General features: G+C 40.5%; 2 protein-coding genes across 2 annotated transcripts in view; one reads left to right on the top strand and one right to left on the bottom strand.

Moving 5' to 3' along the window:
• The first annotated feature begins 44,427 nt into the window (after positions 1–44,427).
• On the top strand, positions 44,428–100,738 carry Mroh2b (maestro heat like repeat family member 2B). The gene is made up of 42 exons (XM_048428540.3): positions 44,428–44,942; positions 46,251–46,312; positions 48,831–48,941; positions 50,311–50,470; positions 51,370–51,468; positions 52,099–52,253; positions 54,437–54,577; positions 54,899–54,991; positions 55,090–55,159; positions 56,603–56,716; positions 57,553–57,626; positions 58,836–58,958; positions 59,328–59,441; positions 60,695–60,851; positions 61,002–61,042; positions 61,725–61,866; positions 62,798–62,841; positions 65,235–65,342; positions 67,342–67,458; positions 69,961–70,068; positions 70,517–70,669; positions 76,848–76,874; positions 77,587–77,706; positions 77,866–77,945; positions 81,419–81,554; positions 81,643–81,738; positions 82,003–82,092; positions 82,387–82,507; positions 85,409–85,506; positions 87,217–87,369; positions 89,875–90,032; positions 90,496–90,622; positions 91,750–91,937; positions 93,200–93,340; positions 93,698–93,812; positions 94,333–94,479; positions 94,725–94,907; positions 97,600–97,755; positions 98,064–98,195; positions 98,641–98,743; positions 99,709–99,774; positions 100,592–100,738. Exons 1-42 carry the CDS (start codon positions 44,927–44,929, stop codon positions 100,696–100,698), a joined length of 4,746 nt encoding a protein of 1,581 aa, XP_048284497.3. The 5' UTR covers positions 44,428–44,926; the 3' UTR covers positions 100,699–100,738.
• Positions 100,739–118,484: 17,746 nt separating this feature from the next.
• C7 (complement C7) overlaps positions 118,485–138,553 on the bottom strand; it is a 56,703-nt gene continuing 36,634 nt past the window's right edge. The window contains exons 13-18 of the mRNA XM_048428553.3: positions 135,559–135,646; positions 133,208–133,340; positions 130,628–130,819; positions 123,735–123,828; positions 120,494–120,678; positions 118,485–118,941 (exon numbers count right to left, since the gene is read on the bottom strand). Coding sequence (XP_048284510.3) covers positions 118,760–118,941; positions 120,494–120,678; positions 123,735–123,828; positions 130,628–130,819; positions 133,208–133,340; positions 135,559–135,646 — 874 coding nt within the window. The 3' untranslated portion in view covers positions 118,485–118,759. The remainder of the gene's footprint in view (positions 118,942–120,493; positions 120,679–123,734; positions 123,829–130,627; positions 130,820–133,207; positions 133,341–135,558; positions 135,647–138,553) is intronic.

Below are 138,553 nucleotides of genomic sequence, written 5' to 3' on the forward strand. Positions count from 1 at the left end.
AGTAGAGAGCAGCAGGCAGTTGCAAACACTTACTGGGTTATAAAGAGGTATATGCTATGTGCAAGGGAGTTCAGCTCAGACAGAGGAGGTGCTGCGGTTGTGGTTTAAAGTCTTCAAGTGATGACTGGCAGCTGTGGTCAGGAGCATTCAACTCAGGCTTCCAAAAAAGTCTTCAGTTTCCGTTTCCCTGAAGAACCAAATTCAGGGAGGGTGGAGTCATGGCCAACAGCTCTGTCACTTTGGGAAGCCATTTCCCTGTGACCAAAGAGTAAGGACCTACTGCATGCCGTGGAAAGTTAGCACTGCTGATGGTAATGAGGTTTCTAGGAGGGTCATGGAGGTGTTTGTCCACGCTTTAAGCACTTCCCTCTTCCATGAGCTGGGAGCACTTCCTGTCTAGTGCTGAAAGCAAGAGATGCTTACCAGAATGGCTGAGCACTCAGAGAAAGCAGGAGAGGATAGTGAAGTAGGGTATGTAGGGGTGAGATAGGAACAACCCTTTGGGAATCTTGGTCCCAAGACACAGGGGAGGACTGGAAAATTGGCAAGCATCACAGTTCAGGTTAAATGAGCACACAGAGAAAGACAGGCAGGTGATGGCCACAGGTGAAATTAGTTTATAAAATGAACATCAGCTGTGGATGGAATACCAAACCTGAGCCAACTTTTAAAAACAGAGAATGACTGGAAATCTATGTGATCTGTTCCAGACTTAGTTAATGGAAGCAGAAATAAATTTGACAAAACGTGGTGAAAGCATGGGCTGTCATAAGCAAGGGTTACAAACTGGTTGCCTGAAACCACAACCATCTAATCTCTGACAGTTCTGCATGCTGGCAATCTGAAGGAGGATGTCTTAAGGACCAGTTTGTCTGAAAGCCTGAAACCCTTCCTTGCCTCTTCTAGCTTCCAATAATTGCCGGCAGACCTTGATATTCTTTGGTTTAAGGATGCATGACTGCCTTCATCATTCCATAGCCCTGTTCATCTCTTCTTTCTGTAAATGCCTAGACGCGACCCACTCTCTTCTGGGAGTCCCTTGGGCACCTGCATCCACATGGACAAACCCACACAGAGGCACACATGTATACAGATCACTACAAATATGGTAAATCTTTTAAAAGTTCCCTGTTTGTTATCAATCAAAAATCACACCAGAAATAGCATTCTTTGGGCTGAAAACAAGTCACACTTACTTTGAAGTATTTTTCTTCTCTTAGCAACAATCTTCCCTTTTAGTGATGACTACTTGATCTTTTACCTCTTCAGTTACTTTTGTCTCAAAGAACTTTCTTAGTCTGCATTAAGCTAATTTACATACCATTTACCAGTTGAATTCTTCACACTCTGATATTAATATTAATACAGCAATTTAGTACAATAGGTGTTAAGAGCTGGTAATAAAGTTATCGCGAAGCTGAGAGCCGCTCCAGAGCATATTAAATACCTGGAATTTAGACTGGAAATCTCCAACTCTGTCCTAGAAGATTAAATAAATTCTATATCAAAGTAAGAGGTTTATCCGCTAACGCTAATGGAGATGAATGCTGAGCATCTCCATATATTGCTGGATGGCTGAAGATTAAATCAGGTCTTTTATTTAAATATAGATTTTGATGTTGTTGATTCTGCAGTATGCAGACAAAATAACTGAACTCCCCATTTAAAGGACTGCATGAGTTTGTCAAGGTCTTGGGATGCTGTATAAGTAAGATCTTAAAATTCCCAATACTCTAATGGCATGACGTTTCAGCGTAACTGAAAGGTTGCTCTTTCAATCTTTAGTAAAGATCTCAGCCTTTTAGGTGTTTTTCCCCTATTCTACAAAAGACGTCCACAATTTTCAATCTGCTTAGCTTTGAAGGTTGATCTTCTCTGTTGTTTCCAAGAGATCAGTCACAAGCTACACCTCATCCACATCCTTGTCTAAATCCAAATCCTCAATGAGAAGCTGATGGAGTGAAATGATTCTAATTGGCCTTGGGTACCAAAGTGTCTTAAAGCTTGATTAATTGGATTCCAAATGGCCGGTTCCCCCTAAGGTCACTTTTGTTCTTTGGGAATACACTGCAAGCAGAATCAATGAGGCATCCTCCTTCTAACCAAACAAATGGCCTGAGAAATCATCGTCTTACCCAGTCTGTTTATGGATGTGAGACAGGTCGCTGCTTCCCTATTTGTCTTCTTGACAAGTTCTGGCTGCAGAGTTTTATCGCCACATGTCTACTGTCAGTTGGTGAAGGTAGATGTCACCAATCAGGTGGCTCCAGGGGACAGATGGTACACTGAAAGTCATACTTCAGAGATTTATATGAAAGGATGTTTATCACAACATTATTTATAATAGCAATGACAGATCTTAAATATCCAATAATAAATTATAGTCACAGCAGATGATAACAACTATGAGGTCACTAGTATCTTTTTTTAATGACTTTAATGAGCATGATAAAAACTTAAAAACCAGACTGTGAAATTCCTGGGTGTATATAAGTGGCTCTCAAGCAGGCACTGTGGTATATACCTGTAATCCCATCACTTGGGAGATGGGCACGTGAGGATTGGAGGTTCAAGGTCAGTCTCAGTTCTATAGTAAGTTTGAAACCAACCTGGACCCCAAAAGACCTTTTCTCAAACGAAACAAAAATAAAATGAAATTAAATAAATAAATAAATATAAAATAAAACAATGCCTGAGAAAACAGGTATTGCTAAAATGTGAAGTAAGTTTTATTTTCCTCTATTCTTGTGAAGTCTAGGGTTTTTTTTTCCTCTTCTTCTAGATTTTATCCAAACTGCGTGAATTTTTAAACTGGACAATAAAATTCATTTTTTTCCTTCTTCTTGTGAAAACAGATAGTTAATTCTGCTGTGTACACAGACTGATAGTCTGGATATTAGGACCTTCCTGTTCTGGATTTACTCATATGAGGGATGTTTGGTGGTTTTTAGCCAAACTTATGGGCCTCGTATATATCAGTCATTCATTTCCAAGAAATTCCTGTTAGTTCATAAGAATTGGGTTTATAATCATGCAGATATTTGGAGTAAACTTAGAGGCTAATGGACAGGTTTTGAGGGTACGTTTAAACTAGTACTATACATAGTAGGAAGCAGTGAGTGACTATTAAATACTATAGATACAAATAATGTCATAAAAATAAAAAAATTATACTAAACAGTTAAGTTTAAAAGATCAAGTCTAGGAGCTGGAGAGATTGCGCAGTCACTAAAGTGCTTGGCAAACAAACATGAGTTCTTGAATTTGGATCCTTAATAAAAAAGCAAAGCAAATGATCTAACAGACATCTACAGAATATTTGCCCAAACTCTAAAGAATATATCGCTTCTCTGGACCTTACAGAACATACTCCAAAATCAACCACATACTTGCTTACAAGGCAAGTTTCAACAGATACAATAAAATTGAAGAATTCCTGTATCTTATCAGACCATCATGGATTAAAGCTGAATTTCAACAACAACATAAACAACAGAAAGCTTACAAACTCATGGAAACTGAACAACTCCACTTGAATGACCACTGGGCCAAAATAAAGAAAGAAGGTAAAGACTTCCTAGAATTCAGTGAAAATGAGTGCACAACATACCCAAACTTATGGGACACAAGGACCACACAAAGGTTCAATAAAGAAAGATAATTACAAACTCATTTCCCCCATAAATATTGATGTAAAAATACTCAATAAAATATTAGCAAACCGAATCCAAGCACATCAAAAAGATCAACCACCATAATCAAGTATGACTTTATTCCAGAGATACATGGATGGTTCAACAAATGAAAATCTGTCAATGTAATCCAACATATAGAAAAACTGAAAGAAAATAAACACATGATCATCTCATGAGATGCCAAAAAAAAAACTTTGACAAAATTACACAATGAAAAAAAGAGAACCTCTTTAACAAATGGTGTTGCCATAATTGATGTCAATACGTAGAAGAATGCAAATAGATTCCTATTTATCATCCTGCACAAAACTCAAGTCCAAGTAGATAAAAGATCTCAACATAAACCTAGTTACATTAAACCTGATAGAGGAGAAAGTGGGATAATGCCCTTGACTGCACTGGCACAAGAGACCACTTCCTAAATAAAACCCCAGCAGCACAGACACTAAAATCAACAATTAATAAATGGGATCTCCTGAAGCTGAAAAGCTTCTGTATGGCAAAGGACACTGTCAATAAGACAAAACAGCAGCCTACAGAGTAGGAAAAGATCTTCAGCAACACCATATCTGACAGAGGGCTGATCTCTAAAATATATATATATATATATATAAAACCTCAAGAAATTAAACATCAAAATACCAAATAATCCAATTAAAAATAGAGAATTTTCAACAGAAGGATCTCAAATGTTTGAGAAACACTTAAATGTTCAACATCCTTAGCCATTAGGGAAATGCAAATCAAAACAACTCTGAGATTCCATCCTATAGCTGTTTCAGATTACTTTTCTGTAGGTTTTCCTGAGAATGGAAACTGGGGCTTTTTAACGTGGCCTATAATCACTAACATGCTTAGGGGAAAATAGAGAAATAAAATCAAAACAGAATAAAGGAATGATGATAACTCATTTTTAAGCATATGATGAATTTCATCCATCAATCAGCAGAGAAACTGATTAGGAGAATTAAGATACAGTGATTAAATAAATCCTTGTATAGAGAATTTACCTAATAGGTCTGAAAAAAAACAAAAATGCAAAATTGTTGAACACTTTCCTTGGAAACTATTAGATTTGAATATCATTATGGAATCTTGGAAATGCTTATTGTTTTTACAAGCATTGCAGAGTTAGTTAGACCTGCTTTATATTTTTTGATTACCAAATCACTCCCTACGCATATTTTTTACTGATTGCTTATCAAACTGAATTCCAAAGAACTCTGGAATTCTTTTAGTATAATGTAGAACTGGACTCTTTATTCCAACTGCTAACAGCATGGTGGAGCTTAAAATCTAATCTATATGCAGCAGCAGGCAGAATTTAGTTCCCCGTTTTCTCCAAACCCATTCATTCTCCCATCTAAAGGTCAGCATTGCAGAAGAGACTATTCCTAATTTCTTTCCTAAACTCAGTGAGTGAATCTCAATTGGTTCAAGTCTGTCAACAGGGTTCCATTTCCCCACCCATATGGCTTAGACAAGTGTATAGGGTGAGGGTCCCTGACTCAGGTGAGGGGAATCATCGGGATGACTTCTAAGAAAAATTTTCTCATTATTTTTTTTATTTATTAAATTTTCTCTTTGCCACTTATACTCAAAGGTGTCTTAATTCAGAAGTAACCGTGTTCTTAACAGTACACACCTTGTTCTTAAGTTGCTACATAAGTTACATGTGACAAGTTGTATTACTACTTCAGAGGCAGTTTATTTATTTAAAAGAAAAAGGACTGAAGTGTTTGCTTATTCACAGAAAAACTTGAGCTGGTGTCCTGGATGGCATGGTAGAAATCCAATGACCCTGAAGTTGCTATACCATGAGGAAAGCAAAGACACACAGAGAAGTCACATGCTCTGACAAAAAGACATGACTTAACCCAGATCTTGGTCCAGATACAACTATTTGAATGAAGGAGGTTCCAGATATTTACAGTTTCCAAATGTTTGAAACACCTGCTGATGTTTGTGTCTCTAGATTGCATGAAGTAGAGGCAACCCAATTCAGTGTTCTCACTCCAAATTCCTGATTCACAGAACCCACAAGAAGTACAAAGTAACTTTATACCAGTGAGTGTAAATTGACTTGTTATATAACAATAGACAACCAAAACCAGTTCTGAAAGGAGTATCTGTTTTTAGGATAAATACAATATAGCCAGCATGTGTAAGAAAAAGAAACCAAATGTCCATCTCATACCGGAGTGGCTCAGAGAAAAATAAATACTATAAAAAATATGTATGTGTATATAATTGTAAACACCCAAGCATACACACACACACACACACACACACACACAATGTGTAGAGAACAGACAAACAGAGAACTGACAGATTTGAATCAACTTACATAGAGCTATTCTATTTTGAATTTCAAAGTAGAATATAATGTTTACTAGAAAGCATTTAATAAGAAGTCAAAAAGAGAAACCACGGGTTTGCCATCATAACAAGGATGGAATGCCATATCTGTGAAAAACCACAACAATTTGAACCAATATCTAATTTCTGTTAAGCCAACTAGCTGGTATAGACCACATAATTCCATTATTGTGCATGACTATTCTTCCGGAAGGAACATAATCAGAGTAAAATAAGGTTTTTGCATCTCAGAGTAACAGAAAAGAATCACAAAAGCACTGTGATTTTATACAGAATATAGGATATGTTTTAATATGTACTTATTTTCTATCTGGAAAAAAATGGCTTTGCAGTTGCAAGACACTATCATAGCTGTAGATCACAGCAACTGTTTGCATAATTATTTAGAGGTTTTTAGGCATACAATAAACTGGGTAGAGGTAGACCTGGAACATTCAGTCCTAAATAGGATATCTGCATAAAATCATTCCCCTTAGGGCTTAGGCATCCCTGTAGAAGGTGAGACAGAAAGAGTGTAAGACCCAGAAGGGACAGAGGACACTATTCCTTTAAATAAATAGGATCCATGCACGTATGAACTCACAGAGACTGAGGTAGCATGCACAGGACCTGCACTAAATTGGGTCTTAGAGCTGAAAGGAGAAGTGAAAACATACCTTCATCCCTAACCCAGAAAGTGTCTCCAATTGAAAACTTAATTTTCTCCAAGGAAGTCTCACTGGGGAAACAAACTACTCTTAAAGGTATACCGTATGCCCAGCTGAAGATGGCCAACAGAAAATAAAGTCGATGACATCTTTGAGGTGTCCTATTCTCTACTGTGTCAGGCCTCTCTTTGCTTTTTGATCTTTTTTAATATATATATGTATGTATGTATACATATATACATACATACATATATATTAAAATTTTTTTCTCTCCTTTTGCCCTACAGGTCTTTTTGAATATGTATTATGACTTCTAGGTCAGTGTCTTGATGGTGTTTCTGAGAGCGAACAACTGAGTCTCTGAATCTATATCTGTTTCTTGTGCCTTTTCTTGGGTCCTCTTCCCTCTGTTTGATTTTTCCTACACTACCATGTTAGTTTTTGTTCTATCTTACTATATTGTTATTTATTATTATCTCTTAGAATCCTGTTTGCTTTCTAATGAGAGAAAGAAAGGCGGTGGATCCAGGTGAGCGGCGGGGCGGGGGGGGAGAACTGGGAGGAGTAAAGTGCTGTGGAATATTGCTTTCGTACACTGTAAAGATTAGTCACTTGTATTGGCTTAATAAAATGCTGATTAGCCAGTAGTCAGGCAGGAAATATAGGCAGGGTGATCAGACTAAGAGAATTCTAGGAAAAGGAAGGGCAGATACATAGTTGTAAGCCAGATGTAAAGAAAGCAAAATGAGAGGGCCTTATTGAGAAAATGTGCTATGCTAAGAAGCTGCACATAGATAAGAATAATGGATTGATTTAAGTTGTAAATGCTAGTTAGTAATAAGCCTGAGCAATAGGTCAAATAGTTTATCATTAATACAATCTTGCTTATTTATTTGGAATTGAATGGCTGCAGTACTGGGCAGGACAGAAAGTCCCATCTACAGTAAAATGAGGGGAAATCACAATCAGAGGATATTATGTGAGGAAAAATGTCCATTTTCAATAAAAGGAAAAAGATGGGTTTTGTCCTTTTGGAGTCTCTAGAGAATAGACTCTTTCCTTGCCATTGTTACCTTTGAGAGGCCATCTCCATTTCTTGGCTCATGTGTCTCTAATAGTTTTGGTTGTGAGCCTAGCCTTTAACAACTGAACCATCTCTCCAGCCCTGTAGGGCTCCTTCTTTATCCAGTGCATCTGTCACACATTCCTCTACTCTCTTACTCTTTTCTTTCGTTGTCTCACCAGAATTTGTTTAGTCATACTAGATCTACCCAGAGAATCCAGGATACATTTCCAAACTTTAACTACCTCTACAGTCTCTTTTGGTACGGGACATAATGTATTCACAGGTTCTTGAGACTGGAAAAATGTGTTTGGGAAAGCAAGATAACTGAAAAATCCTCCATTGTGAAAGTTTTGGGAGCTTGGGAATTTTAAATTAATTCTGAACCATTTCAAAAGCAGAAGATCAAAATCATCCCTCGTAAAACTAATGCTGTCCTGAAAGCTTGGCTCCACTGGTCCCATGAGATGAGACCAGAGCTGAGAGAATCCTCAAAATAACACTAAAAGGACTACCTTTCTCTGTCTTGTGTCAATTTTATTATACAGTCTTCTTGATTCTCACTCCCTAGAGAAAAACATAACAGTCAGAAGTTTAAGCAGAAAAATAATAATAAATCTATATCTTTGTTCTTTGAGCCTCAGGTTAAAATATCAGAAGAGGCTTGTCAGTCTTACTTCAGTAAAGTGTTGATCCCCTCCTGGACAAACTGATCAAACGAAAGGCCACCTGCAGTTTGGGCACTAACTGACCTAGCTTTAGCAGTGTGGTTAACACGGGGGAGGGTAAGATTGATTGCCTTCTTCTGAGTACCACAAGGCACTGGTTGCAATCAAGCTTCACACTTCCCACCACCTTCTTAGCAAATGAAGGTGCTTTTGGGGTGGGGGGGGGGGTCGATGCACTGCCAATACAATAAAGATCTAGTAATGACTTGTGTTAAAAGACTTTCCAACACTCTAGCAAATAACTGAAATGATGTCCACACAGAAAATTTGTCTTTCCTGGAGATTGGCGTTAATAATTGATGGGTTCATGGTATTTGAGCTTGTGGAAAGTAGTATATATCAATATTTAAAAGCAAGACTAGGATGAAGTGATGGTGTGTTCAATATGCAAAGTATTTTATTTAACATGAGAAAAATGTGCTCAGTTCATGACTAAGAACTAAAAAAGGGAAAGACAAAGCCACAGTCTTCCTATCCCCCTTGGAGATATCTTCCAAGAAGTTAAAGCTTTTCCACTAAGGGCATCTCTTAAGTTTGCACTGTCTGTCAATCACGCCAAAAGTAGGGAACAAGCTTGTAACATGGGGACTTTGAGAAACAGTTACTCAAACTCTAGCTCCCAAATTTGGTGATCATGAAAATCATTTGGAAATCTTTTTAAGTAAATGGCTTCTCAAGTGCCACCCAAGACCTATTAAAATAGAATCTTAGAACTTGAATAAAGACTCAATAAAATCCAATCAAGAAAACTAAGTCATGTGATTTATGTCAGAGCTTGTACTGTCTGACTCCCTGTTCCGACTCCTCCATCCCTCTTCCATTTCCTCTTACCCATATGAAGACCTCTATGCCGTGCCCCAGTTAGTGTTAATGTAGTCAGATCACAAGCCACCAGTGCTTTTTCCTAAATATCTTCTGCTTTAAATTTCATATCTGAGCCGGAGAGATGGCTCCGTGGTTAAGAGCGTGCACTGCTCTTTCAGAAGTACTGGATTTGATTTCCACATCCAACATCTCACAACCACCTGTAATTCTAACCCCAGGAGATCTAATGCCTTTGCCATCCACAACTCCTGCACTTGTATGCACATCATACACATAATTTAAAACAAAATAGATCTTTTTAAAATATTATGTCTGCATCCTCTAGTATTGCTATTGTACTGGCCAACTCTACCTTCAGCTTTAGACTCAGGAATCACAGAAATTCACACCCACTCATTAGATGAACCATTTCATCCCTACATAAAATCTCCACAATGTTTATCATTTAAGATTAGTAAGGAATAGTGGGAAAATCAGAAAAGAAATGAAGATAATTAGACTGCTACAACAAGTGTGTCAAGTTAAGCAGGGTGCAATTTATAATTCAAGTCAGTATTTCTCCAAAGGTGGAAGCAATATCATCTGTACCGAAACAACCTTAATTATTCCTGTGCCACATGAACTTTGCATACACTCCTATGGCTCCCAACAGAATAATGAGGCAGTGCTACAATTTAAACCAGCAAATCACTTCTTTTTTCCACAACAAAAATCTAAACCAACACTGTAATTAATGATTAAGTTTAGATTCACTCTGACACAGAGATCTTGACCCATGAGAAGCAGAAAAAAATGTGTTCCACACAGGCATTCTGACCTGAGGTATTACTTAAATAATAGTAATAATAATGCATTTACCATTGACTATACAATAGGCATATCAAGAACCTTACATGGGTTAATGCACTGAAACCTAGCTATAACTTGTTGAGATAAATATTTTCCCACATTTTTAAGACTTGGGAAAACCAAACACAAATAATTCAAGGGTATGAGAGGTTAGGAATATCCTTGGTTCTTATTATATGCCAAAGGAAACTAAATCTCCTAATACAGAACCCTGGAATTCTTATTTACTAGAATTACCAGATCTTCGGATTGTCAACTCTGTGAATGCAATCCTTGACTATGTTAGGAAATAAGATCACTAAAATTTTTGATTAGACAGTTAACTATTTGCCTAGGAGAAAAATCTAGCTTGAGTCAGAAAAAAAAATTCATCAATTTGAAGAGTGACTAAACTCTCTTATAAGTCCATGAGAATAAAGAAGGTGTCATGAAGGCGGAAGAAATCAAAACAAAAGCACAGATGTCAACATGGGCTGAAGAACCATTCTCTAAGCATTCTCCATCACCAGACACTGTGTGTGTTTTCCTTATGTATGATGATCTTAACAGTAAGGAAATTCTAATGGACAATATCTTATTATCTTAGACCCACCATGAAGCTGAAAATGGCACACTAGCACATCTCAAGACTATATTATTAACTAATAGATTTCTTGAAGGGCTGGACAGAGCATCAAGTATTATGCCTCCATCCACAATGTCTAGGAATGCTGAACGGCAGCCCCACGTTCTTCCAAAAGTCCTAAGCTGCTGTTCATGGGGGCCACATCTGTGTCCTTGTTTAAGGTGCTCTTGCAGAGGTGCTCTGGCTCTTCTGTGTCTATCATGGATGCAAAGTGAATGCAGATCAGCTTTCGACAGACTCTAAGTGGTACCATATTTTCATACACCAACTTGGGTTTTCTGAACAACACTCACATACCTTCTTTTTTGGGCAGAGTAGGGCTCCAGGCTACTGTTTCATCTAAGCTTTAGAATTTGTTTTTTATGACTCAGGACTGACCCTCAACTAGACACTTGTGGGGATCCTGCAGGTGTTTATGATTGGCCTCAGACCACTAGTTCTCTCCCTCCAATCCCTGTAGGCACAAAGAACCCTTCGCAACTACCCATAGGAATAAAAGCCGACCCGACCACTCCAGAAATCAGGAGGGCGGTATTGAAACAAAAAGCAGATCTGCCACATGACCCTGTTCTACCACTTAATATTTATCCAAGACTCCACGTCTATATGTGACAAAGAAACTTGCGCATCAATGTTTCTTTCAAACTTGCTCACACCAGACGACTGATGGAGCTAGCGAGTTCAGAAGCTTGAGGAATGAAGAAAGTGAATGTGGCTAGTAGACTAGAGAATTATTTTCAGCCAAGAACTAAAGCAAAGTCAGGTCATTTGCAAGAAAACAGATGTGACGGGTTTCTATCTCTTGTGATTCCTAGACTGTATATGGATATATATAAAATTATGTATGTATGTGGCAAAAAAAAAGCAGCAGCAGAACTGGCTAGGGGAGCAAAAGGGGATTGTGGGAAGAGGAAGGAATAGAAAAGGAAAAGTTGGGTGGGGCACAGAAGAGAAAAGAATATGATAAGCATATAACATGATCTATAAGTATGATAAGCATATAAGTATGATCTAATGTAACACAGTACCACGTACCATGAAAACGCATGATAGAAAGAAAAAATGAAACAAGTCTCTTAGACGCTGAAGAATGAGGAGAGCTGAGAATAGTGTTTGAACTGTCTCAATGCAGTACCTAGAACAACAGTGATTTAAATCTATAAACAGTACAAGAGGAAAAATTAGGATGAAAAAGTAAATTTAGTTTGGGAAATTTTAAGCATCATTTTGAAAGGGAGACTGTAAGTTCTGCCAGTTGCTTTTTTTAAAATAAGTGACAATTGCCATGGGGAGGAAGTTAATGATAAATGTTCTTGGGGGGGGGGCTGGAGAGATAGTTCAATGGTTAAGAGCACTGACTGCTCTTCCAGAAGACCTGAGTTCACTTCCCAGCTCCCACATGGCAACTGACAATTGTCTGTAATTTCAGCTCCAGAGGACTTGACACCCATGGCAAACAAAGTACCAACACACATAAAATAAAAACAAATTAAATAAATACTTAAAAATAGAGACAAGACTTTAAACATGTTCTTGATATATCTCAAAACAATTATGCATACAGTTTTACATGGTAAGTATTAAAAGCATATTTAATTTATGCTTTAAATAGACTGGGATTAAACATAGAAATAAAAGAAATACTAAGTTAGAAAATAAATTCTGATTATTCACCAATAATTCAAAAACTACATAAAAATATTTCCCCAATATGTTAAAGCTCAATTTATTTATTCACTAATTCATTTCAGAATCTACTTATTTAATAAAAAATTACCAAAATTGTTATTAATAATATGTAGTTCTCATTATCAAAGAGCATGAGCTCATCTTTATTATTACAGGAGATTAAAAAATAAGTTATTGATTATTAATAGTATATTATGAACTCCAAACAGTGTTCTGATGTGAGATTCCCCTCTGTATGCTGTGAATACCATTGGTTGATAAAGAACTGCTTTGAGCTTACAGAAGAGCAGGGCAGAACTTAGGTAGGTGGGGAAAACTAAACTGAATGCTGGGAGGAAGGAGGCGGAGTCAGAGAGAAGCCTTGTAGCCACGCCAGAGAGAACTTTACCCAGTAAGCCACAACCACATGGCAATACACAGATTACTAGAAATGGGTTAAATTAAGATATAAAAAGGGATTATTTTCAATATGACCATTGGCTTTAGGAGATTCCATTCCTGTTCAACATCTTCTTCATCCTTCTTAGCATTTTCCTTCTCTGCATCTTCTTTTTCTTCCTGATCTTCAGCTTCACTGTTATCCTTTGCTGCCTCTTCTTCTGCCACCTCCTCTAGTACTGCTGCCTTTAGTTTCTCTTCTGGATGATATCCATCATCGTGTTCAATGGAAGGTATGGCGAAGGTAATGCTTTTCTCTATGATTTTCCTTTCAGCTTCTTGTTGCAATTCCTCAGTCTCTTCAAAGTGTTTCTCTAGCAACTCAGCCTGCTTCTTTGGTTTCTTTTTCAACTTTGTTTTTGTTTTTAGATGTTTTTCCTATAGTTTTCTTCTGTGGAGCTGTACTCACTGCTTTCTGCCACTCAGTAGTCTTGGCTGCCATTTTTCGCACATATGCATCGTCTACACACATCAAGATGTTCTCCAGCTTTATGTTAGGATGAATTATCTTCATTTACTGTGTAGAAAATCTAACTTTTGATACTCTTCACACAACGAATTGGGAGGCCTTGATAGTTGGATTTGATGATCCATTTGAGGAGATGGTGGTCAATTATGTCAAAGACCATGTAGACATGCATCCCATTCATGTCTAAAATCTTGAAGTCATCAATTAGCTGGACTACCATGTCTTTGTTTGGGTCACTGGGGTCACTTTCTTGTACACATTCTTTAACAGGATCACAAGTGAGCTCGCTTCACACTCAGATATTTGTTTTGCTTTCGGGTACTGTTGTTTGACACTTTTCTTTCTGTGCACCATGATCCCGGGGACGGGTAGTCTCTGTCTTCAACTAAGTAGTTTACTGCTCATCTTCTTCTGGAAATAATAACATGTCTCTAAGCATTGTTTCTTGTGTTGTATGACATTCAAATGTCATTTCTTTTTTGAACAAAAAATACTTTCCCCTTTGATTTGGCAGGTTTTGTAACTATTTATGAAGACATATTTTAACTAAGTATTATATAATTTACAATTTTAAGAAATTGGAACTTCTTGAAATTCTTTCTTAAGAATTTCTTAAGAAATTAAGAAGTTGGAACCAAGAAAGAACAGGAAATATACAATTCTTTCTTCTGGTAAATGGAAATCATTCCTCTGTTATAGTGTATGTGACTGTTATTTTGCATAAATAGGGGATGAGGATTCACATTCATAAAAGCTAGCCAGTCCTGAGTGCTTTGTAGCATACATTGCATGTTGCAGATTTCCACTGTTTCAAGAAGTTGCACAAACTTTTCATTCCATAACAGTCCAAATGGCTCTGGATTCAGTGCCACTTGAAAGGAAGGCTTTAAACTGTGGCACTTTAAAGGAAGAAAAACTTGGGTTTTCATTCAAAATTTTATGCTATAATCTAGCATTCCCATTTGTATTTTTCATATTTTTAAAACTACTTCTTAAAAATAAGTTATTCCCACTTAAAATGTGGTGGCCCAGCGCCTCCAAACAGCACTGTAAGTTAAATATGTTGATTAAATTGGACAAGAGAAATATGTTCGATGTGTGGAATGAAAATAATAACATATTTTTGGAAAAGCATGATTGTGTTTGTCTAAAACACAAGGTGTGGCTTATACAGTTTGCAGAACAAATTGTATAAGAACTGGACAGAACACTCCTCACAGCTTAAAGGTAATAGTGGTCATGTTCATTCTATAAGCAGCTTTACTCACTACAGCAGTTTGACTTGCGTTTTCATTGTATTTCCACGAATGAGAAAAATAATTTCCTCTTTGCAGGCCGCATACAATTTTAGTTTATGCATTTCCTTAAAATTAATTGTAGAATCCAGGATACAAACCATTAGTAGGCAATACAGTTTTAGACTGTAACACAGAGAGGTATATTTAGTCTCTTAAAAGTCAGTGAATTGAATGCCCTTTATAAAAAAAAATTATTCATTAAGGTGCCTCATTTTTCTTGGTTTTGCTCATTAACATTTATCCATATGCCTTTGCAATAATTAGATTGTGAAAAATTAACAAGTGTTGTAACAATAATCCTTTGTTTGGGGTGCTTGCACTTGTTTTAAAAATTAAAGTGTTTTGGGTTTTTCTTTCCAGAAAAAAAAAAAAAGATGTAAGTGTCAGCCAATAAGAAGCTAGAACTAATGGGCCAAACAGTGATTTAAATAATAAAGATTCTGTGTGATTATTTTGGTTCTGGGTGGCCGGGACAAACAAGAAGCCTTCTTCCTACAGTGTTCTAAAGAAAAAAATAATGCTGGGCTGGAGAGTGATGATGAGAATGGAAAAGCTACCTTAAACAGAAATCAGAGATATTCTGATGAAGGAACCATCCATGCTGAGAACTGAAGGTTTGGGAGGAGCAGAACGTGGAAGCCTGAGGAAGACAGACAGTGTGAAAGAGCACACCCAAGAACACAGCATAAGAACGAGTCTGAGATTGTTTTCCAAGAAATGAACCTAATTGGCTTCTGCTGTCATGTAGGTGAGAGACCAATGTGGTACTGAAAACAAAAATCCAGACAAATTTTTAAAACATATTTAGGCCATAAGACCACTCTCGAAGCAACATGGAATGATGTGCTAACAGCTCAAGAAGCCTCGGATAGAGGCGCTAAGGATCTGCCGCAGACCGCTGAAGTAAATAAAGAAGCTGAGCACAGCATAAAAGTTATGAATCAAAACCAGTATAGGCACTGGCCACTACTAGGGAGCAGATGAAACAGAACGGTTCTGTTGTGGGAGAGGCCACTTGTTCATTCCGGCTGCTCAGCAGCTCAGCCCCAAAATAATCACACAGAAACCATATTATTTAAATCACTGCTTGACCCATTAGCTCTAGATTCTTATTGGCTAACTTTTACAACTTAATTTAACCCATCTCCATTAATCTGTGTATCACAACATGGCTGTGGCTTACCGGTAGGCTGAAGTTCTGGCATCTGTCTCCAGCGAGTCTACATGACTTCTCTCTTCTAGTATTCATTTTAGTTTTCCTTGCCTAGCTAAGTTCTGACCTATCAACAGGCCGAGGCAGTTTTCTTCATTAATTAACCAATCGTATTCACAGCAGACAGAGGGGAATCTCACATCAGGGTTCCTTGACTGTAAATAGCCACAGTGATAAAACTGTAGAAACAATGGATCTCAGGGTTATAGAGATTTCCCCCTTCAAAACACTGACTTAAGGATGTCAAGCAGAAGTCTGAAGCATACATAAATATGTGCATGCATACATAGATACATACATACACACATATACATACCTGCATGCATACATACATGTGCGTGTGCAACAATAACAACAAAAGAAAAGGAGGACACAATTTTGAAAGGGAGCAGTGAGTGAGTACATGGGGGAGTGATGTAACTATACTTAAATCTTAAAAAGTTTAAGCTACAGTTGCAGTCTGAAAACAGAAAACAACAAACTTTGAGAGGTCTGGAGATGGCCTGCCACAGCCCCAAGACAAGAGACCACGCCAGAAGTCAGCCATTGAGAGTAAGAAGGCTAGACTGTCTGGTAAGTGCAGATGACAAGATACTTGGTATGATACTGTAAGGCAGTAAATAGCTATGGTGACATTCAGGAAAGAACTAGAGATATGTTTATAGTATGTCATTGTATTGCTATAGGGCATCCTTTGGACATGGTCACCTCTACACTCACTGAAATCTTTATTTGACAGTTTGCTCAGAGGAACATGTATGACTAAGCAGCCAAGCTTATTGGGCAATCACCACAGCCTACATCTCTTCCCCCTGCCTTCTTCTGAGGCTAAAAACAGCTGGCACCTTCTGTGACTGCCCTCTAATTGTCTGTTCCCATGAGTCACACATGGTAATCTTAATGATTGGAGTGTCTTCTAGGGCACCTAGGAATACCATGATCTGAAAGGTCCTCTGTCCTCACAATGTATGAATTCCAGTGTTCTTGGATGCCTCAGCATTTTTGCTTCCATTACCATCTCCCTAAGCAAGTGAAGCAGCATTTTAGCATGACTTGGGCACTATACTACTTTCTCTAGACCCTTCAGAATCGTCCTATCGTTACCTCTTTCAGTCACATTGGAATCCTTGCCAGAGTGTTAAATACCATGTTTCAGTAAACACCCCTTAAGCCACCATGCTTTTCTATTCCTCGTATCTAAGTTAAATATCTTATGAGAAAGCATTTCAGAACTTATGACAAAATTCAGGTATAAATTATTTACAGATGAAATATATGTCTGCAATTCTGCTACTTTTAAATGATTCCTTGTTAACAAAATAGTAGCTAAGATGTATGTGCCTAAAGATGCTAAATTTATAATAGCAAAATATTGATAGGTTGAAGTTAATTGATTGACACATTAATTAAAAGTTCATCATTACATATGTTCATGAGTGCATTCAAAATTTTCTGTAAGAAAATTACATTAGAGAGCTTCAAATCTTTTCTTTCCTGTGGAATTGCGAGATGAAATAATTTTTTTCTTTTTTGAAGGAAGACAGCAAAGAAGGTTTAAATAAAATGAAGTGGAACAACACTAAAGAGAAAGAACAAGCATGAAAGAAGAAAGCAAAGAAGAGAGGAGGAGGAGACAAGGGAAAGAAGCAAGGAGTAGGAGGCCTTAGGAATAATGGGGAATAGTGGAGACCAGAAACTTAGATGTCACTTAAATGCCACCTGTCAGACATTTCTTGCCTGCCTACACTCTAATTGAAAGAACTTGTTCCCACATATGCAAGCTACACACACACAATTCAAGGGCAAGATCATTTTACTCACGTCACTCCTTGAAATCCAGTAATCATTCCTTTGAATTATTCTAGAGATTAAAGTAATTTGCATGACTGAGAAATTAAAGGTGGCAAACGGTTTTTATAGATTAAAAAATAATAAGGTAAGTGTCAGAAACCACCAATAATTTGTCCACATGATTCAAGTTAATTAGAGTGAAGATGCTTTCAAAACAATGGAAAAAGCTTTCCTAGCTTTTGGTCCCTCAATAATTCTTTAATGAATATTTTTGCTTTCTTTGATAGTTGAAAATTTTTAACAGTAATATAACACTTGTAGTGTAAGAGATTTTAATATGAAAACTGTATAAAACATAATTCTTCATTTCCATATGCCATCTGCCTTCCCTTAGGTAATTTGAATAATGGAGCTTAAATGGTATATGCACAGATATAAACATACACAGAGAAAAAATTATGGAAATACATAGATCATGTATTTATTAAATGATACTTCTGCACACACTTAAGGTCATGCTTTCATTTCAGCCTCCCTTTTCTCCATGATCTCCTAAGGATCTTATCAGTATGTATAGCATACTTGCTTATCCTTTTTCAAGTATGTGAAAGTCATGAATTGAATTATGCTCCCTCAAGAATAAATGCTAAGTTCTGTCTCTTATGATCTTGGTTGGAAATAGAATCCTTGTATGTTGGCAGAGGCTGCTTGTTTGTTTCCCAACTGCCCAGGAATAATACTGGAAATAATCACACATAAACTGTATTAATTAAAATACTGCTTGGCCAATCACTCACTAGCTAGCTCTTACATCTTAAATTGACCCATCTCTATTGTTTTATATTTTACCATGAGGCTCGTGGTTTACTGGTAAAGTTCCCAGGTGTCTGTCTCCAATGGCTACCTGGCTTCTCCTTGACTCTGCCTATTCTCTCCTTCTCAGTCTGCTTGAATTCCCACCTTGCCCTATTCTGTGCTACAATAGGCCCAAAGCAGCTCCTTTATTAGCCAATGGTATTCACAGCATACAGAGGGGAATCCACATTACCTCCCATTTTCTGTCTAAATAAAAAGGAAGGTTTTAGCTTTAATATAGAAAGATTACACACAACAAAACAGGTATTAAGCAAGAATTACAGTTATAATATTTATATCTACTTTGTGTTTTATCATAACTAGGGAAAACTATAACTATCTACTCTTCAACTCCATTAAAGCCCAGAAGGATATAATATTAGTTTACAGGAAGTGCATTGTATGCAACTTCCAAAACTGTAGAAGAGACAGAACCATCTCACTACATGGACAGTCACCCGAAGTTCTTTTGTAACATTAGGGCACCCATCTTCAGTCTACAGGCCCACAGTATTCAGCAGACATTCCCATAAAGAATGAAATTTCAAAGACAGTTCCACCTATATTGGCAGTTTGTCAGTCAATTTCTACTGTGTCCTGTAGGATGTCTGCTTGTTTGTTTCCCAGCTGCCCAAACCTGAAATAATCACACATAAACTGTATTAATTAACATACTCCTTGGTCAATCAGTTAAGTGTACTGCTAGCTAGCTCTAATATCCTAAATTAACCCATTTCTGTTATTTTATATTTTACCATGAGGCTCATGGTTTACGGGTAATGTTCCCAGTTGTCTACTACACAGCTTCTCTTTGACTTTGCCTACTCTCTCCACCTCCATCTGCTTGGAATCCCTGCCTTCCCTATTCTATGCTGAAATAGACCCAAAGTAGCTTCTTTATTAACCAGTGGTATTCACAGCATACTGAGGGGAATCCCACATCACTTGTAGGTATGGCAAAGTTAACATCAGTTCACACTGAATTAGCAGATGATATAGCTAGTATTCTTTTAAGAGTCATAGAGATGCAGAAATGAAGACACTTTGATGATAGAGATGGACATTCTAGATGAGGCTGCAAACCAAGAGGACCAATGACAGCTGATAAAGTGCCAGAAATCTAGAACCATTCAGAAGTATGAGAGAAAAAATTATTGTTTTAATCCTCCCATTTGGTGGGATTTTGTTATAGCAACAGCTGGAAATTCCCAAGATAAATATTCTTCCTAGATGTTTCACTCACATACGATCTACATGGCCAGGGAGTGTTTCTTTTTATCTCATGACCAAAACCAAATCAAACAACATCTCCATAGCATTTTACCAATAAAGGAAAGGTCTCAGAACTCAGGTGGTTTCATGTAAGACTGAAAAGCAAAATTCATGTGATTTTTTTTATTTATCCTATCAACAACAATGGCAGAAAGGAAGCACAATTCCTTCATTGTGGAGAGACAGCTCTGTTATATTCCAGATATATAATTTAAGTGATGGTCTCACAACCTCATTATATTAAAAAGGTAATTGTCAAACTTCAATGATGTGTATGTTCATGTCTAAAGGAAAACATTCATATATATTAAAGACATTTATTTAAATTATTCTCATTAAAATCTTTGAGATTTTCACTCCAATTTACTTACTTCTTTTTAATTTATTAGATTTTTTTAAAAATATCAATCCAAGTTCCAACTCCCTGCCCTCCTCCCATTGCCTCCACACACCCTCCCACCCCACCCCCAACCAATCCTCAGAGAGGGTAAGAGGGGCAACTGGTAGTGGCACCAGGATTTATATCCACTGCATGTACTGGCTTTTTGGGATCCTATTCTCTTTGGGACTATAACTTGCTCAGCCTAAATATAGTAGGGAGGGCCTTGGACCTCTCACATACTTCTTAAAATAAATGGGGTTATCCCGTGATACATTGTTTTGTGTCTTTTTCACTTAACATATTTCCCAAATTTTTCATGAAGGAATACATACAGTGACCGCATTTCTTTCTCTCTAGAAATGACCATATCACTAGAATTTAAGAGGCATTCACTCTGTGACCACTACAAAGGATTCGGTGTTGAGCATCATTGAAGATAGTTTTTTCACAACTCAGTTCCTGGTGATGGTTAATATTGGTTGTCAGCTTGAGAAGATTGGTAGTCATTAGAGAGAACAAGCTTCTGGGAATGCCCATGAGGTGCTGATTATCTCTAGGTTAACTAAGGTAAGAAGGCCCATCCTAAAAGGGGCCAGTACCATTCCCTGGGTGGGAGCCTAAATGGAATGAAAGTGAGCTGAGCACAGATTTCACTCTCTGACCTGTAAGAGGGGAGGCAATGTGACCAGCCCCTGCAGCTATGCCTTCCATTGAGGAATGAAGTCCCTCAAACTGTAAGCCAGAATAAACCCTCCCTTCCTTAATTTCTCATCAGATGTTCGCTCGCAGCAATGAGACAAATAACTAAGACATACATTTAAGTATTAAGTTTCTATCACTGGGGCTTTAGATCCACACATATGTGGGCAATAATACATAAATGGTACATGAACGTAGAAAGCAGCTCATTGTCAGCAGTCATTAGATATCTCTAAATGAAAACAAAGATACCACTAACCACCCATTAGGACAGCTGAAAACCAAAACACTAAGACATCAAACGTTCACAAGGACATGAAACAGCAGGAACTCATTCACTGCTGAAGGAAATGTAAAACAACGTGGCCACCTTGGGAGACAGAGTGAGAGTTGTTTACAAACACTATGAGTCAGAGTTCTGATCTCCCCAATATGATCCAGAATCCTTAGTATTTTACCCAAGGGGGGAGAAAACCTACACTGAGTAAAATCATTTAACCAAATGCTTATGCCACTATTACTTGATATTGTCAAATTTTGTAAGGAACAAGTGTATTTTCAATAGGCAATTGCTCAACAAGCTGTTCTGTATCTATCCATGGAAAATTGGTCATCAGTAAAGACAAATGACCTCATACTACGATGAAGAGCATCTTTAACTGTATATTAATAAGTGTAATAGACCTGTCCAAAAAGGAGGCAGCAGTGGATAATTGCAAATATGACATTGGAGGGAAATACGAAGCTATGCAGACAGTGAAACAGCGGAACATTGCTAGCAGTTGAGGGCAGGAAGGGAGGAATAGGATGAATAAATGCAGCCGAGGGGAACTAACTTAAAGCTGTTAAACTCTCCTTAAGAAATCTGCAACACAGAAGTGAACTCTCGTATAAATTAAGTGCTTCAGTGAACAGTGGCATGTCGTCACTGATTTTCCAGGTGCAGTGGACCACATACAGGCAGAAGTTAATACACTGGAAACCACAAGGAAAGATGTGCAAGGATTCTGCGCTTGCTGTTTACTTTGTGTGTAAATTTAAAACTTTTCTTAAAAATTGTGTGTGTCCTTTGTCAGGTGGTGTTACCACATGCCCCCTATCTCAAAGGTTTTACTTGATAGTCACATGCCCACTTTCCCCACACACACATAGTATTCTACACTGAAACCTTTGTCACTTGTGCCAATCTGGGAGCATAAAGATATGAAGTATTAAAGCCTGCTGATTGGTTTTACTCTTCTTTCAGAAAAGTGCATTTAATTATCAAAAGAAGCAATAATTGCACATTCTTATCACATATTAAATTTTGTGGCTTTCTTCGAATTATGGGCTATTACAGAATAAAATATAATTGATGCTGCTTTGACAGAACAACAATTAAAAAGAACCTTCAATTATCATCTCCATCAACTGCTAGCCAAAGCTGGAATCAATAAATGATGACCCAAAACTCCAAAAAGATTAAAGGATGAGAAATATGTTTCACTATAGTTACAGAAAATGTTAGGAATTATCTAAGGGTGGCAAATACTTAGCAAGCATAAAATTAGTGAAGAGATAGGAAGAAAATGACAATTTGTGAAATTTCTGCTCCTCAAAACAAAAGTCTCACAAAGATTAGAAAAGCAAAATGTTGCCCAAATAAAAGACAAAGAACTTCCCAAATTACAGACCTAATGGGGTCTAGTACATGCAGTGATTCAGTTTCCTTCTTATTAAATTCAAAATATGTTGTCAAAAGAGTTGCTAACCCTCTAGGAAAATGAAAATTCACAACCCAAAATAGAGATATATGGGTTACCATAAAAATGGGAGACTATATCATTGAAAATAAAATCAAAATCATTAGAAAAAGAGCTTGAACATTTTATAGTAAGTGTGGCACATACATGAGTGTAAATTCATAATGCAAGAAATAGTGAATTCATAATTTTAAAATGTATACTTAAAAATAAAATTATAAGTATCAGAGTTAAAGGGTTATTTAAATTGATATAAGCACAAAAGATCAATAAACACATCTCAAAAGGAAATTAATGAATTCTAAGAATGCTAGGCACTGTCCTGATTGAACAGGATGAAGTAACTGCAGCCATAAGAAGAAAGATGAAAAGATATTGAAAACTGAATTTTCAGGGCTGATAGTGAATATCAGTAGTGATAGTTAATGACAGAAATTTCAAAGGCAGAATGGAAAAAAGAATAGGAAATGTTTAGAAAATAATTTTCTCAGTTTCTCTGGGGTTAAATGAACAACTTTCCTACTGAAAGAACACATAGCATACCCTGTGGACAAAAATAAAGGAAACAGAACGTCATCTTCAGTAACTTTTCTATGTATAAATGTGATTTAATGGGATAGCATTACATTTACAGTTTTGTATCCTGTCATTCTGAGTTCACATACAGGCTGATGTTCTGCCAGAAGGCACCGTAAACCATTTCAGTTAATAAAATATTGAAATGGTTCTGTGGTATTTGTAAGTGATTGCTGGGCCACCTTGCTGTTAGCCTCTGGCAAATTTGCCTTGGCTCTCGCACGCGGACTTCATCCTCTTTGGGCGACTGGAGGCCTCTGTCTGCCCCTATCAGGAAGTTCCAGAACTCTGCCCCAGCATAATTAATCAGCATCCAGTCTGATGACTTAGCACCTGCAATACACAAGGTGATAAATATTTACAATCATGTCATTTGTAAGTTAAGTGACCGTGATGGCCGTGCTGTGGCTCTCCCATGATTTATTCGTGTGTTTGTTACTTAAGAAACACTTTTTCTTTCTGTTTTTGTTTTCTTATTGAAAATAGGCTCTGTTCTATACAATGCATCGTGACCACAGTTCCCCCTCGCTTCCCTCCTCCCAGCTCCCACATACCTCCCAGCTCCCCCAGATCCACTCCTCCCTCCTCTATTTCCTCTTCAGAAAAGAGTAGCCCTCCAAGGGACAGACAAACGAGACAAATGAGATACAAGAAGACAAGGCCGAATCTACATATGAAAAAGAGGTGATTTGGCCTCTCTGACTTTGGATTACTTAGTATACTTTCCAGATCCATCCAAGTTTCTGAAATTTTCACAATTTCATCTTCCTTTTCAGCTAAAGGAAAATTGTGTTGTGTGTATGTGATATCTTTCCAGTGTCTACTAATCTGTCTATGGCGTCTAGGCTGGTTCTGATTCCTTGCTGTTGGGAACAGGGCATCTCTACTACTGTGGAATCCTTTGGCAATGTGCCCAGGAGTGAAATTGCTGAATACCGGCCCTTTTCAACTGAATCTCGTTGAAGGCTTCTTCTCATTCTTCTCCTTAACTTTGACAGTAGAAATATCCACAAGGACTTTAAAGTTGGTTTAGTAAGTTAGCGTGTTTGCTATCTGAGTATGAGGTTCTGAGTTTGGATAACAGTGGCCACATAAAAGGCTGAATGTGGTTATCTGTACTTAACCCAAAACTGTGAGACTCGAGGACCAGAAGAGAATTGCTGGAGCTTGCTTGCCACCAGCCTATAGCCACACTCCATTCCTAGAGATCCTATCTCAAAGGGATAAGGAGAGATGTGGGAGAAATATTTTCTCCACTTTGTTGTCTTTGCCTTAAAGGGAACTTTCATTTGGTGTCATCGTTCCGTTCCAAATAAGTTACAACACATCTTCTCATCATAAAAACCTATATTCTTCAGTATTTCAAACATTCCTTCTAGAAAGTGATGTTTTTAATTTGACAGCTCTACCGTGGTAACAGATTTGTTTCCATCCAGCTCCATAATGTCAAGTTGGCTTCAAACACATCACCGCATGCATTGCCACTGTGAAGCATCCCTGGTACTTTAGAATTCAGTCTTCTGAGACTCAGGGATCACTGTGGTGTGTCTGTAATTCGTGTTTATTTTTAGTTATGCAATTTTCATTAGAAAGCCACAAATCTATCTTAGCCCAGTTTAGACTCCTGTTCTGTCAGAAATGTTCATGTTAGGAGTTTCAGTGAACATGTTTTGAAAATAAGTGAAGGAACTACTCCTGGGAAGAATCAGCAGTGCTTTTCATTTGTTTCTCTCTTGTACAATTAAAAGAGTCCCTGTAGGCATTTGATTCATGTCAAGAAACAATGGCAGATGAGAGGTTCGTTAAAGACAGAAATTACGGGTGTGATAGATAAACAACAGCTTCATGGTGCAAGATGTGAGAAATATGTGGAGAAAGAACAGTTTGCAAAAGAAGACATCTAGCCCCTGCCAGGTCCCAAGGATTTTATGTCATCTTAAATTCAGACTACTATTATGTCCATATGTTGTGTGAGATTTACTAATGAGACTACACACACACACACACACACACACATACACACACACACACACACAGAGAGAGAGAGAGAGAGAGAGAAAGAGAGAGAGAGAGAGAGAGATACATAAATACACATCTATTCACCCCAAGCAGAGAACCTACAACAGACCAAAGAAATGAGTTTACAAAAGCCCAGTGTTGTGAACTGGAGTTTGGATGGGTTACTTACAGGACTGTAGATGTGGGATTACTTACAGGAGCAGAAATTACTCAAGTGCAATTGAATCACCAAAAAAGCCCATCTCAACACTGTGTAATGACTAATGGAAGCTACACCCCTGAAACTCTTCGCATGGCTTATAGACAACTCAAGTCTGAGAATCTCCTCCCGGCAATTTGGCAGTGAGTCTCCTTCCCCAGTGAGTTCATTGCTTCCTCAATCTTGGGGAGGGGCCCATGGGAATCTTGTAAAGTTTGGCTTTTCCCGACAGGTGAGGTTTGTTGACTAGCCAAGTCTCTGGAGCCTCACCACTCATTCCTGGAAGGGATGTTCCAACTGGGAGGAAACTGCTCTACATTTCAGTTTCAGAAGTAGAAAATGCTTCTACACCATTTCAGACAACAGAGAGCAAATAAATGGCAAGACAAAGGTAGAAGAAACCAAGTTTCTTTAATTCCCAAATTAATGCCCTCTCCTGCCGTGTGTACTGTCATGTATGCCCTGAATGAGAGTAGGAGCTAACTCACAGGGGTAAATTACTGTCCTCACTCCTTCCTGCGCCTGCACCATTTTCCACATAATTTCCTAAGGCCTTCTAACTGTGGGAAAAGGCCGACCTTTTCTCTCAACTCTGATCTTGGCCAGATTGCTTGATTTAGCCGGTGGAATTTGGATGAGTATAGCAGATGCAAAGACTTGAATAATATTCATATGACTGGTGTCAGCCTTTTGCACCTCTACAAGTACTATAGCAAAGATCCACCAATGCACAGGGAAAAGTGAGAGGCCTGAGGCAGAGCCACCCGACCTGGAGCAAGTGAACCCAGCAAGCTGAGATGCATGAGTGAATGCCACCAAAACCACTTGTATTATGCAGTAACAGCTGCCAGGCTTCGCCATTCTCCCTCATTCAGCACCTCTGGGAAAGCAAAAGCCATGGAGTTTGAGATTTGTTCCTATGCAAAAATTTCGCCCAAATGAATATATGACTAATAAAATGTGACCATATAAACTTTTCAACCTATGAAAAAAATCACACTTTATAGAAATTGACACAAGGACTGGGCCTGGGGCTCAGTGACAGAAGACTGGCCTGTAGGCATGTTGCCCTATGTTTAATCTCTGGCACCCCCCCCACACACACACACAATTAACTCATTTTAAAAAATAATTTGACTTGTGTGCATTCTTTATTCCCATAAGTATATAATTTTGCATATTACTTATTTATATAAAATGAAGAATAGCAATCAGTGAGTAAGCAGAGCAGTTACAGGCCCATCTGCTACAGTCACATTAAATATTTCACATAACCCTTAGAGTCCGGAGTCCATTGATTGCAACAGTACTAGATTCCTTGCTAGTGTCAATAGCTTCCATAGTCATGGATAGGCTGTTTGCAGGGGCCTCTGTGAGCGTCACGTTCTGCAGAGAGATGATCTGTGGAAAGCAGGAAGGCAGTTTGGTTCAATGGGATTGAGTGGGTGGTGTTGGTTTAAACTCCGAGAGTGTGGCCCAGAATGGCTTCTTTGGGGCCTATTTTAAGCAAACACAATTTGATGAAAACTTATTCTGGTGATAATTAACTCAATTCTGCATTCACAACAAAGCAAATATAAATCTCTTTGAGGAATTAAAGTAAGCTAAATACAGGTCAGACATGTCTACACTGAAATTCTTGGTAAAGACCATTAAGATAGGTTTTTATAAATTGACTGAGAAAACCAAATTTATAAGGGTCTGGGGGAGGATTCGACGTGGTCTCTGGCCACACAGATCAGGCAAACGCCTCCAGACTATTAAACACACATCAGCTCCCAGGCTTCTGGGTAAGTTATGAATTCCTTTCTTTGAAGGAACAAACCTGTGTGTTTAACATTTCAGGATCCCCTTGTGCTTATCCTTGAACACAAAGACCTTTGTGCCCTGCAGCTTTTGAACAAACTTACAATACCAGGCATGAATTTCCTACTATGAGTCTTACTTCCCTTCAATCAAAAAGTGTTTGACTGCTCCCATAACAGCCATGCTGCTATCTCAGTAGAGGACTTATCTTGCCTGGCAGGTCAGTATTGTAACATTCAGGGTCCACTAGCTAAGATCCTTGACCTTTTCCCCCAAGCCTTCTGCCATGATAAAAAAAAAATAGTCAGCCAGGAGGAAGTTTCCCAATCATTTGATATTGATTTCTGTAAGTCCAGCAACCAAAGTGTCTTCAGCAATAGGGTCTTAACCTCTAGTTATGAGGGAGACAATCAAGAGTAACAAAAATAACATATTTTCTTTTTAGTACCTCTGGGACCTCTCTAACCAGAAACTCATAGGGATTTTTGTTTAATAATCTATAGCTTCTGGGACCAGCATTATCCCTCTATGCAGGGTTCCTCTGTTCAAATTCCATTTGTTTGCTTGCTTATTTGTTTGTTGTATTCTTTAGTTAGTTTACAAAGAAGTGGATTCCCTCGTGACTTTCATCTATCATTATTTTGTCTTACTTTCATATCCAATTAAACTTTTCCGCTTTCAGCAACACCCCTTTTCATAGCGCATGTGATCCAAAATAGTCTGTCCTTACCCGTCTCAAGGCCTCTTCCTCTTCACTCCCTCATGGGTCTTTCCTAATATCTTTATGTTATCATCACAAATGTATTTCATCTATTTTTTTGTATTTCATCTATTTAGTCAGATTTATTCTTGGGTTATAATATCTTTTGGGCGATATTTTAAATGAGGTTTTTTTCTTTGAATTCTATCTTGGCAAATTTGTTGTTGGAACATAGAAAAAATTCTGGTTTCATAGGTTGATTTTTGTATTCTGCTACTTTACTGAAAGTATCTATCAGTTTTAAGAGGTTTTTTGTTGTTGTTGTTTTCCTGTAGGCTTTAATATCATTTAAGCAGCCGCACAGTGGTGGTGCATGCATTTAATCCCAGGACTCAGGAGGCAGAGGCAGGTGGATCTCTGTGAGTTTGAGACCAGCCTGGTGTACAAGAGCTAGTTCCAGGACAGGTTTCAAAGTTGCAGAGAAACCCTACCCAAGCATTGGATTATGTTGTCTGTAGCTTTAGACAATGTAACTTCTATCTGTATCCCTTTTATTTATTCCTGTTTTCTTAGTTCTTTAACTACAATTGCAACACTATTGAATAAGTTAAGATAGCAGACCACCTTGTCTTGGTCAAGATTTCAGCAGAAATGCTCTCAGTTTTCTCCTCATTAAGTATAATCTTGACTGTGAGTATGTTATATGAAGCTGATATCTTCAATGACCTGTGTCTCATTCAGTTCAATCAGTATAAATTAACTTCTGTAGTTTTTCTTGAGGTAGATTCCTTCTATCATATCTTGACTGGGTGCTCAGGGATCCTCCTTGTACTGCGTCGAACCTAGAGCCTGAGTCTACGGGGTAGGCATGTATATAGAATCCATAGGACCTTGGTCAACATATGTTGTCTTTGAGTCTAGGTTTATGTGTGAAAGCTGAGTTTATAGGGAATGGCCTGCAGTGGGGTGGACCTGGAACCTGGAACAGGCCAGTAGTCAGCATGGGGTGGCCTGGAGCCTGGTGTCACTCAAGGCTCATCTGACATTGGGATAGTCCTGCAGACTTGATTCACAAATCCTAGTCTAGAACCTGAGGCCATGGATATCAGCCTTGTACACCATTTTACGGGCAGAAAACTCCTGTTGGGGGTCCTAGCGGAGTCTGGTGACAAATTCACTTTTCTTTCTCCAAAAATAGACTGCTTTCTTCTTGTCATGTAGCTGACCCCTAGGGGAAAGGACACATGGACAATGCGAAGGTTTCCTTCTTTAGTCTTTTCTAACTTCTATGATACACACAAGAACTCTTCACTCTTGCATGGATTCTTTGACTATTACTAAAGGTGTTTTTCCACATGAATGGCTTTTCAAATTGGTGTTTCTTCAAGGAGATGAGTTCAGGGAATTCTATTGTGCCATCTTGCTGACATCATTTAGCTACATTTTTTTAAACTCGACTTTACATTGTCTTCACTCAAATATAAACTGAGAAGTTTCTCTGGTAAGCAGAAAGTCCAGTAAAATGGTCTGCAAGCTGACACAAACGTAGAAATCCAGAAAGCACATTATTGAAGGAACAACTAAGAGACCATTGGGAGGCTTCCTGCCCAGGAAATAGAAAATGTTGAGACTGTCCACTGTGTCTCCAAATCTCTCCAGTTATTTCAAGTATTGCCAGATGGAGGAGAAAGCAGAAGTCTCCCAATACCAACTGTGGACCTGCAGCCAAAGATGGGATTTCAAACCCAAAGAAATTGGCTTACATGATTGGGTTTTCCAGTAATTTCATTTAGGCCGAAATGGAACAACCAGCCTATATCTAGATGATGAATAACTGGTCCCTCCCAGTTTTCTCCACAGACGACAAATCATTGTTTGCTGAGAATAGGAAGGCATTATGGGAAGAAAATGAAGTTCTTCCAAAGGAGCAGGCAAACTGTCCAAGATCCTCTCCCATTTTAATGTTCGATCAATCACACACACTACCTCCGCCCTTAAAGGACACAGGAGTCATCAGAAGGCTCCAGCCAAGTTTAATGAGCTTCCTGCATGGTGCGGGGGGGGGGGGGGGGCTGTGCCCCGCAACAGAGTCTATACAAACAGGAGTCAAGTAGCGTTAGTGAGAATAGTTAGTTTGGTAGATTAAGTAAACACTGTCTATCTGTGCATATGGTGCTCTGTTAATACATTTTCGAAGTGGCAAGGAAAATATTTAAGTGCCAACTTCAAAACCACAAAACTGTCTAAATATTCTATCTTACTAGTGAAATACTTTGCCAATTTATAGTGTAAATATGTTATACAGACATTATTTTTAAAGATTTTTTTCTTTCATTGTATGAGTTCATTTTTATAAGACAGTGTAGATGAACTAAACAGTGTGAATATCTTTGCTCTAATTTTCTACTTTTTTATCGTAACATTGCTTTTTTCTACTATAGTTGTTTTATTCCAAAGCATGTTAACATGCGCCAAATGACACAAATAAATTTAATAGATTGGGCTGTTTATTTGATAGACAAAAGAGGGTTTGCTTATTTCTTTAAATTAAAGTTAATAAAATCCACATTAATATTAAAATTTTAAAGATATACCCACTCATTTCAGTGTATGGAACATACCTGAGTCGTCTTCAGACTTGATGCTGTGAGGAAATGGGTTAGACTTCATATACAATGGCTTAAGAAATTCTTTTGGGGCCGGGCGGTGGTGGCGCACGCCTTTAATCCCAGCACTTGGGAGGCAGAGGCAGGCGGATCTCTGTGAGTTCGAGGCCAGCCTGGTGTACAAGAGCTAGTTCCAGGACAGGCACCAAAAACTACAGAGAAACCCTGTCTCAAAAATAAAAAAAAAAAAAAAAAAAAAAACTTTAAAAAAAAAAAAAGAAATTCTTTTGGGCAATGGCAAAATGGACTCAGTGGTTAAAGCACTCTCTGCATTTCTAGAGAATCCACCCACTCATATGAGACAGCTCACGACCACCTGCAACTCCAGCTCCAGGAGATCACACACCCTCTTCTAGCTGAAAAGTTTCTGTACCCCCGTATTAAGACTCTCTGCCGGCACAGCCCAATCAAACCAAGTCCAATTAAGAATAAATAAATCCAGGTTTCATCTGAGTAAAGGATCCCTGTGTGGGCCCAGGGGAAGAAGAGAAACTCAACGAGAGGAAGTCTGTGAGCCAGACCTTAAATAAATGCTCTCAGGGGTGGAGCCACTGCTTGATAAGTTTTCTTTGTTGCACACCCACACCCATCCCTCTCACACCCACACCCACCCCCTCACACCCACACCCACCCCCCTCACACCCACCCCCACCCCCTCACACCCACAGCCACCCCCCTCACACCCACACCCACCCTCTCACACCCACACCCTCCCCCTCACACCCACACCCACCCCCTCACACCCACACCCACCCCCCTCACACCCACACCCACCCTCTCACACCCACACCCACCCCCCTCACACCCACACCCACCCCCCTCACACCCACACCCACCCCCCTCACACCCACACCCACCCTCTCACACCCACACCCACCCCCTCACACCCACACCCCCTCACACCCACACCCACCCCACTCACACCCACACCCACCCCCCTCACACCCACACCCACCCCCTCACACCCACACCCACCCCCCTCACACCCACACCCACCCCCTCACACCCACACCCACCCCCTCACACCCACACCCACCCCCTCACACCCACACCCACCCCCCTCACACCCACACCCACCCCCTCACACCCACACCCCCTCACACCCACACCCACCCCCTCACACCCACACCCAACCCCTCACACCCACACCCAGCCCCCTCACACCCACACCCACCCCCCTCACACCCACACCCACCCACCCTCACACCCACACCCCCTCACACCCACACCCACAACCCCTCACCCCCGCCGAGCTGGAGATTCAGAACACAGGCCTCCATGGATGCTCACACACATATTTGCATACAAGCAGATAGACACCCACTCATAGGCATAAATAAAATATATCTAAGAACAAATTAATATTATAGAAGGCAGTAAGTAGGAGAGAAAAGGAAGTAACTTTAGCATTTCTACAAAAATGAGGCAATCATGACAGATGGCCCTAGGTAGAAGTGTAAAAAGCAGACCATCATACAGCATAATTATGAACAAATTATGTACGGCATAAATTCATGCAGAAGAGAAGACATTTAGAAACTACTTCACAACTGACAGATCCAGGTTGTAACTCTGATACACAGCCATATGAATTTCTCCTCCATGGACCAGTTTTACCAGGGGCATCATGGGCAGCATCCTGGCCAAAAGAAGAAGAGCAGACTTTGTTTACTTTGCAGCAGATTGATATGATCTATGGATGTTCATAAAAAAAGAAGTGAAGAAGAAGATTGAGAAGAGTGTGAAGAAATACCGCACATAAAAATGAGCAGTATAGTAGGATGCATTTGTGAAGTTTATACACGATCAAATATGTCACAATATGGAGAACAGCCTGCTAGCTATGTTTCACAAACCATAGGTTCTGCATTTGCGAGTTGCTCAGTTCCTTGATCTTTGATGAAACCACAGTCATGGCATGCAGCAAGGCTAAAAGCCCTTGTAAATACAGCTTGCTTCACAATTTCAACAGTGGCAACCACTCTTAGCAACAGTTATTGATTGTAGAAACTGCCGGGTGTCAGTACCACCTGTATGTGGAGTTTTGGTACCTATGTGAATACCAATGGCATCATTTGCTAGACCTTTGCAATTTGGTTTCTCATGTGAATATATGGAAAGAATTAAAACTGATGTTCTAGAATATCCCCTTCATTGTTTGTGTAAATGAACTTGTAGGATAACAAGAAACAGGAATTACCGTTCTTACAAGTATATTAATGATAGCATGGTTACTTGCTATTTATGGCATCTTTTAAATCCTTAACTTTTAGTAGCTTCTAAAATATTTGAGAATGATATTGTATGAAGCCTTCAAGGTGATTTAAAATAATTCATTAATGAGAGATATAGAGGAGTAGAGATGAAAGAAGGTAATGATTTAATTAAAGAAACATGACTAATTTACACTCTCCATATAACAATTTCCATTTCGTATATCATTGATGTACTTTCCACATTTAAAGGTAAAATCAGATTCCAATTAGACATTCCCCTTCTAAGACTTTTTTCAACCACCAGCTATCAAAATTTCCAATTTCGCTTAATTATACTTAATGTCTATCTCTAGGTATTTGCTTTTCATTCCAAACACCTGTTTAATAAGCCAACCTAAGTTTGGTTCTGCTTGTAGATCATGGCCTCAGAATCTTTTTAAATGAAGAACAGAAGTGTAAGGACAATCCAATGAAGAAGGAGGCATCGTTTTAGTAACTAATTCTAGAACAAATAAATGCTCAGGTGTAGAAACTTGCTGAAGACCATTAGCCAGGAAAAAAAATCTACAAATGTACACCAGCTGGGATACCACTTTAGGGTTACACAAACAGTTAAGATTACATATTCTGAACATGCTATGTGTTGGCACACAACCAGAACCTCATACACACAGTGTTGTCAGGAATCAAAAGGTTACTAACACTTTTGAAAACTAAAAGCCTCTAAAAAAAATTAAATAAATGATCACTGTATTCCATCCATAGCCAACAACTCAGGAGAGAAGTATGTGTTCACCATATGTTATAGAAACACTTGTATCTGAATGCTCACAGCAGAAAAAGAAAAAATGAGAAATACCTAAAACAGTAACCAATAGATACGTAGACAAAGCAATTATAGTGTATCCACCCAGCAGGAAATGACCCAGGAAATGATAAGAAGCATAAGCTACTGACACACACACACACACACACACACACACACACACACATATATATATATGAATAAATCTAAAAAACATTTTTACTGAAGTTAAAAACTAAACAAAATAATACACATCTTATAAATACATTTGCTTAAGATTCTGGAAATGGTGTTTTTCTCATGACAAGTTCCACATGAACAGAACCAGGAAGTTGATATTACAAATGAGAGCAGTGAAGTTTTTGAAGTGATGGATGTGCCTCTTGATTATGGTGGAAATTTCACGGTGTATACTATACTAAAACTTTTTGCTACTTTTTCTATATTTTCCATTTTTATTAGCCTATAGTCATTAAAGTTAGGATTTGGTTTCATAGACTATTCCCTTCATATACAGCATGTACTTTTACCAAACTCATTTCTTCCCTCCCTCTCTCCCTCCCTCCCTCCCTCTCTCTCTCCTTCCCTCCCTCTCTCCCTCCCTCCCTCCCTCTCTCCCTCCCTCCCTTCCTTGCTCTGTGTATGTCTGTGTCTGTATCTATATAACATCTAGAATCTACAAATGAGAAATAACATGGTATTTATCTTTCTGACTCTGGCTTATTTCACTTTAACATAATGATCTCCAGTCAAATACATTTTCCAATAAATCACATAATTTCATTTGTCTTTATGGATGAATAAAACTCTTTTGCTTGTAAATACCAGATGTTCTTTATCTATTTCTCTGTTGATAGACACCGAGGCTAAAGACTGCTACCCAAACATGGGTGTACAAGCATCTCCATGCTGTGCTGACTCAGAGTCCTTCAAAGAGTCAATTGAAATACTTGTATTTTATTGTGTGTGAATCATAACATACATATACACTTTGGAAAGGGATGATCTTTTCAATGTGCTTACAGTTTAAGTAACCTCATCCCAAGGGAACTCGTTCAACCTTTCCACACGTCCCCTGCTGTTTCGCAGATTTTGATCACTGGGCCTCTTGAGGCCTTCCTGCTGGGAGCCTTTTGAACACTTTTGCCTCACTACAGTTGCCCGTGATAGCAGAAACATTTACAAGGTTGTTTGCCCTGCAATTTACTATCCCTAGAGAACGAAGCATGACTTGTGAGAGTAATTCTCTTTACTGAAATATCTCAGGAAGATCCTTTGCTTAAAGTTATTTTCTTTCTGATTATGTACTTTGAGGAGTAAACAGCAAAGGGGCTCTGGATATTTGTTTTTTAGAGAGCTAATACAGTATCAACAATAGCAAATAGCAATTTGATGCAATTCTAAGTTGATGCAACACATTGTCCTAGTGCTGATACTGATGCTTCAACACGTCACTCTTTTCGGGTTTGTAGTGGTCAGATGTTCTGAGTAACTGCCCTGGAGCCCTGTCTAATTCCTATTCGTAGGCATGTCTGTCCTCCTGCCGTAAGCACAGTGCTGACACAGATTCCAGCCCTACTTTCTGAAACTTCTGCACTTCTATACACTGTGGAGGCAGATGAAGGGCTGCAGACTTTAAAAAGAAGGACAAGCTATGCAACTTGGTTGTGCTTTTCAGTCCCGGCTCCAACTTAGGGGTTTTACCTTGCCTCTTCTTCAGCAAGACCCATATGGATCTTTGAATTCTGCTAGTAGCCAGAAAATTTATTATTTGTATTTTCAATCTAACAGTCTGCTTTCACTTCTCCATAAAAACATTTTTGAACATTTTAACTTAAAACTTGGTTACATTATAAGTTTTATAATAAACTTGCAAATAAAGAAAAGCATCCCACACGAAAGAATACAGTTAGAATTGGTGTTTGAAATGAAAAATGTGAAGGTTCAAATCGATTTCTACACTTCCAATATTGGAAATAATTTAGGCACTTATCCACCATCAAAAACAAAACAAATCAATCCCTGTAAGAACTGGGACTCGACAATTAGCTCTCTGTCTTCTCTTATGACTTGTGCCCACCACCTGCTTTCAGTCCTCACTCATTCCCTGAGAGTTAACCTTTCTTGTTCCTTTTCTTTCTCCTGTTGTACTGTACCCACAGACACATTGTTTAAATATAAAATAGGTGTGCTTAGAATGCATAATATTAAACAGGGTCAGAAATAAACCACAAGTTCTCTTTCATGGTGAATATAACCAAAACTGGTTTATAAACACTTCTTCGTGACTCAGTTATGGGCCTTGGAAACTATTAAAATCATGAAATAACGGAGTATTTTTAGCTCCTTATAGCAAGTCAAGGACTAAAATAATAGCTCGGTGGGTAAAGTCAATTGCTGCCAAACCTGAGGTCCAGAGTTTGATCTTCAGGCCCATATGGTAGAAAAGAAAAAAAAAAACAAAAAAACAAAAAAACAACTCCCTCAAATCCTTCCCCACAAATAATAAATAAATAAATAAATAAATAAATAAATAAATAAATAAATGAGCTGAGCAAAGGTGATGCACACCTTTAATCTCAGCACTCGGGAGGCAGAGGCAGGTGGATCTCTGTGACTTCAAGGCCAGCCTGGTCTACAGAGCTAGTGCCAGGACAGGCTCCAAACCTACATAGAGAAATCTTGTCTCCAAAAACCAAAAAACAAAACAAAACAAAACCAGATAGATAGACAGACAGATAGATAGATAGATAGATAGATAGATAAAAATATAATAAAAGTTTTTAATCTATCAAAGGCAAGAATGCATTTGTTTCTTTATTTTAAAAAAAAGATTATTTTCTTTTTTGTGTTTTTTTTTGTTTTTTGTTTCTTTTTCTTTTCTTTCTTTATTTATTTATTAAAAATTTCCGCCTCCCTTTTCCCTCCCTCTCCCCACTTCCCCTCCCTCTCTAGTCCTAAGAGCAGTCAGGGTACCCTGCCCCGTGGGAAGTCCAAGGTCCTCCCCCTCCATCCAGGTCTAAAAAGGTGAGCATCAAAACAAACCAGGCTCCCACAAAGTCAGTCCATGCAGTAGAATCAAAACCCAGTGCCATTGTCCTTGGCTTCTCAGTCAGCCTTCATTGCCAGCCACATTCAGAGTGTCCAGTTTGATCACATGCTCCATCACGCCCAGTCCAGCTGGCCTTGGTGAGCTCCCAGAAGATCAGTCCCACCATCTTAGTGGGCGGTCGCACCCCTCATGGTCCTGACTTCCTTGCTCATGTTCTCCCTCCTTCTGCTCCTCATTTGGACCTTGGGAGCTCAGTCCAGTGCTCCAATGTGGGTCTCTGTCTCTATCTCCATCCATCGCCAGATGACGGTTCTAAGGTGATATGCAAAATATTCGTCAGTGTGGCTATGGGACAAAGCCAGTTCAGGCACCCTCTTCTCTGCTGCCCAAGGAACAAGCTGGAGAAATCTCCTTGGACACCTGGGAACCCCTCTAGAGTCAAGTCTCTTGCAAACGCTAAAATGGCTCCCTTAATAAAGATATTTACTTCCCTGTTCCCATATCTACCCATCCTCCATCCCACCCATCCCATTCCCCCAAACTCTCCTGAATCCTCCCCTTCTCCCTTCTCTCTACCCATCTCCCCTTACATCCATGCCCCACCCCCGTGCACCCAACCTTTGCCTGGAAATCTTGTCTACTTCCTGTATCCAGGAGGATAACTATATGATTTTCTTGGCATTACCTTTTACAACTTAAAATTGTATCACAAATTTTTCCTTTAAGGTATATTTACCCTGGGTGTTAGAAGACCCAAACAATTTATTTTGAAAAGTTGAGTTAATGAAAATACTCCGGCTAAGCATGATGCTTCACAGTTGTAATTCCAGCGTGAGGAATTGAGAAACTTGAGGAACTGAGGAAGGAGGATTGTGGTGAGTTTGAGACCAATAATACTCTGTCTCCAAAAGAGAGGAGAATAAATCAAAATTATGTAGATGGGGTGTGTGTGTGTGTGTGTGTGTGTGTGTGTGTGTGTGTGTCATAAGAGATGAGCCCCTTAGTCAGAGGATGGCCTCCATTTCTCAATAACATAACATTCGAGGTCAAGGGGCCTTCATCCTCATGTGTGCATCCATCCTGTTGACTTAAGGGGCCTTGTTTCACTGGTGTCCTCCATTCTTTCTGCTCTGACACTCTTTTGGCCTCCTCTTCTGCAGGGTTCCCTGAGCCAAGAGGGCAGGAAGTTTGTGGGGACATCACTTTTAAAATTGAGTGTTCCGTGTCTCTAACTCTCTGCATAATGTCTGGCTGTGGCTCTCTGTATTTGTTCTCATCTGCTGCAGGAGGAAGCTTCTCTGATAATGACTGAGCAAGGCACTGATCTATGAGTATAGAAGAATATCATCAGAAGTCAGCTTATTGCCTTGTTGTTTGGGGGTTTTTGTTTCAGAACAGTAGTATTTGCTTTAACAGTACAACCCTGGACCACCTCATCTCAGGTTCATGGTGACCAAAGCATTGTTGGTTATGGGCTTCAACTCATGGAGCAGACCTTAAGTCAAATCAGATAGTGCTTGGTCACTCCTACCATTGCCCTAGCGTATCTTGCTGGCAGGACACCATCATATATCCAAGAGTATATAACTGGGGTGGTACTTAGGTTACGTCTTTGGCAACATGTCAAGTATCAAAGTACCAAGCATCATCTCACGTTCACCCATAAGGATGAATGTTCTATGGAGGCACAACCTCTACTTCTTTATTTTCGTTGAGTTTTATAGGTGTTGTCTTCAACAATGGGCTCTTGCTATCATTTTGTGGAGAGCAATCTATCATTTTGACTAAATCCTGAGTTGTTTGGGGGGTTCCCATAGGACCCCTTTGACTAGTAACTCAATTAGATGTAATCTACCGCTGGTACTGAAAACTTCATTTGGTTAAAAAGGATGTCCATCTGGTGCTCTGTCTCCCCAGTATTTGATGCTCTCATTTAGGCTGCTTTCATATATGTGTATATTTTAGGAAGCTTCTACTGAATTAGGTTTCTGTGCTCCTCTCAAATGGCTGTTAGCTTTAGCTTTGTCTTCCTGTATTCTCTCTCCATCCCCCTCTTCCCTCTCCCTCCCAACTTAATCCTCCCATTTCAATCACTTCCCCCACACACTCCATCCATATGTATCTATTCTATTTCCCCTTCCTAGGAAGATCAGTCTGTTCTCCCCAATCCCTTATTCTATACCACACCTCTGTGACTCTGTGGATTGTAGCATAGCAATCATTGACTTAACAACTGAAATCCATGTAAGTGAATACATACCATAATATTTGTCTTTCTGAGTCTTGGTTGCCTGACTCGGGATGATTTTTTTTTTCTGGTTTCATCCATTAATCTGCAGATTTCATGATTTGATTTTTAATGACTAAGTAATAATCCATGTGTAAATATACTGCATTTTCTTTATTCATTTATCTGTGGAGAGGCATATAGGTTGTTTCCAGTTTCTGGATTTTATAAATAGAATGAAAATAGTTAAGCAAGTGTCTTTTCAGTAAGATAGAGCATCTATTGGGTCTGTGCCCTAGAGTGGTACAGCTGGTTCTTGAGATAGAAAATTCCCATCCTCCTGAGGAATCACTACACTGGCTTCCATAGTGGCTATACAAGTTTGCACTCCCACCAGTAATTTAGGATTGTTCTCCTTACTCCACAACCTCATCAATATTGGCTGTCATTTTTTATTGATCTTAACCATCCTAACAGCTATGACATGAAGTCTCAAAGTAGTTTGGATCTGCAAACTACAAAATATGAAAGTATCCGTTTAGTTGACTTCATGACCATCTCCTTCAGTTGTTCTATTGCTCTGGCTAAGACTTGAAGCACTATGTAGACTGAGTATGGAAAGGATGAGAAACCTTTTCTCGTTTCTGATATTAATGGAATTGCTTTGATTTTTCTCTCCATTTAAGTTGAATATGGTTATAGACTTGCTGTAAACTGCCTTCAACATTCACAGGGTCTACATGGGTCTGCACCAGATTAGGGGTCTTAGAGCTGAAAGAAGTGGACACATTCTCCAAATCCCTAATCCAGCAGCTATTTCCAATTGGTAATCACTACAAATGAAAATTTAGGGATTCTTACTGGGGAAACAAACTATTCTTAAGGTAGCCTGTATGCCCAGCATAGATGACCAAAAAACGATGAACTCAATGGTCTCTTCAGGGGTTTCTTGTCTTATGATGCTGTGTCAGAGCTTTTCTTTTTTAATTTTATTTTTATTTTATTTATATATTTGTATTTATTTATTTTCTCTTTGTTATCCTATAGGTTGAGTACATATTATGACTTCCATTTTGTGTTTTGATGGAATTCCCAAGTGTGTGAACAAGGGGGTTTCTATGTCTATATCTGTTTCTTGTTCCTTTTTGAGGGTCAAATCCCTCTTTTTTTTCATAGTCCTAGTCTAATGAATTAGTTTTATTTTATTTTTATCCCTTAGAAACCTGTTTGCTTTCTAGGAAGATACAGAAAGGGAGTGGATTCAGATGGGAGGGGAGGTGGGAGGAAGAGGGAGGAGTAGAGGAAGGGGAAACCGTAATCAGGACAATTACATGAGAAAAAATTATTTTCATTAAAAGAAAAATTTATCCTCAAAATTCTGACCAAGGTCTAACCAGTGAACCCCAGAGAACCATGCACTTCCTCCTGAAGCACCAGGAATCTTAAAAGGCTCCAGAAATTTCTCCTGGTGTCCCAAGTTTTAAGACAAGTCAGAGTTCTTCTCCCCAAACCTGTCAGTGACAAAGATATACCTAGTACAAGGGACTCTGAGTAACCATTTTTCCAGTAAACTTTTTCTTAGTGGTCTAGCAATCGAGAACGACGTCATTATATAAAAAACTATGAATTCTGAAGGGATTTGGTCCTCCAGCTCTCCAAATCCCTTAAGGGATACCTTTCAAAGTGTGCTTTTCATTTTAAAATGCAATTCCCTTCATGATCAGGAGAAATGCGGCTGCTGTTGGCATGCATTTCATATTAGTCATCCATAGCTAACAGGTCTAGGATTTTTTCGTCAAGGAACATTAATTGAAGCCCAGTCAATAAATTCGGGTCTGACACACACTTGCCTTAGCTCAAGATCCACAGTGACACAGCCTGGGTTCAATACCTGCTTGGTCCTCAGTCTACTCTCTCTGTATTACCAACTGCTGCCAGAACAAGAGGGAAGGTTTCTTCCTACTGTGTTTCTAGACAGAAAACTCCCTACACACCAAAGTTCCCATATAAAGTTACACTTAGAGTTTTGTTTATTTGGAGTTAGGAACACTATAAATGGTTTGGGGAAAATGATCATAAAAATTGGAGGAGTCACTTGGCATGGGAGTTGATCATAAAGCCAACTAAATGGATCTCTTCATGTTTTTGTAATTGAGAAATCAGATTTAGTCTCGGGCCTTGATTGATTTCACCAGTAATACAGGGAGCCGGAAACAGAGAAATGACATTGAAGGCGGAGAGTTGCTGCTAACCCGGAGAGGCCCCCTGGTTCTTCAGAAAACTCCTTCATAAACAAATGTTGAGAAATAGTGCTGAATTCCTCAGTACACAGCACTTTCATCAGCTTTGAGAATTGCTGTTTAACATGCTTCTAGAGCCTCAGAGGAATCAAACCTGCATTGTGTTTGTCTAGTGTAAGGAGAAGAGGAATTGATGAATTGATGCAAGAAAACGTCCCCCCAAAAGGGGAAAATTACAGAAAATTGGCTGTTCTGAGAATATGGGGTTTTCTAATCTGTTTAAATGTGCTTTCTCTGAAAAGACATTAGCCAAGAAAATTTGTTTTGATTGTGCTGATGAATAAATGACAAAGTTAATATAAATCAATCATTGCCTAACCGCCCTAATTTTCTATGAAATCAACAAAATCTTTATGCATGGAAAGGCAGAAAAGTCATTTGTTACCATTCAAAGAAAAAAGAAAATTATAACAATTCCCTAAATAGCTAGATTCTAATTATTAACGTTATTACACAAACTTCTCTAATATTCCAAAAACGTATTATTCCTTACCTTTTTCATTTTTATATTTTTTTCTAAATTTTTTGAGACTATAATTACATCATTCTCCTCTCTCCTTTCCTCCCCCAACTCCTCCGAGGCAACCTCTAACACACTCTCACTAAAATTCATGATATCTTTTTTATTGTTAAATATGTGTGTGTGCACATATACATATGTGAATACATGCATATACATTCCTAAATATACATATAAACCTATACACATATACACACACACACACACATATATATATAAACCTGCACATGTATATTTAGGTGTACGCAAATATGTGTGTGTGTATTCATAAATATGTAAACATGTGTATTCATGAATGTGTAAAATATAACATGCTCAGTCCGAATGACAAGACTTACATGTATATGCTTTGGGGACAGCCTTGAATTCCAGGACGTCACTAACCATCACAGTAATGCTAAGACTCGCCAGTCCTCAGATCATTTTGATAATGGTGTGAATGAGTCAGAATGCTTTAGAAGAGTCGCTGCTCTGCTTTACTGTGGCAATGAGCACCCTCAAAAATGTTGACGTTTTTATTTATTTTTTAGTGGGTTTTTGGACAAGGATCATGCTGAGTGTTTCTTATACTTTCAAAGTCATTCCTCACTAAAATATACATCAGTCCTCTTCTAATCTAGATTCCTGTTGCCTCGTTCTAATTCCCCAGGCCTGAGGTGGAGGGAGAGCCTCCAATTTACATTTCAAATAAGAACACCAGGTGCACCTTGGGACAAGGTGCTGTGGAGGACAGGCTCAGGAAAAGTGATGCTGAGTTGGAAATTTGAGACAGGTGTCCACTAAACGAATGATTAGCAAAATCTATTCCAAATGTATCAAAGGCCCTAAGGTAAGGCCAGAGACTCTGAAACTGCTGGGAGAGGGCATAGAGTAAGCTAAGCAAAGGCGGGACTTCCTGAAATAAACTTCACAGCTTGGTACATCATACCAAGGATTGACGTGAAATTTAAAAGCTTCTACACAGCCAGGAAAATAAGAGAGTGAAGAGACAGCATATATAGAATGGAAGGAAAATCTTTGCTCACTACCATCTGATACGGATTGATACTTAGAATGCATTTAAAAAGTAGGATCTAATTAAATACTGAAAAGGTAAAGCAACCCAATCAATAAATGGGATAAAAAAGAAAAAAACAAAGCAGATGCTGATAAGAATGTAGGGAAAGAAAATCCTCATGTACTTCCGCTAGGAGTGAAATTAGTGCAACTCACAATGTAGAGGGTGGGATTCCTCGCGAAACTAAAGCTCGAACTTCCATACGACCAGCTATGGCACTCCTGAGTCTATGCGCGTGTATTCCTCCTATCGCAGAGATACTAGCACACCCGTGTTCACTCCTGCACTGTTCACAACAGCCAGGCGTGGAACCGGCCTAGATGTCTGCCATGAGGAGAGTGAGGAAAAGGAACGTGCTGCGTGTGTGTACGCAATCGAGTTGTTCAGTCAAGAATCAAAAGGGAAATGGGTGTCGTTGTGCCCAAGTTGAGACCCCCAGAAAGACACCACTGGAATCCAGTCAAGTCCAGAATGCAAAAGCAAGGTTTATTCTTTCCAGCTAGCTGGGAGCTCCCCCATTACATACGACACAGTGCAGTAGGGAGAGCTCCCGTTTCTCAATTGGGGTTGACATATATAGGCAAAAACCGCAAGCCAGGTTTACTCAAAGTCAAGGGGGTTGATTTTGCTAGATACAGGGGGTGGACTACTTCTGTACACCCTCTTCCTCCTTTAAGCAGCTACTTCTGCCTCTGTGCATGTCCCCACCCTTCCCCCGAGCAGTTATATCTGCTTTTGTCTAGACCCCAAAGCTGGGTGTTGACAGGGGTCTACCTGCTACGAACAGTTGGTCTGCACCTTTGCAAAGGTTCCTGTTTCCAGCTAACTCTTGATGCTGCAAAGTTCCTTGAACCCAGTGCCTTAATCAGCTCCTGACCAAGCAAAGTTTCTTAAAATTTTCTATGTCCTTACATTGAGCTTTGTCATAGTAAGCAAAATAAGCTAGCTCAGAGGACAGACATTATCTGTTTCTTCTCATTTTTGGATCCTTGGTCTGCTTATTTATATGGTATGATATGAGCAGAAGGGGGACTGGGGAAAGAAAAGAAAATAGAGTATGAAGGAAGATGGAGAACAAAGAGGATGGGGTGATATGGTAAAACTACACTTTACATTGCCTCTATGAAATCTAACACCATTTATAAAAATACACACCCACAAATATTCTCAACTGAAGAATGACTAAGTCAAAGGCTTCGTTTTAAGCACTGCATCTTTGGATGTGAAATAAGTTTCCTTAATGAAAATAGCCCAAGAGATAGCCATCAAAATTGCTATGAGCATCTTCCATTTCCACCCAGCCATGTAGATTGTTAAGGCTACTTTACGGTACCTATCATCTTCCCTGTTCTGGAGACTGCAATCACATAGGTTTAGGCTTCACGGGCATTTGGACAAGATTCAACTCCACCTTACGAAAACACCATGGCCAAGAAATCCATGTACCAAGTCATTTGGAACCAAATAGATATAAAGGAGCCTAGGAAAAGCCTGAGCCTGTGGGAGGACTAAGACTCTGCTAAGTCAGTGAGAAGTGGTGGGGAGGGGGCCAGAGTGGCGTGGCCTTGCCTCTGTGTCGGTTGGTCATTCCTTGCAACTGCCCCTGACAAGCATTCCGGTCCACTGAGCATGCCCAGTTGTGTGACTGACTTTCACCAAATAGAACTATCAGGACCACCTAAAAGTTTTATCAACATCAGGCCAGTAAAGTGGCCACCAGAACAAATCATTCTTTAACTTGTGATCAATGGACCCAGCAATTGAGAAAGCATCTCCTTTCGTCTATAATAATGGCTTGAGTCCTACTTTCTAATTTCTTCCTCCTCGAACATACTGGTCTCCTCCAAAGAGACAACATTCGGTGAGATGCAGCTATCTTGGTTAGCAGGAGCTCAGAAGCAAAGCAATGTGATGGTAGTAGAACCCGGCATCATCCACCTCAACAGCAAAGCCATCACCAGACGCTCCCAGATCACCCTGCCAATCAAGTGAGGAAGGATTTTCACTTAGGGGACCTTATGTGAGAAACTCGCCAACTTGCTTCACAGACGTTTTAGCGGAACTGCTTCTGATACTTAGGTGCGGTCTCTTGTAAAGGCAAAAACAGCCAAAACAACTCCCAGCATGGAGGAATACACAGGTAAGCATCTCTGGGTCCTGAAGAATAATAAGTCTAATATAAGCTAAAACATTTTTTTCTGCATGATTATACACCTCAAAGGTTTTCTGAAAGGCTTTTGCTGAGGTCAGATTGTTTTCCTCTATTTCCTCTTCATTTAAAACTAAATAAAATTAAAATGTTGTGAAGGGCCAGTGATAGACTGGAAGGCTAAAATAGTTGTATTTCAATCGACTTGAGGGAAAGAGTGTGTGTGTGTGTGTGTGTGTGTGTGTGTGTGTGTGTGTGTGTATATATATAGTGTGTGTGTGTGAACTTGTATACATATATATATAGCTGCATGTGTAGATATGTACATATATATACCAAAAAGATCAATTCTTATTTAATTTTGAATATTTTCAAATCTTTGAACAATATTTTCTTCCAATTTTTAAAAGTGCTATCTTTTGCTTTGCCTAAAGTTCTACACTAACAGGGCATCTGCTTGACTCAGAGGGTCATGGGAAATCATTACCCCTTCCTCCTGCCAGTCTGCCATTAGCCAGCCTGCCATTGCTGCACTCTTTTGATTCCAACTTTGCTGTTGCTGTCGCTGATATTGGTGGTGGCTGTAGCGGCGGTGGTGGTGGTGGTGGTGGTGGTGGTGGTGGTGGCTGTAGCGGCGGTGGTGGTGGTGGTGGCTGTAGTGGTGGTGGTGGTGGTGGTGGTGGCGGTGGTGGCAGATGCAGTGGCAGCATTTAATTACTTTCTAAAGTCTTTTATCAAAAGATGTGTATTTCTGGAAAGTACAAATCCAACACTTAGGTCTTCACTGGGAAAAAGCACAGTGTCATGACCACGGGGCCAGAAGAAGGTCCTCGAAACCACAAAAAGGCAGATAAACAAGAAGAAAGAAAGTTTGGGAGGAAAGCAACAAGGCTAATTAAGGGAGGAAGAAAAAATCAAGAAGTGATTTCCACAGTTTCTTCTAATGCTAAAGTCAGGCATGAAGGATTTATCTCGCGGAACCTGCGAGTCACCTTGCCAGAGGCCATGTAGAGGGTGCTACACCCTTGATCAGAGCCCTAAATGGGGATCCAGCAGGTTCTATCTGCACCTCCACACTGATCTTTGGTCTCAGAATGATCACTAGGCATCTGTTAGCATCGAGTCCCTTGAGGATAGGAAACATAAGTGCAATAAATCACTATCAAAAGTTAGCAATGAAAAAAGAGACAGAGCTTTTTAAAGGGGACAACGGAGGCAGACAAGAAGTGAATGTCTGTGACTGCTGCTAATGGGGGCTGCAATTTGATGTGTATTTAATTCTTCGTCTGTGTATTTTAGAGACGTTTGGTGATATTAACCTCACTATTGGGATGCTGAGTAAGGAGGACAACATTAGCAAGGTATGGAAAGACCTCTTTTCCATTCATCTTCTCTAATCCAGCAAATGAGACATTCTATACACGGTCCCCTTTGCTTTGGCTTCCTCCTTTCTTTTTTCCTAGTTTCTTTTACGTCATTCTATATTTTAGAAAATGCATTTGTAATAGCAGTCATTACAATGCTGAAATAATGGTATTTAGCATTTCAAGAATCAGAAGTTACAGAGGATAATCTTGTTCATAACCATATGAAGGCAGAGGTGGAAAGAGGGGAATGCCAGGTCCATAACCATGGAATTTAGATTCTCCTCCTTTGTAATGAGAGGGTTACTTTGAAAATGTGCAGACTTCCCACGCTCACCTACCATGCTGTCCCACAATCTGAAAATTTCTCTGGAAATAAAAGGTTTCTCAGGCATCAAGAGCCAAAGAGCGGTTACGGCCTTTCCCTGAACACTTTTCAATGAAACGGAGTGCTTGAATCTCTCCACATACCATGTGCTATGTAATGCTCGTTCCTCACAACTCCGAGATGTTGTATTTCTGTTTTCATTTGACAACCAAGAAAAATGAAACACAGGATACATTGTGTGACTCACCCAAATAAGGACAGGTGCAGCATATCCAGGCAGAAGCCCATCTCACGCCAGCAAAGTTACCCTCATAACTGCCCAACATTGCCTTCTGGAAAAGGCAGTATCTATGGTGTTATACTTTGTTTTAGTGATGTTCAGCCCTGCTTCCATTTTCTTAGCTTGAGAAGAACACCAAGGTCTAGGCCTCACGGCCAAGGATTCCAATATTTCCTTCAATGACAAAACAGGGCATATGAAGCTCACAGAGACAGTCCTAACATTAAGTCTGATTAACAACCATTTTAGGAATCTCACAGAAGAAACTAAAGTTTCTGTGGAGCACTGTTTCTCAAACACTCGGAAATACTTAGGAAAAGATTTCTCTACTGATTAAGTACTGAGATAGGGTTTTGAGAGGAAAGATCAAACAGTAGTATGGTTAGCAAACCCCTCTGAGCAGATTTCATGATGAGAGAAATTGATCAATGGAAATGGGGGAAGGGAAGACAGCTCAGCAGAGAGGAACACAGACTGCACTTGCCAGAGACCTGATTTGGTTCCACTATCCACACCTGGTAGCCTGTAAGTGCCTACAGCCCTAGTTCCAAGGGATCTCACTCCCTCTTCTGGCCTCTGTAGTCATTGGACTCACAAGTACATAGATACAGACAGGAACATACATATAAACAATAACAGATAAAAATTTTAAAAAAATAAAAATAAGGTCAAATATAGTTGATCGTACCTTTAATCCCAGCACTCAAGAGGCAGAAGCAGACAGACCTATATGAATTTGAGGTCAGCCTGGTCTACGTAGCAAGTTCCAAGCCAGCCATGCCTACATGTGCGATGCCTTGAAAAACAAAAATGGAAATGGTCCCAGATGTGGTATCAAAATAAAAATGGCACTAAAACCACTGGGTGAAGGTCTTAGCTATGATTCAAGAACTCACAATCAAAAGTCAACATCAGAACTCAACAATAACCACAAACGAAGCTCTCTGTGACTCTTTCCTCAGTTAGGAGACTATTTGTAGCACCAATATGTTCATAAAGCATTGTTGTTAGCATTAATCACATGTTACAAATGCAGGGGATATCTCAGTTGCAAAACACAGTAAAGACTTTATAAGGTAACCTTTGCAAAGAGAACAAAGCCTTCAAAAATCAGAAAACACACATGGAACAAGGCAGGGTCTTCCAGGTGCTTAGATAAACTCAGAAAGCAAAGAGAAGAAAAATAAACTGTGCCTTTTTCCGGCACTTTCCTCAGACCAGTCCTATAGACTAATATAAAGGTAGCTATCTCACAGCATAAACACAGATGCAGTTTCTGGAGGTGAGTGCTTTAGACAGGTGGAGAGCTGAGAACTCCTGGTGTCTCTTTCATCTTCCACAGGACCTATCAGCATCATCAAGATTTTAAAAGCCCCCAAATGGACATGTATTCAAATCACATGTCACCCAGAGCTGCCCTGCTGGTTAAGAAGGTCTCCCATATTGTCTCAGAAAAGACATGGATGAAAAAGAAAGCCTATTGCCTATGAAGAAATCCTTGGGATGTAGCTTCACAGAGCAACAATGTCCTAGATGATATGAGGGGGTCCTTAGTGTCATAACAGACGCCCTAGTTGAAGAGTAGCAATTCAGGTGATGGGCACTTCCTTGAGAACTCTACAATAAGAACTGTCAGACACTTTGATCTGAGAGGCAGACACTGACTGCTCTGTCTCTAATTCAATCACGTATTGTCTTAGAAATGTAACAGAATAAAATAAGTTTTAGAATTAATGTTGCTCTTTATGCAAGCCTTTGGCTCCTAAAGATGCATATTATGCTTAGAAAGTCTAGTGTACTGTGAAGCACATATAATTTGCCCAACTGAGAGTTGTCATTTATTTAGGCTTCATCTTAGTTCTTTATTTTTGAAACTCTAACTCTTTTGTGCCCCTCTCTGTTAACAGGAAGACATTTACAGTCGTCTCACTTCTTTTATTCAGAATATTGACATCTTGGATGATGCAATAGTCCAAAGGTTGATTTATTGTACTTCGAAGGACATGAGGGATGAGGATGTAAGTTTGGTTCTTGGTGGCGAATGTGCACTAGGCCTGGTCTTGAAGACTTTGGGTAATTCAAACATACCATCTAAATACACAAAAGCCTTCTCATCATGGCTGCCAGAGCCAAACTGGAATATTTGCTCTTCAGGGTAGCTTACATGGGTACTTACAGTGTCTCTTGGTTACCACTGCATAGATTAGGGAAATGAAACAAGTGTAAGAATGACTTTAGAGGAAATACTATCCAGCCATATTTTATATGAGGAAATTTATACTTAAGAGAGTTGATTTCAGTGGAGCACAGCAATCTGCTGACAGGAAGAAGACCTAGGCCCCTGTTTCCCTGGGTCCCCTAGCACTTCCTCTTCTATGTACCTGCCTCCTTATCTTGCGTTGTCTCATTTCTTTCCAGATCTCAGCGCACGAATTCCTTGTGCTCTATGTTTAATCTCTCCGATGCTCTTATGAGTGCAGTATTTTTTTGTATCATGTTGTGGTTTTATTCTTGGTTGATCAAATTAACCTAGTTTACCATCACAATAAATAGACGTTACTCACAATATTTCTAAATTTTAAAATAATTAAATCAGCATGACACCAAAACCAAAGCTCTAAACCCTGACCCGATTTCTTTTTACCATAACTTAGCCAACTGTGGTGCACCACGCCCATCTGCGCTCTGTGCACCACCATACAGTTCATGAACCGAGCAAGGGGCTGGAGATTGAAACTCACAAAGACACACAGACAGAGACACGGGTCCTCCTTGAAACAGGAATGCTCCAAGAATGCCCCCTTTACTGTGTCCAGGGGCAGCTTATATAGGGATAGCTACACCCCAACCAAATGCACCTGAAACCACTCCCCTGCCATCAGGAACTCCTGAGGGTCTCGTGCTCAGAGCAGCTGTAGGCACTCAGATCAGGGGAAACAAGTTGTTTACAAGAAATTCAGGATGTGGGGGTTCACAGATCCCAACATCCAACCACAGTAATTCATATTTCTTAAACATAAAACATAGATTCCGCCATCGAGGTACCTGATCAAGTAGCAAGAAAATGAGCTAGAATTCATAGCCCATGCCTGTAACACCACTCCGTGGAAAGCTGGGGCAAAGAGTCATAAGCTAAAGGTCTGCCTGAACTACACAAGGGAAACTTTGAAGACAAACACGGTTTGGTTCCAAGTCTAGAAGAACTACACAAAAATTGTCTCCACATTTCCTGTTACCTATACCTACCTGAGAGATTTGTACTATGCATTTGAAACAGTCTATTCTTCCTCTATTCCAAATCTAGATTTGAACTTGAAATATTACATAGACTATTTCCCCCTTTTAGACTCTGTCTCCTACATATTTTTTTTTTATTTTCCTTGTCAGATGCCCACAGAAATCCGAATGCTGGCTGGTGAGGTGTTGGTGTCTCTCGCGGCTCATGATTTCAACTCCGTGATGTACGAAGTGCAAAGCAACTTCAGGATTTTGGAGCTGCCCAATGAATTTGTTGTGCTTGCCCTGGCGGAACTGGCAACCAGCTATGGTATGAACGGAACACTCCAGATTTTCCATAGGAAATAACTAGGCCCGACTAACTGCCGAAAATCAAAAAGAGAATTCAGGCAAAACCAAGAATGTCTATGTCCCACGATACTAAAGAACATTAAGAGAAAGACAGAGGGAGTGTTGTGAGCATAGATGGGTCTGACAGCCAGCCACTGACTCAGGATGCACTAAACACCGTTGAGCTCCCTTCCAACCTCCTCTTCTCCTTCTTCTGTCTTCACTTCTATACAAGCACATTCTCCATGTGGCATAAAAGGCCAACAACAGGACACCTATATGAAAAAAGGTTTTCCAGCTGGGTGAGGGTGAGCATTTGGGAAGCAAAGGCAGGCGGATCTCTGTGAGTTCGAGGCCAGCCTGGTTTATCAAGTGAGATCCAGGACACCCAGATCATCCCACAGAAAATCCCTGTCTTTAAAAACATATATATATATATATATATATATATATATATATATATATATATTTAAAAAAAAGAAAAAAGTTTTTCCACCATCTGTTTCTATGATGCTTTATTGAACAGATACTATTGAGCGCCTGTCATATTTGCTATACCTCGGGGACAAGGGTAAAGCTATATAGGAGATATGAACATTAATGAAGCAGCAATCCAAATAAGCAATTGCTTATTCCTAATCAGCGTGTATAGGATGCTACATTGCTAGTGCTTTCCTTCAGCCCCACCAAACCTTGATCAACCACATTCAGGCTGCCAGGGCGGGGCAGAAGAACAAGAACACAATCTTCCTCCTGCCCTTCACCTGTCTACTCTGCGCCCTCCAGCCCTGAGATATTTGCTGTAGATACAAGGAAGAGGTAGAATGCCCCACACGAGAGTGTGAGTGACACAGTTTCCGCTTGTGCCCGTCACTGCAGTGTCCCAGAGCATCCCCTTCATGATGATGACCCTGCTCACTATGCAGACCATGCTCCGGCTGGTAGAGGACAGCAATATGAAGCAGACATTCTGTTTAGGTGGGTATCCCTGGGATTTATATGATACTATGGTTTATATGATGATATGAAGCCGACTCTCTGTATAGGTGGGTATCCCTGGGATTTATATGATACTATGGTTTATATGATGATGTGAAGCCGACTCTCTGTATAGGTGGGTATCCCTGGGATTTATATGATACTATGGTTTATATGATGATGTGAAGCCGACTCTCTGTATAGGTGGGTACCCCTAGGATATAGTTCTTGCTTAAGACCCAGAAATGCTCCCAGGACACTTCTCAGACAGTGCACAGAGATCACACAGAATTTTCTATAAAGTTTTTTTTTTTTTATCAATTCTGCTCTGCCATCAGTGTGTGAGAATACCAGCCATACCTTAATCTGGCTGGCATGTGGTATTGACTATTAGGTATGTCCCATCTGAACAGAGTATCTTGTAGTAATAGTTTATCATGGTAGTTTTCATTTACATTTTATTAATTATTAATTAAAATTGCCAAAACAATGTTCATGTTTATTTGATGAGGTTTTAAGATGATTTAGAAACTTTGCTAATTGTCTCTTCTCTCTTTTTGTATACGTTGATGGTTCTTCCCATCTTTATGTTTTTCTTAGTCTGTGGTTGTATTTTTTTTTTAAATGCAGCCCTTGAAAAATTCAGTAAAGCCATTTACCAGTATGTCAACCACTGGAAGGATTTCCCCTACCCCAGACTGGATGCTAACCGGCTCTCTGACAAGATCTTCATGCTGTTCCAGTACATAAAGGAGAAATGGGCGACCCAGGCCTCCCCCATGAATGTGAGTGGGGCTTCAGATAGGATCAAGTTGTATCCTCATCACCCCATGCGGGTTACACCCGATTTAGACTTAGTTGTATCACTCATATCACACACACACACACACACACACACACACACACACACACACACATTAAGTGACCTTCTTTCATTTCTTGTCTACACTTTAAGTTATTAAAGCAATTTTTTTTGGCTTTTTCAAAACAGGGTTTCTCTGTATAATCCTGGCTGTCCTGAAACTCTCTTTCTCTGTAGACCAGGCTGGCCTTATTAAAGTATTTTTTAAGAGTCTTTGAGAGTTAAATAAGCAAATATGAAACTTTCAAAAATTTCTCTTTTTCTTGCATAGTAAGTTCAGTTCTCATGGGTATCATTAATTATGTTTTGGGGGTATATCAAGTCTATCAAATTTTCAATCAACTTCAAGTCACTGCTTCTTCATTGTCCCATCCAAAGTTTCTTGAAAGGCAACAACATGCCAGATCCAGATAGAGATATATTAGACAGAACAGACCAAAATCACATTCTAATATTTCAGCGAGGAGGGGGAAAATAGGTAAATGAGTGAATGTCAACTCTTTTGTATCTCATATATCATAAACTACATTTGGTTTGAATAATTAACTAAGAAAAGCAATGGGTTCAAAAAATTCTCTAGTGTCTATCGATAACACAATTGATAAATAGTGTCAAACAAATTCACTCAGCTGTGTGAAAATACTGCAATTCTTTATGATGAATTAATTACAAAATACTTTCACATATGTAATCCATCCTTATTGCTTAATATAATTTTTAATTAATATATATTTGAAAGCAGATTAATCATATAAAAGAACCACCACAGCTGACCCAGTCTCAGGTAAAATAAATGGTGCTGCTATGAGCCCCTGAGTTTTAATATAGTTTCTTATCAAATAAAACTTTGCTGGTTACCACATAGATTTCCTACAGAAAGCAGACTATCAAAGTCTTCACTGAACTGTCAATTTTTATTTTAAAAATTAATTTTTAAAGAAAAAGATAGTGGTGATACCTAGATTTTTGTGATCAATATTTGTCATCAATATTGTGCTCTGGAAGGTGTTCTTTCCCAATGTCAAATGGAAGCCAAACTACAGTGAACTTCTGGGAAGGTGGAAGGCAAGAAGTGGAGGTAGGAAATTTAGGACAGAACATCTCAAAACTTTAAGAAAAGGAAGAAAGTAAGCAAAACATTGTAGGGCAAATGGTGTGAGGGGAAGGTGTCAACGTAGCGTGGGAGATTGTGTGACACTCCTCCTGGGATTTCATGAGCCAACGTCTACTCATGGGAGATGGGGAACTGACACCAGATGAGGTATCACCAAAGTCCACCTCGGTGTTACTCACGGGATACAGTGGTTAGTTTCAGGACCAGAAGACTCCTGCAAGACAGCTGCATCACCAAAGCCCATCCCAGCATGGGTGACAGCTCATGTGTAGCTCAGGTGCTACACAACCTGGATGTGGTTTTACTGGGTTGATGGGTGCCCTTTCCAGGTGTCTCAACTGGTTTCTGCTTTGTTTGGGCAATTGAGTTGCCTGAGGGCATCTCTCATGGCCACTTTACAACTTACCTATGCCTAGGGAAGGAGGGACCTAGAGCATTTTGTCAGTTTCAGGAACTTCCTGAAGTCACTGCGTTCTTTGTTTCCTGAGCATAATGAGCTTCCCGAAGGATGGAATGTTTCCTTTCAGAACTTTGCTCCATCTCCCTATAGACAACTTGGATCTTGATGAGCTACCCTGCAAAATGAAAGGTTGTAATCTCAGATACTGAAGGGTTCTGTCACTAGAAACAAACATCCCTGCAGGAAGCAATGATTCATCTCCTCTTAGAACGTCCTGTTGCTTTATACTTCACGTCTTGGGTCTTACAAGCTTCCCTCCAAAACCGAAGGTTCTCATCTGAAGGAAAGTGCTCTACAACACCGTCAGGTTGTTCTTGCAGCACTCTTAACCTATGCATTTTCCAAAAAAATAGAACTGCTTCATTTTTTAAACGTGGTTTGTTGTTGTTGCTGCTGCTGCTGTTTTCTAAAGGAGATTTGTATGCTTACACCATCCCCAAAGCACTCAGTACACCCAGTACACCGAAAATTGTATACAGACCTGTATACAAAGTACAGTCTCAATGACGATCTTCATTTATGGCCTCTACAGACTTTGGCCATAGTCAAGGCCCATGGCCCCACCGTGAGCCTGTTGCTGCATCGGGAAGACTTTCGCGACTATGCCCTGAGCCAAGTGCCCTGGCTCCTGATCCAGTACGAAGACAAGGAGAGTGATTTCTATGTCACACAGGTGAGAGGAGAAACCCTGTGGGTGACCTGTCTGAGGACATTAAGTCTCAAAGAGCTTGGGAACACCCGTTCAGTAGCTCCATTTTACTACTTTGGGGGACACAGGACACGTGCAGGGTTTGTCACAAGTGTTGATGACAACTCCAAGGGAGAGCAAAGAACTGTCACTCCAAGCTGATGTGACCAGAATTGCTAAGGAAACCTCTAACTGCAGCAGGGTTGGGTGTGTTCTTCTCCCAAAGCGTAATTGTTGGCCTTTATCTCCTGTGCAATGGCTTCACTGATACTTCATTTGCCTAACCCACAAGCACTTCCCTTCTAGAGTCTGAAACAGATACTGACTGCGGCAGTCCTCTATGACATTTTTCTTCCCAAGAACCTGAGAAGATCCATCTGCACCAGTCTGCTCCACCAGGTAGGAAGTCCGTGCTGTCAAAGCTTCTTGTTCCCAGTAAACTATTTCTCTCCTTTTGACTCCTGTCTGCTCCCCAATTGTTGTTCCTTCCTATTCAGATCTGCAGAGTTCCTGAGCCTCCGATAAAGGAAAACAAAATTGAAGCGTCAAGCTGTTTCCTCATTCTAGGTATGACCCAGCTTCTGAGTGTTAATAAAAATATTTCAAAGTGACAAGGACAGCAGAGTGTGCTGACACTGGAGTTGCTGCCACACATACAGAATGTTCCTAAAGCTCACAGCATCCCCTGCCTGCCCTTCTACTCACAAGAAGGCAGGACGAGTGGCATGGGGTAGGGTGACCAATCATGCCAAGTTGCCCTGGGACCAGGTGGTTCCAGGTAGAGAGAATTGTCTGCTACCAACCACAGTATTTTCTAGAAAAAACAGCATAAATTTCTGACCCTAAAAATAGGAAACTGCTATTTCTCTGAGTATATCAGATGCTGTGACAATGTCAAGTCCAAAGTCACGGTCTGTTTGCTGTGTCCTTGGTCATTCCCTTAATTCCACGTATTTTAGTAAAGAATTCTCTTTCCTCTTTTCTCTCCCTTTCTTTTTATTCATCTTATTTTTGCATTGTCTTACTTATGTCTCCTTTCTCTCATCTGGTCAATGCCTGGCACAGATTACAAAAGAGATGCCAAAGTCCCTGGACTGGCACATGAAACCATATTTGAGAACAGCCATCGGGTTCCTCTGAGAGCCCCCTTCCCAGGTCATCTCTCACACTTCATTGCTTATCTTTATGGTTTCCAAGTATTTTTAACTTTTTTCTTCCACTTCCGAATGTTTTGCTTGTGTGTTTATCTGTGCACTGTGCATGCATTGCCCTTGGAGACCAGCAGAGAGCATCGAATCACCTGGAACTGGAGTTAGAGATGCTTCAGGGGCATCACGTGGGTGCTGGGAATCAAGCCAGATGATGGTCAGTGCTGTTAACTGCTGAGCAAGCGCACTAGTCCTCTCTAGTCTCTCCTAGCTCCTCTGACTGTGTCCATTCTTCTTCCCAGCCAGCCTAATTCACTTTACTCTGATAACTTCCTTAACGAACGGTCTCCCTCTAGTCAGGCATTGCATCGCTCCGTCCTGTAGCTCTCTAGCTTCTAGACTGGTGAGGCACCAGTTGAGTCTCTGGATTCATCTTCAGTCTTCTTGCCACGCTCCTTCATGTGTCTCTTCTTTTCTTATAGGGACACTAGTTCTTTGAATTAGGACCCATTCTACTAGCCTTCTCTAGATTGTGTCTCCCAACATCCTTAACTTCCACATGAGACCAGAGTCACAGGCATGAGCAGAATAACCCCGATCCTGGAAGTTTCTAGAAAACAAACTGCTTAACTAACTCAGACTACTACAAAAGCCTAGAAATCACAAAACCACCCTCAGAGTGGTCTTAACAGTCCTCATGAAGAAATTCCTGTCTTCCCATTCATAAGTACCTTACCAAAAAGAAATGAGTTTTGGGGTATATTACATGCACACATTAAAATAACATAATGTGTAATTAACATATGCTAATATGAATGTTTTGAAGGCCTCCTCACAAACTTGGTTATTTCTAAACCTGCAGCTCACACCAACCCTGCAGACCTGCTGGAATTTTTGGATGAACAAATAAGAAGTACCCATGAGTCCGTTCGAATAGGAATTTTAACTTTGTTACAATCAATGATCAATGCTGAGGGTAAGTATTCGAGACAAAGCCAGGATGGTCCAAGTTATCAGCAAGTCAGTAAGGAACCCACGGTTCCAAAATCGTGGGCTTCATAGGTTGTGCTTCATTTCATAAAAAATGAAAGCATCTTCTTGGTCTTTTGTAATCTCCCATGTTGACGCAGGTATTTTCAGTCACTCATCTTCTGTGAAATTTATGATGTGTTACATTAAGGAAGAAAGAAATTTGAAGAATTAAATTTAAAATTTGGAAGATACAGCAATTTAGTGAGGTGGCTTAATGTAAATAGTGAAGAAGTTTAGCATTCTCTGCATTTAGAACCAGGTGGAATGTGAGTAATTACTGTATCTCATTGTTTCCCAAATCACGTTTTTATAAAGGCGAGCTTGTCTTTCAATAACTTCTGTGGTTCTAATTTTCCACTTTATTTTTTTCTTTTTTGGGTACAGTTAAAAACAATGATACCTTATAAAGTGGTTGATATTATGCATTCAGTAAAATATGAGAATTCTGGTTTTTCGTAACATGGTAGTTTTTAAAATTTACTTGTTGAAGAAGCAGCTGATAACAATACAGAGCAGTCTAATGAATTTCACAGCTAACACACCTGTCATAGTGTACTGAATACATGCAGGAACTTAATCTGTAATGAAAGAAACAGACGCAACATGTAAGATTCTCATGGTTAATGACTAGAAACGAAGACAGATGGGGGATGAATCGCGTGTGATGCTAGCACCCAGAGCCTTCCAACTGTGTGACTTAATTATAATGGGCTTTCACCCATTCTAGGCCATACTGTATTCCTACTGTGCCTCAACTCAGTTTCTCTTTTTGTCTTTCAGAGCCCAGGTTTAGGAATCACTCAACTTCAATTGAAAAAACAGTCAAAGTTGTCATGAGTGACCTCAGTGCAAAAGTAAGAAAGTTAATAGCTTTCTTTAACTTGATTGGTCGTGGCTTCAGGAATGATTGGAATTATTCTGGTTCTTTCAGGATCCAGTGTGAAACTTCTTTTTAAATTGCTCGGTGATCAATTTCATTCTTAAAAGAACTCAAGTCCAAAAGATAAATTATATCCTAATTTACATATGCCTCTAAGGCTTCCGAGTGGAACAAAAGACGTGTGCCCACCACAACACTGCAATTTTCTTCAAATAGATTTTTTTTTTAAGTTTAGTGATAAAGACATGGGCCAACGAGATAGCTCAGTGAGAAAATGCACCTGCTGCTAAGCATGACGACCCGGGAATTAATCCTGGGGATCCACATGGAGGAAAGAAAGACACATTCCAGCAAGTTGTTTTTGTACCTCCACACATATGCTGTAGCATGCATACACATATGCACACACAAAACAAAGATGGGTTTTTTAAAAATGAGCTGAGCAAGAACAACAATAGACATTCACAGACTGAGGGAAGTCAAGAAGGCCTCAACTCTACACAAAGGACGACAGCAACTAAGGAGTCCTGAGAGTAGAAGAAACAGTCTTCCCCAGGGAAGAGCACACCAACTGTTATCCAGTACCAAAGGGTCAGCCCTGAAAAGGCCCTGAGTGTACATATGTGTGTAATGACAATTAATAAAAAAAAGAGGAGGCTATGAATATGAAAAGAGCAAGGGAAGATATATGAGAATGTTTAGAGGGAAAAAGGGGAATGGGAAAATGATGAAATTGTATTATAATCTCAAAAATAAATAACTTTTAAAAAATATAATACATCTTCTCCACCCACCCTCCCACCCCAAAAAAGCCATGGGTCTTTTCCTTAGCATAGATGCCCTGCTTTTCAACCTGAGACCATCAAGAGGAAGTCCTGTGGGTAGAAGACTGCCCGATGTCTCCTGTGTCCTGATATTCAAGCTTTTCACTTTAGAAAAGTTTAAGAAAAAATTAACAATTATTTTAATTTGCTTATGAAACAATACTTTGGAACCAAACCCTCTATGGAATCCTTATGAAGAGACAAGTTCTTCTAAGAGATTCTGGAATCAAACATAATGCTATGAAAATGTATCTTTAAGTTCTCCCCTTTGGGTGGTTCCCGACATAGGAGGGAAATTGGAAGATAGGCTCCTCTCTGTGAAGCAGGAAACGTTTCAGGGGTGTGCACTCTTCCACCAGGTGAGGAAGACCACCTTGCATCTCATCCAGACCATGTGTGAAAAGGGCTATATTGAAGCTCGCGAAGGCTGGCCCTTGATTGATTATATCTTCTCCCAGTTTGTGATGTCCAACAGCAACCTGGTATGACTGCGCTACGGTTTTGTTTATTGTCCTCCTTTGAGGACAGTTGATTCAATGGAGCTCAAAGAAAATTATGCTTCCCAAACAGAACCTGTCTCTGAGCCCCTGGTTCTCTTGGATTCCCTTTCCCTTTCACTAATGTCATTTCTCAGTTAAAGTGACCACGCTGTAGGTTAAATAAATTTTCTTTGAGGAAGGAGCCTAGCTTTCGTGTTTTAACCAATCATGTGTCTTCCAGTTCATTTGTCCAAGGTGCCCTTGCAGGTGGGGACTTGATCACTGTGTCCCATGAGTCCTTTGGTTGAATCTTCTGTCGCAGAGTTTGAAAATTCACCAAATTTAAAGGAAATTGTTTGACCTTTCTTAAAGGAGAAACCAATGAAATCTAACTCCCAAGAGGAGGAAAAGGAGGAGAAATCTGTTCAGGAAACAAGCCTTGAGGTCTTAAAATCTCTGGACCCATTGGTGATTGGGATGCCCCAGGTAAGGGACTGCTGTTACCCGTTAAGTTATTGTGATCACCTGTTTAGGGACAAGGATGGTTTCTGAGTAAAAACTTGAGTTTGCACAAGGTGTGCTCTTAGCTTGTTTGATATTCTGTTTGTTAGAATTGCAGTTTGATCCCCAGCACACAGCAGAGTGAGGTTCCTCAAAACCAGATACACTTTCTAACTAGGCAACAGATATAAGTTCCTTCCATGTAGATAGCACATTGGAGTTCATAAGAACTCTGACATATTTCTTCTCTTCTTATTCTAACCTACCTAGAATTTTGCTAAGCAGACAGAGCAGTTTTAATGTAGTAGCTCAGAGCTCGTTGGAGATCAAGTTCATCTGATCTTCAAAGAGAGGCGCATGAGAAACTATTTTTCTTGAGCAAAAGAGTCTGAGAATAGATTTTAATGACTTAGAATCCTTGACAGAACCAAAAGATAATCAATAGAACCTCCTTGTCCTCCAATTGTAATGGATCTGAGGCTTCATCTAGACTAGTGTGTAGCTCTTAACTTATTTGGAATAGTTGTTTCAAAAACCACATTTTGAAGCCCCAACCCAAACATAATAATTGAGTATATCAGAGACTGCAGTTGAAAAAGTGCCCTATTTCTGGTGCACACTAAAGTTTGAAACTTTCTGATTGAGAAGTCCATGAAACAGAAAAATTAATATCCCAGAACTTTGAAAGGAGCCTAAAGTTTACAGAATCTTGCCTTGCAGTTGATGAACTAATAAAAATGTTAATCAAAGACGAAATACAGAAAAGAGTCAGAACTAGGGAAAGTTACAGAGGAACTGTGGAGTACTAGGAATGATATCAGCCCAACTGTCCTCTTAACCTCATTCTCACTTAGGGCACTCTGACTTCAGCGTTGGGGTGTGGGGGAATATGTGAGGTCATTTCAGTTGTCACTTTAACAAGAAGAACCGTAGTGTTGTCGAGGAAACCCAGAGTCAAAACTACCCATAAAACCTGCAGCCATCACCCAGAATGAAGAGTTTTCCTGCTCCAAAGTAAGAAGCAACTCCAAGGGAGAAACACTCACCCACGCTCACTACAACTAGCACCTAAACATGAATGTGTAGATACTTTTTTATTTCTTGATTTCTCTTTGACGTCCCCTGAAGACTAAAATAATAACACACAAGGGACAGATTTCTAAAGCAGAGGGGAAAGCATAAGTGAATATTAGGAAGTTGTGGAAAACAAGAAGGAACCCTTCCCATGATTTCTACAGGTGTTGTGGCCACGCATCCTGACTTTTGTGGTTCCTGAAGAATACACGGGAACGCTAGACTACCTGTTTAACATCATCCGAATTCTGATTATGGCAGAAGAAAAGAAGAAACGTGATATCCAGGAGTCCACCGCACTTGTCATCTCCACGGGAGCTGGTTCGTAGACCCATCAATAAAGCAAAACATTTCCATTCTGAGAGACTCATTTCAAAACGGCCACCAACCACACTTTGAGCTCACTCCCAGCCCCAATGCGAATTTTCCTGGCCCCCTACAGTGATGATGAAAATTGCTTTCTCTTTCTAGTGAAACTCCCTTCACCGCAACAGCTACTGGCCAGACTTCTGGTGAGTTACAAAGAACCAATGTAGGATGAATTGAAGCTTATAACATGGGCAGTTCCAGTTAAAGTAAAATTCTGAGAAGACTTGCCTAAAAACTCTAAAAGAAACACTAAAATGGAATGATGAATGATCTGCTATGCCTGTGGCATTCATGAACATTTATTACTGATGAAATTACCTTCTCACTCTGAACCTCTTATTATAACTTTATTATTTAAAAATAAGCACAGGACGCAGGTTCAGATCCAAGATAAGCCCCCAGAGTTAAAATTAAAACAAACATGTACTGAACCTCATCCATAAGGACCGTCAATCAAATCTCATATCTACCGTGTATATTCCTCTTCTCCCTATCAGGGGCACCTATGTATCACTTAGGCAGACAATAGTATATGACAATAAATAATGTGTGACCTTATTTAATTAATAAGGATATCCAAGTGTTTATTCTTTCCATTAGTTTTTCTGTTCCTTGTTTCCATATTTTCTTAACCTTTATCCTCGGGGCAAAAAAAAAAGAAAGAATTGTCTAAATATTAACTTTGCCCTTGAATAAGTGTGAAGAGACTTGGGTTGTTTGTTAGAAGAGCATCCAATTTCGAATGAAAGGAAAGCAGAACGGTAAGGCAAAGGTAGGTAGACCTGCTACATTGTCACCTGGTAACCGTCCCTCCTCTGCCTTCAGGTAATAGCTACGCTGGCCAGCTTAGGGAAATTATGTGGGGCCAGCGCAATAGGACTTCTGAAGTTGGTGCCGGAGATAATCCATCCGAAGCTGGTAGACCTGTGGAAAACACGCCTGCCTGAGCTCCTGCAGTCTCTCGAAGGTACGAGGTAGTATGGTTGGGTCTTTATGCTAGGAGGCAAGACCACAGAGAAATGATGCACCGCTTGCTTACCTGTAAATTCAGAAGGTAAAACTGCCCAGTTTAGGCAATTAAGGCAAAGAGCTTGCCAGGTATGACGGTCAGCTCTGCTTTTTTTGTTTTGTTTAACTTAACTCTTTACTCTCTAGTTCTCAAACAGTCGTGGTGAGAAGAGCAGGAGCAGGAGCTTTATAGGATCTTTTCTTTTGGCCCTGACCTTTTCCCTTATATAGGAACATTTTTCTTTGCTATTATCTAAAAAGCCGCTACTTGCTGATGTATCCCTCTAGTGCTGGTATTTCAGAAGTAATCAGAATGATCTTGCTCAAGGTCATTCTCTGCTACATAGTGAAGTTTGAGGCCAGCCTGAACTACATGATAAAGTAAAAATAGGGCCTGAGTGTTGTCTTTCTGGGTAAAGACACTTGCCACCAAGCCTGACAGCCTAAGTTGCGTCTCTGGAACCTACATGGTAGAAGAGAAACAATTCCCAAAAAGTTGTCCTTTGGCCTCCATATGTGTATGGTAGCATGTGTGCATGTACACACATACACAGATACACACACACACACACACACAGGCTTTCCAAAACAAAAAGCAACTGAAAAAAAGCATTGCTCATATTAAAATGTTCAAATATACATTATAGAATGTGATCATTTCAGTCATTAATTCTGAAATTAGCAAAAATAACTATATTTTATCATAGATTAGAGACAGTCTGTGTACTTGACAAGAAATTTAAAGTTGCCAGCATAGTAAATTCCATTTCAAAACACTCATCCTGAACAAAGAGAGCCCCTGAGTTGGAACCGTCTCATCCACTAGATGTTGAGTCAGGGAGAATCGATCTCTACGTGTTTGAAATTATCGCATCTGTTTTCATTTCTAGGAAATAGTTCCAGCACTGCGCTATGGGAAGCCATGCTGCTGCAGGTAAGGATGCTAATGAGCAACAGGTAAGCGTGGATCCTCGAGAGCTATTGATGATGGAGGGTGAAGTCAGCTCATTATCTTATTAACTAAATAATAGTTAATTTATTATTAACTAAATTAATAGAAAAAATGCATTCCAAAGAGAAAGGAGCACCTTGACGTGGGAAAATGACTAGCACGTTCAAACAAACTTATAAATCTTTATGCCATAAAAGGAACAATAATGTTGGTTCTTCAGTTTGACTGAGTTAAAGGGAATTTTCACTACTTTACTTGACTAGTTTTCGCTCTCTTAAATCTCGATTGTTCAAAATTTTTATCCCCTTCATTCCTTTGTCATTCATGAAACAGAGAATTATGTAAATCCCACTTCTGTGCTCCAGAGCAGAACTCTTTCTTCTCTAACCGCTTCTCTCCATCCTCGCCCAGCCCGGGTGAAATGACCTGGCACGAGTGAGAAGGAAACACAGAACACGCAACAAACCCGCTTAGGAGTTTATTGGGGGGGGGGGTGCATACAGCCCTGGGGATCGGTGTGCAGAGAGAGAGCGGGAGATGGCGGTCCAGCTTTTAAAAGCTGCCTAGCACGTGCGCACAGGGGGTTGGTGTGACTACGTCACCCTGATGACGCAGACGACTGGCAACTCACACATGTGCGCAAGGGATTAGCTGAGTTATACGTGGATGTAACCACGCATACACGCACATGGGTCACGCAGGGCCCTTTTGCCTGAGGGCCTGTCTGCACGTGCCTGTCCTTAGAACCCAGAAGTGCAGCCTTATCTGTAGCTGAATAATTACACCGGGTTTCTAAAACCCAAACAGCCTGTGCTGTGTCCTTTCTCCGGAAAACAATCTCCCCTGTAGTCAGGAAACTCCCCGGACTTTCATAACTAAAAGTGCTGCGAGGGATGTCAAGCTGCAGGCAGGAGTGGACAGGACATTTTCATCTCAGGAATCCACAGCCCGTGGAGGAGCCTTTGGACAAGAAACTTTTGGTATGGCAGGTTTCCCACTGTAATCTGTCCATATAGAAATTTCCTGTGGTTTCTTAAAAATGGCAGTTTTCAGGCTAGCAGAATGGCCCAGCAGATAAGGGTGCTTGCCCCAAGACTGACAGCCCAAGTTCCATTTCCGTTTCTCCACAGTGGAAAAAAAAGAACAACTCCCACAAATTGTCCTCATACCTCCACACATCCACCATTAAGTAAATAAACAAAAATGTTCTAAAAATTCAGTGGTCTCCCCACAGTACCTCCTCTGCCTTTGTTCAATGCTTCTTCCAAAATCGGCATTTCTAGGAGTGGTACCCAAGAACGGCTGTGTTTCAAAGACTTCCTTTTTGATACAAATGCACTGGAAGATCTGAAGGTGATGGCCCTGCTCAGTTGGTCCTTGCTTCCCAGTTCCCTGCTTCTCTTACGCCCTCCTTCCTGTCTTAAAATCCTCACCCTGTTTCCACCAGCTACTCTTTTAAAAATAGTTGTTTGCAATGGGGAATTTCCTTCTTCCAACAGGAAGCCTCCAGAGCAGTTCGCTTCCTTCTTCCCATCTTGAGTGTGCAGTTCATCTTTTTTCAAAGCCATGCAGCATCTGTTCTTCCCTCAAACTTCCAAGACAGTTTCGTTTCTTTCCAGCCCACTAACTGAGCTATGGTTTTTAAATGCGTACAATGCGTACAATGCCTTTGACATTGAGTGTTCTTTTCTAAGCTTAAAGAGGAGAAAAATATAAGAAATAGTATGTTTTAGACATCCTAACAGATCTTTGTCCTCCAATAAGATAAAAATTCTTTTGAACACATCGTTGCATGAAGCAATACAAGGACTCAAGAGTCTTTTCTCTGATTCTGTGTGGGAACAGCTGGTAAGTTCTGATCTACTCAGAAGAGGGCCAGTTAGCAGAAATGCACCTGTGTCTCTGTGAGGGTCCTGAAGATATTTCACATTCCATCCCCTATTTGACAGCTCACTCTCATATTTTGTAGGCAATAAACCACACAAACATTGACTAACGGGGTTTTTCCAAATCTATCAAAACTTGGAAAATGTTAACTGCAATTTGTGTTTCTGATTATATTCTATTTTAATCTTTGTGTGAGTTTTAAGAAAGGAAAGGAAGGTGCTTGCATAAGGTGATTTCTACATACGTCTATTTCAGCCTTAACAAGAAAACAGGAATTCAAAACATACCAGAAAGTAGTTTTAAAAACAAATGAAGGGAAATGTCCCAAAATAACAAGTTGCTTAATAAGAAAAGAATGAACCTAGTTTTATATATATATATAAAGTTTTATATATATATATATATATATATTAGAAAGTAAAAAAAAAAGTACCAGAAAGGCCCACTAAAAAGTCAAACTCATACTTAACTTTCACTTCCTGCAACAGTTGCTCAAGGAATCTTTATGGAAAATTGGTGACATTGCCTGGACCAGTCAACTGAGTCGGGACTTCAGTCAGCAAATGGACAGTTACTCCAACTGCTCCATAGAGAAGGTTGGTTTATCAACAAGGGGACTTTGGCACCCACCTTATAACCCAAAATGGCTGCTCTTGCTCCTTCTTTTCTTCAGTATATCCAGTGGGAGAAGAAAATTATTAGAGAAAGGAACTTCCTTAGGTTCCTTGCTGCTTGTTGAGTACTTTCTCCTTGCCTGCACCTCATGTGTACCCCACCATGCTCTTAAGACCACACCCATCTTTAAGGAACATTGGTGTGCAATAGGTTTGTGCTATAAGCCAGGAATCTCTTCCAGAGGAGAAAGAATGGACACTGATTAAATACCAGTTTGTGATTTGGTTTTCATTACGCCACTGCTACAAAATGGGCAGTCTAAAACAATACTAAAATTCAGCAAGGTTAGAGGCAAGAGGTTGTTCAAAATGTAGTTCTTGAGTTCCTTTGTGTCATGTCCACAATCCTCCACCCTGCAGAGTTCCATTCTAAATGGGATTTGAATCCAGGGTCTGCAATGTACTCCTAATGTAGCCTGGGGAAAACTATTTAAATCTCCAAATCCCCAGAACAGTCATAGTTTGATTTATTTTGAGGGTTTCAGCGCATGCAGAAGCAGGTCAGTACAAGTAGTATATGTGTGCTGGGTATAAAAGCAGTATTGGTCATGGTCATTATTAGGATAAGGTCATTCATAAAGTTTAATATTCAAGGAAAACATTTAAGTTTTACAGTTTCTAATACCAAGTGATTTTTATTCATTATTAACTTCAATTATTCTATATCCTTCTCAAAATTCTCCCTGATGACTCTGATGTGATTCAAAGTACCATTTCTCCAGACTGTCCTCCAAAGCCTGCAGATGCACATCAAGACTGTGTGAGCAGTGCCTCATCCTCATCACACAAACAGGCCCTGTGCACCTGAAGTCATATCATTCATCCAGCAGTCTCCAAACTCCAAGATGATTCCTTTTAAAGAGGCAGACCAATTTTGAGGAGTTTGGTTTTTTTAAATAGGATTTTACTCAGTAGCTCAGGCTAACCCCGAACTTCATGGAAATCCTTCTCAGGATCCTGAGTGCCCAATAACAGGCATGAGCTACCAAACCTGGAGAAGCAGAGAATTTAAGCGGTGAAATCTCTCTTAATCCTTACACTGAAAATAAGTTAATTAAATGTGCACCTGTTAGTTTTTGCTGCATAACAAGTTATGTCTAATAGTTTGAAATAACAGCTGTTCATTTATCCCATAGTGTTGAACTTTGACAACTGTCTTGGGAATGGACTAGCTTAAGTTAAGCTTTCAATCTTCTCAAGGAGGCTCTCGGGATGTACCAGAGTTTCAGTCATACATCATGGTCTTAGTTAGGACAGATTGTTTCTATTCCAAGCAATCTTTTATTTCTAACTGGCTAGCTAACATGACCTCATAAGTTAACAATACACAAGGTCTTCCTTGGCCATAGGTACAAAAGAGACTTAAACACTCCAGCCTGAAAGATGGAGGTATCCCAAAATCCGACCCCTAGCTGGAGAGCTGCTGTCAGATATTTGCAGAGGAAAGAAGAGGGGCACACTTTTCATTGGTTGGAGTTGGGAACAGCCATTATAAGGTTGCCCGTGTGCCACAGTGAATGACCCCATACTCAAGTTCATATGGATAGCACTGGATGAAATGGATTGAGAAAAAGATAGGAGATGTGTTAGAAAGGGCTAAGGGGAGCTGGAAGGAGGGAATAGGGAATGAAAATGAACAAGATGCATTGTATACTTGTATAAATTTTCAAAAAGATGTTATGATAGAGAATGAAAGCAGTGATAGTGGTAGGAACACTTTATGACAGCATTCAAAACATGGGGCAGATAAAGCCTAAAGGAAACACTCTCAAAAAGAGAGTATGTGTAAGGTACGCAGCCATCAAGCAATTAGAAGTCAAGACCAAGTGGATTTTTATCCTAATGACTACTTTCTCCCCCTTTTCATTCATCTTTTTTTTCCAAACTTTTAAAATCCTACAGCTCATCTTTTGTTTTCCAGAAATTTCTTTGGAAAGCCCTGGGAACTACATTAGCATCCTGCCAAGACAGAGACTTTGTGAGCTCACAGATCAATGAGTTCTTGGTTTCTCCCAGTCAACTGGGGGACCAGAGACAGGTGAGACCCCTTGTCAGTCCCCTTTTCTGGTGATAGCTACCATTCCTCACCGCAGAACTGGGGACAACCCTGGCTGTCCTGTTAACCATAGTTATTCATTGCTACATTTTAAAAGTCCAAAAGAATTTTTTTCCAAGAAAAGAAGTTTCCCTGTTTAAATGTCAGCACCGCATATTTTTTGCCAAATTTGTAAAATTACTGAAAGATGAATTTCAAACATTCTTGCTTAACGCTGCCATGATGTGTCTTATGTTTTAGCAGTGGTTTCTTGGAGTATGATGATGACCATCAAGATGATTGAATTTTCAAACTGACAGTGACCTTAATGGTCATCTAGAAAGCATATGAGCATGAACCTGAAAGATACAGGGACACAATCGTATTTCCTCCCTGCTTAGCCTGGTTGGCAGAGCATTGCTACTGTGAAGAAAAGTTTACATTTAAAATAATGGAAAGGCTTCCCCCATTAATAGAAATTGCTGATAGAAAAAAGTCTTACAGCATATCTTATTACATCTCTCCCCAGAAATTCTAAGATGTTTAAGTTTCTTTCTTTCACAGTAAATGGGAGAAACCTCTAAACTTCATTGAGAGTGCGAAGCTGCTTCTGTACCACGGTCTCCCCTTCTCAGTGTATGTTACCATCAATCCCTCTGGGTGACATTTCTAACACTACTTCCCTATCAGACTGTCCCTTTTCATTCAGCTATACACTAGGAAGCAACGCAACTTTGTGTCCAGTGTAAACATCCATTAAGAGTCTCACCCAAGCTCTTAGAGTTTCACACTCTGTGACAAAGTATGACCTTCCTCGGAGCTTCTCAGACAGCTGGCTTCCTTTCACTGAAGTCAGGGAGTGGCCTGTATCACACACTCAAGTCACTTAGGAATGCCACCTAAGTGAGTTAAGTGCTAACACATGGCATGGTAAGTGAGACCATACCTTCCTGTCTCTGCATCTCACGTGCGTGATTATCAATCAAGTAACAGCAGACTGTCCGCCTTGGTGACATGTGACTGGGAAGAGTGGAGCATAGCACAAAGTTCCCAGTTGAACAGGAACTTCGCTGAACAGTTTCAGATGGGAGGGAAGCTTGAGGTTGCAATTGCAACCTGAAGAAAATCGAAGATAAAAACTGAGCAAAAGCCTCATGACGACCCTATGGATTTGAGGGCCTCACCAAGGTTGGACTGCCCTGGCTTTCTCACATGTTCTCCAGCAGCTCAAGTGCTGGATACACAGGGACTGAGTTTGGGCTGAAATGACAGATGAATTGGAAGAGAAAAATCAGAGTGTTATGAGACGAGCATATACGAAGTCTACAAGACTCAAACAAATTCTTATCTTAGGGTTTTAAGCTGAGGCTCCTGGCTATTTGATAGGAGTGTGCTAAGTGCCCTCCACTGTCAGGTGGGGCTTTTATGTCAGAACTAAAAACAGTGCCCCAGTAGGGTTGTGTATGCAAATGAAGTGTGACAGCATTCATGAAACAAACTGCCATCCATGAACCATGACAAGATTCTTGTACAAATCATAAGGGAGAATTTATGGTGACATCCGTATTGGGAAAGCAAGGTAGGAAAGAGAATGTGGGCAGGGACTGTATTATTAGAATATGAAACCACCAGGTCTTAACAACCAGCCCTGAAGAATTAAATCACCTCATATATGAGGCCATTTCAGCAGTGTGGTGATTCTTCAAAATTACCAATACACATTGCTGGTTATATTGTATTTTAGGCATTACAAAATCCCTAAAAATAATGGGGTTTAGATGTCATCCTCACCCCCCTACACACACACACACACACACACACACACACACACACACAAAACTATAGGTATTTAGGACAAGTATGGCATTTTGCCTCATTTGACAATCCCACAGTGTACACAGGTATCAGAGTTCCACACTGTACCATTTAAACCTATGTACTTCTTATTTACTGAGTGAGAATAAAAGCTAAACTTAAAAAAAAATTTAAAAAGCACAAACATTAGTCGTGCCCCCCAACTCTTGAGGATCAACTGTAGACCTCAGGGTGCCCTGTCCGTTGTGATTGCTCCCTCAGCTCTCTACAGTGACTTCAGGCATTTGCACTTGCTCTGTGTTTGGAACTCTCCCTTGTAGGAATCCCACCATCTCATGCTGTTCCTACGGTCAGGGCCCTGCCTGTGTTTAACTTCATTGTGTTTGCACATAAATCTCTAACGACCATGCTTACATAGCAGGTTTCTCCTAGTCTTCATCAGCCACTGCCTGCTCTCTTTCTTGACCTCTGTAGCACTTGTCATACCCTGGCTTGCTATATTGCTTAGTTCCCTGTTGCCTGCGAGCCCTGAACTGGCTGTGTACTCCATGGGAATAGGGATTCCGGGGTGCTCTATTGAACCCTGTGTCTCCCAATGACCAGAAATGTGTCTGTCGCACAGCGGTAGGTAATCAATAAGAATTGATCAAATGCATGATTACACTAAAAATCTGTTCCTTCTGATTTTAGGGAACCACATCTATTTTAGGATACTGCTCTGAAAACCACTTGGATATTGTTCTAAAAGTTCTGAAAACATTCCAAGAGAAGGAGAAGTTTTTTATCAATCGATGTAAGGTAAAGGAATAATCTTCTCTGAAGCTCATAGTTACCTCAGAGGCAAACAATACTTACTTCTTTGGTGACTATCTCTATCCCATAAGATTCTTTATCACTCTCCTCAATTCTGAGCATTGGCGTTGCAGGATGGTCAGCTATATAAGAAGACTGCTCCATTTTGGCTGACACTAGCGCTGACTGGAAAAGAAACTAAGTGTACCTGCATTTGTCCCACCACAGTTCAGTGATGCATACCCTAGTTCCCTGAAGAAGGGATGGGTTACACAGCAGCCTCACGGCCCCACCACAGTCCTGTTTGTGTGCATTTGTACACACAAGAACATATCCGTTTCAGAATCATCCCAATGCAGTTATTTAACCCTTGTGTTGGTCACAGAATTAGGAGAAAATATGAGAGAAAGGAAATTCCTTCAACGATTTGTATCTCTCTCTTCGTGTCTTTCAGGGTATATTTTCTGGAAAGAAGAGCCTGACCAAGACAGACCTCATCTTGATCTATGGCGCTGTGGCTCTCCATGCCCCCAAGCAGCAGCTTCTAGCCAGGCTTGATCAAGACATCATGGCTCAAATCATGCTTCTCTATAACCAATGTTCTCAGGTAACACCTTCCACAGGAGTGCCAAACCAAAGTCAATAAATAAGATCTAGCACGTTAGAGAGGTGCACACATATGAACAGAGACAGTATTTTATGGAATAAGGCCAAACATTGCTTCCTTCCTGAGACTCTGGGCAGTACATGTCCTTTGACTTTCCAGATGCCTTCCAGGGCACTTATATCCACGGTGATCTCAGCCTTCTTTGAATGTAAGTAATTGCCCCAAATCAAGGAAGGGCAACTGGCTTATCACTTCTCGGTTGCAATAAACTTAACCTCTCATGTGCCACCTGTGATATTAAATAGTAAGCACCATATGGTGCGGGAAGTCCTTCTGTCTATGTGTTGCTTTTGTTGGTTAATGAATAAAGCTGTTTTGGCCCATGGCTTAGCAGAATAGGGCAAGGTGGAAATTCTAAACAGACAGAGAAGGAAAGAAGGCAGAGTCAGAGAGACGCCATATAGCCAGCACTGAATGAAACAGACACCCGGTTACCACGAGCCTTGTGGTAAAATATAAAATAATAAAAATGGGTTAATTAAAGATGTAGGAGTTAGCGAGAAATAAGCATAAGCAAATAGACCAACCAGTGTTGTATAATAGTTTCTGTGTGATTATTTCGAGACTGGGTAACCGGAAAACGAACACGCAGCCTTCCCCTACAGCCACATATTTATTTTTAAGGTAAATAAAATGTGTCATTTATCAAGTTATTCAATCCACCTCATTTTGCACTATTTCTGCCTCTGCATTCATCCCAGGCACCCTGACCTTCCAGATTCTATTCCATGCCAAGAATGTGTGGGCAACCTTAGAGCCACCAAATCGAGTTGCGACTTGTCTGATCATTTTCTTCCCCCAGAGCTTTGTCTTTGTTTCTCTCACAAACAACTTCATACATATTGTCATACATACGTCATACATATTATCAAAGTCACTTTGCTGGGTGTGGTCAAGGTGACCCCCCTGAGAATCACTGAGGGGTTGAATTCAAAGTTTGGCTTTGCAGAGTAAATTTCCAGGAATGATAATTAAGTAGGTCATTAAAGGAATCTGCAAATCTGTAGGCTTATGAGACTTCCAAGTGATTCTTACCTGAAGGCAGGTGTGGGGAGGTCTCCCCGATGATTCCACATTTGCTTTTCCCTTATGTTGAAGACCCTCCTGCTGTCGGGATCTGAGAGAATTTCGCATTGATATAAACAAACTACTCCACAGAGAAATCACCTAAGGGAGTGATGTTTTAGTCTGGCTCATAGTTTCAGAGAGTTCTCTCCACAGTTCCTTGGCCCCCGTGTGCTTGGTAGACTATTATGGTAGCAGGAGTAGATGTTGAATTTTCTCTCCATGACATGCAAGAAAGAAGAAGCAGAGGACGAAGGATCCATGCATAAGCTATGCCCTAACCCCTGAGTTTAAAGTTGCCAGAACCTCCTGCAATAGTATCATTATCAGAGACAGGGCAGTCTGTGGGGGGACATTCTACATTGAGACCATCACAGCACCTTTGGCTCATATTTGTGTGTGTGTGCACGTGCGCGTGTGAAAGAAGGGGGGAGATAATAATAGGTTTTAGGGGTTAAAATTAAAGAAATCAGCATATTCTGGGAGAAAGGCAGTGAGTCCCACACCTTAGTCACCAGACAACGACCTAAAGAATTCGTTAAGAAGACAGAGTTGACCAGTAAATTCATTTTTAAGAATGGGTGACAAAATTTTTTGTTTATTTTTATTGAGCTCTACATTTTTCTCTGCTCGCCTCCCTGCCTCTCCCCTCCCCTTCAACCCTTTCCCAAGGTTCACATGCTCCCAATTTACTCAGAAGATCTGGATGACAAAATCTTGATGTTTAACATGTTCCTGGCATTTCCAGACTTCTAGGGATGTGTGTCCATGTTGGGAAGAACAGAGAGAGTTGAGCTCAGTGATGTCAGGTCTGTCTTCCAAGGACTCACAGAATGTGAGGTGTTCCTATACAGGGAATCAAAGACAATGGCCAGGGTATGACACAGCAGATAATCTCAGTCAGACCAAGGAAGATCATTCTCTCAGCTCTGGTTCTGTAAAAGGTTCTGAGGAAATTGTTAGCACTGCCACCACTTAAATGAAGCAATCTTGTTCCTGTGAGACAGTCTATGAGGTACAGCCTCACCATCATTAATAACTGTCCTCATTTCAACGACAATCGGTCTGACAAGGCTCATTGTAACTTAGGGATGACTTTAGTGCCTTGTTACAAAAGTATTGACCAATCAGTCATGCCACTTCTAATAGCTGATGTAATTGCAGAAGAGAATGAATCAGGAATGAAAAAAGGAGCTAAAAACAGAGTTAAAGAAGGACAACCCAGAGTCAGGTTTGCCAATCATTTCAGCACACTACGATTTTTTTTGCCCTCAAATCTAATAAGCAACAACGAAGATTTTTAAAAAATGATAAAATGCTTTGTGATACATTAAATTTTATTTATCCCTTGAGGAAAGAGTATAAAAATAAAATAAAATGGTAGATAAAGATGATTGGAATAAATACGAGTGTTTTTTCAGAGTAAGAAATTCTGCTAAGACATAATATATGTTAAAGTAATGTGAAGAAAAACATAAAACTTGTGGGAAATGTGGCTAGGCCATTATACTGAAAATAATTATTATAGGCACACACACAAAGAAAACCTTAGTCTTCTAAGTAAAAATAAAGTCTGATATGTTACTATGTGCGGATAATCACTGTGCTTGAGAGGATGAGGGGAGGAAATAAAGAGTTTGAACATGTAAAAAAAATTGATAAAGTACTATCAAATAGAATTCAAGACTACGTTTTAAAAAATCACACACCATGACCATCTTTGTTTCATTTCAGAGAAGTGAGGATGGTTCCACATTCACAAATAACTGCAATGCAGCATATCGTTGGACTCACCGACAAAAGTCGTGATTGTCTCAATAGATAAAAACTTTGATAAAATCTTCCTTTGTGATAAACATCTTAAAGAAACTAGGAATTGAAATGGTACATTTCAATGTCATAAAGGTCATTCTTGACAAAGTCAAAGCCAGCATTATAAGTGAGGAAACCTGAAGTCATTCCCTCTAAAATCAAGAACAAGACAGGGCTGTTCACTCGACTCCCATCAGAGTACACAGTCAGAGCAGTAAGCAAGGGAGGGAAAGAAAAGAGATGCAAATAGGAACAGAAGCCAAACTGTCCCTATTCGTAAACCGAATGATCTGATACTTTAGAGGCCCTAAGACACCATCAGGAAACTCTTGTGTCTGATTAACAGTATCAACAAAGTATCAGCACACAAAATCAGCCCATAAAGCTCAGTAGCTTTTCTATGCACCAATGACAAACTTGTCAAGAAAGAAGTCAAGAAAAAACATCACCTCAGAAGACAAAAAAAAAATATTTAAAAATAAACATAAGCAAGGATGTAAAACACTTCTACAGTGAAAACTTTAAGATGCAGAAGAAACTGTAGAAGACATAGAAAATGGAAAGATATGATGTGATCATGAAATAGCAGAACTCATCTTGTAAAAATGCCTACATTATGGTAAGTGATCCGCAGATTTAATAGAATTACCACTAAAAATGTAATGTAATATTTCATAGAAATAAAAAAATCCATCTGTCCTGGTTTAAATGAAAATGGCCCTCACAGGTTCATAGGGAGTGACGCTAATAGAGAGTATGACTTTTTTGGAGTAGGTGTGTCCTTGCTGAAGGAAGTGTGTCACTAGGGGTAGACTTTGAGGTTTCAAATGCTCAAGCTAGTGTCGCTCTCTCATCCTGCTGCCTGTAAAGCTCTCTGGTACTCTCCAGAACCATATCTACCTGTGTGCCGTTCTACCATGATAGCAATGGACTAAACCTCTGAACTGTAAGCAAGTCCCAATTAAATTCTTTCCTTTAGAAGAATGGCGGTGGTCATGGAGTCTATTCACAGCAATAGAACCTTGACTAAGACACTACCCTAAAGTTAATATGAAACCAGAAGAGACCCAAATATCCAGATATTTGGATATCTCCTAAGAATCACAATATATGGTCTCAAATTACACTTCAAAGTCATAGTAACACAAACAATGCAGTGCTGGCTTAAAACAAGCACATAGGCCAATGGACAAGAATGGAAAACCAGAAAAGACGCTCTCAAAGCAACGGTCACCCAGTCTTTGACAAGTTTGTTAAACTCATAATTTGGGGAGGGTGAGGTCTTTTTAACACACCGTACACATTAAACTGGAAATCCACATGTGAAGGAATGGAAATAAATCCACATCTCTTACCCTGAACACAAACGTAAAAAAGATTGAAGCCAATCAGAGTCATTAATGTAAGACTAAAAGGCATAAAACTTCTTGAGGAGTAATTCAACAGACATTTAAGGTAGGGAGAAAAGCAAGGACTTTAAAAAAAAAAGGTATCAAAGAATTGGAAATAAAGTGATAGTGGTAGGACTCTTGTGAAATTGCAAAACTTCAGCACAGGGAAAAAAGGAACCATCTTGTGGGGAACAGCCCACAGAACAGTTCAAATTGTTTGTCAATTATACGTCTGATAGAGAGTTAGTCTACAGACTCTACCGAGCAACCAAAAGTCAAATACTAATGCTACAAGTCACCAGTCAATAAGTTGGCTAATGAATTGAATAGGCAGTTCTCAAAAGGAGAAACAGAAATAGTCAATAATGACTTTTCAGCATTTTAGTCAGAGGGGAAAATACAAGTTAAAACTGCTTTAAGATTCTATCTCACCCCAAGAGAAATGACTCTTGTCAAGGAAGCCAATAACAGAAAATGATGGTGCAGATATGGAGAAAGAAAAACTCAGGTGGACATGTACACTGTTGTAGCCATCTTGGAAAATAATACAGAGGTTCCTCACAAACCTAGAATTGGAACTATTATATGATCCAGCACTAGCATTCTTGGTCATATACTAAAAGAACTCCAAGCATAGAACAGAGATAACTGTACGTTCATGTTTAGTGAAGTATAAGCAATAGTAACCAAAATGTGAAATCTGCATGCATGTTCATCAGCAGACCAAAAGAAAACGTGAGATACATATGTAATGGGATTTTGTTCAACCAAAACAAAGAATGAAATTACTTCACTTTTAGGAAAAAAGGATAGACACTAAAAATTATTGTTAAGCAAAATAAGTCAGGACAAATATTGAATTTTCTGTCATATGTAGAATATATACATATATATGTTTGGGCTTATTTATGTACATATAGTCATAAAAGTAGAAGGTAATTGTTGTAAGAGGAGGTCTCAATAGCAAGTGAAGGAATATATGTATGTATTATGGACACAAAAGAGAGAACCAGTTAGTGGCAAGGGAAGGAGATGGGGAAGGTAGTGGGGGAAGAAATTAGAAGAAAGTATAATGATTTACACATATGAAAACATCATAATGAAACCCATTTCTTTGTGTGTTAGCAAAAAAAGGGGAAGTTGGGATCAGCCTGGGCTACATAACAAGACCTTATCTTATAGTAAATAATAAAATTTAAAATGCAGAACACAATTAATTAAAATTAGAGCATGCAAATCACATCTTACAAAACACCTGAATTCAGTAGTAAATGCTAGTTATGAAATGGTGGAGGTGGGAGGCAGAATTGTCTGAAACCCATGGACAGCTGTAGCACAAGATTTAGACAGAGTGGGTCACCACACACTGTAAACGACCTCACTTGGAGCTGGGTGCAGGCTTGCATGGCGCAGATTCTGATAGGGCGCAAGTCACCTGAACACCTGTCCTCCCCCACATAAAGCTGCACATAAGGAAACAGAAAATTGACACCTGCTAAAAATATCCCTAATGCATTCGTCCCACTGGAACAGGCTCAAACTTCCAGTAAAAGCTTGCCAGCAGTTCTGACCGGCCCTTCAGCTCCACCGTCAGCTACCCTGTGGCTCTACATTTTATAGCCTTGCCTATGATTTACTCCAGAACCTTTCGTCCCTTTCTCCCTGACAAAATCAACTAGAAACATTTTAGTCTGAAAACACTGCCTTTACCCTTCTTGCTGTTGCTGCTGCTTTTCCTTAATGAGACAAGATTCATCCTGTGGCTGGGCTTCTGCGTCAGGGGTGTGTCTTAGGGGTTGGGGAGTGTCTTTAATTGTTGCTCATTCTGTATCTGTTTTTGTCTTTTTCAGATTCTTGGTGTGTCTATGATAAATAAGGTAGGAGATGATAGATAGATAGATAGATAGATAGATAGATAGATAGATAGATAGATAGATAGATAGATAGATAGATAGATAGATAGATAGACAGACACTTCTCCCTGGGAAGTATGACAAGTGCAGTCTACTTCTTGGTCAGGTTCTATTGAAAAAAATCTCAACACGCTGCTCATTAACCCAATTTGAAGCCATGCTCCATAAGCCTAATCTAAGAACAAAGAACTACATTGAGGCCCCAGGCGGTTTAGAAGTATAAACCACTGTGTGCGTTTGAAATTGCAGTTTGTGAATCCCCCACTCAAGGGGGACCATGACATCAAGTTACTAAGTCACAAACAGCAAAACGTTTAGTGAAGCAAAGTAAAAGTGAGAAATTAAACAATACTGCGCACATAACAATAGTATTATTTGTTTTTTAATTCAGCCATGTTTTAGATTTTTGTAGCCATTTTTGTACAAGTAAATCTTAATTGTTTTATTTCCTTCTGTGGTTTGTGGTGAGAAGAAAATATTTGGAAGCCACCACTCTAGAAAGACTGCCATGTATGTGGGAAGAGATTGACCTTGGTGTCCTAACTTTCCTGGCACTCAAACTCTACGTGGGGAGTGAAGGTGACAAGGGGAGCAAATGTGTCACCTTCAGTCATGTTTGTAGACCCAGGCCTGGTGCCTAAGACCTGGGCTTTTACCAGGGCTCATTTTGCTTCAGGACGTGGATCTGCAAATGAGTTTCACACGAAGCATCACAGAGGTTAGCATCGCCATCCAAGACACAGAGGACCACAAGTTCCAGTTTACCTACAAGGAGATGCTGATCGGTTTTATGCTGGTGCGTGGACAAGAAGAAGAAAAGGGAACTCTGGGTGTTCCATGTAAAAATGGGTTACATTCCGCATCGCCATGCAGCATGTCTCTTGAATCCTCTGACCCAAGGCACCCAGAGACCCAAGTCTTTCTGAAATGTTTGACTTTCTTTTTTCTGTTTCAGGACTTGATAAAGGATGAACCCCTGAATTCCCTGGCCAGCCCTGTTAGGTGGAAAGCCTTAATTGCCATCAGATACCTAAGGTAGACAAAACCTTTGTTACTCTTAGTGCACGTATGTTTTATGTGTGTGTGCGTACAAGCCTATGTGCATGTGCCTGGTGTGTAGGTGCCAGAGGTGGACATGGAGTGTCTTCCGCAATTGCTCTCCACCCCGTTTTTAGACAGAATTCCTAGAACCCAGAGTTCACAGTTCCTGCTAGACTGGCTGGCCAGTGGGACGCCTTTCTCTGCCCACCAGAACACTAATCTCTCTGTGTGTCCACCCCGGCACTGGGGTGACAGGTACACAACCTTGCTGCAGCTTTTATATGTAGGTTCTCAGAGTCCATCACTTGCATCCTAGGGATTCAAACATGGGACCTCATGCTTGTGTGCCGCCCACTCCACCCCAAATCTTTCTCATTCTTATTTTCTCTCATTCCTCTCTGCCTCCTCCTGACTATCACCCGACTTATCTGTCAGTGCAGGCTCAAGTACATCTTCCCCAAAATAACCATGTTTCTTTAGTGGGGCTCACAAATGACAGCTTTCTCTCCTTCCTAGGCGTTACCAAACTGGCTCCGACACTGATCATTTGAAAACTGACAAGGTCAAACAGCTATTCAGAAGAGTCAGGTTTATTAATAAATAGATGAGAGACTTAAGTTTCTCCACAAAAGAAAATTCCTCATCCAAGATCTTAGCCTACAGGCAAATTTTAATCTTCAAATTAAAACCTTATGAAATATCAAATCACGCTCTAATGTTAGTTAGCTAGCAGAGATAAGTCTGACAAAGGAAAGAATTTTGTGCAAGTTTTTAGAGTCCTATTCCCCACTGCAGTTAAAGAATTACACTATACTGTCCACATTTGAATAGCAAAGTTAACATAACAAAGCTCACCAGAGGTGCCCCTGGTGACATATTTGACAGCATTTTTTGCACCCTGGTCTCTGGTCCTCACTTTCTTCACAGACCTGAGATCCAGTTTACATAAGACCTTCCACCCTGTTTTTTCTCACTTCTCCATCCAAATTCCCACATTATCATCAATTCTCCACAAATGACATTTTTCTTTATTCTGATTTCTGTGTGTAATCATTGTATATAAAATACCCAAGATCACACATCATCAAGAAAATGAAAGTCTAAAACACTGAGATATCATCACTTTGCACCCATTAAGATCGCTATTACCTCAAAAGGTGTTGGTGGGATGGGAGAAAAGAGAATTCTGTGCTGTGGTTTTCGGCATGGATATTGGTGCATTGTAGAGAACAGTATGGAAGTTTCGGCAGAAATTGAAAGCAGAATTATCACAGAACCCTTGAGTCCCTCTTGTGGGTAGATACCCAATGAAAATGAGATCACGGCAGCTTTGTAAATTAACTCCAGTGTTCAGCGTAGGTTCTTTCATAAAAGCCATGGTAGGAAAGCAATCAAAGTATCTATCAGTAGACAAGTGTGTAAAAGTCTGGGGAGAACATATACACAATAGAATATTATCCAAACTTAAGAATTAGAATAGCTTGTCCTTTGTCACAACATGGGTTCATCTAGAGGACATTGTGCCAAATAAAATAAACTAGACACGGAAAGAAGAAGTTCCATTAGGTCTCTCTTATATGTCAAATCTAAAGAAAAAAGTCAAATACAAAAAAATTGCTACTAAAGGCAAGTCCAGGGGGAATTAAACATTGTCACTCAGAGAACACGGAGTAACTTTCTGTGCAATGAAGAAGTCTGAAGAGAATGTGCCCCGTTAACAGCTGTGCTTCCAAGCAGCATGGTAATTCAAGATTTCAGCTACATGAGTAAACTATAGTTGATCTTGCTATAGTGTGGGGAGGTTATATGATCTGTACATGAACTAATTTATTTTCCTATACTAGTTGTATATACACACATATATACAACCATGTTTTCTACTCTAAAATGCATAAAGTAATACTGAATAGTCTCAGCATACAAATCAAAAATCAATCATTATATTATCTGATGGCTTATTTCTGGGCTCTCTGTCCTATTTCACTGGTCCATGAGTCTGTCCATATACTTATACCGTGCTATTCTGATTCCTGTGACATTGTAATAAGATTTTTAAATCAGTAAGAAGGGCTGGAGAGATTGCTCAGTGGTTAAGAGCACTGGCTGCTCTTCCAGAGGTCCTGAGTTCAATTCCCAGCAATCACATGGTGGCTCACAGCCATCCATAGTGGGATCTGATGCCTTCTTCTGACATAAAGTTGATAGAGCATACATATACATAAGAGTATGCTTTACATAAAAGAAATAAATAAATAAATCTCTCGTGGTTGTATGATAGATGGATGGATGGATAGATAGATTAGATAGATAAATTTGAAAAAATAAATAAAATCAATAAGAACTGGGTACAATGTAGTTCACTGATAGAGTACTTTCTGAGCTGGCGCAGAAGCCTTCCCCAGCACTAAAAAGATCAGATTAATTCTTAGTCGTATGTTTTGTTTCATTTCACCCAAGATATCCAGTACATTATCATTTCCTCGTGTGTTCAGTATTTTTGAACTACATTATCTTCCACTCAAAATTCTCAAAATTCAGTATATATCACACGTGACTTCTTAATTCATATTAACAACTCCGGGTGGCCATGTGTGACTGCTGGCTACACTCAGTTTGCATAGAACTAGACCAACCTCTAATCACATGCAAAAAATTGTTGATTGTATGGGGCCAACGTGGAGGAAAAAGATAACCCACAAACTGGCGGAAAGAAAATCGCTGGAAGCTAGAAACGTTATGTGTTCCTCATGGTGTTGTTTCCGCTTAGTCATGCATGTCAAAATTCATCAAAGTACGGACCTTGAGTAGATGCAGTTCATTGTACGTCACTTTTACACCAGCACACTAGTTTTAAGAAAGTAATCAGACAATGACCGTGAGAAGGTAGTAAACTGTCTTCCCAGCTCAGCCCTGAGTCCCACTCCTCTCTGAATCCCTCTCTCACATCCTTCTAACAGGATCTTCATTTTTAATTCTTTCCTAATGCGGAAGCTTGGAAGTGTACCTCTACTGTCTTGATTGACATTTTTACAGATTTTAACCAATGGCCTTTTGCTATTGAACTATCATTTGCCTTTTGCTAAGTCATGTCAAATATTGTTCTGATAACTATATAGTAAATGTTTGGAAGGCAGGGAGGGAGGAGGCGAGAGAGCCAAACTGTCCTGTTTCTCACCGTCTTTGCATCTTTACAGGAAACGCTCACAATAACAAGTTCATTAACACCAATAGCGACTATAACAGACACTGACGGTGTTTGAATGGTGCTTAACATCTTACCAAAATCCCAGGGAGCAACGGGTCCCCTTTATCTGTCCTGTTATCACCACCTCTCTCAATAGCTTAGAAATACTTCAGAAAGTGTGACGCGTTTGTCACCCACTCAGACTTTATAGACAGATCTTCAGCACTATCCTGGCGGATTTGTTTGTAATTATATCCTTTCCTCCACGTGGTTCTCCTGTCAGCAAACTGAAGCCTCAGCTCTCACTGAATGACCACCTCAATATTCTTGAAGAGAACATCCGGAGGCTGCTGCCCCTTCCACCTCTGGAAAAACTCAAAAGTGAGGGCGAAACGGACAAGGACAAGGAACGCATTAATGTAGGTGCCTGGGGCCTGAGAAGAGAAGAAAGTTCCCCTGGGGCTGTCTTCCCTTCAGCCTGAGACTAACAGTCATATTTGATTTCAGTTTCTCTACGAACGATCTATGGACGCTCTAGGGAAACTTCTGAGGTCCATGATCTGGGATGACACAGACGCACAGAGCTGTGAAGAAATGTTTAACGTGAGTAGAGGCCACCATCACACGGTTGCCTAACTCCCCACCATGTCCGCTAACGTGCCACAATATCCTCTCCACAGGAAGACAGCATTAGCCTATCATGTAGGGCCAATCTTTTTTTTTTTTTTTTTTTTTTTTTTTTTACAGTCAGGTGGATACTCAGTTATAGAAGAAGCAGAGAAAGGGGGACAGGGAGGGTGAAGGGAAGATTAAAATCAAACGCAAATGAAGAATACTAAGCAAACACATTCCTTCTTTGCCCAACAGCTTCTCCGGATGTGGCTTGTTTCCCAAAAAGAGTGGGAGAGAGAGCGGGCATTCCAAATCACCTCGAAAATCCTAACAAATGGCATTGAGGCAAGTGCTCCCTTCAGCAGACATTGCATTGCTAGTCAACTGTGGATCTCAGGTCGCAGATGGAGGGGTGCGGCAACGCCCTGGGTGATATCTCCCAGCTCCAGAGCTGAGCAAGCACGGTGGGGACTTTCCCTGTTCGCTTCCTGGAGTCTTCCACTGCCCATAGAATCGGGTACCTATTAGGTGTTCAGGATTTAAATTTATCCTAAAGGACCTACACAGGGGGGAAAATGGACTTAACCCTGCTATAGGATCAAGCCACCCCATCACGTGGGTGCCTCCTTTATCTTGCAGGCACCACAGAACTTCAGAATTGGGTCACTCCTTGGGCTCCTGGCTCCTCATTCATGTGATACCCTGCCCACCATCCGCCTGGCAGCTACTAGCTCCGTTATTGGTCTGTTCTGTGCCAAAGGTGGGGACCGCTCCAATAAATGAAAGACATCTTTGTAGCTTCTGACTCCTCTTTCCGCAGATCTTCCTTCCAATAACCACCTCCTGCCTCTCTAGCCCTCGGCTCTGTTTCCTCAGAGAATTCTCTGTCTTTTAGACTTGCAACAGGCTATCTTCTCAGTGACCCCTTTGCGAGTTGATTTTTTTTTCCCCCGAATCGTTTCGAGTCAGGGTCTCACTATGTAGTTCCAGCTGTTCTGGAACTCACTATTTAGACCAGGCAGGGCTTGAACTCACAAGTGTGAGTCTGCCTCCCAAACGCTAGGACCTACAGCATGCACCACCAGCTCAGCTTTCTGTTTCATTTGGTTTCGTTTTGATAAGGGCTCGCTCACTATGCTGCCCTGGCTGGCCTGGACCTCACTAAACCAACCTGATGTGGAACTCAACAGTGTTCTGCCTCCACCTCCAGAGTGCTGGAATTAAAGATGTGTACCATCACACCCAGATTTTTAAAAAAAAAAAAAAGACTAACACAAAAGCATTACAACAGTTTCATAAAGTAGGTGAAAATGTTTTGAAAGCCTCTGGTTTAAATGACTGAGAAATTGAACATATTAGCAGTGTCTCTGTATCGCACATTTTTCTGCGGGAGAAAATTACACAGTTATTATGGTGCCGTGTAATTTTCAGAGATCCCTAAGAGAGTTATTTTGTGGATGATTTGTTTGTCTTGGAGACAAAGACTCCCACCCTCAGCTTTCCAGTTATATGTGAATAACTGTACTTAACCAGAAAAAAAAAAGGACTTGGGGCTCTGCACTTAAGAACACCAGCTGCTCTTCCAGAGGATCTGAGTTCAATTCCCAGTATCTACATGGTGGCTCACGACCATCTATAACTCTGGTTCCAGGGGATCCAATGTCCTCTTCTGGTGTCTGCGGAACCAGGCACACATGTAGTGCATTGACATACATGCAAGAAAAACACCTGTCTTAAGGTTTCTGTTGCTGTGATGAAACTTCATGATCAAACATCGAGTTGGGGAGGAAAGGGTTTATCTGGCTTACACTTCATTGCTGTCCACCCCTGGAGGAAGTCAGGACAGGAACTCAAGCAGGGCTGGAACCTGGAGGATGGATCTAAAACAGAGGCCATGGAGGGAGTCACCAATAGTGACTCTAACAGACATTAACAGGGTTTTAATGGCGCTTAACATCTTACCAGTGTGCCAGGGAGCAATGGGTTCCCTCTATTTGTCCCATTATCAATACCTCTCTCAATATCTTACAATACTTCAGAAAGAAAGAAAGCTATACTTTCCTAATTAACATTACTGTTTTTCCTTGTTTGATCAAATAAGCAATATGGGGGTGGCGGAAGCATATGTACTATTCAACAACAATTAGGTACAAGTAATTAGTGCAATACTAAATTAAGTACCCATGAATAGCCAATATGTTTTAATATGGGAAATTCGAAATTGAGAAATACATCATTACTTAGACCACTAAAAGTAATGAAGTAGGGCTTGTCGTTTAGGTATATCTGATTTATATTTGCTTTGAGGAAAGAAAGAAAAAAAAACAAGAAAGTAAAGAGGAGTAGGGTCTCACAGTATAGTCTTGCCTGGCTTAAAATGAACCACACTGTGGCCTTGAACTCAAAGTATCTCTGCCTCTGGGGTGCTGGGATTGAAGGTGTGTGCCACCATGGCTATGCTAAATCTGATTCTAAGTCCATGTCTTTTGCACTGGGCTAGGCTGCCTTCCACAGAAGGGTTCCAAGTTCAGTTTCCACAATTAATATTTATTCTCATGGCATGCAATAAATCATTCCTGTAGTTGGTTCCTGTTTTTATTCTTTACTCTTTGGGGAGCCTGCCAACCAGCTCCCAAATGATCGCACGGAGGCTCATTCTGGCTTATAAATGCCCGGCCTCAGCTTTTCTTAACTTAAATGATCCCTTCTACCTTTTGCCTCTGGGCTTTTATCTTTCTCTATTCTATATACCTTTCTTTATTTCTTACTCCACGGCTTGCTGTGTAGCTGGGTTGTTATCTGCTGACGTCCTCCTCTCCTTCTCCTTTTGTTCCTCCATATTACTTCCCAGATTTCTCCTCCTATTCCTACTCTCTACCTGGCAACCCTGCCTACCTCTCTCCTGCCCAGCTATTGGCCATTAAGCTATTTATTAGATCAATCAGATGTTTCAGGCAGGCAAAGTAACACAGCTTCACAGAGTTAAACAAATGCAACATAAAAGAAGGCAACACCTCTCTGCATCATTAAATAAATGTTCCGCAGCATAAACAAATGTAATACATCTTCAACTAATATTCCACAACACATTACTATTTAGTAATAGTAAATTTATATTTATTTATAAATATATAAATATATTTATATCTTTCTAAATATATAAAAAATATCTATTTATAATTTTTACCACTAATCAATTATGCAGTTGCTGATGAATTTTCTATCAAAATAGTTCCTTTTTCATTTTTCTTAAGGTAACTCACCACAGAATGAAAGTTCGGGAAGAAAAGTGGTAGTAACAGTTTCTAAGGCCCTGGCATCTGTGTCAGACAGACACAGGTTAAAATTCAGACAACCCTGCCTGTGTGACCTCAGGCAAATGGTTTCATGCCGCTCTGCCAGAGCTTCTTCACCTGCAAAAATAGAAACAGGAGCAGAGAACATCGCTCAGATGAACTCTGTGAGAAGAAAATGTGATCACAGGATACAGTTTCTACCTGTAGAAACGCCACCTTTTGTGGACACCCCCCTCATCAGGCGACCTTTTGTGTGTTTAGTAAAAAAGCATCCAGCTGCTTAATTGCTGTCACATCAAAATATAGCAAGACTTTTCAACTCTGTTTGGGTTTTGAACGCCTCTTTCTCCCTTTACTGACTGCAGGCATTTATCTGGAGGTGGACAGACTGCAAGGCTTGCAGGAAGGGCTGGAATCTAATGATCAGCAAGTCCAGATCAGGATATCCTCCAAGATAGCTAAGGTAATAAACATTCAAACCTGGCCTCATAAACTATTTCTGATTTAATTTCCAAATGAGTAAGTGTGGTCCTCCCCATTATGGAAGCAGGAAGGTAGGGACTTACATGTTCAAGCTGACCTTTCCGAAAGACCTTTGGTTCTGTCAGTTACTAAGTGTACTAACTTAGAGTACATGTTCCAAGTCCTCAGCTGTGATTAACAAGGCCTTATGGAAGCATTCTGAACCATGTGACTCTGAAAGGGTGAGGAAATGGAGTAGAGTGGATGGAGAACATGTTTCCCAATCAATCAAATTCACCCTCTACATTATAGGAGGTACTTTCTTCTCCTCCTTCTCCTCCTTCTCCTTCTTCTGACAAAAGATTACAGCTTATTTCTTAGAGAGAGTTGACCAATTAATTCTGTCATTTATTCTATCACTGACATTTGCTGAGTATACAGCGTATGTCAAGATCAACTCTTGGCTCTAAGAAGAGAAAATCAAAGATGTATTGCACACTGGTCAAATAAAACATCAAGTAATAATAACTGAAGAAAAGAAAATCAAGTAAAGGAATAAGGACTAGATTATAGGTGACCCTCTGGAGAAAAAGTATATATCCAGTAAAGTCAGGAGAGCAGGACTGCATGTTCCTAGAGTAAGTGTGAGTACTCCATCGGAACATTGCCATGGCGGACCTAAAAGATCCAAAAGGTCACTGGCTGCTGTAGGACAGTGGAATGTGGAGGGAATAAGAACAAAATTAGCAGAGTCAGTTCAAAGGAAGTGACAAGAATCCAGTTATTAGGTGAGATAACTTGGATCAAGGTGGCAGCAGCAGACAATGAAAAATCGATGCGAGTGGGGAAGAGATGTTAGCTCACAGCGTACCGTAGAAGCCGGATACATTTCTCTTGGGACTGTAAAAACTCACAGACCAGCTGCCGTCAAAGACTAGAAAACAATTCATTGTTTTCTCAAGAATGCATCATCAGACCACTTAACACTGGGGGAGTCAGTTCTGCATCCCAGTGTTCTCCTGTCAATCAATCATCCTCAGTCAACTCAACATAGTCAACGCCCAAGATGATACCTTGGGGAGCTCATTCAGTCTTCCAACTTCCACCTGGCTGCCCACCCTCTGTCACCAGCTTCATATTCCGTCATAGACACTTACATCCACACACTGCTGTCAATCAAATATTCTGGGCTTCCTATACCTAGAGATCAAAACTGCAGTTTTTATTTCCTTGACCTTATTGACTGCTCTCGAATGTGAGGAATAGATACTGCCAGCCACTTGATCATTCATCAGTATTTGTGACCAATTCTCCCAAACTTGAAACATTTCTATGATATATAAAATGTGTGTGGAGGTACTTTCTTGTGTGTGTGTGTGTGTGTGTGTGTGTGTGTGTGTGTGTGTGTGTGTATTCTCTACTGTTTTCCTTTCTGCAATATGCTATAATTTTGGATTTGGAAAAGAAATTGTCACAGCAGACTTGAAAGTCAAAAACTATAAAATAATAAAAGAGGCCACCCCAAATAGAGTTTGCTTAAAGATAAAAAGTCAGAATAAGTCCAATTTCCTCTGGTCTCTGTGGTTTCAGTCAGATGTTAGCCATTTAGAAAGCACAGTTTCTGGTATCCTAAAACACACCATAGCAGCAGGTCTAGGTATCTGGATCTAAAGGGACGTGGGTAATGATGCACTTGTGGCTATCTCCTCAGATTGTCTGCAAATTCATCCCCAGTGAAGAAATCCAGGCATTCTTGGAGGAAACACTGGATGGCCTGGAAACTCTCAACCCCATGTGCACAAAGGCCTGTGGCATATGGATGATTGCGGCCCTGAAGGAGCATGGGGCTGTGCTGGAAGATCAGGTGAACTGACAACCAACCAGTCATGGGGCAGAACAGGATTCTAGCACCTCCGAGGTGCCAAATCAAATTCCCATTCTGTTCTTCCTCTAATCATTAGTCTAATGGAAAGCAGGCAAAAGCTTCAGGGACCTCTGCATAATCCTAGCCTATATTTTAACAAGGCTGGATGACCTAGCTAAATTTTTGATTATAACAACTTTTAAAACACAATAGAGTACCTGCCAGAATGCACAAAGACCTGTGTTCAGTTCCCAACGTGGTATAAACAGGGCAGCATGGCACATGTCTGTAGTCCTAGCTCTTGGGGGATGGAAGCAGTAGATTCAGGAGTTCAAGGCAATTATCACCTACATATGAACTTCAGTGCCTCCATGGGATACATGAGACTTTGTTATACACACACACACACACACATACACACACACACACACACACACACACACACACCCCGCACACCACACACACACACACACACACACACACACACCCCGCACACCACACACACACACATACACGCAACCTAAAAACGGCTCCCACTCTGTCCAGCCAAAGGAAAGAGTTCTGGCCTCTAGAAAAATGGGTAGGTGGGTGCTTCTGTGATGGCCGCTGAGCCCAGGGAGAGTCTCCAGTTCACTGCTGCTCTTCATATTTCCCTTTCACACGCCATGAGAGGGTGTCATCTGGAAAGCAAGGTTGACAGTGGGGTGAGGAAAGAGCTCAGTCCTTTATCACAGCTCGGGACTTCAGAAGAAAGAACAGAATTTAGATTCAGGAGTCTCTGTTAAGAGCGCCATATGGAGACACTCTATCCTGACTCCTCAAGTCAAAAGCAGAACATACCCTACTCCAAGCTTAACCAACAAGAAAGAGAGCTGACCTGAATGAGACCATCTCTGAAGAAAAGAGCTTCTCAACCCACATCCATTGTCAACAACCCTTAATCACACAGCCTTGAGGAAGATCTTTAGAAATTGTGCCTGTCCTTACTACTTTCCAATAAATTGTTTTTAAAAAATTGGGAAACCATGTGTTAGGCATGAGGATAAATGTAGGGAAAGTGTAGTTAATAAGAATAAAAAAAATCTGTGTGTTTGTGTGATTGGCATTAAGAGAGAGATTGATTAGCAGAACGTAGTAAAAATTTTGAAAGGGAAATTAAACCCTCCCCAATTAACATTGAACTGGGCCATTGAGATAATCATCTTAAGAGATACTTGCAATTATTTTTTGAATAATTTAGAAAATTTTATTCTTTTGATAAAAATGTCATGCTTATACCAAGTATTTAATTTAAATATCCATACAAAATAAAAAGAAAATTATAGTAGAGGCAAAGTATCTTTGCATAAATTCCTGCCATTGCCCACACTGAAAATCTGAATATATATAAAAGTATCCCCCACTGTCAATGGTTAGCATTCAAATTCAGAGAAGTGGCTGGTGTTTGTCATCCTCTGGGAGATGACGTCATCTCTTCTGTGAAGTCACCCTCCTTGCAACACCCTCATCCTCATGCTTCTCACTTTGACATTTGTACTGTGTCCTTATTGACCAGGACAGCCTCTGCCTTGCCCTGTAGAACTGCTGAATTAAGATTTCAGAATGCTCTGGTTGTTTCTGGACCACCATTTGCCTTACGCCTTCTGGAACCCAGTCCTTTGGGTAGATGACTGAAATACTTTATTGGATTCACCTCGGCTGTCACAAAAGGGCTGCATATTTTCCTTTTCAATATATTCCCCAGCAGTACTGATTACAACATCCAGCATAGTGCATCCTCTTCCTAGTGCTCACTAAGGTGGGCTAAAAAGATACCCAGTTCACCAGTAATACCGGGTGAGAAATGAGTCACGCGTAGAAACAATTACTGTCTTTAACATTACTGGCAATTGTAGCACAAATTCTAATTGGTATTAATAATAAAAACCCAAAGTAATGCTGAAGATCAGAGAAGCAGTGAAACCAGTCACTAGAAAGACCTTTTTTCTCTACCAAATAAATCCTCAGACCAAAAGGGCAATCCTGCCCACAGACTGCCTCCTCAGATTGCACCCTCTGACTGCATGCACAGACTACAACCTCAGACTGTATCTCCAGACTGCAACAGAGCTCCTGTCTCCTCCTGCCTTATAGTCCTCTCTCTGCCCAACCATATCACTTCCTGTCTCCATCTCCCTGGTGCTAGCATTAAAAGTATGGGCCAACACTGCCGGGCTCTGTTTCTTTTTGAGACTGGATCAATCTAGTGTAGCCCAGGATGGCCTTGAACTCACAAAGGTCTGTCTGCCCCTGTCTCCCTAGTCCTGGAATTAAAGGTGTGTACCACCACTGCCCGGGCTCTAGTGGCTTAGCTCTGCCCTCTGATCTTCCAGCAAGCTTTATCTGTTAAAACACAAACCAAATATCACCACAGGCAATTCATCACCCACCCACCACAGTGCGAATGGTGCCTTCCTTGTACCACTCACAAAGAAAGGAAGTGACAAGGTAATGTTTTCTTCTTAGCTGCTGGAGATCCTGAGTACAGCTTACCATCACATGCCAGTGCTCAGACAGAAGGAGGAGAGTTTTCAGTTCATGCTAGAGGCCATCTCCCAGATTGCCAGTTTTCACATGGACGTGGTTGTTGTCAGCCTGCTGCAGAAGCCCCTGCCCTTTGACAGGTAGAGTCGGATGCATCCTACAAGACCACCGTGCAAGGCATCGGGAAGGATGGGTTGTTCGAGAGAAAGATAACAAGGGTTGAAAACATCTCACCTGAGCATCATTTTTAAAACTGATATTTAAACCATGAATAATGTTTCCCAAACATTTTATTGAATGCCAAAGTGCACATCTTAAAATAGAAATGCACTGCATTTGTAGTAAGAATAAGTACATACTGGAAGTCAGTATCCCTCCTCTTTCTGCTTTCTATCTGTTTGGACATTCACAGGCCCCAGAAACCCAAGACCAAATGCAGGGCTGTTAAACAAACCATCGTTATTGCCTCTTGCCATAGTAGCATAGCTATCTGCCTTTGCAGGCGTGATTCATCACAAGGCAATTTTAAACTAAGTCAGATGGAAAAGCTCACAGTCCAGAGAGCTGTGCCTTATCTGTCAACTTCCTGACTTCTCGTCCTAGGGACACAAAGACACTGTGGAAAGCCCTGGCTGAAAATCCAGCCTCTAGTGTCAAACTCATGAGAGCCCTGATAAAGAAGCTGGAAGTCAGGTTAGAAGATGACATTGCCGGGATAGATGCAATTTCAGTAAGTTGGACATTTGATCCCTTGCCTCGTCTGTGCTCTGTTCCGGGATCTGTTCGCACCTGGTTCCAGGTGGTGGAGCCCTAAATTAGAGTCTAGTTCGTCTTAGACAAACGTGGCAGAATGTTGTCTGTGGTTGATCATTTTCAGAAGTGAATTTCTTATCAGTACCCAAAAAAAATGTATTTCCAAATTAGTCTTCATTATATCCAGATCCAGATGACTTTTGCTGCTGTTGTTGTAACACTAAAAATCCCCCATGCTGAGAGTGGGGAGGGTGCCTGAACTTGCCTTCCCCTGTAATCTGATTGATGACCACCCTAGTTGTCATCAAAGAACTTTCATCCAGCAACTGAGTCAATGAGAAGCAGAGATCCACGGCTAAGCACTGGGCCAACTCCTGGAGTTCAGTTGAAGAGAGGGAGGAGGGATTATGTGAGCAAAGAGGTCCAGATCACAATGGGGAAACCCACGGAGATAGCTGACCCGAGCTAGTGGGAGCTCACTGATTCTTGACTGACAACTGGGGAACCTGCATAGGACTGGACTAGGCCCTCTGAATGTGGGTGACAGTTGTGTGGCTTGGGCAGTTTGTGGGTCCACTGGCAGTGAGACCAGGATTTATACTCAGTGCAAGAACTGGCTTTTTGGAGCCCATTCTCTATGGATGCCTTGCTCAGCTTTGGTACATGGGGGAGGGGCTTGGTTCTGCCTCAACTTAATATGCCAGACTTTGTTGACTCCCCATAGAAGGTCTTACCCTTCCTGAGGAGTGGATGAGGGTTTGGGTGGAGGGGAAGATAGAGGGGAACGGAGGAGGGGAGGGAAGAGGAACTGTGGTTGGTATGGAAAATGAAAAAAAAAACTTATAAATGAAAAATTTAAAAAAGAAAATCCCCCGTTCTGGAAAACATTCATTTTCCATGATATGTCTCCCTGAAGCCATGACACCAGCATGGCAGTCCTAAGAAACCCAGCCTGTTGGGTAGGCCAGTTTATGTTCCTTTTATGTGTGTTCTTATCAGGGGTGTGCTTAAATTATACAACGACCCCTGAGACAAAGAAGGCGCTTCTGTGGCATCCCCAGAGAAGCGACATCTGCTTGACTGGGCGGTCCTTTGTTTCCTCAGGTGGCCTGCGCTATGTTCGAAGTCATCTCAACGGGGACTCACATCAGTCACCTGTACCCAGAGCTCTTCTCCCTCCTCCTAAAGCTGGTCAGCTGCTCCCTGGGCCAGAAAATGCCGACTTCGACCTTGAGTCAAAGGCGACGCGTGATGCCCACCGGAGAACGGCAGCAGAACCCAGACCCCTGCAGGCAAATGACTCTCAGAGAAGTCCCCCTTGGTGGGCCTGACCCTACACTTTTGGAGAGGGTCTGTGGAAGTCACTCTGTGCCATCTGCACCGGTATCAAACCCTTATGGAATGAGCAAGGCTTTAGAGTCCTTTAACTGTGACTCCAGGCCTGAGCCGATACCTAAGGAATCTGCCTAGGATGGTCACATGAGGAGTGGGGCGGGGCGGGCTGTTCTTTCATTCCTAGAGGGCCCATACTGTTTCTGTTGTCGTGATCTTCCTGGTAAAGTTAGAATTCTGTGATAATGAAGGCCACAGAGAAGGAAACAAATGGGATATCCCATCCCATCCAAGACTTCAGGGACTGGCAGAAGCAACCTCTGTCCATACAACACTAAGAAAGGGAGATGCTCCATTAGGCCAAGAGGCAGTGCTTTCTTTTCTTTCATTTAAAAAGATCATTTTTGTTTAGAATTTTTAATAGATTTTTATCATGTTTCCCCTCCTTCAATTCCTCCCAGAGCCTCCCAATTTCCCTATCCACCCAACTTTATGTTCTCTCTCCCAAAGGCACAAAAAATGGAAATCAAAACAAACATAAGACCAATAAGGCAAAAATAAAACAGAAAAACATGTAGCTTATTATATCTCTTATATTTTTAATGCTTGCTTTATATTCACCAAGAGACCTGTTGAGAACTCTAAGGTGTGGATTCTCATGTCATGTCATTCTGCCTCCCTGACCTTTTGCTTAGCTTTTCTTTCCCATGTCAGCTCATAATGTAACCTTTTACAAGACATTTTAAACAGCATTTAGACTTGGCATGTGCATCTCTGATAATGCATGTAGCTTCACCAATGGCAGCAGTATTAGGGGCCATATTTGAACCCAGACACGCATATGTGAATGCATAGACACCAGTAGCTACATCCCAGCACCGGCAGGTTCACAAGAAGATGCTATCTGATTTCAAAGATCCAGTAAAACGTGCTACTTTTCACTTTCCGTGTGTAGGGTTTGGCTTGGTATATTGTTGGTGTGTTGATTATCTTTCCTTACGGGCAGTTGGCTAGATTTTATGTCACTATCTATTCATCACCTGTGTCCCCTTTGACCCCAATACTAAAGTGTGAGAATAGGGTTGTCTTATTTTTGTCTTGAACAACATCCACTAATCTAATGTTGGGAGAGACTTATAAGAAGTAGGAAAACCAAACTAGGGAATTCGCAACCTCCTCTGTAGGGCTGATTTATCTCTGAGGTGTCTGCTGTCTCTTCCAGACTCTCAACTACAACTCTGAAATGCTTGCAAGCCCAAGCCATGAAAGAAGGCCTTGCGAAAGAATCTGATGAAGGCGACAATTTGTGGAACCTGCTTAGCAACCCTGACACCCATCATATAGGCGTGTGTGCACTGGCCAGGTAATTTGCTGATGATCTAGCAGTGGGTACAAAAAGAGAAGAGCAAAAGCCAAGAATGAAGATGCGACCCCACTGGTAGCATCAGGTACCCAGGCAGGAAGGAGGGGAACGAGGTGGGTATTTCAGCCCCAAACTTAAAATTTTTTCCTCAAGAACGAAAATGATTCAAATGAACTACTTTAGCTAAACTGTATAAATTGACTACTTGGATGGGTCATTTTTCAAACGTAAGGCTTGGTTATCTTTCATCTAGTATTTCTCTTGAGATACAAATATTGGCTTGAGAGACCTGTAAATACAACGCAGCTTCTTCCATTAGAAGGAAATTAAGTCCCTTTTAAAATGTGTGTTTTCCAGGAGCATGGCTGTCTGGCAGCATGGAGTCATACTCGATATCATGGAACACCTACTTGCGTCTCTCACCTCCTCCTCTGAGAACTACCGAATAACTGGCACCGCCTTCTTCTCTGAGGCAAGGAAGCATAGTCATCCGTGGGCCTTTGTTGGTCCCTTACTATGTGTCTCCTGGAGAATATGGAGCTCAAGGGGCCCTCCAAGGGGAGTTTTAGTTGTGACAGAACCCATTCCTGCCAAAGATGCACAAACAACGTATAAAAGGGGAAGGAAATCTCTGTCTCAACCAACTCTTCCAGATCAGGAAATAAAGACTAGTAAATGTAAGGGGGACTTTACACTAAGAAAGCATCTCTCTAGCTCTTCCCCCGACACAAGGACTAGCCAATCCAGAGAAGGAAGGCTGAACAGAAGCTTCTGTCTTTGTTCCTCCAGTTTTCTTTGAGGAAATCCTCTCTCTAGATAGTCTGGTCTAGCTCATATCTGGAGCTGGGATGATACCAGATTTGCTGGTTCACTCAGGAGCTTCCTTCCTCTGCTCCACAGCAGGAAGGACCCATCTTTAATTGTACTTAAGGTGCCTTGAGCTGTCCCCTCAAGGGAAGGGACTCTAAAGGGGAAGAGTTTGTTGATTTCAGCTTATGAAGGAGCCAATCCTCTGGAAGCATGGAAATCTCCGAGAAGTACTGATTTTCATGGACCAGAGTGCCTGGGATTCCAATGCTACTCTGAGGCAAATGGCCATCCGAGGACTGGGCAACACAGCATGTGGGGCTCCTCACAAGGTAAGCTGCACTCTTGGGGGAAAGGGTTTGTTTAAGCAGAGTTTCAAGGTGGTAATATAGCAACTCCCATATGGTAGCTTTGTGGGAATAAAGTGAAAATCCCAGCAACCTAGCTGAAGTAATGATTTCGGGGTTGAAGTACATACATGTGACGTACATTATAGTTTCCATGCCTGGGAGTTTCTACCCTGTTCAAGAAACACATGGAATCATTTCATAGATTAAGAGACCTTGCCCCATAACAGGTGAAGAAGCACAAGCAGATAATGTTGGAATCGATTATCAGAGGCCTGTACCACTTGGCGCGCACCGAAGTCGTCTGTGAAAGCTTGAAAGCCCTGAAGAAAATCCTGGAGCTGCTCACAGAAAGAGACATCAGCTTCTACTTCAAGGAGATCGTGCTGCAAACGAGAACCTTCTTTGAAGACGTAAGTGAGCCTCTGGGAGTCTCCCTTCCCTGGGAGAACAGAGAAGGGCCCGCACAGTGCATGGAGGAGACTGTGGGTGCCCCAGCAGCCCTTGGTGGCCACTCCTGGGGGCTTCTGCAAACCCCTTCCACACAGGCTACTGCTTCTAGCATCTCTCTGCCTGAGCATGCTCCCTGGTCCAGAAAGCACAACTGACCTAAGCAGAGTGACGTAGAATTGTTGCCCAGGTGGCTAGTCCTGGGAAGAAACTTGAACAAATGTCTCGAGTTCTTCATTCCATAGAAGGTCTGAGTGCTTTTGCCTGTGAGGTCAGCACACCCACAAATGCTCCCTCTCTTTTCTTTCTTCAGTTCCCTCTCTGGTTCTCATTTCCCAGGTTTGTTTTCCTGGGTTTATCTCCCAAGTAATTTGCTCACACCTCATTTGCTTTAGGGAATACACAAACTGGGACGATTCCTGGTTCCTCCCACACGATCTGTTCCACTTTCCAAATTCAAAGACTCATTTCATCCAGGAGTCAGTCAATTACAATACGTGAACCAAATCCAGCCTACCCTCTGCATTTGTCAATAAAGTTTTATTGGAACACAGCCACACTCACTGATGATGTATTGCACAAGGCTGTTTTCACAGTCTACCTGCAGAGCTGTTAATTGATGAAGTGACCAATGGGGCTCATAAATTGTAACTTATTTGACTGATCACCAAAGATCAATCAGCATTCCTAAGCGAAGGGATGTCATTCCCTTTCTGTAGTCCACAAATTGTATTTTAGTATTATTTGTTTGTTTATTCACTGCTGCAGATATAAAAATCTGCTTTCACAATAACTTCAACCTAGTATTTTATGGTCCACGGTCCTATTGTTGGAAGAACTGCCAGCTTCCCTCACTAGTGTTCCCTCCATAAACATTTAAGGCTTCATTAAATTGCCTATCTTCTGGTCTCCAGACTGAAAACTCCAATTTCAAAAACCTAATTTTTCTATTCATTATATATTTTATAGGCCACTAAGTTAAGTCTCCTATGGAGGCCTGAGAAGTATTAAATAGAATTTAAGAGAAAATTGCCTTTCAACTACAACATTTCCCTATTTATTTACTCCAAATTTTTAGTATTTCACTCTCTTCCTGAAACTTTGGTGATTTATTAGCTTAGGATATATAAATTTTAATATATAGTATATGCCTGCTACCAATAATTCTAAAATGTTGCATTTTGTACTTTGTTTATATTCTAGTGTAGCTTGGCAGATTAAAACAGCTTTCTGTGTACTTTTTCCCAACCATTTTCTTTAATTTAATTCTCAAGTTACCCTCAAACTGCTTCCTGAACTTCTGCTCAATGTAGAATTTTCTGGAGGAAAAAAAAAGTTTATTTTTTTCACTACATAGATAATTGATATCAATCTTCATTCAACAAGGGGCTGACTGAAGTCTGCTTTTTGGCCCCATCTGCTAGATTCCCTGCGTTCTTGTTGAAATAATAATATTTCTCTTGAATCTGAGCCCCAAGTCAGCTACAAGTCTTCTTGACAGTTTCCAAGCAATGTTACACAGCGCTATTTTAAAAGAAAAAAATGCAAATTCTTCCTGGTTATTAGATTAGTCATTGCTCACTCTTAGTAGGGATTAATTTCCTCACATGTGAATAAAGATTTTACAAAACCTAGATGTTAGCAAAGATGTACAAATCTTCCTCCAGAATGTCACCTTCCTGCAGGCGTGCATAACTCCGTAATGCTTTATCCTCTGTATTTTGCTATAGGGTGGGCAGGCATGCAATTCTGTGGTCAACCAACTGCCCCCCCCCATTTTCCTCTCAAAGCGCAAGCGCTTTCCTGTAATTCCCAAAGCCTGATGATGCTCCAAGGAAGGGCAGAACTGAACACATGTGGCCGTGCCACACTCGCGGCCCCTTTTTGCTACTCTGCTACCTCAAGCAATCACTTTACTCAGTGTTACCCATTTTTCTCAACCGAAAAATGAGAACATTGAACTTCACAGGTATTTCCTCATTTTTAGGCTAGCTCTGTGGGCCTGAGCAGGACACTCATCTTTGCTTCTGTCGCTTGCTGTGACTCTGAACCACATCAAGAAGTTATACTCATGTGAGCCACAGAAGCTTCCCCCATCATCTTACAGTTTCAACTAGACAACAACAATAAATAATAATAATAATAATAATAATAATAATAAATTCCATAACTTCGTGTGGGAGGAGGGTCACAGGAGGAGAGTCAGGCAGGTTTTTGTTTGACCCAAGACTCATTTCCTGGATTCCTGAACAGTTTTTCATCCCTTTACAAAATATTTGGCATCTCAAGGAAGAGCACTGGATCTTGTGTAGCTTAGACAAGAGGACTCATAGCTTTAGGGTTAATTATGCAACCAGTAAATTTTAAGAAAATATGTAACAGATGGGTCTCCTCCCTGGCCTCCTGCTGCCAACTCCCCTATTCGTCATTCTGCAATCATAACCAAGGGAAGAAATTGGCTCTTGAGATCTCTAACATCACCCAAAACTGAGTCTGAGGAATGGAATCCTGGAAAGAACAGAGGCAGTGGCACGCAGAATACCCCAGTGCACGGGTTCGAGTCTTCCACGCAACCTGAAGCATGGGGAGGTGGGGTGGGTAGCAAAAGGGTGCCATCAGGGAACATCCTGTGAGAAGACCCATTTCTCACCACAGGAGCAAGATGATGTGAGACTGACTGCCATTGCCTTATTCGAGGATTTAGCAGCCCTAACAGGAAGAAAATGGAAGATCTTTTTCGCCGAAGAAGTAAAAAAGAGCATGATTTCATTCCTTCTCCACCTCTGGGACCCTAACCCCAAGATTGGAGCTGTGAGTAGGCCTGCAGGCACCTTCACCTCCTTTTTCTGCAGAGCTGAGGAGTGTGCACTGAGGAGTGTGCACTAGCCTGGTCTCTCCAAACCGGAAGCCAGCTCAGAAGTCACCCTTCAGAGTTGAGCCCAAAAAGACACATCACTTCACCAATTCGAAATTCTATTTTATTATCTCTTTTCCACCTTTTGCTTTCTTTCAAGCCACGGGCTTTTGCTGTTTCTTTCACTGTGCCAATGAGCAATTATCCCATTCTGGCAGATGACTCCAGGCTTACAGACTGTGATAGCGAAACCTCTGTATTCTAGGCTTGCCGTGATGTCCTGATCATCTGCATCCCTTTCCTGGGCCTTCAGGAGCTCTATGGGACACTAGACCACCTCCTTGAACCAGACCTACCACGGGCCAGGGATTTCTACAGGCAACTCTGCATGAAACTGGTGAGTGTGCAGCAGATGGTGCCACGGAAATAGCAGGACCGGAGTCTAGACAAACCCCATGAGAATACACATAATTGGTATTGATCTCTAGCAAGGAAGTCTCCTCGATGGGTCACATCTGTTATAGTTCCTGTGTTGTTCACATAATAAGAACAGGGCCAGGATATTCCTACAACAATGGCAATGATCCCTAGTATTCCCATGCATCGCCCTCTCCCTCAAGACCCGTAAGCATCACTTTTGCCGTGTTCCTGAAACTGTGTCTGGGAACCAGTCCTTTAAGCCTTAGTAAACCGTTATCGAAATGGCCATAGGACAACTTGCGGTCCATCAGGAAATGGCTGTGGGTGTTAACTAACCTTCAGGCTTCTGGTCTCTGAGACATATGGGCAGAGAAGGGTCCCTTTCCAGCTGCTCTCTTGGAAATGAGCCCCCTCTCTTCCAGGCCAAGAAGAACCAGGAAATTCTGTGGATCCTCCACACACATTCGTTTACCTTCTTCAACAGCAGCTGGGAGATGATCCGGAGTGCTGCTGTCAAGCTCACGGGTGAGCCCCTTTCCCAGTCCTGACACACGTGGCGTTCTTCTCTTCCGCTTAGTTTTCACTTGGACCGAAAGCTGCCCCAGCACGAAACTGGTATGGCAGAGACAAAAGGGAATTGAGGGAGCAGGAACAAATGTCTTCTTCGTCTTGTGGTATCATCTTTCCTTTCACAAATGAAAATGTCCGGCCTCTTCCCATTCACCCACACTCGCTGTCCCCCAACCTCCCTGTTCTCTCCTAAGTCTTCCAGGCTCCACTGCTTCCAAGCCTTTACTCTTTCTTTTCCCAGCGTCTTGGTTCCTAGCCTGGTACCACAGAATAAATATTTTTGCTTTGCCTGGTTCCTTCCTCTGGATCACATACTGCATTCTCAAGCTGAGCCCATGACCAGCAACATGATGGACATGAGAAGCATGTCCAGACAGGGCCCTTGCTTCTGCTGTGTTACATGGGACATTTTACTTCCCTGTATCACCTCCCTGCCACGTCTATGAAACAGAAAAACAAGTGACTCTCTGGACACGTTCCTACTATGGCATCCTCAGTATTCTCTGTAAGCCTTTTCTAACTAATCCACCACACAGTAAACAGGCCTACTGGTGTGGTCAGGTTTAATACCAAGGCCTAAGGACTTCTTATTGGATCACGCACTTCACTGCCTTAATTACATTATAAAATTGACATATGCATGAACCCTAGTTCATAAAGGTTTGAAACCTGACAATACCTTCTCCCCACCCTAAGCAGGCCGATTTGTGAATTTTTCAAATGAACTGGATATGTAAGCACTTGCCAAACACATGGTCCACGGCCCAGTAGAAGTTCTTCTCCAATTAGCCTCGGCAGCACATGGAGACTCACATGATTTGTTCAGTCACCCATCGGTCCATTTGCCTTCTGACTAACTTCAATCAGGTTCGCTTTCCCCTTACAGTGAAATCAGTAATGGTTTCTTTCCTTGACTTTAGATGCCATTATTCTCCATTTGACCAGTCAATACGTGGAGTTATTAGACCGAGAGCAACTCACCATGCGTAAGTATCACCCCTAGTTGGCGCACATCCTTTTGTTCCACGCTTAGAAAATGAGAAGCTAATTGCTCCAAGTTCCAGATCAGGCCAGAAATAGAAAACTTTGGCTTCCAGTCATTTTTTTTCTTTTCTTTTTTTTTTTTGAAAGTAATTTTATTAAATTATAAAAGTTTCCATTTCCGCCCCTCCTCCCAACACCCTCCCACTCCCCCAACTCCCTCTCCTCCTCCCTCTCCATCCCTAAGAGCAGTCAGGGTTTCCTGCCCTGTGGGAAGTTCAAGTTCCTCCCCCCTCCCTCCAGGTCCAGGAAGGTGAGTGTCCAGACAGACTGGATCCCCAAAATCCAGTATATGCAGGCTTCCAGTCATTTTTGAGGCTTTCTAGGTCCTGGAATTGAATTCATCGCAGCCTCCAGCTCTGCTTCTTTGCTGACATCATTCTCAATTGACTACAAGTTATTTAGTTGTCTAAACTTGTTGAACAAAATATTTATTATATAATATATATTTTGGCTGCATCCTCCTCCTGGCCCTCCTCCTCCTCTCCCTCCTCCTTTTCCTCTTCCTCCTCTTCTTCCTCCTCCTCCTCCTCTTCTTTTCCCTCTCCCCAGTCCCTCTGCTCGGGACTGAAGCTTATAATGGCTGAGTACCCACTCTTCCACCCATCATTTTCACCTTTTAGACTAGGAGGTGAGCATTGACTTGGGCCTTGCACAGGACCGCCCTGTACAGCACCACAGGGCTGTATAAACATGACCTCGGTGTGGTTGCTGTTCCTCCTAGGCTCTGACTCTCCTTGTTCGTTTAATCTTCCATCTCAGGGCTCCAAACACTTCGGCAGGACCCCTGCATCAGTGTCCAGAGAGCTGCTGAAGCTGCCTTACAGACCCTCCTGAGAAGGTGTAAAGAGACCAGCATCCCACTGTAAACCACCAAGAAATAAACTGCTAGGCTTTTTCTAAAACCAACTCCTGTCTTTGTCCTCTGAACTCAAAAACTGACATCTTCTTGAAGACAGACATGGCACCTAGGATGAGAATCTTCACGTACATTCCTTTCTCCCCTGGGCCTTGCAGGTGACTTGCATTGGTAAGAGAGAACATTCATTTCAGAGACAGCCTACTGTTTTTGATGGATGACAGCCACACGGCTTTGCACAAGTTAACCCTCTCTCTTGATAAATTACATCCAAGCAGATGCATACACCATTTCAGGGCATGGCCTGACTCAATTACACTACCGGAAAGAAGAGGGTTACTGTTGTCTTCTATACACAGGCCTTCAATATTTTTGTCAGACTTTGACTCTCTACTCACAATCATCCCTTTCTCAGATATCATCACATGATAAACTTTAACCTGTCTCTTGTCTCCAGCGTTGTAATTTATGCATCAAAACTATGCTAGGTATTAGTCTACAAAAGACCATTTCTGACATTCTGCTAAAAGGCAGTTTCTATTTTTAAGCTACAGCAATAAAGCGTGCATGTTTTGTGCACATGTGTTGTGGATGAATATATGTAGCAATGTTCTTCATATATCTGGATCACAATTATTTACTCTTTTCCAAAATACACATTGAAAGTTGTATGTGTGTGCATATATAATATTTAATAGTCACTTAACAACAAAGACTGTGACACAATGTCGTACATTAGCAATGACATTCATCTTTTCCTCTAGATAAACTGTCCCTGAAGATTCCTAGTCGTTACATTCTCTTCTCACCTTCAAAGTCTTTAAGGAAATATCCTTTGTTCCTACAAAGCCTAGAGAGTCAACTAGTCTTTTGAGCTGAAGGTTACGGAGTCAAAGTCCCTTTATTCGTTCACTTAAACATTCATTAAGTGCCTCGCTTGCAGCATAAAAATGAAGAAAAAAATAGAACAGCTCTCCTCATGAAGCTAATGTCCTATGGAATCTTTATGTACGCTCTAGAGCAGTGTTTCTCAACCTGTGGTTCACAGTCTTTTGGGGGGGGGGGTCAAATGACCATTTCACAGGGGTCACCTAAGACCAACGGAAAACAGAGATGTTTGCATTACAATTCATAACAGCAGCAAAATTACAGTTATGAAATAGCAACAAAAACAGTTTTATGGTTGGGGTCACCACATGTAAAAAAAAAAACTCTATTTAAAGGGTTGCATAATTAGGAAGGTTGAGAATCACTGTTTTAGTTGAAGGAGCCAGTCTCCAACATGGTTCCTAATAGTCTTGCGTCCTGATGTGTAAGCCCCATATAGTTTCCTCCAACAATAAGCAGGATTGATAGTTACAATCAATAGAATGCTTCAGAAATGATGGTGTGTGACTTCTAAGACAGGGTCTTCTTTTTCAGTCAATAATCACACTTATTTAGTCTTTGCTGTATACTACACACCATTCCTTTCTTTGGGAGGGGAAATTTCATACAATGTATTTTAATCATATTCACACACACACACATATTCATCCCATATCTACCCCTACATTCCTGCCCCTCTCCTAACTTCATATCTTCTTTTTTTAAAAAAATAACATTTAATCTAATTTGTGCTGCCCATACACCCATGGATATAGGACAATCCACTGGAGTGTGGTAAACTTTCCAGCAGCCACATCCTTAAAGAAAACTGACTCTCTTCCTCTTTCAGAAGTCATGAACTCTACAGATATCCTCAGGAGTGGGATCTTGTGAACCCCTAGTCCTCCACATTAGAATAGTGGCTGGCTTGATCTTGTTCCGGTCTTGTGCAGGCAACCACAGCTACTGTGAATTCATGAGTGTCGTGGCCAAGACATCATGTCTTGTCTTAGACATGATGTTCTCCTAAATTACTCACTCCAGAGAAGCAGTGCAATCTAATGAAATTTCTAAACCCAGAACTAAGCTAAGCTATTCCCAAATTCCTGAACCACAAAACCGAGTGAGATGATGAATCTTTGGCATTTTAAGCCACTAAGTTTTGAAAGTAATTTATTATGCACCAGTAGGTAATCATTGCTGAGAGGGTCCATGATCCCACCAAAATTACTTGCAAACTTAAATGTATTTTCAAACAGATATGTTATCTTGGTAATGGCCTTCATTAAGAGTTCATTAAACTCTTAATGGAATACAAATTATTCCCAAGCATAACATATATGAAACAGAGCAAGAAAATAATACTGGAATGTGGGCTTTATTGACCTCCTTTGGCAGGTTATTTTCAATCAAATAACTTTTCAAAATAGTACTATCCAATGAAACTTTCTTCCCTGATTGAATAATTTTATCTTTCTACACTAACAGATGTAATAGTCATTAGCTACATGCAGTGACTGGACACTTAAAAAAATGGTTTACATATCTGAGAAATTAAAAATGTAATTCAATTAAGTCTCAATCAATTTAAAATGTGTATCCAAGTATAGTTTGCCATTATAACACTGTGCTGGGTAACTTCACAATGTACAAGGAAAGTCTTAATAGGATTTTGTTTGAGCTGGGTTGGTAATAAGTGCCTTCAGTGCCAGCCCTCAACAGGTAGAGGCAAGAGGATCAAGTATTCTACGTCTTCTACAGCTACCCATCACATCCAAGGTCACCCTGACCCATATGAGACTCTGTCTTTGCATCAAAATAAAACAAAAAACTATAGCTTGGTTTGAGAGACACTGGAACTATAGATAATTCTCAATGGTAGTATAAATTTGACAAAGCCCTTTTCCCAGTAGCTCTTCATCTATCTGTAAAATACCTGGATCAACTGATTCATTGGATAAACCAAATAAATAAAAAAGTAAGGCTTTGTGGAAGAGTAAACTTAGATCTTCTCCTCATAATAATCTTTTCCATTAATCCTCCTCCCACTATAATAAACCCTCCCTCCCACAAGTATCCCAGCCAGCCCTCCAGGAGCTCTTTGTGCTTCTTCCCCAGAGTTTAAATACAAGCAGGTTAGTCCTTGTGGATCTCAGGGAGTTAGTGGCGCAAAGCAAATACGTGCTGACTTTCTATAGGAGATGCTCTGGATCCCTACTAGTCACTCCTGCGGTTTCCCTCACTGCTCCTGGCATGTGCAGTCACTTTTCAACTCATGTTCACTGGAAGGCAGATTCTGCAGTGCTCACAGACTGCCCGAAATGGTCCAGCAACTGAAGCAGAAGGCTAGAAATCATATTCTTTTGCAATTCTGCTTGCTTCCCTTGGACTCACCAGGGAGAGTCGATGTTCTGCTGGTAAATTGGGGGATGTTTAGTTCTGCTGACCCTTAGATGAGGACAGTTTTACAGGAACAGAGAACAGAGATTACAGACAGGAGGGAACAAATAGGCTTTGAGGAAAAACCAGAGGAATCGTTTAGCTGGAACTGTCTCTGTGTTGCCAGACTTTCGAAAAATAAAATTCAGATAAAGCATTTCGACTGGAATCTGCAAAAGAGCCTAAAATTAAGCAAATAGTTTCTAATAGAGCATTTTTATTATTTTTTGATCCTAAACCTGACAATTATCTTTAAAATCACCATTGTACAGAAATTAGAGGAAACCCAGTCCATCAGATACCTATGTATATAGTATCACAGTAGCCTGAGAACTAGTCAGAAACCCCTGGCAGCGATAGCTTTCTGACCATCAGGTTTACACAGTTTTTGCTTCTTGGTCTCTCCCTCTCTCTTTCTCTCTCTCTCTCTCTCTCTCTCTCTCTCTCTCTCTCATTCACTTTCTTGCAGGTTCCCCTTAAACTAGGATTTAAGAAAACATGATGAAATCAAGAGAAACATGAGTGGTGTGGGAGAATTGTCTGTATTCTGTCAATCATGTTTTAAATAAAATGCTGATTGGCCAGGCAGGAGGTGTAGGCAGGAAAAACCAGACAGGAAGTGGAAATGACGCAAAAAGAGCAGGAGAATTCTGGGGAGGAGGAAGTCAATTCCTCCCACTCCTGCCCAGATCACCAAAGCAGCAGGATGTGCGCTGCCCCACTGAAAAGGGTACTGAGCCACATGGCTAAAATAGATCAGAAAAAATGGGTTAATCAAGATGTGAGAGTTAGTCAGTAAGAAGCCTGACCTAACGGGCCAATCAGCATTATAGCTTATAGAGATCTCTTGTGTGATTTTTCTCTGGGACTAAACAGCTGGGGGAACTTGGCAGGACAGAAAAACCCCCAAACAACAAACAGGCCCCCTCATGTTACACGTGAGGAAGGGACAGTAAAATTCTTTACCAAAGGAAAACCTCTGTGTGTGTGTGTGTACATGATCTGTGTGCTTATATGCACATCACATTATACTAAAAAGTTATGACCTAAAATAATGGTATTTGTCCTTGCCTCTACTTGACAAACTTTATTTATGCAGCATACATTCTTGCACATATTCCCCTGGATACTCTTATCCTAGATTACATTTATTAAATTATGTAGTTACCCTGAAGGCAAGATAAGTTTGGAGAACATGATTTTCCAAATACATGTGACTCACTTCTTTCTCAATTTGAGAGCCATTGAAAGACACACGATAAGAAATCCTCCTTTCTGTTTAACCTACCACTTCCTCCAAATATTCTCATAGGCAAAGCCTGGGGATTAATCAGCTACCTACATCCATTCTTAACTACAAAGGGGTCAAAATGGGCCTCTACTTTAGAAATAGATAGCTTGGAGAATTACTTTGCCTGCAGGACAGGTTAGCCAGAACTTTTTCAGTTCTTCAGAGAAGTAGGGAAAAGTTGATTGTTCCCTGCTGCCAATGGAATCGTGAGAAAACTATAGTTTCACATTTTCAGAGCCTGGGACTGGGACTGGAATCATAAGAGTATACCACACCTATGGGTGGAGTATATTATCCTGTAGAAAGGACTAGTCTATTGTTCTCCAGTCTGTTACTTGATGTGGGAGTCCCCCTCTGTATGCTGTGATTACCATTGGTGAATAAAGAAACTGCTCTGACCTATAGCAGAGCAGAACTTATCAAGACAGGGAAAATTAAACTGAATTCTGGAAGAAAGAAGGGTGGAGTCAGAGAGAAACCATGTAGTCCTGCCAGAGACAGACACCAGAACTTTAGCCAGTAAGCCACAGCCACATGGCTACACGAATTAACAGAAATGGGTTAAATTAAGATTTAAAGTTAGCCAATAAGAATCAAGAGCTAATGGGCCAAGCAGTGATTTAAATAATATGGTTTCTGTGTGATTATTTCGAGTCTGAGCTGCTGGGTGGCTGGGAAACAAACAAGCCCCTTTATTACAGCAGTTACTTCTTACAGTGAAGCCTCATCTGGACAGCATAAAGGTTTTATTAAGAGATAATGGTAACAAAGGGGAAATTCACATCAAAATCACAGTGAGCTATTACTTCAGGAACAATGGTTATTCTTTTTTAAAAAAGCCTATGGATGTGAGAAAATGGAGTTCTTGTACACATGGATAAAAATGCAAATTTTAGAAATAGCATGGAGACACTTCAACAGACTAAAAATACAAGTCTCATGCAGACTAGCAATCCACTACTGACTTTCATTCAACGGAAATGAAATCAACATTGTAAAGAGATACTTGTTTAATGCAGCACTATGCACAATAGACAAAAAATGGAAACAAATGTTCATCAACAGATGAACACATAATGATAATGTGGTGCGTATATACAAAAGAATAGCCTTCCAATTGATTAAAAAAAAGAATGAAATCCTGTCGTGTGTGACAATACAAAGGGAATGGGTAGTCGTCATGGTAAGTGAAACAGACCAGGCACAGAAAGACAAGTGTCACGTGGTCTCACCCATGTGTAGACCCTAAAACACAATCTCATAGAAACTGAGAAAGGAAAAGTCATTATTAGCATCAAGAAAGAGCAAAAAGTAGGGAAGAATGAAAGATGAATGGTCAATGGGTGAAAATGTACAGCCACATAGGAGCAAGAAAAGTGAACAACTTCACAGTAGAGCATAACTACACACAACGATAATGTGCTCCTCATCCCCAGAAGCTAGGATGATTTTGAATGTCTCACCAAAAATAAATGACAAATATTAAGGAGATAAATATGTTTGGTCTCATTTAGATATTATATAAGGATTCAGTATCAGAATTTATATATATATATATACATTCTTTATATATGCATTACATGAATTGGTTGCACAATTTTAAAGTTTGCATGTATAAAAGAAAAAAGGCAAGAGAGGGGAAATTAGAAAAGAAAAATTAATTTTTCTTTTATAAAAGCAGTAAAGTTACCATTACATCTCTCAGAGAGCAATATTTCCCATCTTGAAGTGCCAGGACCTGGAAGAAATAAACAGCCATCTTTCTTCCCAAGACAGAGGATTATGCCAGAAATAGAAAAAATATTGTGACGGCTTCTGCTGATTGTCCACTTGACAGGAATCCAGAGTCGTCTATATGAGGAGTGTAAAGTCATGCCTGTGAGGTGTAGATGCGTTAGTCTCCACATGCCTGTGAGGGGTTGTATGAACACACTAGCCTCTGCATGCCTGGGAAGAATTGTACTGCTTAGGTTAATCAAGATGGGCAGGCACACCCTGCACGTTGGCAGCACCGCTTCCTGGGCTGAGTGCTGGGCTGGATACAAAGAGGAGAGAGAGAGCTAAGCAGCATCCATCTGTCACTCTCTTCTTCCTGACCACATGTGCCATGTGATCAACTACTTCAAGCTCCTACCACTTGACTTCCCCACTATAAAAGATTGTACCCTCATCTGTAAGGCAAAATAGCCCTTGCTCTCTTTAGTTTCTGTAAAGGAATTTTGCCACATCATCAATACAAGTAACCAGAGTCCCTTCCCTGAGGCAGTGCTATATAAAACCATGCTGATTCTCCTCAGAACCCACCTTCATACCTTCACATGTTTCTAAAAGTATGACTAAATTCAAGTCCCAATACCCCGTCTTAAACCCAATCACCATCTTAAAGGTGAAGGTGAATTATGGTCCAAAAGGAAGTACATTACACTCCAAAGGAGCACTTTGAGCATTGCCATTTAGAGACAGGAGTGTGAAAATGGATACTATGTGTAGAGTTTGGGTACTGATGACAGAGCAAGGTCTTGTCTGACCAACTTGTGATATGGTTTACTGAGCTGAGACTCAGGAAATAAGAAAAAGTTCCACATTTCATTCGGTTGACAAAGCATGGGTTAAAATATGGACCACAATGAATGAGTTGGAAATGCCTGACTTAACAAAGTCTTTCTTAACAAAGTCAGAAAAACTGGAATGTTAGAGTGGGTTTGTCATTAGAGAACTATTCCCCCACATTGGGAGGCTGCAGCGTTCTTGAAAAGAGCCATATCACTATTCTTTTCAGAGAAGAACCACCACTAGGAAGAGAAGCTATTTAATTAAGAGGCCAGAATGTAATAGAAACTATCAGACACCAAGGCAGCAGATTCAGACAAGAGCAGCACTCAGAGTGTGTGTGTGATTATCATGCTGGGCAGCATGCTGGGTCAAAGCAACATCTAGTCTCTGGTTGGCCAATGTCACTAGAAATGAAATCAATCAGATGCTGATCTGATACTTACTTCACTTGTATGAGCAGAAAAGTTCTGGGTCAAGTGACTAAAACTCTAACCTGAAAAATAAAATGCAGAATTCCGCCCCCTATTAATTGCTGTGCTTGCTTTACACACCCAGCATCACTAAGAAAGGAGAGGTTCGATCCCTAATGCACTACTGAAGGTTAAAACTATCCCTCTCATCTGCCTGAGCCTTTTACCAGGGTTACAACATTTTACAGAAAGAAAACAAGAGGCCCTTTCTAAGACAACTACATACTGGTTGTACACTGACACTAGGTACAGGAGACCCAAAACGCCACTACGTCCTCAAGTCCAGGCAGTTGTGAAGGTCCAGCAATCAATGGAATTTTGACACAAGTCCATGTATGTTGGGCCTTAATGTGCCTTGTATTATCTTGCTGGCCCAGAACATGTACTATAGCACATGTAGTCATCCACTGACAGAAGCTCCATAGTCCTTCTCTGAGTTGAAGAGTCAAGTCAATTACGGTGGGAAAGTCCAAGCAGAAAGGAAGAGAATGGTTTCCGTCTAGTAAAATAGTAATCCCCAAGCAGGACTGTGTTCCTGAAAGGCTTGCTGAAGTTCATGTAAGCTTTAAGGACTTCAAAGATTTGGGGTTTCTGATTACCTCTGTATCTCCATTGATTTGTCTATTTTGCCCAAACAGAAGAGAGCAAGACCTTAGAGAAGGGCAGTAGAGCATCAACAGCTCAACCAAGCGATTATTCCAAATGCAGCTAGCTGCTGTAGCAGATGTGATTCCGTGATTTGGACAAATTAATGAACCCTCTGGCATCTAGCATGCAGCTGTTGATCTAACAAAAGCTTTTCTCTCCAGACCTATTAGTAAAGGCCATCCAAAGCAATTTCCCTTCATCTATAAAGAGCAGCAAAACACTTTCACTATTCTACCTCAGAGAATGTCAGTCGTATATCAGATTGCAAAGGTCTGGAAAAGATGTTGCACTGTAGGACATTGTGATTGATTCTGATCACCCAGAACAAAATGATTGCGGTACAGCTCCGGGTGGTTTGAGAAGAATATGTCTGGTATATAAGAGTTCTCTTAGGATGTCTCTTGATATTAACACATCTTGTAATTAACGTCAATGAGAAGCTGTAACCTAATACGGAAACGGCTACTAAAGGCCAAACTTCTGCAATAAATGAAGGCTTATTCAACCCCAAAATATACAGAACCACTGTCAATCAATTTAGATGTTTGCTGAAGACAAAGAGACACAGATTGGTTAGTGGGGGGAGGGAACAGTAATAAATGGCCCCTCTCCTTGGCACCTTCAGTCCTATTCAGTAGAAGCCAGTATTCAGCTAAGACCTGGTTACTGAAATGAAATATTTATTATATTTAGACAAAGTTATGAGAGTGGACTTTTGTAATGAGATTCGTGCTTGTGCAAAATAGGAAACCAAGCTGTCTCTTTCTCCGTGAAGGGATGTCATAAGAAGAAAGCCATGTGTGAAGTAGGAAGTAGTCTACAACAGGCACCAGATCTTCTCCATCTTGATTTTGCTAGCCTTCTGGACAGTGAGGAATGATTGTTGGTTGTCAAATCCATAGAATCTTAACTGTGGTCACAACTCCATTTGGACTTAAGTAAATAGATGTGACAGTGATAAAAAGTTTGGCAACAATAAATGCATAAGGACCAAAAATCAATTCAAGATAAAAATTGTAATGACTCCAGTGTGTTGCTGGCCACTCTGAGTTCTGTATAACAAGTGTAGCATGACAGCAATGCTGCTGGGAACACCTTGGTCCAGATTCAAGACTCTTTATTTCGTGTGATTTGTTCTTTTTATCATGCATAGATAGTTTCTGCTCTTATAAAAACATAATGGTTTAATTACATAAAACAAGACTTGCATTATTTTTTAACTCATTCAGCAGCAAGTATCAAATTAGTATAGCTTCAGATTGAATTGTGTTAGAATATTTGATTTTTAAAACTGCTGTTTCTGTTGCTGGCTTGTTTTATTTTCAAAAGGTCATTAATGCATTTGATTTCAAGATTAAGTCAAAATTTCAAACAGTTTTGGAATGGTAAACGTACTTCTCCTCTTTTGTACTACATATTTAAGTGAGGCAACATCCTCAGGTTGACTATTACAAAATAAAAACAGTGACTATCCTGGAAAAGTGTTGAAGATGCCCTATATCCTACAGTATGAAATTAGCCAATATTTGTTCTCTATATAAAAACAAAAATTCACATCCATCATGTTAGTATGGAAATATATCTCTATCTTTGTCGGGAGAGTGCTTGTATATTCGTGTACTTGTAGAGACCAGAGGTCAACCTTGAGTGGCGATCTTCGGGACTGTCTTCTCTTTCTTTTTTGGATGCAGGGTCTCTCGCTGGGACCTGGGACTCACCAACCATACTTGGCTTGTTGACCAATGAACCTCAGGGATCTATGTCTTTGTCTTCCCAGTACCCCTGTGCTCACTCCTCCATTGGGATCACAATGCACATCAATGTGCCACACTTTGTACCTGGGTCTTGGGGATCAAGCTTAGGGCCATAGGCTTTCACAAGTACTTTACCAACTAAGCTGTCTTCCCATACCTCTGCTTTCATCTTCAACAAAAGGGAAAACTGTATGCATGCCTAAAATTTATTTTAAAGTAAATGTCTTAGTGATTTATTGTCAGCAAATGTTTGATTGGTAGGCTTATTTTATGTAAAAGTAAAATACATGGCTGGGTAAAAAGGCTTTAGAAACTGAAAAATCTTTAAACAGCTCTCATTTAAGTCACTTAGTCCATGATGCTTTGTTATCACAGCAAGGTCTGACCAAATCTCTCTTTTCTCTGAAAACAAGGAAGAAGGCTTACTTCCAGATTATCATTTCCTATTTAAAAAGGAATTTTTAGCATTAGTTGCCTCTGGGGTGTTAGGCAGTGTCATTTGCTGATAAATCATCATCCTAAGATCAGCTTCCCTGGGACTTCAGTTTGTCAATGTTGTCTAACCCTCAGAAATTTCTTCCTCTCCAAACCTCCTTCAACTACTACAATTTATGAAAGAAATTCTTTCTTATCCTTCACCAGCCACCACCTTCAGAGACATGAAAGGAAATCTCAACTTATATTCCAAGGCAGAAAGGAAGAAGTACTCGGGAAGCAAGGCAAAGTAGAAGAAATTGGCAGTTGGAGGCCAGTCTGGCTTCCATGGAAAGGGCAGTGGTGCATGCCTTTAATCCCGGCACTTAGAAGGCAGAGGCAAGTGGATCTCTGTGAGTTGATGGCCAGCCTCAAAAATAAAGGAGGGGGGAGAAAAAAATGAAAAGAAAAAAAACATGAGAGGAAACTTAGGAGTGAAATCCTGCTTTCCATAACAAAAAAGAAAAAATACTTCCACCTATGCTTCAAAACAACAGTCCCATAGGCAGAAGTCACTTCTACTCATTAAGGGGCCAGCAATATCATGAAACAGAGTGGGAAACTGGAAAGTCAATTTCACATGAGGTCCACAAGGCCTTTTGCTAACGAGCTATTAAAACTGGGATGGTTTTGCAAAGTGAGTATTTTATTGAATACACTCATTAAGTGTGCTCAGCCCTGGAAACTCCTTAACCAGGCTAGAGGGGCTGGAGAACTACATCTCCTCAAAGGTGTATTTTTCTGTTGCTTTAATGGATCTGGATCCCACATCCATTAAGTCACTGAGAACTTTGGGTGTTCTGGAAGGCTCATTCCCATCCTGTCCAAGTTGATAAACGTATAAACTTATAAGCCACATTAGTGGTTCTGAGCATGTTTTCCTATCACTCCTGGCAGGAGTTGTTCTTGTGTCTTCCATTTAGAGGAGACACACAGCTCTGTCCGGTGGGTTCAGTGGTGGCAGCTATTAAACACTGTCACTATGGGCTTTGGTTGTACTTGCTATAACAATAGTAATCCTTAGCCTTTTGTATTAGTCACGTTCTCTTGAGACTCTCAGACCAAATTTTTCTTCCATTGGAAAATTCTATTTCACTATGGCACGAATGTCCTTTCCTTCCATGTCTACTGAGCCAGCTAGTTACACTATGCACATTTTCCCAGGCAATTCTCCTTCTTGGTAATCATGGCCTGTCCTGTGACTACAGCCCGTCCGCTGGAATTCAATCACAAGTGTCCTCTCACCAAGAAACGTGGAAATCACAGTGATGACAGAGCAAAGCAGGGGACTATGCTCTACTTTAAATAGACTCTTCCATCATCTCTGTCCACATTCTCACCTCCAGCCCACCCACTCAGAAACAATGGCAAGCTCTTTAGCTGGCCTCCTCGGTCCTAGGCTAAAGAAACCTATTTCAATGGAACTGATATTTTGAGTTCAGAGCTTGATAGGAACAAATAAAAAGACAAATTGCAGGTCTGTGGCTGTCTCAGCAGGGACTCCTATCAGGCCATCAGCTTACGTGTTCCTCCATGTGCAAACTGCCCAAAAGACTATGGTAATTGAAAGGCAGTCATAAACCTCTCTGGTTTCTCAGTATTAACAGAAATTGCTTCCTACTGAAGTTGCTTTCAGGCTTAGTATTCTGAAAGAAATACAGACCATTCTGTTTCCAATAGAAGTATCAAATGCCTTTAACCATCCTAACATGAAGAAAAGTCTCTATGGACTGGTAGGTGACAGGGCTAACCTAGTGGCAGAGTTCTTATAATACAGTTCTTAAAATGATTCTTTCTCTCTGTGTGTCTCTCTCTCTCTCTCTCTCTCTCTCTCTCTCTCTCTCTCACACACACACACACACACACACACACACACACAGAGACACACACATCTATATCCATCTCTCTCCCCCCTCCTTCTAAAGATGTAGGAGCTAGCCAATAAGAAGATTCAGACATAAAAGAACTCTAAATGGGTCACAGTGTTAGATAAATGTACATAAGCTTGGGAGAGAGAAGAAAAAGAGTATAGAGAGTTGGAAAAGAAGTAAATCATTAAAAGAAAAAGTTTTTAAAGAGACAGAGTACAGATAGTCATAGATTAAAAGGAGTAAAGAAAAGTAAGCCACATAAAGATGGAAAATTCACAGAGAGTCTGGATTATGTGTATTATTGTGGGGGTGTTTTTGAACTTTTTGACTGTGAAGGAGCTAAGTACAGAGAGACATTTCATTGTCTGGGCTGCTAAGCTAAACCAGCATGTATGTTCTAAAGGTATCTTGTTTCCAAAATTTGAGTCTAAGAATATGTTGCTTTGGAAAAGAGGTTTTGCTTTTGTTTTCACAGAAGATGCGAACCTGTGGGTTGTTTCCAGGCAAATATGGTTTCATAGACCAAGACCTCCTGAAAAATTGCCGTAAACACCCACAAAGATAATATTTCACCCAGCTGTTGACTGAGATGAACCTAGTACACAGGATACACCATAAAAGACCTGATTAACAGTGTCCCCAGACAGCAGGAAGCAGTATGGACAAAACTATGCCCATATTCCCAAGTATTGTCCATGAAAAGGGGGGTAGGCTATAGAGATTTGCATTGATATAGATCTTGGTTTATTGATACAAAATTAAGGTCAATTTTGTTATATGTATATGTATTTCTTATCTTGATTAAGGTATTGTGATTGTGTAGCTCATTTAAAAATGTAACGTATAATTAAGAAATATAGGTTAATAGAGAATCATCTTTAATAGTTAAGCTTGTAGCCATTAGTTAGATTTTCTAGATATACAGAGATATATTTCAGTTAGATAAATATTCATTAAATCTTTCAGAGACCTTGAGAATATGGCATTTAAAATGTTTTAATAACTTAGGACTTTTCATGATGGTGAGACACATCTGCTCCTGGCAGCACCAAGCTACTTCAAAAGGATGATGAGCATTGAAGAGGCTCCTTATGGAGTTAGTTAGCCATTTGGGCAAGAAACTCTTGTCTGGAATGCTTCACTGGACATGCAGGACCCATGGTAAAATGACTGCTGAACTTGACAAAAGGTGAAATAATCCTTCAGGGTTCCTGCTTCATGAAAGAGTCTACAAGACATTTTGCAGGATATAGAAGAAAGTGACTGAACTATCTTTGAAATTTCCTGCTTCATGGAAAATTCTGCTGGATACTATGGGCCTGTAGGCTGAAGATGGATGTCCGAACAGTACAGAAAAACTTTGGGTGACTGTCCAGGCAGCGAGATGTCTCTGTAAATTCTAGAGTTTTGTAAGTTGCTTACAATGTACTTTCTGCTTACTTAGGTAATATTATGGAGTCTTTGATGGAGTTGAAGAATGGATAGATAGTTATAGTTAAAGTTTTCCTTAGTTATGATAAAAGATAAAGTAAATAGAAATATTGTAACTGTAATTCTTGATTGATACCTGCTATATGTAATTTTATTATGTTAAAGTTAAATTCTTCCTTTTTATTTAAACAGAAAAGGGGAGGTGATGTGGGAGTCACCTCTGTGTGTTGCTTGTATTGGTTAATGAATAAAGAAACTGCCTTGGCCTGATAGGGCAAAACTTAGGCAGGTGGAGAAGATGGAACTGAATTCTGAGAGAAAGAAAGCAGAGTCAGGAGGATGCCATGGATCCGCAGTCGAAGCTAGACGTGCTGAAAATTTTCTGGTAGACCACAACCTCGTGGTGATACACAGATTGATAGAAATGGATTAAATAAAGATGTAGAAGTTAGACAATAAGAAGCTAGAGCTGATGGACCAAGCAGTGTTTTAATTAATACAGTTTCTGTGTGGTTATTTTATGTCTAAGCTATCTGGGTGGCCAGGACAAACAAGCAGCCTCCTTGCAACATCCCTTTCCCTTTTTCTTCCCTCCTTTCCTCTTCCCATAACCTTTCTTTCTTTCTCTTTCCTCTCCTCCCTTCCTTCCTTTCTCACCTTCTTCACCCCTTTTTCTTTCTTGTCTATCTACTCCTATATCAAAAGTAAATAAATAGTGAACTCATCCAGAGGTTGCAGTGTTTTATCTCACCTTCAAGTTTATCATGCCATCTGATAGCTATGACGCTGCTGTCACAAATAATGTAGATTCCTAAGGCGGGTGCAATGGTTTGGCTGTTTCCACCAAGTGGAGCTATTGGTAATGGGAGCCTGGTGGAAGGTTCACTGAAGATAGGTCCTCAAAAAAACATAAGGTTGCTCTCTTCCTCTTTTCTTTTGATTCTTGGCTCCAGGAGTAAGCCGTTTTGTCTCCCACATGCTTCTTCTGTGACATGACTCCTTCACCTGAAGCTCAAATCCATGGAGTCTGTCAATTTGGGACTGTAACCTCCATAATCATAATAAATCTTGTTCTAACAATTTGATTGCCTCAGATATTTTGTTACACTAATGTGAAGATGACTAATACAGAAGGCTGGTATATGTGAATAGAAAAACATTGGGTTGAAGTAGAAAAAAATACAGAATGATGAGTAATAAGATCCAAACATCTAGCCCTGATGGAAAAGAAGTAATGATTGATGTACGGACACATCTAAAGCCATTTCAGGGAATACTGGGTAAATCAAAAAGTGTCCAGTACCTACAACTCTGAGCATATTCTTCCCACGATTTGATAAGCTCACATCTTAAATGGAGCTGAGATCAGCCATAAGCTAGCTGACTGTGAGAAGAGCCCTTAATAAGTTATCTGAGTAGTTGTTAGACAATCCAGAGTTGTGAGAGTCATCTATCACACAAGCTCACTTACCATTCTATACCCCTACCATATGCCATGTGACTATCCATGCTCTTTCCTCCGATTCGAGGTAATGACAAGGTTCTTAGAGAGATGGGGGATGGAGAAGGTACATGTGGATTGGTTTAGATGGAGTTGTAAAAACCCAGGGCACTGATGAGCATCACTTCTGTTGATAGGTTAACAGGAATGGGATGAGATCCCTGGAAGGTCATCCCCAAATCCAAGGCTGCCTGTCAGTAACTTGGAACAGCTATGTAAATGGTGGATGAAGATCTGTTTCCTATGTGGCTCTCTAAAAGTAGTGAGAGCATGGTGTAGGAGTTCCTTCTGCTTGTGTGTTGCTTTCATTGGATAATGAATAAAGAAACTGCCTTGGCCTAGTTGATAGGGTGGGACTTAGGTAGGTGGAAAAGACAGAACTGAATTCTGGGAGAAAGAAATCAGAGTGAGAGAGCCACCATGGAGCCACCAGAATCAGACATGCTTAATCTTTTCCGGTAAGACACGACTTCGTGGTGATATGCAAATTAATAGAAATGGGTTAAATCAGGATGTGAGAGTTAGCCAATAAGCGGCTAGAGATCATGGGCCAGGTGGTGATTTAATTAATACCATTTCTGTGTGGTTATTTTAGGTGTAAGCTAGCCGGGCAAAGGGCCACCCTCCTTGTGCAACAAGAGTAAAGTACCCATTTCCTCCTCCCCGCAGATCCAAAGGACCTTAATTTCAACACTGCTTTCAGCCTTTTAGGCAACATCTTGCTCTCAATCAGGTAATTCCCCCTTGGTCTGAGACAGAGAAAAACAGACAGGAAGGATTTATTCCCTTTGCCTTTTATTTACTTATGACATAAACAGTCCCTTCTCGCTTTCCTCGCAGACTTCTGCTTACAGAGCTTATTTTTAAATTTTCAAAACATCTTCAATGAGTCATTATCAAAAATAACTTTCTTCTTGAAGACCTATGACAACTATTCTGATTCTTTGTAGGTAATTGTGGCTTCCCTGCCTGAATTGAGAAAAGGTCAGTAGGCATAAAAATGTTTGGAGCGGGACACACACACACACACACACACACACACACACACACGAATCCCTCAAAATGCCTATTGACTGCTCCTTCCCTCGACTCACCAGTTCTTTGTGTCCCCTCCAGGAATGCTGTTGACACTTCTTTCCCAAACACCTTAGCCTTTAAATGTGCTCTTCCAAAAGGTTTCACCAGGAGAGTTCACGATTTCAGATACTTTTGGATTTTAGAATATTTGCATGTACATGATGAGGTATTTAGGAGACTAGGATGCAAATCTAAAGACAGATTTAACATAACCTGAAGGTCATTTTTTAGGACATGTTTAACACTTTGATTGCGACCTGTCACTATGCAATCAGAGGCAGAATTTTCCACTCGTGGACATTTTCTGTTGTGTCATCAATAGGTTTCCAATTTTAAAGCATTTGAGAATTTGGATTTTCACAAGGGAGGTGCTCATAAGTAGCTGAAATGTAACTCCAAACTAGAAAAGTAAATAAAGGAAAGACTGGAGGGTGTTGAGATCGCTCCTCCTACATCATTCCTTATCTAGTTCTTCTTTGTGCAGGGTAGAAGTCAAAACCCACAGCTCCCTCTAATCAGAGCGCTTAACAGGATTAAATGCATTGTTTTCAATAAGTAAAACCTACCTCTGTGTATCTTCCATATATTACATCTGCAGCAACCCTCAAGGGAGATTCTAGTATAAAAAGCTAAGTTTGGCTCAATCATATCAAACACTATCCACTTCAAAAAGTCTAAATAACAGTATCTTGGTTAAGTTGTCTAACTCTCAGCAACTTAAAGTTTGTATGAAATGTATCTATCAGTCTCAAGAAATATGTACAGAGATAGTGTTTGTGCATTCTTTAAATTCTACATCAGCCCACACACTTCACCCCACAGCTCATTTTTTGTTTATTTTTGATAAAAGATGAATAAGAAATAAACCAAATGTCAATGATGTATTCTTCTGGAAAAGTCTAGAGGAGTAGCCACATTAGAGAAGATTGTTCTCAAATACGCATCAGTCCGTAGCTCTAGCAGAAACTGGTGCTTCTTTGAATAACAGAGTGATTTCAGCACTTGCATTTGACACATACTGAAGAAAACCTCCCAAGAGACTGAATCATATTTGTTCCCAAACAAGAAAGCAGACGGTGCCCTGTGACCACCGGGTGATGAATTCTGTTCTGACATTTGAGTGGTTCAATCTTCTGACAAGAATAAGGATCCCACAAGTGGGACTGACTTTGTAGGACAAAGCATGACATTCCCCCTCAGGATGGAAATAATTGCATCTGTATCTTTCTCTCTCTCTGTGTGTGTGTGTGTGTGTGTGTGTGTGTGTGTGTGTGTGTGTGTGTGTTTGATCTCACTGAGGAAAGTCAACCTCGCTAATCAGGAAATTATGTTCCTTCTGTTTTCCTAACCAATCCATGGGCCATGGACTGGGTCATTCATATTTAACAGAATCACAGGATGAATGAGGAATGAAACCATCTCTAGTCCCATCTTTTAATTTTGCAAACACACACACACAAAAGTCAAAGACCAACATGTTTTTCCAAGAACTCACAAGTAGCTCATGCCATTGGGAAAACAAAGATTGTTTACACAGGTGTCTGGACACAGAAGGAAGGAATATATACTGGAGGGAAAGGAGAAAAGACGGTGCCTTCATGCTGGGAAAGTCATCTAAGTGCCATGTACAGATGTTTTAACTTGTCATCCATTTTCCACTAGACTCTGATGAAAAGGACCAAGGCTCCCTGGGTCCTACTGGGCTTCTTCAGCACAGGGCTTTATGGCTGTTACAGAGATGCTCTGCCCTCTGCATCTTAAGACACCTGCCTCACACTCAGACATCGTCTCCTCCTTGCCATTCACATCCACACAGATGCTGTACCCTGCTTCCTGGCACTCCGAAGCTTCCCTGCAGACACATTTGCTGTTCTGAGCTGGAAGAACAAGTGGGAGAGACTTAATGGCACATTGTGAACGCGGCAGACTCAAAGCACATCACCTACAAACTAACGGCATGGTGATTAGGGAGCCCCTGCTTTGAGTGAGACAATAAACTATCTGCTGGAAGGGCAGAAAGACCAGGAAATGGGGCTATTTTATTTCACTTGGTATAAATGGGCTTTGAAGTTGGTGCCAGGCTTTCTACTGGCTGGACACATCTGAGGCAGGTCTATCCAAGTCAAGAGTTCTTCCTCTCTTTCCTCATATGGGCAGCAATCCTTGTGGGCCAGAAATCAAGGATAATTCTTTGTTCCCCAGACCGAATAAGAAGGTTTCAGCTGAGAGTGGAGGGAAAAATCAAAGCTTAGAAAGAAAAGAAGGAAAAGTTCTTTGAGAGAGAAAGTATGGCATTAAGAAGGGCACTTGTCCTATAAAAACTAATCAGAAACAAGGAGAAAATGTGGGAGGTAGCTTGGTGGGAATCCATCACCTGGGTCCTCCGGGGGGGAGAATAAGGAGTCAGCCAGAGAACAGTAAAGCAGCAAGAAGCCTGATGTGGTTGGAGTTACAAATATTGTCATTCTACTGCAACTTATGAAGAACTGAGGGAAAGGTCCCCATGTGGTACACGGGACAGAGAATCAGGAAGCTTACAGATGTCACTATATATCTCATAGTTCAGTTTCCATGTCTACAAGGACAGAAACCCTGGACAGAAGCTTGGTTCCTGCAGCCTAGCCCTTCCCCCTTCGCCATATTCCCCAAAGCATGGGTGGTGTTGAATATCATTGCGAAGCTCTGGTTAGCTGTGTTTTAGGATAATGAACCTCAATCTGAGAAAACAGCTCCTTTGTCTAGTCTCTTCAGGATTCCGATATTTCAAGAAAGGTCAGCTTGGCACTCTAACACTTTTTAAACACCCCTTACAACAAGCGGTTCCTTTAATCTCAGAGCAGCACCTGGCTCAAATCTTCAACCTTACTTTGTTCCACTGTATGTATGTGTGTGTGTATGTGTGTGTATGTGTGTATGTGTGTGCGAGTGTGTGTGTGTGTGTGTGTGTGTGTGTGTGTGCATTCATGTGGATTCCAGGGACAGAACTCAGGATATCAGACTTAGCCACAAGCGCCTTTACCCAACGAGCCATCTAATCGGCCCAGGGAAACTTCTTCGCAAGGGTGTAAAATATAACGATCCAATATTTAGAAGGTATTTTTCTGTAAGTCCTCTTTTTCCTTTAATCTTTTTCATTTTTATTTTATGTGCACGGGTTTCGCCTGTGTGCATGCGTACAATGAAGATAGACTGAGAATTAGTGGGGCTTGGAGGGACACTTAGATGATCAGGAATGGATTTTTGCCCTCTGACACTCATCGTCCAACCCCCTCTCTAGGGAGGGAACTAAAGAGGAAGTTTACTGTCAAGCTAATCTAATACATTTAACATTTTGAGGTATCTGCTGATAAATTGGAAAGTACATTGCTCAAAACTCTTGGCACCATTGCCTTGGCATTCACACAGTCACAAACATGGAAGGGTCCTCACCATCACATTTGCTCCATGGCGGACATGCACCACAAGCTTTCTCAGCTGGCGCAGGAGGAGTACAGCTGTCCTTGCCAACGAGAGTGTAATTTTTTCCCTGACAGTGGAGAACGTGCATCTTGCACACAGTCAGAGACAATACCCTTCTGCCTCTCGCGTCTCGAGCACATACATCCAAGGAAGATCTAGAAAGAGCATTTTAATTACGTTATTTGGCAAGATTTGTTTTCTTTAGAGCTGAGGAAGGTAAACAAAAGTAAGAGTTCATGTTCACAACTCTACAATGCAACCAACACAACAACAAAAGCTTTGTTTTCTCTTCGTGTGCTTACAGTTTTCATATGCCCAGATACCTAGCACTGGTTTATCTTCATCTAGGACAGACCAGACGCGACAAATTGGATGAGAAGGTGAGGTCTGCCAGCAACTGCAGATGGATTGATACCAAAGGAAACAGAAAACCAGCAAAGACCAAACACCCCCAAGAGATCATGTGAAACCACTGACTTCCAAGCTCAGCAGCCCTCTGAGGATATAATTGTGCGTTGTTCACTAGAGTCCTTAAGTAAACAAGGGAAGATGGAACTATTTCTCGATACTGTCTTCAAGGTTTATTTGTACTGTTTTAATTAAGTAGATATAGATTTGTGTGCATACAGCTGTGCACACATGAGTGCAAGAGCCTGTGGAAGCCAGAGGGCTGAGATGTCCTAGAGCTGAGATTACAGACAATTTTGCCTGATGTGGGTTCTGGGAACCAAATTCAGATCCTCTGGAGGAGTATCAAATGCTCTAAACCACTGAATCATCCCTCCAACCCCTACAATGTGATTTTTTAAAAAAGAAAATATCTGTGTAGCCAGTGATATAGATTGTTGAATAAAGACATTTGCCACCAAATCTAATGATGTGAGTTTGATCCCCAGAGCTAACAAGACAGAAAGAAAGCGAGCCAAACCCAGCAAGCTATCTTCTGACTGTCTCACTTGTGATGTGACTTGGTAACCTTCCCCTGCCAATAGACATGACTGTGCTTACAAAGGATTTAGAAATATTTCCACTAAACATCTTAGTGTGTGTGTGTGTGTGTGTGTTTCTGTTGTTAAAATGGTTTGTGTGATTTGAAAGAAAATGGCTCCCAAAAGGAATGGCACTACTCGGGGGATGTGACCATGTTGGAGTAGGTATGGCTTTGTTGGAGGAAGTGTGTCACTGTGGAGGCAGACTTTGAGGTCTCATGTAAGCTCAAGTCATGCCCAGTGAGACAGACCACTTTCTGCAAGTCAAGATGTAGGACTCTCAGCTCCTTCTTCAACACCACGTTTGCCTGCATGCCGCCATGTCTCACTATGATGATAATGGACTGAACTTCTAAAAATGTAAACCACTCCAAATAAATGCTTTTCCTTTTTAAGAGTTGCTGTGGTCATGGTGTCTCTTCACATCAGTAGAAACCCTAACTAAGACGTGGTATGATAGCAATTTAGAAACATCATTTTAAAAAGGAATATTCCCTAAACTAGGCAGAGTGGCACAGTTCGTCTCAGAATTTGAGAGAAGGAAGCAGGAGGATGAGATGTTCAAGGCCAGTCTCAGCTACACAATGAGTTCAAGGCTAGCCTGGATATACAAGACCTGTCTCAAACTCCCCCTGAACCCTATACTCTCCCCACAAAAAAAAATCCATTTCTAAATAATGATGGATATGAAAAGTACTGTTGCAGGGAAAAGTCTTATACAACAATGAATGTTTTATATATTTGCCAGGAAGATTTTACTTTCACATACTTCATTTTCTTTTTCTCTTTGACCTAGAGCTAAATTTCTCTAGAGTGGATTATACAGAAAAAAATTTATTATGCATAAATCTTTTTCTCTGTTTATTTAAAATTTGAATATAGCTACTTAGAGTGGTTTAAGAAGCAGAAACCTTACAATGCGATGTTGATATTAGCATCCAATACTGTGGCATTATACTAAAAATCATGCCATGGCTATGAATGACAGAGTGAGGATAAACTGAGGGAGATGGAAGAGTTAGAAAGAGAAAAAATGATTGAAATAAATAATAGCTATAAGACAGCAATAACAGAGTTGGAACACTAGAATTAAAACATCTGGGCTGATCACAATCTCACTAATTTTCTGCATATGAAAAGTCATGATAGGTTATCACTATCATCTACCATTAATTCAAGAAGTGGATATGGGTTTTGAGGAGCATAGAAACTACAAAATATTCAGTAAGTTGTTCTTTTGATTCCTAAAGATGAACCAACTTTAGTCCTTAATCTTAAAAATGAAAATGGTCCAGAGACTGAATTTCTCCTATGTCCTCCCAGACCCTTCTCCATTCCTGCTCATCTTCTTTGAAATCTGGCATGGAAGGGTCATATCAGACCATGCTTATCCTGTAGCTGTGAGTGGTTCTGTCCTTGTGGAGCCCTTGGTGGAGCGGTTTTAACCACAGAAGGAAGTGTTTATAACTCTGGATTAGACCTGTGGTGCCTCTCAAGTCCCTAAAGGGAGTCTGCTCCTCCTTAGCAGCAGTCCTGTCATACCTGTATCTGTCTTCACATTTCCTAAATGTCTTTCTCCCTCTTTCAGGCCTGGGCATGGATACACACACACACACACACACACACACACACACACACACACACACACACGAGATTATCGTTTGCTTTATTCTGCCCACATTTTTGTAGGCATGCTGCTAAACCTCTCCTGGTCCTCTCCAAATTGTACAACCTGTATCTTGCTAGGCTCCTGACACAGACTTCCAGGAGCTACTTCCCAAATCCTCCTAAAAGCAGTGACCAGAAACTGGTAGCCTTCCTAGAAGGCAGATCTAGAAAGGAAGCTTCCGGCATCAGAAAAGCAGCTGCTCTATTATCTATTGGTATTGCTTTTCAAATTTTACGTTCAATGGGAATCTCAGCTTAATCCTCCAAGGCTCTAAATCATCAGGTGACAGTACCGTCATTTTGCCTCAGTTTATATATAGAACAAGCAGTGCTCAAGTGGCCCTTCAGTGTCTTGCCCCTTCAGATTAGAATCTTGCTTAACACCATGGCTGTCGCCCTATGTATGACCTGCAACGGCAGCAATGGGACAGATTAAAATGCTAAGACCCTTAGCTATTCATAAGCTATACCTTCATCCAATAAGCTGTTCGAAGCTACCCCGTTTGCCCTGGATAAAAGCAAACAGAAGAGCGAGCGGCAAAGACAGGGCTTACCCACACTCGTAGGGCATTTTACAGACGCACTTTGAGTTCTGCAGTTTCTCCCAGGGCTGGCATGCAGGAGCTGCTGGTGGGAGGGTGGTGGTGTCTGAAAGAAACATTGAAGAGAGATGTGATCCTTAATAAAAGACAACTGCTTTACAATAGAACTTGCTGAATCAGGATCTGTCGGAGTCTCGGTTGCAAGGATTTTCTATAGTTATAAGATGTGGATTTGGGTGGGTGAGGTAGTGGGGAGGATGAGGTTGGGGAAAGGGAAACCATAAAAAAATATTGCGTGAAAAACATGCATTTTCAATTTTAAAAATTAAAAAAAAAAACCTGCCACCTCTCGTCCCTAACCAAGCAGCCAACTCTAATTGACATCTGCTTGCAAAGGAAAAATTAGTTTTCTCCAGTAGCATCTCACTGGGTATATTAAGCACAGTTATGGGTGGGCTCTGTGCCCAGCAGGGGAAGGACAACACACAATGAACTCGATGGTATTTCTGTAAACTTTTCGTCTCATATTGTTTGTTAGAGCATTTTTTGCATTACTTGTCTTTTACTTGTATATTATGGTCTCCAGTTTTGTGTTTTTATGGTGTGCGTATAGTTTGTGTACATCTGTGTGGTTTTTTTTTAAATTCTGGTTTGTTTGGGTTTGTTGCTGTTGACCTGTTGTTTTTGAAAGAAAGAAAACGGGCATGGAATTTTGGGTAAGGATCTGGGGAGGACGCAGGAGGAGTTGGAGGGAGAGAAACCATGATCAGAATATATTATATGAAAAATTAGTTTCCAGTTATTTAGGGGTGTGTGTGTGTGTGTGTGTGTGTGTGTGTGTGTGTGTGTGTGACAGCAATTAAATAAACAGAATGCCATGAATTTGAGAGAAAGCCAGGAGGTGTATGGAAATGGCTAGAATGAGGAAAAGGAAGCAGAGAAATGATGAAATTATATTTTAATTTTAGGAAATAAGAAAATTTAATGTATAAAGTTATAAAGTTCTGAAGCATATCACGCTATAAAACCCTGCAGAGTGGCAACAGCTACCCCTTCCCAGGCATGTTGAACTGATCACGCACGGTACATACATCTTGATCCCTGCTAACAAGCTCATATGTAAGAGATGAAAATCCTGGAAATGGGAGCTATTTCAAATATTTAACAAATGTTCACATTTGAATTCAGGGTTAGTGAAGCCGATCCTTGTAAACTGTCGTTTTAGACTGTGAAGCCGATCCTTGTAAACTGTCGTTTTAGACTGCATTTCACAACGCCCACCACTGACTGGCCACAATGTTACTTTCTCAATTTGTTTTTGCTTTGTTGTTTCCTTTTCTTTTGAGACAAAGTCTTATAATAGAGCTCAGGTGAGCCTCAAAGTTGAGATCCTCCTATCTCAGTTGTCAAGGCTTGGGAAGTGATCTGAATAAGAATGTCCCTATCCACACAATGGGCTCATATATTTTCATTCTTAGTCTCCAGTTGAACTGTTTGAAAGGATTAGGAAGGGTGTCCTTGTTGGAAGAGGTGTGTTATTAGGGGTGGGCTTGAAGGTTTCAACAGCCATACCAGACCCAGTCTCTCTCTCTCTCTCTCTCTCTCTCTCTCTCTCTCTCTCTCTCTCTCTGCCTGTTGTCTGCAGATCAGGATGGAATCTCCCTTTCTCCCTCCCTCCCTCCCTCCCTCCCTCCCTCTGCCTGTTGTCTGAAGATCAGGATAGAAAGCTCTCAGCTGCTTCTCCAACACCATGCCTGCCTGGCTGCTGTTACATTCTCCACCATGATGATAATGGACTAACCGTCTAAAACTATAAGCAAACCCCAATTAAATTCTTCCTTTCCTAAGAGTCACTTTAGTCACAGTGTCTCTGCAGAGCAATAAAACAGTAACTAAGACAACAGATATGGGCCACCACAACCAGCAGTTTCTTTGCTTTCATCAACTAAGTTATGACAATAGGTGAAGATGTATAGAATCTATATTTTGCAACTTTTCTGAGATCTAAAATTATTTCAAAGCAAAACAGTTTTCTATTTTTTTAGGAGCATATATTTTGGACTGAATTAAAAATATCTCCCATAAGCTCATGCATTTGAGCACTTGGTGACACCATCTGAGGAGATATGGAACCTTTAAGAGGTACAGTCTTCCTAGGGAAAATACATCGCTAGAGGTGGGCTTTGAGAATTCAGTCTTTGATCAAGTTGATTTCATCCCAGAGATGAAGGGATGGTTCAATATACAAAATTCTGTCGATATAATCTACCATATAAATAAACTGAGAATTCACTCTGACCCCACCTCCAGTTCTCCCTCTTTGTTTCCTCGGCGCAGTTGTGATGTAATCATCCAGCTTTCAGCTTCTGTCACCTGATCTCACCCCCACCCCCACCCCACCATTATAGACTTCCCCTCTGGAACCAAACAAACTCTTCTGTAAATTGCTTTGGGTCATGGTATTTTATCAAAGGAACAGAAAAGTCATGAATACAGCTCATAAGCTAATAGATTTCATTTTGATATCTTCATTGATGAGCATCATAGCATTTTGCTTATATTAAGCTCCTTATTCCTCTCTCACCTTCCTCTCCCTCTTACTGGTTCCCTTCTTCCCTCTAAATAGCCATCTACTTCAATATCAAATACATTTACTACTGTTGCTTTTATTTTTGTTGTTGTTTGTATGTACACACAGGGACATATGTGTCACTGTGTGTGTGTGTGTACATGTGTGTGTACATGTGTGTATGTAGGTCAGAGGACAACTTTCAGAAGCAAGTTCACGTTTTCCACCCATTTTGGAGGCAGGGTTTCTCGTTTCACCCCACACTCCAGATAGCTGACCTACGGCCTTCCATTTCACCATAGAAGGACTAGGATTACGCTCACTACTGTATCTGGTTTTTTACTTGGGTCCCAAGGGTCAAACTCAAGCTGGCAGGCTTGTGTAGCACATGCTTCTACCTGTTAGCCACATGACCAAGTCTCATACGCATATTTTTAAGTGTGCATTGTACATATGAGAGGAAAACATGTTTGTCTCATTCTGCTTGCCACAATAATCTCCAGCTCCACTATTTTCTTTCAAATAATATAGCTTTGTTTCTCTTTGAGGTGATAAAACCCCTCTGTGTTTATTTTCTTTTCATTCTAATTTTTAAATTTGTATTTAATACTAATATTTTTAAAGTGTCAAGCTTACACCCCATTCTCTCCCCTCGAATACTTCTACTCTCCTCCCACACACACTGCTATCTCCTCCCAACTTCTTATGCTCTAATTTTTTTTTTTAACCCAGTGAGTCCACTTAGTGCTGCGTATATGTGTGTGGGTGTTTGACCATCTACTGGGGCATGGGTAGCCTCTCACAGGCTGCATTCCTGAAGAAAGTTGAGCCAAGGGTCTTGTGTATAATAAATCAAATTTTGTTCGTTCATTCATCTGTTGGTACAAATCTAAGCCGATTCCATCTTTGCTGTTGTAAGAGCCGTAATAAATATGGATGTGCAGGTATTTATGTCCTATGATGACTTAGATTTCATCAGGTAAGTAATGTTATTGGAATATATGCTACTTCTAGTTTTGATTTTTTTTTGAGGCATCTGTGAACTGGTTTCCAAAGTGATTGGACTAATTTACATTCCCATTAGTAGTGTATAAGGGTTCCCTGCACTGCCAGAAGTTGTGATTATTTGCTAAAACATTTTTTTATTTTATTTGCGAGATCAAAACACATTTATATGCAAAATCTTGAAGACAGGTAGAGAAGATAGCTATTCATCACGGGGTGTGCATTATATTAGTTATCTGCATATTAAAATGATTAAAATAGTGAATCTTATGTATAGCTTAGCAAAATTTTTAGATGACTTAATATTTAGACATTGAAAGATCTAGTACTTCATTCATATATCTATCACTTAACTGATATTTGTGTGTGAGTTTGTATGTGTGTGAAACATGCATGTGTTTGTGTGCTTAGCACAGTTTCTAAAGGATTAAATATTCAAAGGCTAGTACTTTAATCATTTATTACTTAAATCGTGTGTGTGTGGTGGTGATGGTGGTATGTATGTCTATGTGTGAACGTGTGTGTTAGAGGTGTGGGTGTTGGTGGTTGTGAGTGTGTATGTGAATGCGTGTTATTATGTGTGTGTGTGTATGTGTGAGTGTTAGAGGTGTGTGTGTTGGTGCTGGTATGTGTGTATGTGAATGTGTGTGTTATTATGTGTGTGTATGTATGTGTGAGTGTGAACGTGTGTGTTAGAGGTGTGTGTGGTGGTGGTGGTATGTGTGTATGTGAATGTGTGTGTTATTATGTGTGTGTGTCTATGTGTGTGTGGTAGAGGTGTGTGTGGTGGTGGTGGTATGTGTATATGTGTGTTAGTATGTGCGTGTGTCTATGTGTGAGTGAGCATGTGCATGTGCGCAAGTGTATGCATATGTGGAAGCTAGAGATCAATGTCAGGGTGTCTTCCTCTATCACCCTGCACCTTATTTTTGAGACAAGGCATCTCTCTGCACCTGGAGCTCACCATTTTGGCTGGACTGGCCAACCAGTCAGCTGCCAGCATCTACCTGTTCCCATGCTCTCAGTGCTGGAAGTAAAGACACCACAACACCCGGCTTTTCTCTGAAAGCTGGAGATCTGAACTAGGCTCCTAGCGCCTATGCAGCAGACACTGCACCCCCTGAGCCATCTCCCCATCCCCATGCTCAACTAATATTTTAAAGCACTAGCTCTGAACGCTGATAAACATGGGAACTTTAGTTTTTTATAAGTTTATTTTAAGTGCATTTGTTTTTGTTATCTACATATTCAGAAAAATACACAGGTCCATAAAACATCCTTAATTAGAACCAACCATAATACCGTTTTCTTCTACTGAGTGTGGGGGGGGAGCATACTAAATTATACTATAAAATGACAAAAGCAAGCATTTCAGAAAAACAACTACCTAATTTTCTCTGGAACCAAAATATATCCTCATTAAGTGCATATTGTTCTCTTTCATCTTAGAATCACAGGTACAGGTGCCTTATTTGACACAACACTATGCTAGAGGGAACACAGGAGACAGCAATTGTTTTCTGATGTGTTCAAACGAGAGCTAATGCAGAAGGCACTCCATTAATCCACTCTCCTCTCTACTGTCTGTTCATCACCACAGTTCAGGTCTAATGCAGGGGAACAGTGTTCCAAGTAGTGTGATCTTTCCTGTTGTAAGCATCAAATTCACTGAACTGGATTTGTTATAGAATCTAGTACTTCATCCTCCTAAGAACAGACAGATTTTAACACTGCATTAAAATATTTACACTGATGACATATTGTGTAGAATAGCACGTACATGAGATTTCCCTCTTTCCGGGTTATAATTACTAAAAGCATCTTTCCAGGCTGGAGAGATGGAGCGGCAGTCAGGAGGACTTGCTGTTCTTGCAGCAGCCCTGGGCTCAGCCCATGTCACACACACACACCTCTCACTACTGTCCTTAACTGCAATTCCAGGGTCTCCAGTGCTCTCTTTTAGCCTCTGCATGCCTTGGTCACACATGCAGTGCATTTGCATACAGGCAGGCGAAACATGTATACACACACAATACAAACAAACTCATCTTCTTAAATTATTAAGTAAATAACACACTTACATTTATCAATATATAATCAAGCAATAAATATACTTTAAAAAGATATTTGGCCCATTTCAAAACCTTTGAAAATACATAATTTTGTCTTCCTAAATTGTTTTTTGTTTTTGGGGGGGGTTTTTGTTTTGTTTTTTGCTGTCTTAGGTGTTTGTTTTTTGAGACAAGGTCTTTCTACATACCCCTGACTGTCCTAAAATTCACTATGTAGACAAGGCTGATCTCCAGGTCACAAAGATCTACCTCCTCTGCCTCTGAGAGGTGGGATTAAAGATGTGCACCACAACACCCAATTTATCTTGGGTTCTTAAAAGAATATTCGCATGTGACTAATGTTTAGAATACTAGTTTGCTAAGAGTAAAAGACCGCCCCAGCTCCCACACTCCCACTCTTAGCTAAAAGCCAAGGGCCTGAAACTGAGCTCAAACTCCCAGGAAGCAACTATTTGGGCTCTGACTCCAACTCCAGGAGTTAGTGGTTGCAGAAGACAGCAGACCCCGCAATCACATAGCTTATCTAAGAAAAACAGCTACCTTCCCCTCCAATTCTGTCCCTAACAAGGCCCTCATGCCCCTTCCCTATCCTTAGCTACAAAAACATCAGCCTACATCTACATCTCTTGAACTCCAGTCATTGAGAGATTGGGTCCTGTGTCTTCATCTTGGGGTGACTAGAATTAGAGATATCGCCTCTCTGGTATTAAATAAAGGAAGCTCTACCTGCTGAGCCATCTAGAGTCTCATCTTTTCCTTCTTCCTGAAAACTTAATTCTTCCTTACCCTCACAAAGAGTTGCTTCCCTAACAACAAGATTTTCCTTTGAATAATGTCTACTTCGCAGTGTTAAACATAAATGCTTTACAAATTTTCAACTTTAATATCAGTAAACTCTAAGATTCCAGAAATAAAGCATTCAAAGTTGAAAATAAATTATCATCTTGACTCTGAGTTTAGGAAATCAGAAGAAAACCAAACATCAGCTTGCAAAAAGCCTTCATTTTCTTGGTACTCTGGCAGATATAACTCTCTACGAAGAAGTGAAATTCCGTGTGCGGCAGCTTCTCCTGCCCCTGCACTCCGCGAGTCTGTCGTGAACCGTGAATGGCTGTCACACCATCTACACACTGACCCCATTCTCCTAGGGAGCCAGATGCAGAGAACGATATGATGTGCCAGAATGCCATGGCGGTCACCATAGGGACTTTCACCTGTCTGATTACAGGTGGCATTGAGGAGACACAGGGGCCACTCACCTTTTTGCACACAGCGGGCATTCTTCAGCTCAGGACTCCATTTAAGGCTGGAGCCGCACAGGAAGGCTGAAGGACCTTCTAAGGACATGCCAGCTGCACAGGAGAGGGTCACCTTCTCACCGACCGTGTAAAAGGGTTTCTGGGGGTGGCTTTGCATGCCATTCATCAGCACAGGGAGAGTGCAGGCAATTTCTGAAGATGAAAGAGAACATCATGCAAGGGTCACTGCTTCCCCAAACAACCTTTTTAAAGACAGCCTGGGTGTGTGCTAAGATTCAGGCTCTGCCTTTTCGCAGCAGAGGACAGGCAGGGAAAACAGAGAGTCTACTCATAGGGCGCTCCCAAAGGCAGGCTCCGCGGTGTCTGACGCATAATTGACCAGCGAAAGACTGAAGACAAAACAGCTGTCATCTCCTTCCCCTGCCCTCAAAGCAATGTGACAACCTAAAATGAGTAAGCCTAGAAATAGAGTCCCAAAGCCCAGGCTGCTGCTAAAAGCAGCCTTCACAGCTGCCTCTTATCTCTGTAGTGAGGTGAGGTCCCACCAGAACTTCCCCCAAGAGCTTCGTTCATTTGCATATCATTAGCTCTAATTAGATATGTCACTCTCTACAAATCTAAAGCACCACCTTTCACCTTGCAGCCCTGAAAGTACACAGTGCTCAGTATTTTTCCCATCTCAAACTTTCCCTTAACGGCATTCATTAGTCCAACTCTATTTAAAAACAAAACAGCAGAAAAAAACGTGAAAAATCTACATAGTTAGGAAGAGCAGGTCAGAAACCATGACTGGAAACAGACATCTTTGCCAAGTCCCTCATGGATTTTGGACAAGTACAGCATTGCTCTGTTTCAGCCCTGACTTTATCAGAAGACCCATTCGTTCATTTATACAAACACAGTATTTATCATTTATTACATGTCTGCATTTTGTCCAATGGGCTGTGTACTGGTAGATAAAGCTAAGTACTGATCACATGCTGTGCCTTCAAAATCTGGCCGTGAGTTTGTTTCTGGCGTGATACATCTGCCACATCTATTACGAGAATGTCCTTCAGCCTCTCTCCAACCAAGACAGATAGGAAGATTGCTCAAGATTAAAGGAAAAATGTTTCTGAGACTCAGAGAGTTGTCAAACGAGTGCAGATTCAAAGGTCCAAGATTTCAATGAGGAGAAATCTAAGGCAGTGGTTACAGACTGGGCAATGCTTTTCTCCAGGCGGTATTTGCAAATTTGAAAAACTAACACAAAATAAAAAATAAGAATGTAATGCAGAACAGACAAACCGGGGAGAGAACTGCAGCTCAAAGGTTAAACGGCTTCTAGAGCCTGATTAGAGTCACAGGGTAGAGGATCCAGGGCTCTCACATTGTCAAGAAAAGGGGGCGGGGCAGACAGCCAAGAAGAAAGTTCAGACTTTTCCTTGGGATCACTTAGTGGCTAGACACCACTGGAATAAAGGTTATCCAGTCGAAAAGCAGCTTCATTGTTGACGCCTCCAAAGATGTCATCAAAGCCTCAGATTGTTCCTAAAGTTTTTCATGTGTAGAGTGGCATTTGGTTAGGACTAATCTAATGTTCAAAAACATAAACATGACCAAAGTTTGACCACTAAAAATAAAACAGAAACAAGAGGTGCAAATAATGAGATTACTAGAAATTTATTACTAGCCCCTTGAAAAAGCCGCGGTTACTTTGTTGAGGAATCTAAATGATGTCGAGTGAAGTGTCTCAGTCCTAGGAGGCTGAGGCAAGAGGACTGCCATTAGTTGTGGTCACGTGAATTCCAGGCCAGCTTGGGCTATTGAGTGAAATTTTGCCTCAAAAAATAAACAAACAAACAAACAAAAACATAAATGAAAAGATGGAAATTTTCTACAGAACATTGGAAAATAGCAAGGCAGTAGTGGCGTATGCCTTTAATCCCGCACTTGGGAGTCAGAAGAAGGGAGATCTCTGAGTTCAAAGCCATCCTGGTCTGCAGCGTGAGTTCCAGGACAGCCAGAACCACACAGAGAAACCTTGTCTCGAAAAACATAACAAAACAAAACAAAAACGGAAAATATAAACAGCAAAATATATTAACAATTCAATAGGATTCTTTAAAAAAAAACTACAACCACGATTATGCAGAAAATTTATGAGTGAAAGATAAACCAATAGAAATACCATGAAAACAAAGCAAATTATACAAAGCGTTATATATACAGTGATGTGAACATCAGCATCCATCTCTCTCAGCTTTCTGGCTGCCGAAGCTATGGGAGCAGCCACCCAACCTCCCTCCACCAAGGCTGCCTCATCATGAATATACCTTCCCTGGGAACTGTGAGCCAACATAAGTCTTTATTTCCTAAAGTTGCTTTGATCTGGCATCTTGGTCACTGTGGTGAGAAAAATGGCTGATGCAGGCTCCTGACAGCCTGTCAGAAAAAGGAGATGAGTTGCTGATGCTGTAGAGCTGACGGTGATTTGTTCTAGAGTATTGGGGTTAGCATAAGTGTTATATATCTTGATTCACCTCTTCCTCTCTATCACTCTGTCATTTTAGGGTATATCCTACAGCCAAGACCACTCACTCTGACAACGCATTTCTCCGACAAGCCACTGCAAATCTTCTCCACATCTGGCCATGGGATCTCCAACAAGGGAATACCCTTCATTGCAAGCATATACTATGGTTTTCCCTACAGGAAACGTGGTACTTTCATCCTAAACAAAGAAAAAAGATGGAGAAAGGTTGAGTTTGCGTGTTTCTCATTAATGAAATGTTTCTTTAGGTTTATTTGTCCTACAAACCATAATTAACTTTAAGCATTGGTAAACCTACTTTCAAACAATTGATTTAAAAAACCAATATAAAGCATTTTTCCCTGTAAGGGTCTATTCAACAGCACTAATACCATCATTGATTGACATAAAGCCATAAACGCCAACAAATGACACACATATAGACTGTTCCCCAAGTGCTGCACTGAGCGTTTGGCTAAAATCACTTTCATGGACACCATTATAGAGATTTCCTTCCCTTACACTTGCAGTTAAAGGCAGTTTGCCATCAAATTTTGGAAGTAGTTTTCTTTCCCATCAGTTCTTCTGAAAGATGCATATTCTGTTCATTGACAACACTACCTAGTAAATATCAGCGTAACAAAAATATTTCCATTTTCTCAATAACTTCATGAATGTCTTTCTCATTGATGACATTTAATCAGCTTGTTGTTTGCTTTGCTTTTTGAGATAGGGTCTCACTGTGCCTCTCAGGGTAACCTGGAATTTGCTAAGGAGCCCTAGCTGGTCTCAAGCTCAGAACCTGACCCTTCCAACTTCTGAATGCTGGGATTACCAGCATACACTACCACACCTAGCTCACTGATGACTTCTAACAAACATGACATCATCTCCTCCCACTCTTCATTATAGTTATGGAAACGCCGCTATGGCTGGATTATGTATTTTATTAGCCTATAATGTTGGGAGGCAAACTGTCATAATAAAGGACGAATTTCAAATCTCAGCCTGAGAGAGGATAATGACCCCCATTTGAGGTTCTTGATTCCTCCCTTAGTCTCTGGTTCTCCCCACCCCGAGGGAAATGCTGAAGAAATAAAGGCCTGGGGAATGGTGTGGAGACTGTATCTCACCCAGATCTACTCTAGGAAATAAAATCCAATTTTCAATAGAACCCTCATTATCATTGCCAGACATACCACTCCAGACTTAGTCTGCCTCCTTCATTAGAAGCTAAAGGAAACAAAGGAGAAGGTACAGGTCAGGTTTTTACTGTAGCCCCGAGGCCTTCTGCTACTTTGTAAGAGTGACTGCATGATAAGGAGGTTTCACTCAACACCATCCAAACATTTCCATATAGAAACCACCTTTAGAAACTAGAAAAGAGGATGTCCAGGCTCCACCTGCAACCTACTGAGTCAGAAAGGGTTGGAGGATGGGAATCAAGCAGCAGCATCTATTTGGAGGTTCCTGAGTGACCTATGTTGACATTCTGAAACAATATTGAAAAATATTGGCTCCTAAAAAACGCAAAAGAACTTCATAGGTTGCTAAGATGTATGAGTTTGCAATATATTGCTCTAAACATGTTTCATTCAAACACCCCATAAATCATGGTGAGTGTGTAGAACATTCTACCACTATCTACCTCATCTCCTTATTCTTCTGTTTCCTTATTTGTTCAACAATATATACATTTGTGGAAACTTAAGCAAACTCTCATTATTGTAAGCTGAAGAGCCTAGAATTTAAGAATCAAAATGACCCATGAAGAAGATAAATTTGGCAGCATTGAAGACATCCTTATGAAGCATATCTATTGTGTGAGGCATGAAGAGATCTCATTGAATTTCAACTCAAAACTCAATTGTAAGAAAAACTTGGACCAGAACTAACTAAGACCATCACAATGCCAAGTGACATCACTAGAACAACTAATGGGAGATGACCAGGGTCTTTTCTTGACAATAAAAATTGGTAAAAGTATGATAGCCTCCATCCATCAGACAGTGGTTAAAAATATCTCTGGAGGTAAATAAAATACTTCATGATGAAACCTTTTAAGATAAGCCTTTTTCAGTGAAAAGAATAAAGAAGATTCTGCAATCTTAAGAATTTGTGTGTACATTCACACTTAGTAACATTGGCAATGTTGACTAGCCCTCTGGCATGATGGTAACTCCCATTCATCAGATGGCAGTAGTGACATCCTAGACCATAGAAGGAATGCTACCTTCTACAAAATTTGAATCACCTTGGGACAAAGAAGAAATGTCACAAATAAAATCCTCCACTACTGAAGTTAAAGTACCTATAAAATATTTTACCACTATTTCACCAGGGAGAAGGAGATAGATTATAGCCAAGAGACAAGAGCAGTAATATTTATAAAGAAAAATGATATCTTTTCATAACCAACTTGAACAAATCCATCTTTTAAGGCAGGAGGTGATGGGCAGAATCCTTTGGGAACCAAAGACAAAGAAAAGCAATGTGGTTCAAGTAATCTGGAAAAAAAAAAACAGAAACAAATGGAAATTGATATGATTGGTTTCCACAATATAGATGGTATATTATATTATACTATATTTTTATTTACATCTGAAGGTATGCAAAGAGAAAGTATAAGACCATGGATAAATATTTTGGTCAATCTCAGAACCAAATATGTAGCCACATTATATTTTCTAAATACCTTGAGCATAAACTCAATCTAGTAAAAGATGGTGATTTAAGTATCCACAGGATCAGTAGTATGAGAAGCAAGCAGGAAGAAAGATGAAAGTTTTGGGGTAATGCATCCACATTATATGATTTCTAGAGTTGATCTCTTTCAGATATCACTGTCTCCTGCTGTTGGGTTCTGAAATCCTTTGATCACAAAATCAATTCTACTTGATGAAAGAATAGCAAGTCTAAAAGGAGCAGAGATCCTTAACGCCACATCCCCACGCTATTCCTGAAAATTTACCGCCACTGTGATCATTCCAGGAGAAGCTTATAGCTGTAATGATCATGGCAACGTCGTCACTAAACAGTGATTGTCCATGGTGCCTCTGTGCTCATTATACTACCAGTCCTCTCCAGCGAGCGAAATCTGAGTGAGGGGAACACAGTAGGCTAGGGCACTTCCTTCTCAGCCGAATTCCTCATCTTTTCCAACACCCCAAGGAAACCAGAAATATGAAGTCATAATCAAAATTTTGCTAAATCTACCAATCAGGAGAACACATTCACTCATTAGAGGAAGAGGAAGACAAAGGAGGAGGAGGACGAAGAAAGAAGGAAGGAAGGAAGGAAGAAGGAAGAAAAACAGGAAGCAGAGACCACTTCCATGTCTCCTTTAAAATGTCCCCCACGCTCTCTGGCTTTGTATATAAAGGTTTGTTATTCCTCCATTTGATAGACTTAGTTCTGTGTAAAAGGCAGAGACCTGCTTCCCACACTCATCCTCTTGAAGGTACAGTGCATTCTCACGATAACCCACATGTCCTTCCCCACTGACACTGGATATAGTCATTTTATAAGGCATGAAAGACAAGAGTCAAGGCAGCCTACGCCTTCATCTATCACACACCGGAGCTCCTTGTTTCTTTCTTTAACTCCCATGGCCTCCAAATTGTCTTACTGAAATCTTTTGTATAGTTTTTGAACTTTTGGAATGTGGCACAAATGGACCAACAAATGCACTTTGGGAGTCTTTCAGATAGGTCCGCTGGAAAACTACCCCAAATGCCACACGTGATACCTTCATTCAGCTGTCTAAAATGAGATCAGTCATTACTCCAATTCCGAAATGGCAACTAGGGTTTCCTCTTCAGACTGAAAATGACAAGGAGATAAAAAACTGACTCAAAAGACCCAAATGAAAAGGAGCTTGTTTCTTTTGTGGCTAAAAGCCAAAAATTACCTTGTACCTCTTTGACCAACTCATCTTTGCCAGGTACCATGGATTCCAGAAGCACTGGGGGCTGTGATCCATGGTCTGGCTCCTAAATGATTTAAGGTTACCTCTTACAATAGGTTACAACAATAAAGTCCCAGTAGGAGGAAACTCCTCAGGGACTGGAGAGATGGCCCAGTGGTTGAGGAGACTCACTGTTCCTGCAGAGGACCAGAGTGCTGTTCCCAGCCTCCAAGTCAGAGGGCTTGTAACAGCCTATAACTCTAGCTCCAGGGAAATCCTTAACCTCTAACCTTCTTGGGTATGGGCATTCACATATACATATACAAAATTAAAAATAAGAAAATAATCTTAAAAGAGAAAAAGATCATTCTGGTCAAAAGAATAGAGTCTCTGGGGAGACCAAAAATTTTGGTGAAGCCAAATTAATCACTTGGCCCCTAAGTGGGCAGGCTTACCTTAAGCTATGCTATCTTTAGACAGAATAATATTTCTGTTAGGCAGAATAATTATCCTTTTATTGAGATACTATACTTTGCCTTCACTGACCACTCCTTAGCACAGTCTCTTACAGAGCACCACCATGCTGCTTCACATATTAATTACTCAGGAAAATACAGCTTCTCCTTTTCTGTCTGTCTCTGCTCAACTTTGGATTTCCCTGAATATAACACTTTTTTATTTGTTCCCTAAAGCTCCCCTCTCCGTCCTATGACTGCTAGTGTGTCACACGTCTGACCTCCATGTCAGTTTAAATAGCATGGCTTCCTTCCTTCCTTCCTTCCTTCCTTCCTTCCTTCACTCCCTCCCTCCTCCCTTCCTTTCCTCTTTCCTCTTCTATTTTTCTCCTCTGGGAAGTTGATGAGACTTATAGCTCACTTGCTATAGGAGTGTTTCTTTAAAGCCCTAGTAAAAATGGCCTCCAAGCTTAGAAAAATAAAATAACTCTACAACAGAAAACAAAAACAAAGAAAAAAATACGTGGTCCTGGTGACACAAGGTGACACAAACTACAATCCCAATGCTTGGAGAGATCAGGAGTTCACGATCATCCTCATTCACATGGTGAGTTTGAGGACAGCCTGGGCTACATGAAACCCAGTCTCGATTAAGTGAATAAATAAATGATTGCTTTAAAATAAGTCTAACAGAGACGTTCGCTTCAGTCAAGAAAGCTGAGAGAGCTTCTGCATGATCCTCGCCAGTGTAAAGTTAGAGTCAGATCACCACTACAGCAGTCAGGCAAAACAGCATCCATCTAAAGTGTCTGACTTTATGCTTGTGCCAGAGATTCAGAAAGTAGGAGGCAGTGCTGTACCTGACCGTCTACACGTTTATTGGGGTTTTCCACAAGCCTGTGTCAGTCACTTTTACGTGGTGGATCTCATTTAGTGCTTATATTGTATTATCAGTTTACCTACAACTATTAGTCTGACTTTAAGTGTCGGTCATGTGACTTGCTCAGGGCTACACAGCAAGAAGTAAGCAGAACCACCAGCCTACTCCCAAT

The sequence above is a fragment of the Myodes glareolus genome, chromosome 15 (genome assembly GCF_982192425.1).
Source record: "Myodes glareolus chromosome 15, mMyoGla1.1, whole genome shotgun sequence".
Taxonomy (NCBI): Eukaryota; Metazoa; Chordata; class Mammalia; order Rodentia; family Cricetidae; genus Myodes; species Myodes glareolus.

Excerpts from the sequence above, each read along its gene's own strand:
- Mroh2b (XM_048428540.3), top strand. Across the intron at positions 61,867-62,797 it reads GCTCCTGCAGTCTCTCGAAG|GAAATAGTTCCAGCACTGCG; the intron begins GTACGAGGTAGT and ends TTTCATTTCTAG. Across the intron at positions 77,946-81,418 it reads ATTGCCATCAGATACCTAAG|CAAACTGAAGCCTCAGCTCT; the intron begins GTAGACAAAACC and ends TTCTCCTGTCAG.